At 36.7% G+C, this 144,179-nt stretch overlaps 1 protein-coding gene and 2 long non-coding RNA genes across 3 annotated transcripts; 2 read left to right on the top strand and 1 right to left on the bottom strand.

Annotated features, from left to right (window-relative positions):
• Positions 1–7,528: 7,528 nt before the first annotated feature.
• On the bottom strand, positions 7,529–89,624 carry LOC106090952 (protein I'm not dead yet). The gene is made up of 9 exons (XM_013257321.2): positions 89,424–89,624; positions 27,183–27,216; positions 17,237–17,369; positions 17,052–17,168; positions 16,830–16,978; positions 13,204–13,395; positions 12,304–13,144; positions 10,198–10,335; positions 7,529–10,072 (listed from the first exon to the last, which is right to left on the bottom strand). Exons 2-9 carry the CDS (start codon positions 27,188–27,190, stop codon positions 9,923–9,925), a joined length of 1,728 nt encoding a protein of 575 aa, XP_013112775.2. The 5' UTR covers positions 27,191–27,216; positions 89,424–89,624; the 3' UTR covers positions 7,529–9,922.
• A 13,291-nt stretch (positions 89,625–102,915) lies between these two features.
• Positions 102,916–103,379, top strand: LOC106090951 (uncharacterized). The gene is made up of 2 exons (XR_001221920.2): positions 102,916–102,954; positions 103,018–103,379. It is a non-coding gene; the product is annotated as an uncharacterized LOC106090951 (long non-coding RNA).
• Positions 103,380–139,058: 35,679 nt separating this feature from the next.
• LOC131994327 (uncharacterized) lies at positions 139,059–139,588 on the top strand. The gene is made up of 3 exons (XR_009396634.1): positions 139,059–139,091; positions 139,156–139,270; positions 139,336–139,588. It is a non-coding gene; the product is annotated as an uncharacterized LOC131994327 (long non-coding RNA).
• Positions 139,589–144,179: the final 4,591 nt, after the last annotated feature.

A 144,179-nucleotide genomic window follows, 5' to 3' on the forward strand; every position in this document is an offset into this window, starting at 1 on the left:
GTTCGGTTCGAAATGTGTTCAAATTTTGACAAATTTTGTTCAGCGATGAGGCTCATTTCTGGTTGAATGGCATTTCTGGTAAATAAGCAAAATTGCCGCATTTGGAGTGAAGAGCAACCAGAAGCCGTTCAAGAACTGCCCATGCATCCCGAAAAATGCACTGTTTGGTGTGGTTTGTACGCTGGTGGAATCATTGGACCGTATTTTTTCAAAGATGCTGTTGGACGCAACGTTACGGTGAATGAACACATTTCGAACCGAACACTGATTTTGGTAATAAAATTCAATGATTTGCAAGCGTTGCTCGTTAGTAAGTCTATTCATGATGAAATGTCAAAGCATACTGAGCATCTTTCTCTTTGACACCATGTCTGAAATCCCACGTGATCTGTCAAATACTAATGCATGAAAATCCTAACCTCAAAAAAATCACCCTTTAGTATATCGCTTGACTAATTGTTTAACAATATAAGTGCCTTCGTCCGAATCCCATATGATCTTCATAGGTCTCCGATTTTAAGTTTGGATGTAAGGTGTACTCCATTTTTAAAATACTTTATTTCAGCCTGATACTCTCATGATATCTGATTTAGTGGTGTTTTCGGTGGTGAGATGGTCCCCCAGACACTCAAATACCTTTTATTTAAGCCCCATATTCCCATGGTCAGTAAATAAGTCCTGTTTAAGGGGTGTTTTGGGGAAGGGGTGGACCTCCAGAAACGTGGTCGCACATTTGGATATTAGATTCGTATTCTACTCGCAAATACCTTTCATTTGAGTACCATATTGCCATGGTCTGTAAAAATATGTCCGATTTAGGGGTGTTTTGGGGGTTGGGTGGTGTTGTGGGGGTGGGATGGTGTTGTGGGGGTGGGGTGGCCCCATAGACACTTTTCCCAAATATTGATATCAAATTCGTGCTTTACTCCCAAAGACATTGAGCCCCATACCCCTGTGGGTATGATCGTAAATGTGTCCCCTTTGGGGGAGGTTTTTGTGGGGAGGCGGCCCCCCTAAAACTTGGTCTCATATTTGGATATCAGATTCTAAATCTACACTCAAATACCTTTTATTTAAGCCCCATATTCTCATGGTCAGTAAATAAGTCCTGTTTGGGGTGTGTTTTGGGGAAGGGGTGGACCTCCAGAAACGTGGTCCCACATTTGGATATCAGATTCGTATTCTACTCGCAAATACCTTTCATTTGAGTCCCATATTGCCATGGTCTGTAAATATGTCCGATTTAGGGGCGTTTTGGGGGTTGGGGTGGTCCCCCTAGCACTTGGTTCGACAATTGGATATCAGATACGTTTTCTTATCCCAAATACCTTTCATTTGAGTCGCATATTGTCGTGATTGGTCTAAATTTATGTTTGGTAGGTTTTAGGGTGGGGCGGCACCCCTAGGTACCCCATCCGAATTTTGGATACCAAACTTTTATTTTTAGGATACTATATGAGAGCACAAACCATACCACCGCCTAAATCGTACCACCCATCTCCGAGATCTGGCGTTTCTGAATATAAGGGTAGGGGGGAGGGTCCGCCCCCCCCTTCAGATATCAAAAAACGTAGTACCCTATTTTCACCACGGAATCACTATGCACCATCTGTGAAAATTTCAAGAAGATCGGTTCAGCCGTATCTATATCTGAATCTATAAGGAACACACAAACATACAAACAACACAAATTAATTTTTATATATAAGATATGGGGTCTTAGACGCATATTTCGAGGTGTTACAAACAGAATGACGAAATTAGTATACCCATATACTATGGAGGAGGGTATTAAAATGCAAAAAATTTATGTGATTTGGAAATTGCCGTCATTTCCTTAGATCTTCAAAATTCTGAAATACCATGGGATTCGAGAATTAATGCTCTTTTCATATTGCATAAGCAAAATTAAGCAGAAACTAGTAAGAAAAGGCAAAAGTCGGGCGGTGCCGACTGTAGAACAACCTACACCTACCCTATAAGTACAAAGTGGGAGCTATATCTAATTGTAAACCAATTTTGATGGACCTCGGAGGATGTTTTCAGAAATCCTTCCGGCCAAATTTCGAGAGGATCGGTTAACAAATGAGCATTTTATTGCAATATTTCTTAAAATCGGACGAACATATATATGAGAGTTATATTTAAATTTGAACCGATTTCAAGAAAACTTCTTAGATATTATGGTAGTCGTCGAGGAAAGCGTTGTATAAAATTTTGGAAAGATTTGTCAATAAGTGAGCTTGCAGTGGCTCTAGGAGTGCAAATCGGGCGATATATTTATGAGAGCTATACCTAAATCTGAACCGATATCTATGAAATTTACCAGTAATTATGAGAGTCAAGAAAAAAATCCTTCCTATAAAATTTCGAGAGAATCGATCATATATATGGGAGCTATATCCAACTCTGGAGGCCACCATAGCACAGAGGTTAGCATGTCGGCCTATGACGCTGAACGTCTGGGTTCGAATCCTGGCGAGAGCATCAGAAAAAATTTTCAACGGTGGTTTTTTCCTCATAATGCTGGCAACATTTGTGAGGTACTATGCACTGTAAAACTTCTCTTCAAAGAGGTGTCGCACTGCGGCACGCCGGGCGTCCCCTTATCATTGAGCTTAAAACTTGAATCGGACTGCACTCATTGAAATGTGAGAAGTTTGCCCCTATTCCTTAGTGGAATGTTCATGGGCACAATTTGCAATTTTTTATATCCAACAGACATAGCTGAATCAGAAAGTGATTCTCAGTCGATCGGTATACTTATCAATGGGTCCATTTGATTTTCCCGTAATGACGCTGTCGTAGGCAAAATTCCATAGTTTCTTTGGAAAAAATTGCAAAAAATATATTTTTCTTGGATAAATGTTGAAAATGTTGTAACTGTTTCATATTTTCGAGTTTCGAAAATCGGAAAACATACCGTATTCGAAGAGGATTTATTAGATAAACACCCATTCTTAAAATATTCACTTTTGTTGTACCATCCACCATGGGATGTGGGTATACTTATTTCGTCATATCGTTTGTAACACATCGAAATATTGATTTGAGCATCAACCAAGAATATAAATTCTTGTCTTGACATTCTTAGTCGATATAGCCATGTCCGTCTGTCTGTCTGCCGAAGGAGTAAAGCTAGGTGCTTGAAATTTTGCATAAATACTTCTTATTAGTGCAAGTTGGTTTGGATTGTAAATGGGTCAAATCGGTCCATGTTTTGGTAAAGCTGCCATGTAAACCGATATCTTATTTTGTCTTCTTGAGCCTCTAGAGGGCGCATTTCTTATTCGATTTGGCTGAAATTTTGCACCAAGTGTTTTCTTTTGACTTTCAACAATTTATGGTCAAAATCATAATCTGATATAGCTCCCATATAAACCGATCTTGCATATTGACTTCTTGAGCCGCTAGAGGGCGCAATTATTATCCGATTTGGCTGAAATTTTGCACGGAGTGTTTTGGCGCCAAAGTCGAAGGCTGTTTCACCATCCCTACGGTAAAATTGAGTGTCCGTTTGTGTAATGGGTATGTGTATGAAATTTCGGTTTAGTTCATCCAAACTGCGAACAACTTATGGGGAGATCCGGATCGTGGGAAGAGGAGGCTATTACTGCAAGGAAGTAAGAAGGAGGTCAGTATAGCTTTCGGTATCATAACGGGTCACGTAGGACTACGAGCTAACTTAGGCAAAATCGGTGAGGCAAGTGATAGCATGTAAAGGACATGTGGGGAAGATAGTGATACGTTGGAGCATTTCCTATGGCATTAGTTGGGAACACGATACCAGACATGAACCAACTTAGGGGCGTGGTATGGAAAACAGTTAAGGATTCTGTAAGTAGCACGGAATTTCTAACTTAGATTTTCTTTTTTCGAGGCTACTTACTTTACTTTAATTGGCTATGACAGAACATTTGTTCCACTAGCCGATCGTAAGGGGTGGATTTTAAAGGGCTATAGGAAAGTTTTCCCAAAAAAAAAAACACAAAGAATTCAGAAAAATGCATTAAATCTTTATTTGAAGCGATAGTACGGTCTATATAATTTAATGCTTAAAGACTATTTCATGCAAATGTTGATCGTGACTCAAATGGTCCTTTCGCTTATTCCAATTTTGGCATACTCTTTCCAACATTTCGGCCGGTATCTCACGAAAAAATTCTTCAATGTTGTCTTCCAATCAGTGTTGCCACTCTAGAAAATTATTTCCTTATTCAATGAACAACCGTGCCGAGCTTGGATATAGCGATCTCTCAGTTTAAGTATTTGAGCCCAGAAAGCCGCTTTTACTACCCATTTTCGTCGTTATACTGAGTTGAATGGACCATGAGTATGGACCAGATTTGGCCATATTTTTATGGAGCTGCCACAAAGGCTTGTTTTCCGACTGAAGGCATTGAATGCACAAAACCCGCATTTCCTACCCAGATTTACGAAATTTAGAAGAAATCCCTTAACATTCATACCAATTATACTCAATATCAAAGCATACGCCCTTTTTCAGAAATTTGTAGCAGTGAGATCATTGTTGCTGTAACATCCCTGGTTTTATTCTGCACTCCTAACGAATACAGAAAAACGACATGAAATGCCATATAAACCGAAAAGTTCGGCCGGGCCGAATCTTATATACCCTCCACCATGGATCGCATTTGTCGAGTTCTTTTCCAGGCATTTTTTCTTAGACAAAAAAGATATGGTCCGGTTTGGACCACAATTAAATTATATGTTGGAGACCTGTGTAAAATGTCAGCCAATTCGAATAAGAATTGCGCCCTTTAGGGGCTAAAGAAGTAAAATAGGGAGATCGATTTATATGGGAGCTGTATCGGGCTATAGACCGATTCAGACCATAACAAACACGTATGTTGATGGTCATGAGTCGTCGTACAAAATTTCAGATAAATTGGATAATAATTGCGACCTATACAGGCTCAAGAAGTCAAGATCCCAGATCGGTTTATATGACAGCTATATCAGGTTATGAACCGATTTGAACCTTATTTGACACAGTAGTTGAAAGTAAGAATAAAATACGTCGTGCAAAATTTCAGCCAAATCGGATAGGAATGGCGCCCTCTAGAAGCTCAAGAAGTCAAACAAACACGTATGTTGATGGTCATGAGAGAATCCGTCGTACAAAATTTCAGCCAAATCGGATAGGAATTGCGCCCTCTAGAAGCTCAAGAAGTCAAGTCCCCATATCTGTTTATATGACAGCTATATCAGGTTATGAACCGATTTGAACCATACTTGGCACAGTTGTTGGATATCATAACAAAACACTACGTGCCAAAATTTATTCAAATCGGATAAGAATTGCGCCCTCTAGAGGCTGAAGAGGTCAAGACCCAAGATCGGTTTATATGACAGCTATATCAGGTTATGGACCGATATGAACCATACATGGAACAGTTGTTGGATATCGTAACAAAACACGTCGTGCAAAATTTCATTCTAATCGGATAAGAATTGCGCCCTCTAGAGGCTCAAGAAGTCAAGACCCAAGATCGGTTTATATGGCAGCTATATCAAAACATGGACCGATATGGCCCATTTACAATGCCAACCGACCTACACTAATAAGAAGTATTTGTGTAAAATTTCAAGCGGCTAGCTTTACTCCTTCGGAAGTTAGCGTGCTTTCGACAGACAGCACGCACGGAAGTTAGCGTCAGGATCGGGTCTTGACTTCCTGAGCCTCTAGAGGGCGCAATTCTCGGGGTGTTTTGATATCACTTCCAACAACTGTGCTAAGTATGATTTAAATCGGTTCATAATCTGGTATAGCTTTCATATAAACCGATCTTGGATCTTGACTTCTTGAGCTTATAGAGCGCGCAATTCTCATTTGGATGAAATTTCGCATGAGGTGTTTTGTTATGACTTCCAATAACTGTGCCAAGTATGGCGCAAATCGGTACATAACCTGATATAGCTGTCATATAAACCCATCTGGGATCTTGACTTCTTGAGCCTCTAGAGGGCGCAATTCTCATTCGATTTGGAAGAAATTTTGGTCCCCGATTTCTCACTTTAACCGAAACCTAGCTCCCATATTACTGCTAAAATATAAAAAATTTTGACCAGGTTATCATGTTTCTACAGGAAATATTGTTGAAATTTGTTTCCTATGGGAAATATTTGTCAAAATGTCATTCCTATGGGAAATTTTGTTAAAATTTTTCTCAATGGGAATTATAGGAAATTATCGCAAAACTTTTTTTACGAAATTTTTTTAAAATTTATTTCTATAAAAAATTTTCTCAAAGTTTGTTTTGACGAAATTTCTCTTCTATAGGAAATTTTGTCGAAATTTCTTTTCCATGAGAAATTTTGTAAAAACTTGCTTATAATACTATATTATTAAAAAATTGTTACACCCACCACCATAGGATGAGGGTATACTAATTTGATCATTCTGTTTGAAACACCTCGAAATATTGATCTATGATCCCATATACAATACTATATATATTCTTGATCGTCTCGACATCCTGAGTCGATCTAGCCATGTCCGTCGGTCTGTCTGTCGAAATCACGATAGCGGTCGAATGCGTAAAGGTAGCTGCTTAAAATTTTGCGCAGATACATAATATTGATGAAGGTCGTTGGGGATTGCAAATGGGCCATATCGGTTCAGATTTGGATATAGCTCCCACATAAACCGATCTCCCGATTTGACTTCTTGAGACCCTAGAAGCCGCAATTTTAGTGACATTTTTCATATAGTGTTCTGTTGCGACTTCCAACAACTGTGCCAAGTACGGTCCAAATCGGTCTATAACCTGATATAGCTCCCACATAAACCGATCTCCCGATTTGATTTCTTCAGCCCCTGGAAACCACAATTTTCATCCGATTTGGCTGAAATCTAGCACATAGTGTTCTGTTATGACTTTCAACAACTGTGTCAAGAATTGTTCAAATCGGTCTATAATCTAATATACCTCGCATATAAACCGACCTTCCGTTTTGACTTCTTGAGCTCTGGAAGCCGCAATTTTTGTCTGATTTGGCAAAAATTTTGCACAATGTGTTCTGGTATGACTTCCAACAACTGTGTCAAGTATGCTCCAAATCGGTCTATAACCTGATATAGTTCCCATATGCCTCCCATATAAACCGACCTTCCGTTTTGACTTCTTGAGCTCTGGAAGCCGCAATTTTTGTCTGATTTGGCTAAAATTTTGCACAAAGTGTTCTGGTATGACTTCCAATAACTGTGTCAAGTATGCTCCAAATCGGTCTATAACCTGATATAGCTCCCATACTAACCGATCTCTCGATTTGATTTCTAGAACCTCTGGAAGCCACAATTTTTGTCCTAATTGGGTGAAATTTTGCATAGTGTTCTGTAAACACTTTAATTTTTGCTGGTTTGACAGAAGATTGGTATGTAGAATAAAATTATGTTCTTCAACTAAATTTTTTTTGTATAAATGTTTAGCAGAATTCATGGTGGTGGGTTCCCAAGATTCGGCCGAACCTAGCACGCTTTTTTTCTAAGTAAAAGACTTTTTCGTTTAATTTATTATTTTTAAGAATGTTTTATTTTATTTTTATGTTTTACATTTAAAGTACATAAATTTCATTTTGTAAAAATATATATAAAATATATATTTTATTTTTAATTTTAAATTCTATATATTTTAAGTTTTTGTTGGTATGTACTTCTAGCTCTTGCTGCTAAAATTATTGTTCCATTTATATGTACGTTGGTATATATGCATATAAAAAAATAAATGTTAATTTTTGTTGTTTGTCTTATAAAACAAAATTTGTATAGTCATTGTATCAAAATTACACAAAAAAAATGTTTAGAGAAATGCAATTATTGTTTGTTTTGCTGTTTTCTGTTTGTGAAATATTGGCAAGTATGTACATATGTATGTATATAATACATAAATCTGTATATATACATACTTATTTCTATTAATTTTGGGGATACATCAGCTACATCATACATACATACATTTATTTACTTAATTTTACAACTACTTTTAATTTAAACAAATAAATAATAAAAAAAGACACTTTAATTTGCACTAAATTTTAAATATTGGGGGATGTTTTCTAAAATTTCCCTTTTACAAATACACAGACAGACTATAAGCTTAAAAACGAAGAAATGCAATGAAATTACAAAGAAAAATATTTCTAAGGAAATTTTTCAACTTCTCGAAGTTTTTGGGATATTTTTTGTCTATAGGAAATGAGTCAAAATTTTTATTATAGAAACCTTGTTAAAATTTCTTATTTTTGGGAAGTTTTGTTAAAATTTTTGTTTTTTGGAAATCTTGCAAAATTTTGTCAAAATTTCTTTGTCTGGGAAATTTTGTCAAAATTTCTTGTCCATGGGAAGTTTTGTCAAAATTTCTAATCTATGAGAAATTTTTTTCAAAGAATCTGATCATGGAAAATTTTGTAAAATTTTCTTATTTTTGGCAAATTTTGTTAAGATTTCTAATTAATAGGAAATGTTCTCAAAATTTTTTATACAAGGGAAATTTTGTGAAATTTTCTTTTTAAATTTTGCCAAAATTTCTTATCTTGTAAAAATTTTGTCAAAATTTCAGATCTATGGGAAATTTTGTCAAAATTTCTCATCTAAAGGAAATTTTGGCATAATTTCTTATTTTTGGAGAATTTTGTCAACATTTCTAATCCAAGGGTATCTATGGGAAATTATGTCAACTTTTCTTATCTTTGAGAAATTTTGTAAAAATCATCTAACCAGAAATAAACATTGTTTACTTTTCGGTCCTTCAGCAGGGAAATTTTCTGAATTTTTTTTCCTTTAGGAAGTTCTGCCAAAATTTCTTATTTTTGGAAAATTTTATCAAAATTTCCAACTATGGGAAATTTTGTCAAAATTTTTTATCCAGGAAAATTTCTTTTCCATGGGAAGTTCTGTCAATATTTCTTATCTTTGGAGAATTTTGGCAAAATTTCTTGTATTTGGAAAATTTTGTTAAAATTCTTGACCTATTTGAAATTTTATCAAAGTTTCTGATTTTGGCACAATTTTTTATTTTTGGGAAATTTTGTCAAAATTAATTGGGAAATTTTTCAAAGATCACCTTACCAGAGATAAACAATGTTTACTTTTTGGTCCTTCAGCAGGGAAATTTTGTCAAAATATTCTTTTCTATAGAAAATTTTTAAAATATTTCTTATTTTTGGGAAATTTTATCAAAATGTCCAACTATGGACAATTTTGTCAAAATTTCTTATTTATAGGAAATTGTGACAACAATTTTTATCTTTGGGAAATTTCGTAAAGATCATCTAACCAGAGATAAATATTGTTAGCTTTTTGGCCCTTAAGCAGGGAGATTTTGCCAAATTTTCTTTTCTATAGGAAATTTTTTAAAAATTTCTTATTTTTGGGAAATTTTGTCAAAATGTCCATTTATGGCAGGTTCTGCTTTTACGATTAAAATAATACTTTGGGGACTTGTGAAGGCAGGTCTCCAAAGTCATACTTTAGCATTTATGTCCACAAATATTGTCAAAATTTCTTATCGATAAGAAATTCTCTCAAAATTTCTTCTATTGGCAATCTTTTCAAAATTTTATCAAATTGTTACCCTATTTAGATTAGAAATGAAAATGATAAGAATTGTTAACAATTAAAATAAAGGCAACTAAAACATAAATCATGGCCAATTTTTGGATTTTTTTCTATAGATTAAAGTTTGTTTTTTTTTTGTCCACTTAAAACCTAATTACAAAGCATACACTTGGGTTGGAGGAGGGGGGACGTGGGGAGTAACTCTTCTAGGAAATTTGTTTAACTTTAGAATATCTCTTGTTCAAACCAAGTTTACAATGAAAATAAGGACATATGATGAGGTGGAGGAAAGGCATCACGATTATTTTTCTGCTATGATGATTATGATGATGATGGGGACTTCTAAGCATGTGCCTGTGTCACATTTGATACCAGCAATTGAGCCCATTCGGGGAAGGTGGTCAAAGATGGGTATACCACATTGCCCCATGTTTGACAGAAAACAAACAGGACTACAATGGTGATAATAGTGGGACCAACGCCAGCGGTAGCCTAAAAAGGAGAAGAGAAAGAAAAAAAGTGAAAAAGTGCAACAAAAAATTGAAAAACGTAAGGAAAAGCTAAAAGCCACTGAATTAGGGACCCCTTTGCCCAAACAATCTATTCGCTGTTCTTACCATATCCTTTGTTTGAATATTTGCATAACCCGCCACCAGCGCATTAGGGGGCGTACTGACAGGTAAATGGAAGGCCATACTGCAAGCTAAACCCGCAGGCAACACTAAGTACAAGGGATGAACTCCAATAGCCAGAGCCTTAAAATCAACAAAAATATAAAATTAAATTTAAAATAAAAATAATACAAAAAATAAATAGAAAACAACGTTAAAAAACAATTCCACTAAAATTTCTTCTTCGAAAATACTCGTTTTAAGGAAATTTTCTGCAAAAGTCTTATTTTTGGGGACACTTTCTTCAAATATACTTAATTCGAGGACATTTCTGCACAAATCATAATTATGAGGATATTCTCTACAAAACTTCTAAATTTGGGGACATTCTCGAAAAAAAACTCCAAACTTTGAGGGCACTTTTATCGAGAGTCTCCATTTTGAAGACATTTTGTTACAAATTGTCATTTTGAGGACATATTGTGTGAAAAACCAACATTTTGGGGACACTCTATGCAACCATAAAATGTTGAGGTTTCTAAGAAATTTTAGTTTTGAGGACATGTTTCTAGGAAACTCGGTTATGAATATTTAACTATTGCACAACTTTCTTCAACTAAAATTGATGTCGTAAAATTTTCTTAAAAAACTTCGCGAAGAAAATTTTGAAAAATCCTCAATTTGGGGATATATTTACGCAAATTCTTTTTGAGACATTGTTGTCCCACGCAATTTTAGGGATATCACTAAAAACTAACTTTACACACAAGAGACTCTGTGTGTCTTGTTTTATCATTCAATTTTTGGGACATATTACTTTGGGGATATTTTATTTATAATTTTATTTGTAGGGACACTGTTTGAAAATCCCACCATGTATATTTTCTTGGGTATGGGTATTTAACAATTTTACTTTGGGGATATTGTACTACTCTGAAAAGCTATCTTCGGGAATATTATCTGTGTGTCTTGTTTTATCACTCAATTTTTGGGACATATAACTTTGGGGATATTTTCTTTTTAATTTTATCTGTAGGGACACTGTTTGAAAATCCCACCATGTATATTTTCTTGGGTATGGGTATTTAAAAATTTTACTTTGGGGATATTGTCTCTGAAAAGCTATCTTTGGGGATATTATCTGAAAATCTCACTTTGCAGACGTTGGTACTCATATGCGGCTTTGGGAATATTAGCTCCGAAAATCAAACTTTGTTTACATTATCTGAAAATCCCACTTTGGATACATTGTTTCTCTATGCAACTTTGGGGATATTATCTCTCAAAATCTAACTTTGGGCACATTTTTCGAAAGTTCTTCCTTGGAGACATATAGCTTTGAGTAAATTTTATCTGAAAATTAAACTTTAGAATCCCACTTTGGTCAAATTATTGCCCACAAGTAACTTTCGGCATATTACCCCCGAAAATCCGACTTTGGGGACATTGTCTTAAATCCAAATCCAACTTTGAAGTCATTGTTGCCCCAATGTATTTTTTTTACTCTGAAAATCCAACTTTGTGGACATTGCTTGAATGTCTCACTTTGGGGACAGTAACTGTGGGGATAATATCTTTGAATATTTAACTTTGGGGACATAGTCTGAAAATCCACCTTTGGGAGTATTGTTGCCCACAAGTGACTATGGAGATATTTTCTGCGAAAATCGAACTGTGGAAACATTGTGTAAAATTCATTTTAAGGAAATTTTTTGCAAAGTCTGATTTTTAGTACATTTTCTGCAAAGATCTTCATTTTAAATATATATTTTTTACAAAAGTCCTCATTTTGAGGAAATGTTTTGCGGCAATACTAATTTTAAGGAAAAATCCATATCTGGTGATATTTTTACGAAAAATCCTAATTTTAGGAACATTTTCTACAATTACCCGAAAATCCTTACTTTCGGGACATTTCCTTATCATTTTGAGGACATTTTCTACAGAAATATTTATTCTGCTCGAAATTTCATTTCGGCAAAATTTTCTGCAAAACTACTGATTTTTGAGAAAACTTTATATAAAAATGAGCACATTTCTATGAAAATAATTTTTCGTGTAATTTTCAATCTAAAATTTAAATTTTTGTCTAAAAATGTCATTATAACTTACCATCTCCATTACAACTGGTACCATAATACTGGCAATGGCCACATTGGAACTGAAAGCCGTTAGGAATACCGAAACCAAAATAACTACCAATAACAGCACTGGCAAAGGTAAAACCTTCAAACCGCTCAAAGATTGACCTATCAGCGAGGACATGCCACTTCGTTTGCTTCCTTCCGACAAAGCGAAACCGCCACCCAAAAGGAAAATCAAACCCCATGGTACTTTCGATTGAATAAACTTCCAGGTGATCAAAGAGGGTGTGGGGGCAGTGGGCAATGGTAAATTATTGCGATTGCAACAGTATCGTAAAAATGCATAATTAGCTGGAAGAATGAAGCACATGATAACTATGAAAATTGTGGGCATAGAATTTTTGATTTCAACAGTGTCCAGAACGTCAGCCCAGCCGGTGAAAATACCAGGTTTACGAGTAAAGTACAAGACGACCATAATAATAAACAGAATCATAACTTGAATTTCATGTATGGTCATGGGTCCCAATTCCTTGTAACGTTGATCGATGACTTTGCGGGCCACACCAGCTCCCTGTTGTCCCAATTTAACCTCCTCGGCTTCTTTGCTCTTGGGGCGGAAAAGGCCCATGAAATGATATTGAAGCCAGACGTAGGTCAGTCCAGTGTACACCAACATGGAGGGCACCGAGTAAAACATGAAGGTGGGGAAATCCAAAGTTTCCGTCGAAGTGGGGAAACGAGATTCGTACAAACTCTTAAAAGCCAAGTTGGTAGCTGTACCAATAACAGTGCCGCAACCGCCCAAGGATGAGGCATAGGCAACGCCCAAATAGTAACACAATGTTATCTTCGAGGGAAGGGGAGGCCTAAAAAATAGAAATCGACATTTTTTATTACAACTACGGTGAGAGTGTAAAGAACTTACGCTTCTTCTCCGGTTTTCTTGTTGTTGCCTCCCACAATTTTGTACTCAGGTTCCGTGGTCATTTTACACAATCCCTGTTGTTGTAATTCCTCCAATACAGCCTGAATAATGGGACACATCATTGCTGTGCAAGCGGCATTTGAAATCCACATGGACAAGAACATTGTGACAAACATCAAGCCAAAGTGTAATCTTAGGAGAGAGAGAATGAAACAAAATTTTCCTTAAAATTTTTATTTCTCAAAAATTTATTTACAAACATCAAATTTTTTTCGAACATAATTTTTAATGAAATAAGTTAAATAATGATATCTTAAGAAATATTCGTAAACATATTTCCATTTTAAAAATGTTTCATTTTGAGTACATAATTATCTCGAAAATAAATTGCCCTAAATGTCCTCAAACAAATATTCGAAAAACTATTAAGAAAATCCTTCATTTTAGTAAACATTTTAGGATAAGGAATGAAATAACGGTCTACAGAATCTGTTTTATCATTGGAGTTTTTTTTTCTATAAAACAAAATTTCAGGACATTTTCATCGATATAATGGAATACTAACTTTGGGGACACTATCCAAAAATTTCATTTGGGGACACTGTAGCTCCCATACAACTTTGGAGTGATTTTTTCTGAAAATCCTACTTTCGGCACGTTGCATGAAAATTCTACTTGTATATAATTTTGCGGAAAGTCTAACTTCGGCGATATTGTCTGAGACCCCCACTTTGGAGATAATGTTGCCCCGAAGCAACTTTGGGCATATAAAATCTAACTTTGGAGACAATCCAATTTTGGGATAATTTCTCAGAAAATCGAACTTTGTGGATATTGCCGACCTAAACCTTGGAGATATTTTGTCAAAAAATCTATCTTTGGGGACATTGTTACACTTTGGCCGCATGTAACTTTGGGAATATTTTCTCTGAAAATCTAACTTTAGAAATCGCACTTTGTGGTCATGTAACTTTGGGTGTATTTTCTTTGAAAATCCAACTTTTGGGACATTGTTTGAAAGTTCCACTTGGGGAAATTGTTGCTCTCATGCAACTTTGGAGATATTTTTTCAGAAAACCTAACTTTGTGGGCATAGTTTCAAAGTCTCACTACGTGGAAATGTAACTTTGGAGACATAGTTTAAAAGTCTCACGGAAATGTAATTTCGGGTATGTTTTTTCTGAAAATCTTGCTTTAGGGTAATTATACGACTATCTCACTTTAGCAGTATTGTCCACCAAGTAAAGAACATTCCATTAAGGAACAGGGGCAAATTTATCACATACCAATGACACCTCACAAATGTCGCCAGAGAGAGGGGAAAACCACCGCTGAAAATTTTTTCTGATGTTTTCGGTAGGATTCGAATCCGGGCGTTCGGCGACATTGGCGGACATGGTGGCCGGATATGGCGGACATGGTGGCCGGATATGCGCTATGGTGGCCGGATATTTTCTCTGAAAGTCTAACTTTGGGGAAATCCTACTTTAGAGACATGTCACTATGGGTATATTTTCATTGAAAATCTAACATTGGGGATTTTGTTTCCCAATACCACTTTGAGGACATTGTTACCTTAACGCAACTTTGGGAATATTTACTCTCACTTCAGGAAAATGTAACTTCGCGTACATTTTCTCTGAAAATTTTACTTTAGGCACACTTTCTGACAATCCCACTATAAGGATATTGCCGACCTAGCAACTTTCGTGATATTTTCTCAGAAAATCTAACGTTGGAGAAATTGGCAACATGTAACATAAGGATATTTTCTCTGAAAATCTTTGGGTAAATTTTCTGGAAATCCTACTGTGAGGGCTTTGAAAATCCAGCTTTGGGGACATCGTTTGAAAGTCTCACTTTTGGGGAAATGTAATTTCCGGTATATTTTCTTTGAGACTTTGTCTGGAAATCCCACTTGGGACATTATTTGGCAATCCCACATTAGGGACATTATTTGACAATCCCAGTTTAGGGATATTGTCTATCTTGTAACTTTGGGGATTATTTCCCTGCAAGTCAAAGCCCTCAAGAGCCTTAGGGTATATTTCCTCTGAAAATCTAACTTTTGGGACATTGTCTAGAAATCCCACTTTGAGGACATATAACTTTGGGTATATTTTTTGAGAATCGAACTTTGAAACTTCGGGTATCTTTTCTTTGAAAATCTTACTTTTTAGGGATATTATCTGAAAATCCCGTTTTCGGGATATTGTCCACTTAGTAGCTTTGGGGATGTTTCTTTGAAAATCAAACTTTAGAGACATTGTTTGAAAACCCCACTTTAAGGATATGTAACTTTGTGGATATGTTACTTTGGGTATATTTGAAAATCAAATTTTGGGGACATTGTCTAGAAATCCCAGTTTGGGGACATTGTTGCCCTTATGCGACTTTGGGAATATTTTCTCTGAAAATCTAACTATTGGGATATTGTCTGAAAGACTTACTTAAGGGAAATGTAACACCGGATTTATTTTCTCAGACTTTAGGGACATTATATGACAAACCCATCTAAGGGATATTGTCCACCTAGTAACCTTGGGGATATTTTTTCTGAAAGTGTAACTAACATTGTCTAGAAATCCCAGTTTGGGGACATTGTTGCCCTTATGCGACTTTGGGAATATTTTCTCTGAAAAACTAACTATTGGGATATTGTCTGAAAGATTCACTTAAGGGAAATGTAACACCGGGTTCATTTTCTCAGACTTTAGGGACATTATATGACAATCCCATCTTAGGGATATTGTCCACCTTGTAACCTTGGGGATATTTTTTCTGAAAGTGTAACTTCGGGGACATTATCTGGAAACCACATATTCTTTGAAAATCTAACTTTGGGGACATTGGCTGAAAATCACACTTTGGAGATATTTTCTTTCAAAATTTGGGGACATTATTTGAAATTCCCACTTTAAAGACAAAAAACTTAACCTTATGGCTTTTTTTTGAAATCATATCTTTTGGCACACGGTCTGAAAATCCAGCTTTGGGGGTATTGCTGGCCCAAGTATATAAGGGGAATATTTTTTTGGAATCTCTAGCATTGGGGACATTGTCTAAAAATCCCACTTTGGGGAAATGTAGTTTTGGTGACATGTAACCTTGGGCATATTTTCTCCTAAAATCTAGTTTAGGGGATATTGTTACACAGTGGCCAATGTTGCATATCATTGGATATATTTTCTTTGAAAATTTCACTTTTGGAGACATTTTCTGAAAGTCCCAACTTATTGTTGCGCCCGAAGCACCTTTGCCTAATCAACTTTGGGTATATTTTATTGTTTCGGTAAATCTAACTTTGAGGATATTTCTGTCTCCAAATATAATTTCGTAGATTTTTTTCATAACAAGATTAAATATTTAATTTATGTTTTGGAATTTTTTCAGTGTGGCGTATAAAGGCCAATGGCTTGACAACTAAACCCCATTGGGTATTAAGTTTTTTTTTACGAAAACCTATAAATATTTATTGTACGCTGTCGCCTATTTTCATCTACATTCAAATATATAAAGTGAATTAAATACTTTCCATTTAAGACTAGCCTGCAAGTAAGGAAAATGAACTAAATACATACAACATATATATTAACATATATATATATAAAGTTTTGCATACATACCTTCTAGGACTGCAGCCTACAATCTGAATAACTCGCAACGCCAGACGTTTGTGCAAATTACAATATTCAATAACCAGGGCGACCATAATACCGCCCATAAACATGACCATGGTATCTTTGAAAAACAATTGACACACAGTATTTGAGGCCTGTAATTAAAAGATGTATACGGTGTGTTAAATTAAAAATATCTCCGGAAAAATTTTTTTTTGCAATACCTACCATTATACCCATGACAGGGAACGCCACTATGGGCAACATAGATGTAACGTATAAAGGCAAGGCTTCTGTGACCCAAAATACGGCCATGACACATAAAAGATACATACAACGGTAGGCCTGCAAGAAAATCAAAGAAAATGTTAGCATACAATAAATAAATGTATAAATATTTTTATTTTACTTACGGGAATATTGTTTTGTAACATCACAGGTAAAAATAAGAGAGGTGTTAGTAGTACTATAAGACCCTTCCAATGATTGACGAAAAAGCTTTTGATGCTGCCGCCCTTGGACGGGGGGACTCTCTCACCCGCCTCACTGAAAATAAAAAGATTTTTTTTATAGAAATGTAGATACGCGAAAAAATGAAAAGGACTGTTCTTCAGAAAAAGTGAATTGTTATAGAAGACCAGGAAAGCGAATCGAAGTTCCTAGGCGAAATTCTGAGGAAGGTATTAGTGAGACAAAGTGCTCCCTAAGCACCAAGCTTCCTCGGTAAGAAAGAAGTAACATTCAACAAAGATAGCAAAGCGACATTGGAACTGCTGATGGAGACACGATTTGAAGAATTGGAAGGCATTAGTAAAACATCTAGGTTGTGTAAACTGCTCCCTAAGGATTCCAGCAAGTCTAGCTTCCGGAGAAAGTAAGATGGAACTTCTATCAAGGATAGCCAAGAACAAGTGGAACTTATGATGGAGACGCATTTTGCAGACAACCAGGAGGAGACAAGTAGAGTAAAGAGCGGTTCGTGAGTAAAATTGAAAGATTCCAGCAAAACTTTTTCTTAAAATTTGAAGCACTAACAATACTGCATACTGTAAGCTCCATCATGAAGCGCCATTGTTCTTGCGCTGAATTCAGCACTGCTTTTGTAATTGCGCAAAGGAAGAATATAATAATTCTAACGTGATGGATTATTCCGATACAAAAATTTGTTATGCTCAAATTAGCGCACTTTCGGTGCTCTAGCGTAAGCAGATGCTTCCTCATCCCCATACATAGTTGCACTACTGTATTGAAGCATTTTATTTATTCGTTTAAACGGACATGGGAATGGTAATGATTTCCAACTCTCCATTTTGTGCTTTTAAATGCGCTGAATTGCTTATATAGGGGAAGCGCAATCAAGAGGAACATTACCTTATAATTTCACCAATGGATTCAGTGCATCAGCAGCATTGTGTGACTTGAATTTTCCTTACAAAACTGCTAGGAGCTAGTGTGGCATCTGGATTATGCAAAATGTTTCCTAAGGACTCCAGCAAGTCTAGCTTCCGGAGAAAGGAAGATGGAACTTCTATCAAAGATAGTCAATGGCAAGTGGGACTAACGATGAAGAAGCATTTTTTAGGAAATCAGGAGGAGACGAGGAGAGCAAAAAAGATTCATTAGTTAAATGGAAGGTACTTATTTTCGAGGAGGAAATCAGAATAGCGCAGAGTTGTTTCTGTGAAAAATTCTGTGTAGAATTGACAGCCTAATAGTGAGGAATCTAGATGGCGACAAGTGCGCCCTAAGGACCTCAGCCAGCCTAACTTTCTGATCTGCGTAAGGAAGAATTTTCAAAAGCTAAAAGACAGTGAAACAAGCAGCCAGAAAGAGATCAGCGATAAGAATATGACCCCAGCATTACTAACTGAAGCTGTCACAGCTTTCACGTCACATAAATCAGCCGGATCGGATGAAATCATCCCAGCACTATTGCTGAAGTTCCTTTGTATTATTTTGTTAAGGCTTAACCGGGTTTTCAGAGTGAACCTGGCAAGGCCTTACATACCGAGTGCATGGAGAGAGGTCAAAGTGGTCTTTATTCCAATCTGAAATCGCTTTCACTTAAAACACTCAAAGAGAGAGAGAGATCAAGACTGTCATCGAATTACCTCAGTATTGCTCATGATGCATACCTTATGGACAGTTTGGTGGACACATTACTCAACGCAGAATTGCAAATTGGAGATACGCCTCTCCAATAGAGTGGACACAATGGCATCTTTTTTAGATATCAAGGAGAGCTTTAACCAACGTGTAGATAGGAATGATACTCACCGCTCTAGGCCGTCTGAGGGTGCACCAAAACATATTTCAAAAGACGCATTTGGAGCGCACGAAGAGAGGTCAGAGCTGCCTATATCCCAAGGGCGGGAAAAATTAACTACAACATGACGAGGACTTTAGGCCCATCATCCGTCGTTTTTACCACAAACACTGGGATGAGAAATCCACTTGAGGATGAGAGAAAAACTGATACCGAATAATTGTAGTGGGGCACAGCATGCATAGCTAAAGGGCAAGTCGAAGGAAACGGTACTTATCACAAAGTGGAGATAGGTTTGACCCATCGCATGGGGGTCTACTTAAACATCTTCCAATGACCATGGAGAAGGATTATTAAAGCAAACTTAGCAGAGGGTATGGTCCTCAAGTAGGTATGTCTTTGCCGATTCTTTGAAACCTCGTAATAAACGAAGTGCTATAAATCTTCGCAGAGACTGTCGAATGGTCGATGAGGAATGGGCTTAGAACGAACCTGAGAAAGACAAAGCTGATACTTTTGTATCAGAGACATTTTTTTTCAAGAAGGCAAAAATCCTAGTCCATAGTTCGAATTGGAACTGGGAGCCTTCTACTTCCACTTTAAGGAGGATGTTCTTTAAGAAGTGAGTATATAAATCAAAGATGTAGGCCACCATGAAGCAGAGGTTAGCAGATCCGCCTACGACGACAAACGCCTGGAATCAAATCCCGGCGTGAACATCAGAAAAATTTTCAGTGGTGGTTATCCCCTTACTATACTGCCTACATATGTAAGGCATCCTGCTATGTAAAATTTTCTCGACCAAGTGGTGTCGCTATGCAACACCCAGTTCGGACTCGGCATAAAAACGGAGGCCTCATGATATGGGAGAAGTATCCCCTGTTCCTTAATGGAATGTTCATGGGTAAATTTGAATTATTCGCGGAGGCGGGGGAATCTGTACAGGACCCTTCGGTCTGTTGCTCAATACCTTAAATTAAAAGATGTTGATATTATAGAGTGTGATTAAGCTTCACCTCCATGGTATATTGCTAACTTGGTTATAGGGAACCAAATTTTTGGGAAATAAAAAGATTGAAGAACATACTAGAAGGGTTGGCCACTGCGGAAGCTTTGGTGAGCTGAGATTGTATACATGGATGCTAAATTGGCAGGACTATTTGACCCTTCGTCAACAGGAAAAGGACTATAGCAAGAGTCAAAATAGGGGGGCACTGCACGATAGAACCTATGGCGGCGCACATTGAATTCTCGTTTAATGATTAGTGTAGAAACTGTGTTTGTGAGGAAAAGAATGGGACGATTCAATAATTGCTATGATTATGACCGGGTTTTCGCGGACACAGGTTCTCCTAAGCGGAAGGGAGACGGTTCTTCTCTGGTCTAGGTCATCTCGCAAACGTGTCTCTAACAGGTCTCCTTATAAACATCAATAGGAAGGGAATGGTTCCGTCATGGAACAAAATAAAAATTACACGGCATGTAGTTGTCTTATGACATGTCAAATTTAGCACATATTGAGTTGTACATGTCGTGTGATACAAACGAGACTAACATATGAAATTCACTTTTCAAAATAGCACATGTATTTTTTTCGATTAGAGCGTGCTCTATTCCTTCTGACAAAAACATAAAAAAATCAGCTGTTTTTGTTTTCAGTCGAATGAAAGCAACCCGAAATTAAAATGTTTGCACAAATTTATGATTTAACCAACTTTTTCACAATTTTAACGAATATTACGCATAAAAAAATGAGCTTTAGCTCAAATTTTCAGGTTATGTCATACGAAAATAACATATAGGGTAATAACAAAAATGATGAATCGTATGTAAATTGACAACGTTGACAAACATTTTCAATTGAATACAAGAAGTGGCATGTCATAAGACATCTACATGCCGTGTAATAGCGCCTTTACTGGTTCACACACATACATACGCAATTAACATATATTCCCAGCGGCAAACTTGAGAAGGACCTAAATTAAGAAACCTCCACAAGGCCTATAATTCAACCTCAAACAAAGCAAAACAAAAACAAAAAGCCTTCTATATTTTGCCTTATATAAGACCTTTGATGGAATCTTTTTCACTTTACAAATTCACTTCGTTCAAAAGAAGAAAAGAAAACCTTCTATAAGGGAATTTCTTAGTTGTTAAATTAAGTTGTCTCTCTCAAATAAAATTGAGAGAGCATTATTGTTTTTATACCCTCCACCATAAGATGGGGGGTATACTAATTTCGTCATTCTGTTTGTAACTACTCGAAATATTCGTCTGAGACCCCATAAAGTATATATATTCTTGATCGTCGTGAAATTTTATGTCGATCTAGCCATGTCCGTCCGTCTGTCCGTCCGTCCGTCCGTCCGTCCGTCCGTCCGTCCGTCCGTCTGTCTGTCGAAAGCACGCTAACTTCCGAAGGAGTAAAGCTAGGCGCTTGAAATTTTGCACAAATACTTTTTATTAGTGTAGGTCGGTTGGTATTGTAAATGGGCCATATCGGTCCATGTTTTGATATAGCTGCCATATAAACCGATCTTGGGTCTTGACTTCTTGAGCCTCTAGAGTGCGCAATTCTTATCCGATTGGGATGAAATTTTGCACGACGTGTTTTGTTATGACTTCCAACAACTGTGCCAAGTATGGTTCAAATCGGTCCATAACCTGATATAGCTGCCATATAAACCGATCTTGGGTCTTGACTTCTTGAGCCTCTAGAGTGCGCAATTCTTATCCGATTGGAATGAAATTTTGCACGACGTGTTTTGTTATGACATCCAACAACTGTGCCAAGTATGGTTGTCCATAACCTGATATAGCTGTCATATAAACCGATCTTGGTTCTTGACTTCTTGAGCCTCTAGAGGGCGCAATTCTTATCCAATTTGAATTAATTTTGGCACGTAGTATTTTGTTATGATATCCAACAACTGTGCCAAATATGGTTCAAATCGGTTCATAACCTGATATAGCTGCCATATAAACCGATCTGGGATCTTGACTTCTTGAGCCTCTAGAGGTCGCAATTATTATCCGATTTGCCTGAAATTTTGTACGACGGATTCTCTCATGACCATTAACATACGTTTTTATTATGGTCTGAATCGGTTTATAGCCTGATATATCTCCCATATAAATCGATCTCTCTATTTTACTTCTTGAGCCCACAAAGGGCGCAATTCTTATTCGAATTGGCTGACATTTTACACAGGTCTCCAACATTTAATTTAATTGTAGTCCAAACCGGACCATATCTTGATATCGCTCTAATAGCAGAGCAAATCTTTTCTTATATCCTTTTTTTGCCTAAGAAGAGATGCCGGGAAAAGAACTCGACAAATGCCATCCATGGTGGAGGGTATATAAGATTCGGCCCGGCCGAACTTAGCACGCTTTTACTTGTTTTTTTTTTTTTGTTTTCCTACACGTTTAAAACCTTAATCGACATATGGCTTTCTGTAAGCCCTACTTTTGGATATAAGAAGGGAAGGCCATATACTTTTGGACACGCCTTGTTAAATAGCAAGGTGTAGGGAACGTCTTTGGCATGTCTTGTGTCTCCAAAATAAAGTCTTTTAGAAGCAGCTTTTATTCCTGAACTTTCCAGCTGGGCCCCCACCATTAGGACCTAATATTTTATTTCATATTTGTAATCTACTCCCGAATACCTTTCATTTGAGTTCCATATTTACATAGTCGTACAATATGACTATTTGGGGAGTATTGGGGTCGAGGAGTCCCGCTAGCTACTTAGACACAATTTGTAATATCATTTTCGTACTCTACTCCCAAATACCGTTCATTTGAGTCCCATATTGTCCTAATCGGTCCACTTTTGATTTTGGGTGGCGTTTTGAAGGTAAGAGGGAGGCTTATTATGGCTTATTTCTTCTTCCGGATTCCGGAAATTTTTACACAATCTGTGAAAATTTTAAAAAAATCAGTTCAGCCGTTTTTGAGTCTATACGGACAAGAAAATGTATAAACCCACAAACACAAATCCATTTTTATACCTACCACCTACTAATCTAGTCATTCTGTTTGAACGTGTAAAGCTAGCCGCTTGAAATTTTGCACAGATACTCAATATTGACGTAGGTCGTTGGGGATTGCCACATCGGTACAGATTTGGATATAGCTCCCAAATAAACCAATCTCCCGATTTGACCGCAATTTTTGTCCGATAGGTCTGAAATTTTGCATGAAGTGTTCTGTTATGACTTCCAACAACTGTGTCAAGTACGGTCTAAATCGGTATATAACCTGGTATAGCTCCCATATAAACCGGCCTCTCGATTATCCTTGTTCGGTTCCAAGAAGCTATAATTTTTGCTGGTTTGACAGAAGTTTGGTAGGTAGAATAAAATAAACTAAATTTATTTTGTATACATTTTTAACACACCATGGTGGTGTGTTTCCACGATTCAGCCCGGCCGAATTTAGCACGCTTGTACTTGTTATTATAGAAAATCTATATTTTTTTTTTATACCCTCTGCCATATGAGGGGGTACACTAAATTCGTCATTCTGTTTGTAACACCTCGAAATATGCGTCTAAGACCCCATAAAGTACATATATTCTTGATCGTCATGTCATTTTATGTCGATCTAGCCATGTCCGTCCGTCCGTCTGTCTGTCGAAAGCAAGATAACTTTCGAAGGAAACAAGCCGCTTAAAATTTTGCACAAATACTTTTTAATAGTGTAGGTCGGCTGAGATTGTAAATGGGTCACATCGGCCCATGTCATATAAACCAATCTTGGGTCTTGACATCTTGAGTCTCTAGAACGCGCAATTCGTCCGATTTGGCTGAAATTTGGAAATCTTGACTTCTTCAGCTTTTAGGGGGCGCAATTCTTATCCAATTTGGCTGTAATTTTGCACGTGGTGATTTGGTATCACTTCCAGCAACTGTGCTTAGTATGATTCAAATCGGTTTACAACTTGGTATAGCTGCCATAGAAACCGATCTTAGATCTTGACTTCTTGAGGGCGCATTTCTCATCCGATTTGGCTGAAATTTTGCATGATATGTTTTGTTATGATTTCCAATAACTGTGCCAAGTATGGCGCAAATAGGTAAATAACCTGATATGGCTGCCATATAAACCGATCTGGGATCTTGACTTCTTGTCCCTCTAGAGGGCTCAATTCTCATCAGATTTGGGAGAAACTTTGTACAACGACTTCTTCCATGACTTTCATCATACGTGTCCAATATGGTCTGAATAGATCTATAGCTTGATACAGCTCCCAATTCTTATCCGAATGAACTGAAATATTCCACAATGACTTCTACAATGTTTAGCATTCAATTCATTTATGATTCGAATCGGACTATAAGTTGATATAATTCCAATAGCATAACAGTTCTGATTCATTGTCTTTGTTTGCCTAAAAATAGATACCGCGCGAAGAACTCGACAAATGCGATCCATGGTGGAGGGTATATAACATTCGGCCCGGCCGAACTTAGCACGCTGTTACTTGTTTTCTGTTAATATGATACATCAATGTTTTTTAAACCGAAATATATTCAGTTTTGATAAAGGAGCATTATTTAAAAAAAAAAATTTCAAGTTTAAAATTTTCCAGCTCATCATTGTCTTTTTAGGGTTAAAGGCGCCATCAACTTGCCTTGTCACATCGAGCATTATAGGCACTCAGAATTTAAGCGTGAGCCGGTGTCGCCCGGCCCATCACTGGGACTCTCCACTCGATACCGCTGATTGGCTGCGACTGTAGCTGCAATTACTCCGTACTGAGTATTCCACTATCCCCAACCTTTAGCCACCAATCAGCTTTCACATGCATTTTGCAACAAAATCGCGTTTAGTTAATTCTTACACAACAGCCAATTTATAGGGATGAAGTTTATTTAAGGTCTTGATGGAGAATTCGTCGAACAGCGGTGCCAGAAATTCCCATAGCAACGTGTTTGCGAGACGCAACCTCGGCAAAAACGCAAAACTATCTGCCTCACTCTTTCGATATTTTCCGAAGTTATGATGGTCCGTTGAAGTCCATTACTGGGTTTAGCGTCACTTCCACACTCCCACGACAGAATTGAATTACGCCCAGCACGCTGCGCAGTAATAAGTGAGCGAACGTAAGAAACAAAGGTCCCGACGGCGAAGGCCCCGCGGCTACTTAGACCAGAGCATGATGGCAACTGAGTGGAGGGAGAAACAAACTGTGGGACCTCCCTCTACCGATGCGCCTGCTCTCTACACAACTGACTGCCACACTCTTTCGATACTTTCCGAAGTTCTGATGATCCGTTGAAGTCCATTATTGGGTTTAGCGTCACTTCCACACTTCCACGACAGAATCGAATTAGGGCCAGCTCGTTGCGCAGCAACAAGTGAGCGAACGTTAGAAAAGAAGATTCCGATGGTGAAAGCCCGCTACTCCCTAGACCAGAGCATAATGGAAACTGAGAGAAAAGAGAAACAAACTTGGGGACCTCCCCCTCCCGATGCGGCCGTTCTCTACCCCCTACATGCCTAAATCAACGCTCGGGAGCTTTTTCTAATATTGGGTTGCCCAAAAAGTAATTGCGGATTTTTCATATAGTCGGCGTTGACAAATTTTTTCACAGCTTGTGACTCTGTAATTGCATTCTTTCTTCTGTCAGTTATCGGCTGCTACTTTTAGCTTGCTTTAGAAAAAAAGTGTAAAAAAAGTAAATTTGATTAAAGTTCATTCTAAGTTTTATGCATTTTTACATTTACTTTCTTTTAAAAAATCCGCAATTACTTTTTTGGCAACCCAATACATATATTTGATTGTCGTGACATTCTTTGTCGATTTAGCCATGTGCGTTCGCATGTCTTTCGAAAGCAAGCTTATTTTAGAAGGAGTAAAGCTAGGCGCTTGAAATTTTTCACAAATACCAAAATAGACCAAAATGGACCAAAATAGTCCATGTTTTGATATAGCTTCCATATAAACCTATCTCGGATCTTGACTTCTTGAGCGTCTAGAGGGCGTAATTCTACGATTTGGCTGACATTTTGCATGAGGTGTTTTGTATTGATTTCTTACAACTTTGCCAAGTATGATGGTTCATAACTAGATAGCGCTGCCATATAAAGCGATAGCCCGATTTGATATCGTAAGACTCTATAGGGCGCCATTCTTATTAGATTTTGTTGAAATTTGCAAGTAGTGTTTTGTTATGACTTCCAACAGATGTGCAAGATATGGTCCAAATCGATCCATAAGCTGATTATAAACCGATCTCCCGATTTGAGTTCTTGAGCCTCTAAGGCGTAATTATTATCCGATTTGGCTGAAATTTTTAGCGTAAGGTTTTGCAACAGCCTTCCTAAGTATGGTCCAAATCAGACCATAACCTGATATAGCTCCCATATAAACCGATTGCCCAATTTGATATCTTGATCCTTTAGAGCGCGTAATTCTTATCCGATTTCGTTGAAATTTTGAAAGTATCATTTTGTTATGAGTTCCAATAACTGTGCCCGGTCCGTATCGATCCATAAACTAATATAGCTACCATACGATATAAACCGACCTCCTGCATTGACTTAATGGACCTCTAGAGGGCGTACTTATTATCCGATCTCGCTGCCAAATATGGTCCAAAGCGGTCCATAAACTGATATAGCTGCCACTAGACCGATCTCCCTATTTGACTTCTTGAGCCTCTGCAATTCGATTTGGCTGAAATTATGAACATGGTATTTTTGTATGACAAGTATGCAGTATATCGGTCTATAACTTAATATAGCTCCTTTATATTTAATTGAAAAAGTCAAACTTGTTATATTTCTTTTTAGTTTAGGTTAGGTTAGGTTGAAAAGAGGGTGCAGACATTAATCTGCCCCATGTCACTATAGACATACCCCTAAGCCAGTAAGCGCTTGTTGTGCGCTCTAAAAACTAATCTCAGAAGAGATATTTATAAAGGGCCAATCTTGTCTTCGAGATAACTCCCCTTAATGATGGGTTACGCATGCAAACTTAACCTAAGTAAACACAGTTTTCAATTCAGGAAGTAGAAATCATACCAATTGTCATCAGTGTAAATTTGAAATAAACTTTCATTCAGAAAAGGAATACTCACATCTCCATGTTTAGTATACTAATTGTACGTTAATCTAAAAAGAGAGAAAAATAAAAAAATCCATATTAGCTTAAATGATCGTTTAGTGATTCAGAGCCAAACTTTTATCTAAATTAAAATAAAAAAGTCATTATGCATACAAAAAAGAAAAATAACAATATTTATTTAACAATTACGTACATGAATAATCAATTAAAAACTAAAAAGCAAACTTTAGAGTGTTTAACAACCTTAGAAAAATCTATAATTTGTTTCCAAGCAATGCAAAATGTGAATTCAATGAAGCACGCAAGGTTTAATAACAGCATCTGATTAAAAATAAACAAGTAAAAGCGTGCTAAGTTCGGCCGGGCCGAATCTTATATACCCTCCACCATGAATCGCATTTGTCGAGTTCTTTTCCCGGCATCTCTTCTTAGGCAAAAAAAAGGATATAAGAAAAGATTTGCTCTGCTATTAGAGCGATATCAAAATATGGTCCGGTTTGGACCACAATTAAATTATATGTTGGAGACCTGTGTAAAATGTCAGCCAATTCGAATAAGATTTGCGCCCTTTGGGGGCTCAAGAAGTAAAATAGAGAGATCGATTTATATGGGAGCTGTATCGGGCTATAGACCGATTCAGACCATAATAAACACGTATGTTGAAGGTCATGAGAGAATCCGTCGTACAAAATTTCAGGCAAATCGGATAATAATTGCGACCTCTAGAGGCTCAAGAAGTCAAGATCCCAGATCGGTTTATATGGCAGCTATATCAGGTTATGAACCGACTTGTACTTTATTTGATATAGTAGTTGAAAGTAACAATAAAAAACGTCTTGCGAAATTTCAGCCAAATCGGATAGAAATTGCGCCCTCTAGAAGCTCAAGAAGTCAAGTCCCCAGATCTGTTTATATGACAGCTATATCAGGTTATGAACCGATTTGAACCATACTTGGCACAGTTGTTGGATATCATAACAAAACACGTCGTGCAAAATTTTATCCCAATTGGAATAGAATTGCGCACTCTAGAGGCTGAAGAAGTCAAGACCCAAGATCGGTTTATATGGCAGCTATATCAAAACATGGACCGATATGGCCCATTTACAATACCAACCGACCAACACTAATAAGAAGTATTTGTGCAAAATTTCAAGCGGCTAGCTTTACTCCTTCGGAAGTTAGCGTGCTTTCGACAGACAGACGGACGGACGGACGGGCGGACATGGCTAGATCGACATAAAATTTCACGACGATCAAGAATATATATACTTTATGGGGTCTAAGACGAATATTTCGAGTAGTTACAATCAGAATGACGAAATTAGTATACCCCCCATCTTATGGTGGAGGGTATAAAAATGCAATAAAAATGTATTATAATTTTTATTATTTTCAATAGATGGTAACGACTCAGGGGTTATGGGCCCCCCTTGTTCGTAACCTTCCGAGAGTACGTGTCTACCAACAGCATCAGCTGGACAAATTTTGACGAAATATTCAATGCAAAAAATGAGTTTTTTTTTAAATCTTCGCAAGACATAAAATTTTGGCAAAATTTTCTATAGAAATAGATTTTTTTGGCGCTTGAAGTCATCACACCTAATATGGTTAAAAAGTCTTCTAACCAAAGACGAAACGCGTCCCATAGTGGTTGGTGTGTGTTGCTATCTCTGGCTTTCCTTTTCCATTTGCATCTCCGATCATTGAGCTCGTCTCGAAAGAGAAACAAACAAAAATTGTGATGGTGCATAGTGACCCCGTGGTGAAAATAGGGTACTAAATTTTTTGATATCTGAAGGGGGGGCGGACCCTCCCCCTTACCCTAAATTTCAGAAACGCCAGATCTCGGAGATGGGTGGTGCGATTTAAGCGAAGTTTTGTGTGCTCTCATATAGTAGAGAGCACACAAAACTTCGCTTAAATCGCACCACCCATCTCCGAGATAAATACAAATTTGGTATCCAAATTTCGGATGGGGTACCTAGGGCGGCCGCCCCACCTTAAAACCTACCAAACATATATTTAGATCAATCACGACAATATGGGACTCAAATGAAAGGTATTTAGGATAAGAAAACGTATCTGATATTCAATTGTCGGACCAAGTGCTAGGGGAACCATCCTGAGCCTCAAAACACCCCTAAATCGGACATATTTACCGACCATGGTAATATGGGACTCAAATGAAGGGCATTTGCGAGTAGAATACGAATCTGATATCGAAATGTGGGACCACGTTTCTGGGCATTTGCGATTAAAATACGAATCTGATATCCAAATGTGGGACCACGTTTCTGGGGGTCCACCCCTTTTCCAAAACACCCCCCAAACAAGACTTATTTACTAACCATGAGAATATGGGGCTAAAATAAAAGGTATTTGAATGTAGAATACGAATATTATGTCCAAATATGTGACCAAGTGTTTGGTGGGCCGCCTCTCACCAAAAACATCCTCCTAAGGGGACAAATTTACGACCATAGCAATATGGGGCTCAAATGAAAGGTCTTTGGGAGTAAAGCACAAATCTGATACTAATATTGGGGAAAAGTGTTTATGGGGCCACCCCACCCCCACAACACCACCCAAATAACAAGTATTTGCTGACTATTGCAATATGAGGCTCAAATAAGAGGGTTCTTAAAGTGGAACACGAATCCGATATATATTTTTAAGGCCAACTCATTGAGTGGCCGCCCATCCCCCAAAACACCCCCCAAGCCGGTCATGTTTGCCGACTATGGAAATATGGGGCTCAAATTAAAGGTATGTGGGAGTAGACCACGTATTTGATATCAACATTAGGGGCCAACTGTCTAGCGGACGTCCCACCACCCCCAAATAGGACGTATTTGCCCACCAAGATAATTTGGGTCTTTAAGAAAATGGAACTAAATATTTTGTAGTTTTTAGGGCCAATACCCCAAACCGGACATATTTGCAGACTTTTGCAATAAGTAGTTTAAATGAGATTAGAAAGCGAATTTGATATCCAATTTTGAGGCCAATAGCAATATGGGGTTCAAAAAAATGATATATAGATATATGAGAATAGAGCACGTTGCTGATATATTTTCCGGGCTTAGTGTTGGGGGGACCTTACCATGATAATGTGGGGCTTACGTGAAAGGTATTGGGGGGTAGAGCAAGAATTAAAACCCACTTTCGGGACCAATTTTCTGGGGATCTACCCCTTTCCCAAAAATACACAACAAACAGCAATTTTTTACTGACCATCGCATTATGGGGCTCAAATAAAGGTACTTGGGAGTAGAATACGAATTTGATATCCAAATGTAGGACCATGTATTTAGGGCATCACCCCTTTCCCATAACACCCTCAAAGGGAACAATTTTTCGACCATGCCAATATGTGGCTCAAATGAAAGGTATTTGTGATTAGAAAACGAATTTGATAACCTATTTTGGGGCCATGTGTTTGGGGGACGCCTCATCCTGTAAACTCCTCTTAAGCCAATTGCAATATGGGGTTTAAATCAATAAATGGTATTTGAGAGAAGAGCACGATGCTGATATTTTTTCAGGGCCAAGTATCTGGGGAACCACCTCTCCCCCGAAAACACCACTAAATCAGACATCATGAGAATATCGGGCTGAAATGAAGTATTTAAAGAATGGAGTACACCTTACATCCAAACTTAAATTCGTACAATAAAGATCATATAAGATTCAGATAAAGGCACTTATATTGTTAAACTATTAGTCAAGCGATATACTATTTTCGTAGCATGGTATTTCACTAAAAGATCTTTAATTGTCGAAAATAAATATTGCAAGGAAACTTTTGTTCCATATAAAGTAAAAGAAGGCGCAGGGGAGCGGGCCCGGGTCAGCTAGTTAGAAATAAATTTTTGACAAATTAGAAATAAAATTTCGACAAAATTTTCTATAGAAATCAAATATTTTATAGCAATGTTAAACTTTGTACTTTATGAGTAAGACATACCATCGATTAAGATTATCAAATTGGCGATTAAATACGTGATAACATACAGTCCAATTGTCATAAACCTATTCAATTAAACCAATAATTTAATTGCTGTGTTTTTTTTAGCTAATTTGATATATCTCAAAATTAGAATTGGTTTTTGTTTCGCTTTATCACGCTTAGGTTGTTATAGTTTTTTCCCTAGACAAATTTCATGTTTTCGATTATAATTCACGCGATATTATTGTTTGAATCTTATAAACATTTCCACAACTTTTCGGTGCTCTTCTTGTTGTATAATTAAAGGTTAATTGAATTAGTTTATTTAATAATTGTTGGGAATTGTTATGAAGTCATTGAGGTATGAGGGGAAACATTGTCAAGTTGTATAGATCAAAAGATCATGTTCATTACATGAGCAAAAAAAAAAATCACTTGAACGAAAAAAAAGATAATAAAAATTTTGAATGAAAATCTCTCCAAATGGTATAATGTAAAAAAAAAAATTTTAAAAAAAATAATAAAAACAAAATTTAAAAAAAAAAATTGCCTCTAACTTATTTTAAGTTTCCAAATGGTATATTGTAAAAAAAAATATTAAAAAAAAGAATAAAAACAAAATTTAAAAAAAAAAAATTGCCTCTAACTTATTTTAAGTTTTTTTTTTTTTTAATTTTAGATATGTTATATTCGAAACGTTTTGAAAAAAAAAGATCACCAACATTTGAAATTTTAGAATTTTTTTTTGGATGTATCGGCCAGTCTTGTCACTTTCATCAGAACCATAAACAAAATGATGCGCTTCTGATGCCGTTATGAAAATCAATGTGTGCCAATATTTGTTCTATCTGCGGCAGATACTGCGGAACGCTTCAAACAGATTGTAATGAAAATGTTAAATATACATAAAAAAATATATTTTTTTTGGAAAATTCAAATCAATTTTTTTAAGTTAAAATTTTGTCAATTAAAGTTTTTTTTTTATAATTATTTCAAACTTTGGATTGTTTATTTTCCCTAGGCCAATAATGTTTTACATCGCAATTGATACCTATAGAATCATTGTAATAGATGTTCGACTTCCTCACTCATGTTAAACCGTTCGCATAGCAATATTGATATCAATTGGGTTGAATTGTTTTGGTGTGTGGTTGTATTTCCCTCTTGTGAACTTGATCCCAGTTCAGTGGAAAGCCAATGCAAATGCATTCTTATCGGAATGATCACGAAATAAATCATCATAAAAATTATACAAATTGTAAAAAACAATTTGACCAGCAGATTCTATACATTTTCAAAACAACATGGATGCAAATTGAACATTAAAAAAAAAAAACATAAACAAATGTCTCGCCAATTTTTTTCTTTGATTGCTGTTGTTGCGGTCATTTTCATTTTATATCCATGTTTATTCGACAGCAGCAAAAGAGGCAGCAATAGTGTCACGCGCCTCTCATTACGTCAGACACCAATGTGTGCACTCATCATTTGTATACAGAGATATAAACCCACATATATGGGCTCTGCTGAGTAGTATTGACCCCCTTTTTTTGACACTTCTCTTTTGTTGTCGCCAATTCAATGCATATACGAGTATATGAATATAAGCTGTGAAAAGCAACGGGTGTGATGACGATGCAAAGCGAGTTGTCAAGGCAATAAGTGAGTTTCTAATAAAAATCATGTTTACTCTCTTATTGTCTCTTCTGCTCTCTCTACCAATCTCTATGTGATCGATGAGATTTATTGAAGTAATCGGTAAGTGGGTTGCCGTTTTTGGATTTTTTAACAAAAATAAAATAATCAAATCGAAAGAGAATTGGGCCCACCGAAGGCTCAAGAAGTCAAGATCCAAGATTGGCTATATCAATGTTATGAACCGATTTGCACCATACTTATCACAGTTGTTGAAAGCAATACCAAAACACCACGTGCAAAATTACAGCCAAATCGGACAACAATTGCTCCCTACAAAAGCTGAAACGTCAAGACCCAAGACACAGTTGTTGGAAGTGATACCAAAACACCACGTGCAAAATTTCAGTCAAATCGGACAGTAATTGCGCCGTCTAGAGGCTCAAGAAGTCAAAACCCAAGATCAGTTTATATGGCAGCTTATCAAAACATGGACAGATTTGGCCCATTTACAATCCCAACCGACCTACACTAATAAAAAGTGTTTGTGCAAAATTTCAAGCGCCTAGCTTTACTGCTTGGAAAGTTAGCGTGCTTTCGACAGACCGACGGACGGACGGATATGGCTATTTCGACTTAAAATGTCATGACGATCAAGAATATATATACTTTATGGGGTCTTAGGCTCATATTTCGAGGTGTTACAAACAGAATGACGAAATTAGAATAGCCCCATCCTATGGTGAAGGGTATAACAAGTAAAAGCGTGCTAAGTTCGGCCGGGCCGAAACTTGGTTACCCACCACCATGGATTCCGTTAAAAATTTACCCTTATTAACTGAGTTTGTATTTGCATTATTTTGGTCTCAAGAATTCATATCGGGATATCGGTGTATAGGGAGGCCTATATTACCATATGGGCCGATTCGGATAAAACTTGGCACTAATGTTGTAAGTCATAAGAAAGATTTTGGGCCAAATCAGGAGAAAATTTAGGCTTCTAAGGGCTGAAGATGTCAAATCCGGGGATCGGCTTATATGGGGGCTATGTCTGTTAATATACCGATTCGGATAATACTTGGCCTTGGATGTTGAAAGGCACAACTAAAGTCTTTTGTTCCAAATTTCAGACAAATCGGATGACAACTGAGGCTTCTAAGAGCTCAAATGAATGAAAGTGAAATCCGGGGATCGGTTTATATGGGGGCTGTATCTGTTTATAGACCGAATCGGATCATACTTGGCATGGAAGTCATAACTGAAATCTTTGTTCCACATTTCAGCCAAATCGGAAGAAAATTGAGGCTCAGAATGTCCAGACGATCCAGAATATCGCAGATCAATATTTCGAGGTGTTACAAACGGAATGACTAGATTAGTATACCCCCATCCTATGGTGGTGGGTATAAAAACCAAAAAAAAAAATTAAAAAAAAAAATTAAAATAAAAAAATTATAAAAAAAACGATAAAATAGAGAAAACTAAAATTATGAAATTTAAAAAAATAACAGCCTTATTCGCAAAAATTTATGAAGCCTTAAAATAAGTTTATTTGACAGTTCTATAAAGGAAATATGTTAAATAAAACTTTTTTAAATTTACATTAATACTATGATCAGACCAAAGCTGTTTTGAGCAAACGACTCGTTTTTATTTCCTTTATAATGCTCTGAAAACGATAAGTTTTTCTTTAACAATTGATAAGGCAAAACGACTCGTTTGTCCCAAAAACGAGTCATTTAAAGCACGTGAGCCCAAATGAATGCCTAAATTGTGCTAAATAAACACACCCCTGAATAATGTCAAAAAACAAAATTAGATTTTTTTATAGAATAAACCATCGTAATATGGGGCTCAAGTAAAGGTATTTGGGAGTAGAATTCCAATCTGATATCCAAATGTGCGACCATGTATTTGGGGCACTGCTCCTTCCCCAAGAGTACAAATTTACCGACCAAATTAAAGGTATTTGAGATTAGTTAACGAATATGATAACCAATTTAGGGGCCAAGTGATTGGGGAAGTTTATGGGCACATCCCATAAACTTCCCTCTAATCAATGGTAATATGGGGTAAAAGTAAATGGCACGATGTGGATATTTTTTTTCAGTGCCAAGTTTCTGGGAACCAACTCTTCCCGAAAACACCCATTAATCGGACATACATATTTACGGGTCAAGGCAATATGGGACTCAAATGAAAAGTTTTTGGGTGTAGATAACGAAATTCATACCCATTTTCGGGACCACGTCTCTGGGGGTCCACACCACCCACTAAACGCACCAACCGCCACCCTGGCGGCCTTCTTACTCCCATAATCCCCATGAGAATATCGGGCTCAAATAAAGTCTCTTAAGAATGGAGTACATCTAACAACTAAACTCAATGACCCTAAACCCGTTTAGCGAATTCATAAATCAGTAAATATCATATGGGATTCAGATAAAGGCATTTAAATTGTTTAACTATTAGCCAAGCAATAAATATACAAATACTATTTTCGTAGCATTGTATTTTACTAAAAGCTCTGTAACTGTCCAAAATAAATATTTAAAGGATAATTTTGTTCCATATAAAGTAAAAGTTTTTTTTAACTAAATTCAAATAATTAATTAAGTCGCGCGTGAAGTACATTAAAACAAAAGAAATAAAAAAATTAATAAAAAAAATAATAATAAAAACTAACGGCCATATTAACAAAACTTAAAATAGGTTTATTTGACATATAAAAAAAATGTTTAATACCAATTTTTGTTTTTTTAGAAAATTTTGATATACAAAAATTACTTCACTCGCGGCAACACTAATTCTTGAGGCGTGCCATTTCAATTGCATTGAAAAAAAAAATGACAAATGCAATGTGTGAACTCTGTAAACAAGGTAGGGAAAATACTGTTCTGTTCGTTATCTTCCTGTATGTCCATTCATATGAATTTTTACAATCTCCTCCATTGATTTGTTATGGCAATTCATGTTTTATAATTGAGATCGTAATAAAACAAATGCGAAAAGTAAATTGATGGAGAAAATCAAAAAACAAACGGCTAGTTGACTCACTTCCAGTACCACATCTGTCATCGAAGCTACTATGAGCGTCAAAAGTGTGTCAAAACCTTCGAACTTTTTGACTTTTCTAAAATTGTTGATGCCTTATACATTATACATATATAGGACATAGGAATATTCTAAGAGAAAATTAAATTTTATTCAGCCTAGAAAGAATACCAGGATTCACTGAATAAGGTTAAGCCAAGCGATCAGCCGATATACTTTTTTTTAATATTTGGCAGTACTTGGCATTGAGGATGTCAACTTGTTCTCTTTTTACATTCATTCTTTGTTTACGTTTTCTCCTATATGATGACATTTTCAATCGTCTGATTTGACATCCTTAATGATGTTTATGGGGCCTATCCACTTTGTGTTTTGCATGTGACCTAACCTTCTATTAGTGAATCCTGAAAGAATACATGTCAATAAACAAAAATAAAAGAAAGGAAAATTAATTTCTAAATAATTTTTTTTTGAAAATATTCGAATGTGTGACAACAGTCACGTTTCGAGTTAACTCAAGCAGAAAGAATCCATTATTTCGTACGCATTAGTACTTTGTTTGACCTCCTTTATAACGTCTTTTAACCGCTGTGGAATTGGTTCCACTAGCATTCTCGTATACTCCTCCGGTATTTTATTCCACTCCTCTTGTAGAGATGTTTTAAGGGTCTTCTTTTTCTGTTATTTCGAAGTTCACCAACACCAGAAGCCGCAACCCCCCAGACCATAACCGAACCTCCTCCGTACACAGAAGGTTTTGCTCGTCGAATTCCCCATTGGATTTTCGCCATATTTGTCGGTGTTTTTGGGCTCCAAATATTTCAAATTTATTTTCATCGGTAAAATGGGAATATTTCCATATTTTTGTATTTTTGAGCATACGCCAGCCGTTTCTTTTTATTTAATTAGCCAGCCGTTTCTTTTTATTTAGTTTAGAAATCCACTTTTTTGCTAAATTCTTCTGTGCTGGTAATTGATCCAATTAATTTTTTAATTGAATCTATTTCAATCACGATAGTGATAATATCGATCATCGTTTTTGAAAAGGTAATAAAACAATTTTTGAATAAAAAAAAATGCACTTTGAATTAAAGAAATGACTGAAATTTTTTAATTGATCCAACTAAAAAAACAATTGAAATTTTTGAAAGTTTCAATTAATTTTTTAATTGATCCAATTAAAAAATTATTGAAATTTTTTAAAAACTCCAATTCATTTCTATATTTGGTATACAGATGTTTACCTCCTGGAACATGAACTTGGGGTTCGTTGTTAGGGCTAATGTCCGTCGGCACCCGTGTAAAAAAATATCCCCCTCGAAGGTTCTCCAAAAAATTTCGGGTGTTGGGTAGGGTTGACCTATAGATTTGGTGTTGTTGTCGAGCACAACATACTGTGCACTAAGGCGGCAACTCTTGGCCGATGAAGAACTCTATCAGGTTGATCCAGTTCCAGCCAGTTCTATGGCTGTTGTGGTATTGCTATGGATTTGTTGAAATGTGGGACGTAAGGGTGCTTGAAATCTCCTTCCCTTTATACATTACATTTGAAAATTTTTTAAGATTCGATAAAAAAAATGATGAATCAACTAATTTTTTTAATGAAAATTACAAAATTTTCAATCACAATGGATTTTCAGATTCAATTAAAAATTAATTGAATCAATTAATTTTTTAATTGAAATTGGCAGAAATTTCAATCACGACTGTAATCGAAAAAAATCATATTCAATTAAAAAATGATTGTATCAATTAATTATACCCTACACCACTACTGTGGTACAGGGTATTATAACTTGGGGAATTGGTTTGTAATATACAGAAGGAAGAGAGATAGAATCATACCGATCGAGTCAGATTCACTTTTTGATTCGATATAGATATATCCGTCTGTCTGTCTGCCTGTCCATGTTAATTTGTGTACAAAGTACAGGTCGCAATTTTCATCCGATTGTCTTCAAATTTGGCACAAGCATTTTCTTGGGCCTAGAGACGAAGTCTATTGAAATTGCAAAAATCGGTTCAGGTTTGGATATAGCAATAATAATAATGGCAATAATATCGTTATTTGTAAACCGATTTTCACGAAATTTTGCACGAGGGATTGTCGAAATTTTACGGGAATTTCATAGAAATCGACTCAGATTTAGATATAGCTGCCATATATATGTTCGTCCGATTTGGTTTGAAATTTTGCACGAGTGATTTTCTAATAAGTCTTGACATTATTGGCGAATTTCATAGAAATCGGTTCAAATTTACATGTAGCTCCCATATATATGTGCTAGTATTGCAATAATTTGGTCATTTGTTAACTGTTTTTTAATTGAAAACGATTTTATTTCCAATTAAATATTTAATTAAAACATTTTTTCCGATATTTTTTTTTTGTGGGCTAATTTTAGTCCTCATGGTTCTGATCACGTTTTTATTCCCACCACCATATGATGGGGGTATACTAATCTAGCCATTCCGTTTTAGATTTAGATATAGCTCCCATATAGACCGATTCCCCGATTTGGGGCTCAAGACCTAGAAGCCGCAATTTTCGTTCGATTTGGCTGAAATTTTGCATGTAGTGTACAGTAATGAATTTCAAATATATTAAAAAAAAATTATGCAGCATAATGCACTTATATTTTCTTAAAAGTTTAAAAAAATTATTTTTTCCATCGGAAAACGCATCTATCTTCAATATTCCTCCTATAATCTTACGATGGGTGTTGACTCACTTTTGATGCCCATAGTATGTCTTGATGTCCATTGACATCAATTTGTTGACGTTGTCGCCGACCCCGTTTTCTGAGTAAAGTAAAATATTTGCTGAAAATGGTTTTGTCATTGATACTTCATTTATGCTAACATTCGATAATTGTTTGATTTTTTCGAATATTTAATTCTAACAGATTTGTTTTTTGTTTACTTAGTAGTAGTTATGTGCAGCTGCTTGGAGGTCATTTGATTGAGAGAAGCTGTTTGTTATACCCTCCACCACAGAATGGGTTTATACTAATTTCGTCATTCAGTCTGTAACACATAGAAATATTGATCTACGACCCCCTATAGTATACATATATATTCTTGATTGTCTTGACATTCTTAGTCGATTTAGCAATGTCCGTCCGTCTGTCTGTCGAAAGTACGCTCACTTTCGAAGGAATGAAGCTAAGTGCTTGAAATTTTGTATAAATACTTTTTGTTAGTGCAGGTCGGTTGGGACTGTAAATGGGTCAAATCGGTCCTTGCTGTGGTATATAAACCGAGGGCGCAATTATTATCTGATTTGGATGGAATTTACCATGAAGTGTTTTGGTTTGACAATCAACAACTGAACTAGGTATGACCCAAATCGGTTCATAATCTGATATAGCTCCCATATAAACCGATTGGGGATCTTGATTCTTAAACCGCTAGCGGGCGTAATTACAAGTGTTTTGGTTTGACCATCAACCACTGTGTCAAGTATGGGTCAAATCAGTTCATAACCTGATATAGCTCCCATATAAACCGATTCTTAAACCGCTAGAGGGCGTAATTACTATCCGATTTGGCTGAAATTTTGCACGAAGTGTTTTGGTTTGACCATCAACCGCTGTGTAAAGTATGGCTAAAATCGGCTTATAACCTGATATAGCTCCCATATAAACCGATATTGAATCTTGAATTCTTGATCCGCTAGAGGGCGTAATCATAATCTGATTTGGGGGAAATTTTGCATTAAGTGTTTTGTTCTAAGTTCTAACAACTGCGACAAGTATGACAAGTATATGCCATGCCGATCTCCCAATTTTATTTCTTCAGCCATTATGGGCCGCAATTCTTATCCTATTTCAGCTATAACTTAATATAGCTGAAATAGCATAGAAATTCTAATCCATTATCCTTTGTTTATTTTAAATTGAAATTATGAAGGGTTAGGGAGAGAGGAGTAGGGTGGAAAGGTAGGGAGGGAGAAAAATTGCAAATTTGAACATTCCATCAAGGAACAGCGGTAATTATTTAACTCATTTCATTGACTGCTGTCCGATACAATTTTGATGAAAGGGGACATCCTTTTTATTGCCTAGTCCAAGAGCTTGCAGCAGAGCGACACCAATTAGTAGAGAAGTTTGCATGGCTGATTACCACAGGTAAATACTTCACAAGTGTTGCCAACACTAGGAGGAGATAATCACTGCTGAACCTGGCTAACCTCTGAGCTGTGGTCGTCTTGGGGGAGGAAAGGTTAACTCTCTTTTTTTTACAATATCAGCTGATATTTTCGAACAAAAGCACATTTATATAGAAAATTTTATGACTTGAATTTAACTAAATCCAAAAACATATTTTGTCCGTTTACACTGCGTTTTTGGGGATTTAAGTGACATACACAAGCGTACTTGTATATATTGAGTTGCCCAAAAAGTAATTGCGGATTTTTTAAAAGCAAGTAAATGCATTTTTAATAAAACTTAGAATAAACTTTAATCAAATATACTTTTTTTAACACTTTTTTTACACTTTTTTCTAAAGCAAGTTAAAAGTAACAGCTGATTACTGACAGAAGAATGAATGCAATTACAGAGTCACAAGCTGTGAAAAAATTTGTCAACGCCGACTATATGAAAAATCCGCAATTACTTTTTGGGCAACCCAATATATGAATGTGCATATCACACACATCCATAAACAATTCTTGCATATTTCGGTACTTTTATCGATTATTCACCCAGAAAATCGGGTTTATTTGGAATTTTAAAATAAACCCTGCAAAAATGGGATTTATTTTTGTATGGTAAAACCTGCTAAAAAACACAGGATTTAGCTCTTAAATCTTGAAAAGGCCATAAATCCGAATTTAGTGGCCAATGTCAACGTACTTTGAAATGGATTTAGTTTATGTTTAGGCCCCTTAAACACTTATAAGGTGAGGTCATGCGAACAGCAGAGTAAAATTTTTTCTAAATTTTGTTTTGATTTTGCAATGAAGCTAAATATCAAATGCTTGCTAACACAGATGTAATTTTTCTGAGATCTTAAAATGACGTTTTATTTGATCCGATATTCCACATATAAGCAGCAAAACCGTTTTATAATGATGAAACTACAACTTTAAACACACATTTTAAGAAAATAAATTGTAAGACAATGTTTGACATTTGCATTTGCCAATCAAGGTATTAGTTTCGTTGAAGCGTTGACGCCACCTCGAAATTGTACCATGTCGTCTCTTTATGATTTGTTTAATGGGACGTTCACATTTAAAAACAAGTCGATCAATGTTTTCCAATGAACATGAAATGAAAAAACGTTTTCTTAAACCTTGTCCTTCTATTATTACGCCTTATTCACAAAACTGAAAGAAGCCTTATAATAGATTTATTTGACAGTTCTATAAAGAAAATCTGTCAAATTAACCTATTTCAAATATACATACATTTTTGTGAATAAGGCCGTTAATATTATTTATGTTTTGTAATATGTTCTTGGGGACAAATTAAAAAGTTTTCAGGTATTTTTTATAAGACTGGCGTATATTTTTGATAGCTATGGTGACGAACCATCACACTAATTGTATGTCAACTTAACTTAAAGCAAAAGGGAAAACTTTTTCTCCTATTTTCTCGCTTAAAAAACGTGCCTATTGTTCTTTCTGCGATCGTGTACTAATTGCTAATATAAACATTTAAATAATTGCTGAGTAACAGTTATTTACGTATAGCTTTAAAATTTAAGCTTCTATAAGTAATAAGTGATAACAAAATTTAAATCATATTCTCGCGCATTTTTTCAAAAAGGCGTATTAAAAATAAATAAAAAAGAAAACAAAAATTACAATTTGTAATACGCAACCACACTGTAGGCGTCATTACCATTGTCGCATTAAAAGTTTGAATGTAAGGGTGTGAATGATTGGTTTATTAAATATATAGAGATTTAAAAGGGACACGTGATTGACTAACTGACTGATTGTCTGAATGACTGACTGATCACTGCCAAGCCCAAACGGCTAAGCTAGAATCATGAAATTTTGCATGAATGTTGGTCTTAGGTCGGAGGCGCGAGATAAGACGGGATTTTACAAAAGTAGTACGAAATAGTGCATGTTTGCCCAGCGCGAACGGAAAGGGCGACAATTATGTAATGGGGCTCAAATCAAAAATTTTGAGAAATAAGGTTTGTAATAAAAAATTTTGAAAAATCTTACCGGAAGTGGGAGAAATAGTACGTTTAGTACCGCAATTGGTACTAAAGCTATGAATGTTGGTTTATAGGTACAAATGCAATCTAAATTGGGCGTCCTTATGAGTTTTTGGACATTTGTATATTAAGGTACTAAAAAGGTGGCACACTCTATATAGGCGTAAAGTTAGGTTACACGTTATCTGAACGATCTCCATCACTCCTGAGACCATGTCATGATTTTTGAAAGACATATAAGTAAATCATATGGACAATTTTAGCGAAATTAGATAAAACAAGTAAAAAGGCGTTAAGTTCGGCCAGGCCGAACTTTGGATACCCACCACCTCGGGTATATAAACCACCTTTCATCAAAATTCGGTGAAAAATTCATACCTTATGTCCCATATCAGTTTCATCAAAATATGTTCCGATTTGGACCAAATACTAATAAGTACACTAGCTATATCTAAAAATAAACCGATCTGAACTATATACGACACGGATGCCGAAAAGCCTAACATAAGCCACTGTGTCAAATTTCAGTGAAATCGGATTATTAATGCGCCTTTTTTGGGGCCTTGACTTTAAATCGAGTTATCGGTCTACATGGCAGCAATATCCAAATCTGGACCGATTTGGGCCAAGTTGCATAAAAATGTCGAAGAGCGTAACACAAAGCACTGTCCTAAATTTTGGCGAAATCGGACAATAAATGCCTCTTTTATGGGCCCAAAACCTTAAATTCGAGAGATCGGTCTATATGGCAGCTATATTCAAATCTGGACCGATCTGGGCAAAATTGAAGAAGGGCGTCGAAGAGCCTAACCAAACTCACTGTCTCAAATTTAAGCGACATCGGACAATAAATGCGTCTTTTATGGCCCCAAAACCAAAAACCTAGATATCGGTCTATATGGCAGCTACATCCAAACCTGGACCGATCTGTACCGATATTGCAGAAGTATATCAAGGGGCTTAATTTAACACACTGTCCCAAATTTTGGCGACATCGGATAATAAATGAGCATTTTATGGGTCCAAAACCATAAATCAAGAAATCGGTCTATATGGCAGCTATATCCAAATCTGAACCGATCTGGGCCAAATTGAAGAAATATGTCGAAGGGCCTAACACAACTCACTGTCACAAATGTCAGCAAAATCAGACAATAAATGTGGCTTTTATGGGCCTAACACCATAAATCGGAGGATCGGTCTATATGGCAGCTATATCCAAATCTGAACCGATCTGAGCCAAATTGACGAAGGGTGTCGATGGGCCTTACACAATTCACTGTCCCGAATTTCATCAAAATCGCATAATAAATATGGCTTTTGTGGGCCTAAGACCCTAAACCGGAGGATCGGTCTATATGGGAGCTATATCCAAATCTGAACCGATCTGGGCCAATTTAACGAAGGATATCTAAAGGCCTAACACAACTCACTGTCCCAAATTTCAGCGAAATCGGATAATAAATATGGCTTTTATGGGCCTTAGACCCTAAATCGGAGGATCGGTCTATATGGCAGCTATATCAAGATATAGTCCGATATAGCCCATCTTCGAACTTAACCTGCTTATGGACAAAAAAAGAATCTGTGCAAAATTTCAGCTCAATATCTCTATTTTTAAAGACTGTAGCGTGATTTCAACCGACAGACGGACAGACGGACGGACATGTCTAGATCGTCTTAGATTTTTACGCTGATCAAGAATATATATACTTTATAGGGTCGGAAATGGATATTTCGATGTGTTGCAAACGGTGGTGGGTATAAAAATTGGGGGAATTTGGAAGATGGACTCAAATAAATAAGAAGCAGGAGAACAAGTAAAAGCTTGCTTATATACCCTCCACCATGGATCGCATTTGTTCAGTTCTTTGGACGATATCTCTTTATAGGCAAACAATGAATAAGAATTGCTATGTTATTTCAGCTGTACCAAGTTATTAACCGATTGGGGCCATAGTTGGTTTGACTGCTGAAGACCAAAGTGGAATTCATGGTGCAAAATTTCAGCCGAATTGGATAATAATTGAGCCCTCCAGCAGCTCAAGAAGTCAAGATCCGAAATCAGTTTATATGGGAACTATATCAGGTTATAAACCGATTTGGACCATACTTGGTGCAGTTGTTGATGTTCAAACGTGCAAAATTTCAGCTAAATCGGTTAAATATTGCTCCCCCTAGAGGCAGCTATACCAAAACATGGACCGATTAGGCCCATATATAATCTTAACCGATCTGCACTAATAAGAAGTATTTGTGCAAAATTTCAAGCACCTAGCTTTACTCCTTTGACAGTTAGCGTGCATTAGACAGACAGACGGACGGACATGGTTAAATCGACTAAGAATGTTAAGACGATCAAGAATATATATACTTTTTTGGGTCTCAGATCAATATTTCGATGTGTTACAAACGGAATGATGAAATTAGTATACCCCATCCTATGGTGCAGGGTATAAAAATTGAAGCAATTTCGGAAAATAGCTTTTGGCAGACGGATAGACAGAAACAAAATTTCTAAATTGATTTTTTTTTACTACAATCGCCAAAAATGAAAATTGCAAATTTGCTCACGAACATTCCAACTGGAAAAGGAGTGCAAGCTTTTATATATCAATGAGTGCGGTCCGAGTAAACTTAATCGGCTCTTTGAATGTTTAACATGACAAATGTCGCCAGCATTAGTGAGAGAATAACCACCGCGGATATTTTTTTTTGTTCGTGCTAGGGGGCTTAAGAAGTCATCTAAAGATACATACAATAGAATTATTTGTGCAAATTTGGGCAGCTTTACTCGTTCTTTGAGACATTGACAGACGAACTGACGCCACTAAGACTACTCAGAACGATCTACATAATATATACACGATCACTATTTCGATTAGCTACAAACTGAATGATGAAGTGAGAATGACCCAATGGTTGCAAATGAAAAAATGTCTAAAGGGTGAATTTTAAGCTTTTTGGCAACACTGGTTTTAACAGCTCGCGCAAGTTTCGTGTTTTGTTTCACTATCAAACATCTTCAGTTTGGTCTATAATTTAAACATGAATCATCTTACAAACGAACAACTCTGGCAAATTATTGAATTTTATTATCAAAATGCGTGCTCTGTTAAGAAAGTTCATCGCGCGCTTCTTCCATTCCATCGACGAAGCTAATTTTTGGCTCAATGGGTACGTAAATAAGCAGAATTGTCGATTTTGGAGTGAAGAGCAGCCAGAAGCATTACCAATGCATCCAGAAAAAGTCACAGTTTGGTGCGGTTTATGGGCTGGTGGCATCATTGGACCATACTTCTTCGAAGATGATGCCAAACGTAACGTAACTGTGAATGATAAACGCTACCGTGAGTTAATATCCAACTTTTTTTACCCAAAATGCAAGAGCTTGACTTGCATGACATGTGGTTTCAGCACGCGTAACAATGGACTTATTGAGAGGCGAGTGCGGTGAAAATTTTATTTCACGTTCAGGACCGGTCAATTGGCCGCCTGGATCGTGCGATATAATGCCTCAGCTCAAGCCAAATGCCAAAGCTCATGTCTATAAAAACAAGCCCACTTCAATTGCCGCATTGCAAGACAACATTGAAGCATTTATTTGTGAGACACCGGCCGAAATGTTGGAAAGAGTATGCCAAAATTGGCCTAAGCGGATGGACAATTTGAGGGGCAGTCACGGTCAACATTTGTATGAAATAATCTTCAAACATTAAATTACAATATATGGACCGTACTATCTATAGATTTCATTTTTTCGATATTTTTGAAAATCTTTCTTTTAGCTCTTAAAAAATCACCCTTTATTTATAAAAAAATTAAACCTTTTTTATTCATGTAAATCAGAGTTAGCGGACCAATGAGATACAATACATTTCACTTAATGTCCAAAAAAGTTGTGCAACTATGGATGTGTGGACTATAAGCGAAAACTACTGTACTCAGAAAACACACTTAATAATGTATGCTGACATTAATAGCATGGGATTTCCCCCTTTTTTTTTATTTATAAAAAAATTAAACCTTTTTTATTCATGTAAATCAGAGTTAGCGGACCAATGAGATACAATACATTTCACTTAATGTCCAAAAAAGTTGTGCAACTATGGATGTGTGGACTATAAGCGAAAACTACTGTACTCAGAAAACACACTTAATAATGTATGCTGACATTAATAGCATGGGATTTCCCCCTTTTCCCAATGCAAATGCTGCCAACTACATTTTTATGAAGGCGTTTTTATGTGGCGTTTTTCATTATTATTAAGCATTTTTTGGTCATTTTCCTATACTCTTTTATGGCCACCACCGAAGAATGGGGGTATATTCATTTTGTCATTCCGTTTCCAAAACATCGAAATATCCATTTCCGACCCTATAAAGCATATATAAGCCATGTCCGTCCTTAAAAATAGAGATATTGAGCTGAAACTTTGTAAAGATTCTTTTTTTTGTCCATAAGCAGGTTAAGTTCGAAGATCAATATCGGACTATATCTTAATATGGCCCCCATAAAGACCGACCCGCGATTTAGGGTCTTAGGCCCATAAAAGCCACATTTATTATCCGATTTTGCTGAAATTTGGGATAGTCAGTTATGTTAGGCCCTTCGACATCTTTCTGCAATTTGGGCCAGATCGGTCCGGATGTGGATATAGCTGCCATATAGACCGATCTCTCGATTTAAGGCTTTGGGTCCATAAAGGCGCATTTATTGTCCGATATCGCCGAAATTTGGGACAGTGAGTTAAGTTAAGCTCCTCGACATTCTTTTGCAATATGGCACGGATCGGTCTAGATTTGGATATAGCTGCCATATAGAACGATCTCTCGATTTAAAGTTTTGAGCCCATAAAAGGCGCATTTATAGTCCGATATCGCCGAAACAGTGGGGACAGTGGACTTATGCTAGGCTTTTTAACATCCGTGTCGTATATGGTTCAGATCGGTTTATTTTTAGAAATATGTAGCTACTAAAAAGATTAATATTTTGTTATACACAATTGAACAATGACGTGTATTTATTACTATTTGGACCAAATCGGAACATATTTCGATTTAGCTGCTATGGGGCATAAGGTATGCATTTTCACCGAATTTTGACGAAAGGTGGTTTATATATATACCTGAGGTGGTGGGTATCCAAAATTTACTTTTTCTATGTGGACTATATCTTAAAAAATTTAAATTGATTTCTTTTTGTCAGTACAATATAATGGCATATATGATCATATGTGAAATGGATTATTCAACGAACTAAAAGTGTGATATTTATTGTATAATGACACGAGGTGTATACCAGAGATGGCCTGTCAGAAACAGTGACGTATATGACATACATTTCCGACGTATATTACATACGTCGAAAACGTCGTAAACCTAGCCAAAAAACTAGGTTTCTGACAGAAAAAAAAAATTCGAACGAAAATATGTCGAATTTTTGATCTGATTAACTAAAAATTCTGGCATAAGTAATTTTTTCCTCCTGGAGACGAACAATATTGAAATTGGAAAAAATCGGTTCAGAATTACAAAAAGCTACCGTAGGTTTACACGATTTTTACCAATATTGCAATAATGTGGTCATTTGTTAACCGATCTTCACGAATTGTGGCACACGCAAAATCCCTCGCTAAATCCCTCTGGCTGTTGCGAGTTATTGGGTGTTTGCAACATTTTTATTTATTAATTATTTCTTATCCTTTTGCAAAATTATTTGTTTCTCCCGCTTTAATTTGCTTTTTGACAGCTGTTGACAACGACATATGTTATAAAATGAATGACATCTGAGGTAGTGTCAAGTGAAATGGTAGATGGCGTGTTAAGTATGCTAATGTGAGGTAATGTCAAGTGAAATGGAAGATGGCGTGTTAAGTATTTTATTGAATAAGTAATGTTATTTTTAAGTATTGTTATTGAATAACATAATTAACACTCCATGTACCATTTCACTTGACACTTCCTCAGATGTCATGCATTTTTAACATATGTCGTTCACAACAGCTTTCAAAAAGCAAATTAAAACGGGAGAAGCAAATAATTTTGCAAAAGGATACAAAATAATTGCAATTTCTAAATAAAATTGATGAAAACTAATAATTTATTGATTTTTTGCTTCACAAAAAAATCCTTAAACGTTACTTTATAAATTGACTTCAAATTTGCGTATATTTCCAATTTATTGTGTGAAAAATTTAAATGCAAAAATTTAAAAAAAAACTTAATATTTCTTTTATTGCGAAATTTCTATATACAACAAATAAGTGACAATAATATTTGTTAAAAATCAAACTTTTACACTGAGTTATTAAGGTTTATGACGTTTGCGACTTTTTCTACGTTTTATACAAGTATACGACGTTTTCGACTTTTACAACTTTTTGACAGTCGGAAACCTAAAAAATCGTCTTACGGACCATCTCTGGTGTATACTTTTTGGACTAAATCTGAAATTCTCCCATATGTGCGATGGACTTTAAACGAAAAGTACTGTAGTAGTAGAACAAAGTGGTATATAAGTGTTATTATTCTTGGTACTGTTTGGTACATTTTTCTAGGGAAGTGGACAAATTTCTCAGATATAACAAGACCCCATAATTTTATAATCTATTTGTCTACGTGGGCTTTCGGAAGTCCAACACTAAAACGGAGGTACTACTAAAAGGGGGTAGCGAAGTGGACATACAACTTTCACAAAATCTTGTATAGAAAGCAAACTTTGACAAAATATCTTACAGAAATACAATTAAAAACAAAACATTTTGAAATTATTATTTTTTTTCTAATTACTTTTTTTTTTGTTAATTTCCGTCTTTTTTCATTCCACCCTTATATCTTCACTTTCGTACATACATTAGTTATTTAGTGTTAGTTTAATTTTATGTATTGATGCCTTATCATTAAAACTATGCGTAACAACAACGTATGTTTTATTTATGTATTTAGAGTTTGTAAATTTATTTTTAAGTTCAGGGTCCATTATACCCTAGAATGCTTGCTTGTTATATGATAACTGCCAAAGTCTGCTGAAAATTTTGCGTATGAATCAAATAACAATAAGAAAATCCAAATCCAAAGTAAGTTTTATGGTTGAAATAATAAAAACCAATTAAAAGAAAAAGATAAGAATAAATAGTTTGTTTTGATGATTTTATTTTATTATAATACCGAAACATTCCATGATACAACCAATGAAAAAAGTAGAATTCTATTTTAATTTCTCTATTATTAATTACTGTCACAGGTTTGTTTAACAATTTCTAAACGATATGTGTTTTCTTGATCAAATGTGTCAGGCGCGTTTTGTTTTATTTACATAACATGTCTCAAATTACATAGACAATTTGTATACTTTCTTTAAAATGTTTGTAGACCTTTTCGGAAGACAACAAACGCAAATAGACGTTATTTGGAAATAATTAAGACCAAAAAAAAAAAAAAAAACTACAAAATTATCATAATTAGTATCATATAAACAATCCAATATTATACAGCTGTTTTATAATGCGTCGAAAATGGTAAATTTTAAAACAGCTGCTAATAAACTATTCTCAGCGAGTTTCCAAGAGTACAATAATATCTAATAAATCTAGAAATCTTAAATTGGTGATGTCAATCCCTTTTTATGGGTGAGTTTTTGGGAACAAAAGAAATTTTTAATCAAAGCACGTTTTTTTAAACAAAAGTTTTTGTCAAATTCAGTGAATTTTGTTATGCTTTTAAAATAATAAATAATAATAATGAAGATTAAGTTTGACAAATTGCGAATTCCTAGAAAAGTTGTGACATTTTGGAAATTTTTTTTGTGAAAAAAAAACGTGACAAAATGTGTTGTTAACTAAAAGGTAGATTTTTTAAATCTCATTCATTGCAATGAATGGGATTATATACAAAAAAGGTTTGTGAATTTTAACTCACTAAATCGTAATTCTTTGAAGCTTAATAAAATAAATCATATTTTGACAAAAAGATATTGAATCTGGAAACAAGCAAGGAAAGGCAAAAGTACATATAATACACTACTCCTACCCTATGAGTACAAATTGGGTCCTTTACACCTACTCTATGAGTACAAAGTGGGAGCTTTATCTTATTCTGAACCAATTTTGATGGAACTCGCCGGATGGTTTGAGATGATTTATTAAACAAATCGTATCACATTTCGAGTAAATATGTTCAAACTGTAATAACTACAGTTGACATATGACAACATTATTGCAAACTACATAAAACTTTAACGGACATATATATGGGAGCTATATCTAAATCAGAACCGATTTCGAAGAAACTCTATTGATTTGTGGTAGTCGTCGAGGAAAGCGTTGTGCAAAATTTTGGGAAGAATATATATATATATATATATATATATATATATATATATATATATATATATATATATATATATATATATATATATATATATATATATATATATATATGTGTGTGTAACATGTTATTTCACAGTTTCTTCTCTCACATTTAGACTCTCCTCTCGATACCGCTACTGTGGTCGCGCCCGGTAGTTCGCTACCTATGGACGCGCCCGGTAGTTCTCAGCTAAGCACAGTAATCCCGTGCTTTCTTTTATGTAAAGGGTCATTTTTTAAGAGCTATAGGAAATTTTTTCAAAAAAAAAAAACCTAATTCAGAAGAATGCATTAAATCTTTATTTGAATCGAAAGTACGGTCCATATGATTTATTTGGGCTTCTTTTTCCGATCTATATTCGTCTATATAGACGGGTTTTATTATTTATTTTTGATGAGTTACTACCTCTTTTGACTTTGAGTAATCTGTTTATACATCGAAATTTTTCCTTTTTGCTTGAATTGCAGTTAAAACAAACTCTTAAGTGCCGCGTAAAATTCGTTTCGAGTTAGACAAACAGGCTATTAATGTTTGAAGATTTTTCATGCAAATGTTGACCTTGACTGCGCGTCAGATGGTCCATCCGCTTAGTCCAATTTTGGCATACTCTTTCCTTTGACCGGTCCCGAACGTGAAATAAAATTTTCACCGAACTCGCCTCTCAATAAGTCCATTGTTACGCGTGCTGTGTCGTGTTGAGACCACATGTCATGCAAGTCAAGCTCTTGCATTTTGGGCAAAAAAAATAATGGAGATATCATCGCGCGGTAGCGCTCACCACTCACAGTTACGTTACGATTCGCATCATATTTGAAGAAGTACATTCCAATGATGCCACCAGCCCGTAAACGCCAACAAACTGTGACTTAGTCTGGATGCATTGGTAGCTCTTGCAATGCTTCTGGCTGGTTTTCATTCCAAAATCGTCAATTCTGCTTATTTACGTACCCATTGAGCCAAAAATTAGCTTCGTCGCTCAATGGAAGAAGCGCTCGATGAACTTTTTATCAAAGTATTCGAAAATAAAATTCAATAATTTGCAAGCGTTGTTCGTTTGTAAAATTATACACCAAACTGAAGATGTTTGACAGTGAAACAAAACATGAAACGTGCGTGGTCTGTTTAAACTAGTATTGCCAAAAGATAATATCTAAAAAATCACTCTTCATACATCTCTAGAGGCTAGGTAACAATTTCTTTAATAAACAACAAAACATGTTCCACAATTAAATTTAATACAATATCAAATACGTATGTCTTCGCTAACAAGTAGACAAAGCAATGAATTGTCATACAATGGGGTTGGTTATTAATTGGTGTTAATTTTTATGTTTTTTCTCATTAAATCTAATCGTCTTATTGTTATGTTGTAAAATGAAATACTTTTTCTGTAGCGCCGCGCAGGTTAACTGCAATACAAATATAAGCCGACACTACTGTTTGAAAAACTGATTAGCTTTATGTGACCGCCATTCGCCTTTTCTTAAGATTCTACAGAAGCAGAAAGTCCAAATGAAGTGTGATAAAAAATGAATTATTTTTTATGATTTCAATTAGTTTATGACGAACTACATGTTTGTTGATTTTTTTGCAACTGGATGTGGTATTTGATGAAATATGTGGTAAAAAAAACGGAGGAAATGAGTAGTCATTCATCCTTTGTATACTTCAAATTTTTGTAGCAAAAATTGGGGAGGTGGACCCACCCCCTTACCGCAATTTTCAAAAACGGAGATGGGTGATTTAAGCGAAATTTTGTATGCCATCTTATGGTACCCCAAAAACTCGAAATTTGTATAAAATTGTGGGGTTAAACAACCTGTGGGGACGCCCCACAAATGTATTTAAGAGTACAGTACGTACTTGGCATAAAAATGTCACCATAAGTGTCCGCACCCCCAAAAACACGACCCAACAGGACACTTACCGCATTGTGCAATATGGGTATCAAGTGAAAGGTATTAAAGGTATTTAAAAGTAGAGTACAAATCTGTCAAAAAAAATTATTTCTTGGTGTCTGAGGGGCCTCTCCACCCCAGCAGGACATATTTATCGACTGCGACAATATGGGTATCAAAGAAAGGTGTTTGCAAGTTGAGTACACATCCGTTATGAAAATTTGGCTGAAGGTGTCTACGGGGGCTCCCCAACCCCAAAAAGGGCATGAATGTCCAACGCCACAAAATAGATATCAAATGAAAGGTCTTTGGTAGTTGACAACTAATCTAGTATACACATATGGGACAGAGTCTGTGACGAGCGCACCCACAAATTACACTTCAACAGTACGTGTAGTTCGATCGGGGTAATATGGGAATTAAAAGAAAGGTCTATTACCGTAGAGTTCGAATATAATGTTTGTATACGGATTCAAGTACCTGGTTCACGTCCTGCCGTTCAGTAAGACCCGAAAATAAGGGACTCAAAAAATTGTCTTTTGGGTCTTTGGGAACCGACCCTCTCCTACCAATAAAAATAACACCAAACTGACATGTAGGTCGACCGAGAATGTATTGTACTCAAATGAAAGGAAGTGTCAGAGGGCAATCTAACAATCCTAACAAAAAAAAAAAGGAATTCAAAATAATATATGAAGGCCGATCAGGATAGAATTAGAACAGCAATAAAAGGTCTTTGTCAGTAGGGAACACTTTTTGCCCTTAAATTGGGGATGGACACAGGAGGACCTGCGGATCTTTAAAAATGTGGTATCCCAAGTGGTAGTTTTGAAATATGATTTTGAATGTAGATAAAAATTACAAAAAACATTAATTAGTGTGGATCTGAAGGAGACGCATAGCCCTGAATGGCTTAATCGTCACCTTCAAAATGCTTGACATTATGGGGCTCAAACAAAATCGTGCTCTATCACGATGCTGATATTATTTCAGACTCCGTTCCTAAACTCCCTTCAAACCGGCCATGTTTGCCTACTATGGCTCAAATAATAGGTATTTTATATTCCGATATCCAATTTTGAGGTCAAGTATAACTCCCCCTAAACCAATGGCAATTGGGGCTCAAATAAAACGAATTTGAGAGTAGAACACGATGATGTTATTTTTTCAGGGCTTATTGCGTTGGTGGACGCCTTACCCCACATACCCCTCAAACTGGACATATTTGTGGACTATGGCAAAAGAAGCGCAATATCTTATATATGTTTTATGGCCAAGTGCTTCAGGGACGAATTACCTCATAAACGCTCCCTAAACCACACATTTATACCGACTATATCATTACGTGGGTCAAATGTGGTTTTTGGGTGTAGAGTATGAATCTGATATCCAATTACGGGGCACAGGGTTTGGCTACTCCAATCCACCACCAAAACTAAGAGAAAAAAGTAGATCTAACCGCCTAACTTTAATGGGCGGACCCTCCCCTTACCCTATTTTCAAAAACGCCAGATCTCGGAGTGAGGCGATGTAAGCGAAACTTGGATAGTTTATAATTACTCAAAAATAAACAAAAAGCCCGCCAAACGGAAATATAGACCAATAATGACAATATGCGATTCAAATGAAAGTATTTGAGACTAGAGCACGAATCCGATCATCGCAAAATACCCCCTACCGGACATATTTACCGACCATAGCAATATAAGGCTCAAATTAAAGTTATTTGAGAGTAGAGCACAAATATGATATCCCCATTGGGGCGAAATATCTGAAAGGCCGTACCAGCACCCACAAACGGGACTTATATGCTGACCGTGACCAGTATAGAGCTAGATAAAATAAGAGAATGAAAGAAGGCGCACCGGAGCTGGCCCTGTCCAGCTAGTGTATAGATATAATATACACATTGTTTGTGCAGTTTTTATTCATTTTCGAAAGGATTATTGATATATTTTTATAAATATTAATTAAAATTGCATTTTCCACTTGGCACACTGATAGGTAATTGGTTCCGTCATGTTTCCTATGGGCAGGCCGCACCCCACAAAAAAGTGATGCCAAATTTCTCATTTCAATTCAGCGAAGATTTTCAATACGAAATATTTATAATGCAAAAATTTTTCGATACTAATTTTTTAAACAAAAATTAATTCTATTTCATATATAAATTTTGTTTTGTGACATTCCTAGTAATTTTCGAGAGGATCATTGTTCGATTTTTGTAATTTGTAATTCAAGGTTGCGTTTTTTCAGTGGCAACACCGAATGTGATTTTCTCCGTTATATATACTATGAGGTGTCAACACCCCATTAAAAAGTGTTGCCAAATTTCTCATTTCAAATCAGTTGGTAAACAAATGTGGTTAAGCGTATGGCAATGTTAACCTTTCCTTAATATTAAAAGAAAATGTAGAAGGGTCATTTCAAGATCAATCTTTTTTAAAAAATTTCATTTATTAAATTCCGCCCTGTACCAACACATTATGATAATTTTTTAAACCAATTTTGTTTTCTTTAAACAACAATATTTAAAATGTTATCTTAAAAATACGCATCTATACTTAGCCATTGTGTATGTATGCATATATTCAATATATATTTGACCAGGTAAAAAAAGCAAAAGCTGAAATGTATTTCCATAAAAAGAGTATAAAGCATTGGGTTTTGTTTACCTTAATCAGAGGTGAAAACGAGTACAAAAGGAATTACTGAAAAAATCAATGCACTAAGCACATGTTAGTGAGTGACCATGAAAACAAAGAGGGAGTATGCAAGATAGCCAAAATGCAAGAGAGAGGGAGAGTAAGGTTGAGAGATAATGTGATATATGTGAATATAACGTAAAGAACTAGATTACCTATTCTTAAAAAAGTGGTGGGGGGTTAAAAGTGGAAATTATCATGAAATATATTAGCTGGCCAGCCAATTTGGATTTTGCATGCTTAAATAGAAATTGATGTTTTTATTTTTGGTGACTTCGGTCTGAAGTACTTCGTTAAATTGTATTAATCGACCTATACATCAAAAGTCATTATACAGTTTGTTAAGACTACAAAAGTTATTTTTGTAAAAACCTTTAATCGACTGCAATAAATGAATGGTGAATTATATAATAAACTAATAAATGAGGAATTTATAATAAATTAATTAAAATTTCTACTCAATGCTGATAACGGTAAATAAGTTATGGGTAGGTTAAGCTGGAGCTACATACCACGCGAAGCACTTATGCAATCACATGCGCCCACATGCGTTCTTTGGTTTGAGTTATATACCATGCGCCTTTTGCTTTACATGATTTTCTAAAAATCAGCTTATTTATGTCATTTCCAAAGTAAATTTCAATTGAAATTTTTAATACTTTGACTTAATACTGAACTCATAAAAGTGTAATCTCTAATTTACGGACTGCAAAACAATTTTTAAATAGTTGAAATATTCAAATCATATGTTTTGCGCCCTGAAAGGCGTTCAAAGTTGAGAGTTGGATAACATATTCCGTCCGAATATGCGAAAAAGACGAAAAGAACTAACAGAATGCAAACAAAAATCTGACATCTTAATACCGTCAAACCTGACCGGCTGTTAACAGCTGTTAGCGCAAGACCACCTTTTTAAATCCGCCTTGAATACAAACCAAGCTATTTTAATTTATTTTGACATGCATGCGTAAGTACGCATAAGTGCTGCGTGAGGTATGCACCTTTAAGGCCTGGTTATGCTGTCGTAAATGTGCAGTAGAACGTGTCAGCTGTTTTGTTTTGCCATATGAAAACACGTGCAACCGATTACCGAACGTCTGTCGACTGTAACCGGAAAGTAGAATTCAGTAAAAACAAAATTTTACATTCCGTTTTCGCATCAGCTGATAAAATATTTGATGTTCGAACAATTTTCAAACCCATAAATGTATATTTAGAAAACTGATAATTCTATTCTACGATTTTTTGTGTAAGTTTAAACAATTTATTGTTGATAGAAGTAGAAATTATAAGACTATCGAAAACGGGAAATTAAATTAGCGCTATCGATCTCACTGTCCTCGAATCCGATGCCTTGCGGTCCGCCATACTGTCCACATAAATCCTGAGTTAAGAAGACGGTAAATCCCTTCCTAGAATATCTTTAGCGGCTATCGTTATGACTCAGAACTCCGTTTGAAGGAGCGTACACTCATCCGTCAGTCTCACTGACATACCGATGTTGTGTGGCTCGTAGTACACCCTGCTTCATTTCCTGACTCTATATTGGAGCCATCTGTGCTGTAACTTATATCTCCGAGTGAAAAGGACCAGCTCTATCATCCTCAATTTTGTTAAAGCCCATCTCGGCAGTGACATTTCCATGATGTCGCTGATCTTCGACGAAAATTTGTGTAATATCAGTAGTACGACGCCGTCCGCATATGCGATAATTCTCACGCCATCGCTGTTGGATTTCGCTTATCACTAGTTTCCAGAGAATCGGCGAGAATCCCTGAAGCGTTTCGTCACCCGCCTTCTGCACACACTATCTCCGAATTACGCGTTGATAGTCCTGTTAAGTAGCATACAGTCCAACGTGGCGGTGACTATCGACCCTTTTTCCTAAATGTTAAATATCCCTTCAACATTTAGGAAGGCCGCTATCGCCTATTCCTTAAGTTGGGGTGACGTCTCGACTTTTCGTACCACTACTTCGTGTAGGGCAGTCTTCTCCGTCCTGTCCTAAAGATGTGCATGAAGTTCTCCCGTGCCAGTCCCTCCCTCAACTTCATGTCTTCATTGTTAATAATATTGTTTTATTGTATGAAATGTCAAATGCTACGTTTTATAGTGAGCATAATTTCCTCTTTTCATTTACGGTACATTTACGAGAGCAAAACCAGACCTATAGAATTGAACATCATTTATACAAGGGGGTTTTAACACTAAGTGAATGAGTGTTAACACAATACGAAAGGCGTGTTAACACAATGTTTAAATTTGCTTACAGCAAACAATATTTAGATAGAAAGAAAATGGGCGAGATGTATGTGTAAGAGTGGTCAAGAATGTTATCCGTCTAAGACAGATAACCATTTTGAAAAGGACTATACAGTTAAACCTTTTTTAAACATCTGCCAGAAGGCTATAAGAGAGAACATCAGAAAAAAATGTTCAGCGGTAATTATCCCCTCCTAGTGCGGGCGACACTTGTGAGGTATTTACCTTAGGTAATCAGACGTGTACTAAGTGGTGTCCCTCTGCGATAATAAAAAGGAGGTCCCTGAATTAGGACAATAAAAAGGTGCTCCCTGAATCAGTGCTACACTCAATGCTTCTGGACATTGTGGCTATACAAATTACTGCAGCTCATGGCAGTGGAGCATGGCTTAATAAAAAAAGGTTGGCTCACCAGCAGAAAACAAAAAGTGGAATAACAAAGAAGACAACGCCTTTTGAAGATAGTCGCATAGCCTTTAAGTTTTTGTTCGTGTTTTGTTTCTCATTTAGATATATCATATCTTGAAAAATGCATTTCATTGAAATCAATTACCTCGATCTTGAATGAAATTACAAAATTAAGAAAGTGAAAACCTGTCTATTAAAAATATCACATATACATAGGAGAAATGTAGTAAAGTAAAGCGACATCCTCAATGATGAGGGCTATCAAAAACTCAAAAATTTAAGGTTAGGTCACTTGCAGAAAGCTAAAGGTGGAAAGGATCGTTGAGCATTAGGAATGTTTGTGTTTATTAAAAATGACAGAAATAGGAGAAATTTTAAGAAAATAAATATGTAAACAGAAGGAGCATTTATATACTCAATAACGAGAAATGTCAAAAATTAGAAAAAAATTGTGTGTCGGCCGACTTTCCAGCGACCCCATTTACTAAAATCCTGTGCCGTGAGGGTATTGTGTCACTCTTAACACCAAACCCGATAACCAAGTGAGCCGCTATTTGATAAAAAACACATTTTATTTTATCTTTAATTTGAAAGATATGGCAACATTAAGCAGCAATCAGTAATTAGAGTGTTCGCGTACTAAAAAATTTAACGGAAAGTCGTTCGTTTTCCTGTAAGAGAGAATGTGGGAGCGAAGAAGTTCGGACGGGCCGAATCTTATATACCCTCCACCATGGATCGCATTTGTCGAGTTCTTATCGCGGTATCTCTTTTTGGCAAACAAAGGATAAAAGAAAATAATTTCTATGCTATCGGAGCTATACCAATATAACAATTGCGTACTCTAGTGGCTCAAGAAGCCAAGATCCCAGATAGGTTAATATGACATCTATATCAGGTTATATACCGATTCGAACCATACTTAGCATAGTTATTGGAAGTCATAATGAAATACGACATGCAAAAGTCAAATCGGATAAAAATTGCGCCCTCTAATGGCTCAAGAAGTCAAGATCCATGATCGGATTATATGGCAGCTATATTAAAACATGGACCGATATGTCCCATTTACAATCCCAACTGATCTACACTAATAAGAAGTATATGTGCAAAATTTTACTCCTTCGAGAGTTAGCGTGCTTTCAAAATTAGGTGGAGGGAATAAACACATTTGGAGAGTTTCTAACTCTACCGCAAATTTTTAAATACGCAAACACACCTAATATTATGCAGCAATCGGTAAACAAATACCGTTTTTGCTTGTTTTTCTTTCGAGACGAGCTCAATTATCGGAAATTTTTTGCAATGGAAAAGGAAAGCCAGAGATCGCAACATACACCAACCGCTATGGGACGCGTTTTGTCATTTGGTTGAAGGCTTCAAGGGCCATACCTTGGTATGTTGTACTTACGTCGAATTTATTGTGAAAACCCCTCTATGATATAAAAACCACATTAACCACGCTCGACAACAGGTTGGGTTTAAACACCAGCCTATGCCACCTTTCAGGCTTGGGTATCAATACTACCCTATGCCTCGTGCCAGACATAGGTATAAGCAAGTCATATTATCTAAGGTAGTGTACAGCAAACAGCTGAGCAAAATATTTTTCCTGCCAACGTGTTTTTGTTGTGTGTATGTGCATTATAGTTAAGAACCATCGCACACAAAAACAACATAAAATGGCGCAAAGTAGTTAAATACTGAAAATCAGAGTTGCCCTACTCACTGATTTTGTCAGCTAGACACTCAATATTTGCTGTTGGGCACCTGTTCCTACTTGTAAATGAATATATCAAGGGTATATATACCGCAGCGCAGAGGTTAGCATGCCCGCCTATGACGCTGAACGTGACCATCAGAAAATATTTTCAGCGGTGGTTTTTCCCCTTCTAATGCTGGCAACATTTGTGAGGTACTATGCCATGTAAAACTTCTCTCCAAGAGGTGTTGCACTGCGGCACGCCGTTCGGACTCGGCTACAAAAAGGAGGCACCATAGCATTGAACTTAAACTTGAATCGGACTGCACTCATTGATATGTGAGAAGTTTGCCCCTGTTCCGTAGTGGAATGTTCATGGGCAAAATTTGCAATTTGCAATATATATAACCTGACCTCCTGCTATGCCTGGGTAAATACTACCTATGCCAATTGGCAATCTTGGGTAAATACTAACTATGTCTATTGCTAACTTAGAAAGATTACTCTTTTCCAACATTATCTCCCTCTTTAGTTCGCTTCACTTTTTCCACGTTACCTATTGAGCCCAACGTGACGCATAGATTAACATGTCAATATATGGCGCTGAATGCCGGGCATTAGTTATCCCCCTTACTAATGCTGACGTTATTTTGGAAGTATATACTTCTCTATTAGCTTTCACTTATGTGTTTCTCATCACTTCCTTTCACCTTTAACCATAACCGTACGACACTAAGACAGATAACCTCCAAAGTGTTCCCCTTACCCCACAATGTTATAGTCAGGGGCAAATTATTTAAATAGACAGATAACACAAAAAAACAAGCCGATTAATTCTGACATATATATGGAGTTCTTTCCCTACTAGATGATCGATTTATCACACTCTTTGAACTCTAAAAGTGAAGGCAAACATTTAATTAGAACCTTGTACACTGTCCTATATACAACAATATGTACATAGTAATCAGATCCCAGAATAATCGTTCACATTTTTATGACACGTTTTACGTTTTTAATACACAAAAAACCAGTATCATATCATATCGATTGCATGTGTTAAGTGAGTGCGACAATGTTCGCCTTTAATCAATGGCGATTAGCTGCTGAACGTTGGCTGAAATAGAGTTCCCCATATATATCCCATATAAAGTACTTGTCCATATGTATTAATAATTTATATATATATATATATAAAATTTTTAGCTATATTCTTATACCTATGGAGCATGGGGCGGTTGTTATTCAAGTGCTTGGACTATTCGAATAACAATTGGCGATATTAGTTTATTAGTGTCGTATGAAGAAAGAAAAAATAGCCATGGGTGCAGACAGCAAGCGCCGCCATATGTACATACTTAGTTTAATTAACATTGTTTTTCGATTCTGAAGCGAAAATATTTACATTTTGCGAACATGTCAAATGATAGCGTAAGAGGATTTTATTTCAATTTGGTGCAATTGTGTTTTTGTTATTGACACTCAGGATTCACATGGATCACTTAAAGAAAGTTACGTCGCTTGTCGAAGCGAAAAAAGTGTAAAGGCCCCATGAACATTGAGTCAAAATGTGCCGATTCAAAATGACACAAATAAGAGTAAAGGTGGAGTTACATACTATGCGCGCGCATTAAAAATACAACTCTGCAAACAAATCCAAAAGCGCAAGTAAAGCGCAAACGTTAAACAATTTTTAACTTTCGATGCCTAAAAACACAATCATCAATGTTGAGAATTCTTAACTTTTAGCCTAATTGTGGGAAGTGGTGCTAATGCACATCCCCATATATGGGAAAGTTCAGATTCCAACGAAAGGGTTGAGCTGCTTATTGATTATAAGTTGCAATCTGGCGATTTGTAATAAAGGAGATGAACCTATCTTTATTACCAGGAATAGGCAGGAGGTACTAGGTATTACCTTAGTATCGGAAGATATAAGTGGAAGAATATGCGACTGGGAAGTGTTGGATGACCACAGCTTCTCTGATCATCGTTATATTAGTTTCCCTCGGCTAAACAGAAGAAAGGCGGATTGGGATACATTTCGGCACAAATTCTGCACGTCTTTCCCTTCTAGACCAGAAAAGGAAGTGGAAACTACGGAGGATATAGACATAGTGGGCAAGCGGATCACGAAGGCCCTGAATGACTCGCTCGTATCAGCATGCCCTTGTGCCAAGCTAAGTGGCAAACTGCGACCGCCATGTTGGACCCCAGAGCTGGTTGGTCTAAGAAAGGACTGCAGAAAACTCTTCAACAGAGCAAAAGCCACAAGAGCACCACACGATTGGGACATCTATAAGACAAAAGTCGGAGAATGTATGGACAATGTCTAGTGAGGAAACACTAGAACTACTCGTTGATACATATTTCCCGGGAAATTCTCCAACGGACAACGTGGCGCCAGAAGAGGTTGTCACTGGTAGGCATGCGTCGGAGGCTATTGTGTCTGAGCCAAAAATTGTTTGGTCGATAAGAAGTTTGGACTCCTTTAAGTCGCCAGGCCCTGATGATGTATCACCGGTTGAATTACAAGCTGTGTCTGATAGACTGATTCCCGGGCTTAGGGAGATATACTCTGCTTGTATCAGAAAGCCATATGTACCTGTGGGATGGAGGGACGCTAAGGTCATTTTCATTCCGAAGGCAGGAAAACCCTACGACACGAAGGGGAAAGATTTTCGTCCTATTAGTTTGTCATCCTTTATGATGAAGACCCTTGAGAGATTGATAGAAATATATCTTAGGGCAAAGATCCCTGCAAATTCTGAAACAGAATTTGCACTAAAACTTTGGGTTTAACCAAACAGATTCCCAATTTAAGCCTTGGTTGAACTACGATTAAGTTGGTAAGGTTCTCTGTACTAGATGAAAATTTGGAAATAAATTTTGGACAAAGAAGGGAATTTTAAACAAGCTGAGAACTTGGGTTGCTTTTGTATAGCGCCATGCCCAATCGCTGCATTCGTCGTGAATACTTACATGGATTAAATTAGACCAATAATAAGCAAGATGAAGCTTTAATTTCCCAATCGTCAACGACCAAATCCAGAAAAAGAAAATTTGTCTTGAGTGGAACTCGCTCCTCAAAAAAAAAGGAAGAAGAATATGGTATTTATCGCTATAATGTGAAATAAACGACCCATTTTTTCTTAAAACGATTACAATTCTGACGTCAATCTATTACATTAAATTTGGACAGTGAATTCAAGATTGTTTTTATAATTCAGGTTTTAGTTCAAAACTATTTTTACTCTCAATTTTTATTAGTTTTGACCACACTATATATAGACTATATAATACCCTACTCCACCCAAACTACCTACTACTATTAAGCAAAGGCGAGAGCATGTAAAATTAATTCGTAACCAAATTGTGGCTACCATAGCCATGTCTGATGAATGATATACAGTGTCACAGATGTGTCTTCATACCTTTTCATAAATTGCAGTCACGTTACCTGACAAATACATAGTAAGTTAAAAATTAACCTAAAAATGTTTACTATTTATGGCACTGAGAACCATGGTAAACAATTTAAGCAACAAAAATCATTTGGCGATACAAATTTTCGTAAAAAAATTTCGTTTTGTAAAATGTATTTTTTTTAATGGGGTATGTAGACTTTTAAGTGCTACTGTACATGGGAGCTATAACTAAAACTGCACCGATTTCGATGATGCAACATTTTGTAAAGATCGGACCAAAATTGTGGCAACTACCGCCAGAATAGTTATATCGTATGAAAGATACTTATGGGAGCTATATCTAAAACTGGAGCGATTTCGATGACATTTTGTGCACACATTGAAATATCAAATCAAACAACTTATGCGCGATTTTGTAAATATTGGATCAAAATTGTGGCTACAGTGTAGCACCAATAGGGCAAATCGGATGAAAGATATATAAGCGAGCTACATCTGGACCGGTTTATTTCCAAAATCAATAACTGTCATCCTTGGGCCAAAACAATTACATGTGCAAAATTTGGTGGTAATCGGGCAATAAATTCGACCCGAACCTTGATTACAACAATATAAGGACAGACAAAGGGACAAAGCTTAATCGAATCAGAAAATAATTTTAAGCCTATCGGTATTCTACTTCGCTCGTCTCCATCTTAGCGTTGCAAACAAATGCACATATTTATAACACCCTGTTCCACAGTTGTGGTGTAGGGTATTAAAAGGATTATGAGAAAATATTTCACAGTTCGCACCTCAAACGAAATTTTCGGTTGCAGCCAAAACATTTATATCTCCACTGGAAAACAGTTGTGTAGACTAAAATGTGGCGACAAACATCGATTTATAATTTTGCCCATTTGTAACTAAAATTTATGGTAACGAAATGTTCGTCCTTTACGACAGACAAAAAAAAAAGATATTAACTTTCGTTAACACTCCATTTATCAACAAAAGACAACTACAATTAGTTCAACTACTTGGGATGGTTCTTTTGTTGTCAAACTATCAATAGTTTTACATAAACGTGGAAAAAATTGTATTTAGTATCAATTTTCCAAAATAAACTCCAAGTATTGCCTACCTTTATTTTTTGACGGACGTCGGCGCTTTTAACACCAATTTAGTTTGCGGTCATTGTTTTCAGATAAGTAGTGATGGGTTTCTACCGGGTAATTACCCAACGCTTGGGTATTTATTGGGTAAATACCTTTTTTGGGTATTTATAATTTTGCCGAGAATTAAATAAATAATAAAAAAGCATTTTCCAAACAATTTTTGCTGATTTCGTATGCTTTGTATATAAACCTGATCTTCTGATCTCATAAAATCGGATTTTTCTTATATATAGCCACTATATAGACCGATCTCCAGACTTAAAGTCTTGAGGCAATAAATTGGTAATTTTTCATCCGATAACGATGAAATTTGGCACAGTGAATTCTGGTAGACCCTACCCATTTCTGTGGAGTGTGGTTCAGATCGGACTATATTTGGATATAGTTGCCCTTAGAACGATCGCTTGATCTCCCGATATATGGCATTGAGGCCATAAAATATCAATTTTTACCCGAATTCGATCAAATTTGGCACAGTGTGTTCTGGTAGACCCCTATCAATTCCTGTCAAATGTGGTTCAGATCGGACCATATTTGGATATAGCTGCCATATAGACCGATTTCCCGATATAGTGTAATGAGCCTTTAAAAGAAGTAGTTTTCATCAGATTTCACTGAAATTTGGCACAGCGAGTTCTGATACCCCTTTAAACCTTTTTGTTAAATATCGTCCAGATCGGACCATATTTGGATATAGCTGTCATCAATTTATTGCCTTAAGACTTTAAGTCTGGCTTTATAGACCTAAAATTCGATTTTATGTAATCAGAAGATAAGGTTTATATACAAAGAATACGAAATTATCAAAAATTGTTTGGAAAATATTTTTATACCCAAGATATCTGCAAAATTAGAAATACCCAGCTTTTGGGTATAAATGGGTAAATACCCAATTTACGGGGTAAATACCTTTTGTGTATTTACCCATCGCCTATCTCTACAGATAAATGTTGTAATTTTTTGAAATTCCATTTACTGGTTCAATCTAATTAAAATGCAGTCTATTAAAATGAAGTTTGAGTTGATGGCCATACTAGCTAATTGCACATTTCTTTCTTTATTATTAAATAAATAAATAAAATGACGTTTTTACATTAAAAGCTTAAACTACGTTTACGCAAGAATTCAATTCCACTTGATTTGTACAAATCTTCTAAACCATTTTACACTATGTTTGAAGCGTTTTCGAGTTCGAATTACCCATTTAAGTTGACATCTCTGTTTACAGTATTTTTATTGTGGCCAGAATTTTTATTTGAGGGTCATATTGTGAATTTTCGGATTTATTTCCTATGTAGGAAACAAAATCCCTCCTAATCTTTAAAACACATGCCTCACCTTCTGGCAAACGTACTTCATGCAATATGCACAATATCACAAAACGCATGTTCTTGTGTTTGGTCCCACAGTTTTTTTTCTTTTTTTACGGGAAGAACCTTTTTATAACTCTTTACTAAGAAGATCGTTACAAAAAACGCGAGATTTCCAAAATCTTCTTTCCACTCTTGACTTGCTTCTAGTGTAAACATGGTATAATTCACATGGATGTTAATTTCGTCTGGGTAGTATCTTAAATCTATGATGTAAGGTGTGATCATGGATTTTAACTACCCCATAAAGTATCATAAGTCTAACAATTCTCTAATTTTCCTTGTTAATATTTGTAGCACTTGTAACAACTCTTCTGGATAAATATTACAGCAATAGAAAAGAAAAGTTTACATAACGTATAAACAATACTTGTTGTTGTAAAATGATATCAAGTTCAACCAGACTGTATCAAGGACACTTGAGATAGTTCGTAATAACAGTAATCAACAAGTTTTAGATAAAAAAAATTCCCATCTTAACTTAATTGTCAGCTAGAAATGTTACTGAAACTAAAACAGAATTTAAAAGCCATTACTCATTGCTATTGTAGAAAGTGCAAAGTATTTCAGTAAGCATGAAATATTTTCAAAAATATGACCTCGATTACTCAAACAATGAAAACCTAAACTCATAACAATGTTGTTCACACCCATCAAAAAATAAAAGCCCAGTGTCTTAAACAATAGGACCGCAATATTTTCAAATATGTACAATATCTATGTATATTTGTCTACTATATTAATAGACAAACGAAGATTATGAAAAATAAGAAATACCTACAATAGGTATGGAGAATTGGTCACAACATACATACATACCCATTCATATAACTTTTGTTGTGTCCAAGAATATGACTCTCTCTCTCTCTCATTCTAGGTAATACAAGGCATTACTAACAACAAAGCTGTTCCTATTAATGCTTAAGCAACTGAAAACTAAAATCACGGCCAATGTCAAGATAATGAAATACATAACACCAATGGCTGGCTACTACAAACCACGTTTGACGGTATTGTTTGTCTTTTATATATATACATATGTATATATTTTTTGGAGTTATCTAACCATAACCTTATTATACAACGATTTATGCAATATTTTAAAGATGAAAATATTCAAATATATGGTTAATATTCTTTAGGTGAGTGTAGAAAAAATCTACGTATGTGCCATGCATTTAAAGAACAGCTGTTTCGTTTGGTGTCAACGATTTATTGGAAAATTAATGAACTATTGCCATTGTAAAAAAAACTGGCAAAAATCCGCATTCCCTCTTCAAGCAATGGGGCAAATATTCATTTCTGGAAGGAAGACTATTCTTCTAATAACGTCATATTTATTGTCAAAGTTTAAAGCATATAAAAATGTTTCCAATATTTACAGCTGGCGAAAAGTATAAACAAGCAAAATGACATTTCAAGGATGGTAAGGTCAATGCTCGAAGATTTATACAAAATAAAATAGTCTAGAATGATATAAAGTACAACAACCTATAAACAATAAAAAAAGCAGAGAAACAAAATTATCGAAAGAGAAGATGAAGAAAATGTAGCAGCAAAGTGGGTAACAAAAATTTGACTATGCCAAGAGAATGCCTGAATCAGCAATTTGAAATTCTGATAACACATAGAAGTAATAGTTTTGGAGATACCAGCATTTTAAGTTTTTTACATGAAAATGTTTTGTTTGGAGTAATCGTTATGTACTTCATCAAATTTGCATCTAAATCACAGCAAAGCAAGGCAGCCGTTAATATTCGCGAATGACTATGGTTTCGTTTCGCTGGCTAATGTGAAATATTTGTGAAATGAGGTGACCCGTATGATAGATTTCACCAAAAAAACTGTGAAACCAATTCACTAAAAATTTTATGATGAAAGCATATGCCTTTAAATCAAAAACAACTCTTGAATAACCACTTTTGGGTTGTTTTTTTATTTGTGTCATAAGTTTTTAGGTTAAAAAATCACTTCATTGTGCGCTAAACTTTGATTGAGATGTCACTTGTTGTCAAAAATTTTGGGATTGATTTTATCAGCCGATCTGCTATGTTCGAAATTTCCAAAAAAAAAAATAAAACAAATTACAAGTCCAAGGTTTTCTTCTTCTTTCTATCTTTTGTCTACCTTTGTTTCTGCAAGTTGTATGAATTTGCAGACAAAACATATGTATGTTTTATTTTTTCGAACTATGACTTCGAAAAAAATTATTTCGTGTGAATTGGCGGTCACCTAAATATTTGTTTGGTGAAACGAATGTGAAAAGGGAAAACTATTTTTGACGAAATCAAGGTCACATCGGATTATAAAAAGTATCAAAGATGTTTAATTTATTATGACAATAGATAATCTTAACAATTTGAAAAAGTTTGGTTTTTAAAGCTGAGACTTTGGTCACTTGCGAAAACACAAAGTGGATAGGCCCCATTAACATCATTAGGGATGTCAAATCTGCCGATTGAAAATAGGAGAAAACGGAAACAAAGCATGTATGTAAAAAAGGGGACATTTTGACATCCTCAATGCTAAGTACTGCCAAAAATTAAAAAAAAAATATGTCGACTGATCGTTTGGCTTAACCTTATACATTGAATCCTGAGATGAGCCTAGCAATATGAAATTTCCCGTAAACAGTTTGGAAGATACAAGCATTTTAAGTTATTAACATGGAAATTAGTTTTCATGTACTCCATCTGAATCACAAGAAATCATCAGGAACCTGAACTAGAATTTCCTTACGAATAACATAATAACAAGCAAGTTGGGACTACGAAAAAATACACGGCAAGAAACTTTAAATAAAACGGTCTTACAACTAGACAATCATTTGAGATTCTGAATTTTCAATGTTCATAGACAAGAAAATGTAAAAAAAGTGGAGGAGATATGTAAATAAATCAACTTTGAAAATTCATAAGCACGAAGAGCGATTAGATTTTTTTTTGTGAAAGCGAAAACTCAAATTGAAAGAATTCTAAGCAAAAAACGAATATAATTTTTTCTGCGTTTTCCAGATAAAAGTTTCCCTTCAAAAAATAAATTCGGGGGTTAGATGTACTTCAAAGTAGACAAGTAAAAAAAATGGAAAAACCTCTCGAATTCCCAAAATGCGAGATCCCTCATTCGTACTTATGATTTTTTTTACTTCATTTGTCCCCTAAGCACAAGCAAAAAATTTTTTGTCACAAACAATATTTGTGGCTTCCACAGCCAATTTACAAAAAATGGTGATATGGAACGCTTTTTTTGAAATGGGTATTTTTGTGAAAAAATTTGGGCCGAATTTACTTTTGGTGTTTTAGGGACAATTTTTTCTCCGTTTTGCAGATATCTTTACTCGTTTTTTTTCTAAGAATTCTTTCAATTCGAGTTTTCGTTTTAAAAACAACTTTAAATCGTACTTCATGCGCACGAATTTTCAAAGTTGATTTATTAAAATATCTCTTCACAGGTTATTTTAGTTTTTCGTTTTTCCTCGTCTAAGCACATTGAAAATTCAGAATCTCAAATAATTTTCTAGGTGTAAGATATTTTTATTTAAAGTTGGTTTAGGCGCCCCGTGTATACCAAAAGGCTTTAAAGATTTGACTTTGGGGAAACAACAATTAAATTAGCAATTTAAAACTATAAGAGCTCATAAAGTTCAAATCCGGTATCGTATACGCCCCTAAGTGCAGAAGGCTGTATGTTGCGAAAGCCGGGCATTGACATATGAGATATTCCAACGACTCTAGGTAAGGGAGTTCCAATGCCACAACATCTTCGCTGATACTTGCCGCATCATCTTCTCTGTCACTTATTGTGTAAAGTGCGCCCGCAGTACTGTGTGATTCGAATCCTGACGAGAACATTGGAAAATTTTTCTGCAGTGGTTATTCCCTCCTAACATATGTGTGGTGACATATGTGAGTACTGTAGCATTTGGTAAAAAAACATAACGTAAAAATTCTCCGCAAAGAGGTGTCGCACTGCGGCACGCCGTTCGGACTCGGCCGATTTCGATGAACAACAATGTCGGATAAAGCTGTCTCCATATTTACTACCCGTTTCCGCCGTTGCAGGAATTGTATGTAGCTGCCATATAGCCTGATCTTCCGATTGAGGGCAACCGGACAAAACCCGAATTTTTACCCTGCATTTGCAAATTTGGTGCAGATCCCTTGACTCTTGTACCAGTTGTAGTCAATAGCAGAACTTATTAAATTTTTTCTCCGATATTTGAAACCGTTTGATGTTTATTTATTTGGTATTTACATACAACAAGACAAGAAAAATCTTATAATTAAAGTATGAGAGATATTAACAGCATCAAAGAATTGGCTGAGGAAAATATAAAAAAAAATTGAGTGAAAAAAAAATATACAGACCCCTTTAACAGTATTAGACTCCCGACGTCCGAGCAGAGTACGTTTGGTTTGGAAGGAACCTACCAGAAACGGTAATGATACCGAAACCCACACTGATATTCTTCCTCTCAATAATACCTTTGTCCTTTTACAAACAAATTTTTTGCGTGACAGACGGACGTGCGCGAAAATCAAATGAACAATGAAAAGTCTAGAAGACAATATCAAATGATAATTCGCGTTGTTGTCATCTGATTTAATTAAGCTTGGTTTTATTTACTTCTGTAGATGGCGCTATGAATGTAGTGTGGTTAAAGAGCAGTTGGTGCCGCTTCAACAGTCTCCATAGGATTTTCGTCGGCCTACCGTTTCACTGTTCTACATAAGCGTTCGTCGCCCACGCGTTTAACTCGAACTGTTTTTTCAATTTACCAATTTAGTTACCAATTTTATGAACGGTAGTGCTCAGGGCCTCTTCGTCTGCCTTTTCATTCCCCATTACACCGATATGGCTCGGTACTCCAACGATACGGATTGTGCATTCTTAGAGGCGTTTATTTCTTTCTTACACTCCAAAACTATCCGTGACCTTACCGTCCTGGTTCTTGCAGCCCTGATGACGTAAAGAAGTACAAACTCGCGTTAAACTATACCACCTCATACCGTGAACACCTGGATTTCCGCCGGCAGGCCGTAATTTTTTTTCTTAATCAAACTGTATGTCTATAGGTCGCATATTTAGCCTTAGAATTTCCTAGTCTTTTGGGCCTCGTACTATAGGTACTGATTTTACGTGGAAATACGTATAGCTGTAACAGTTTTATCCTTTTAGCGGTTAATGGTCTTCGTCTGTTCAAGTGGAGTGGCAGATCTAGAGCTGGAGAATAGGCTTAGATTGAACACCAAACAACAACTGAGTTGGTGATATCAGGCCTTAGGATTTTGCCTGCTACTGAAACCTCGATTAGTGTAGGCTGTTCTAAGCTACATTAGTCAACAAACGACTGGTCTGCAGCGGCTTTTCATAAAGACAACTGGTTTGAGGACAAGACCTATCCAATATCGTTTTCGCATGCCTGCTATTTGCCTAGGCCATCGACCTTCTCTGGCAAAAATATAGGCCTCAGCAGAGTTGGCAACATAAAAGGCGTCTTAATGTCAGTATTATTTGGAGGCGAGGAAGACTCCCTTAATTATGCTCAGACAAAAGTAGCACCAAATGGTTCATTTTCTAATCTGGCGACGGTACAGCAGCAATCCCAAAGATTTTGTGCACATTCCATCCCCAGGAGATCTAAGGCGAACAATAGTAACGTGGGTCCAAGTACCTTTGCTAATGCGCCATGGACAGTTCGGCGGCTGCCTACCTAGAAACATGTAGAGTCTGATAGTCTATGGACAGTGATTGTTAAACTGCGACGTCTTTACGAAACTGCCAGATCTATCTCCTGATTTGAATTGGCTATGACAGAACATTTGTCCTATTTGCTGAATGTAGAATAGCGTTTCAAGCACCCCGATCTTCAGCGCTCCTTCTAAAATCTCTGACACCAAGTTTCGAGGTGTCTCCCACCACTTGATTTTTCCATCGGGCTCTGAGTCGTCCCGGTTTGCGTGTACCACCGTGATCGCCTTCAAAAGACTTCTTTGATAGGTCTTCTTCATCCATTCTGAGAACCTATGACCTAGCCAATGCTATCGTTGTCATATAGCTCGTGGTTCATATCATCAGCTCGGATAATATCAACAACCACAAAGCCCTGTAAACCCGAGCAGATAAAGAAAATGGAGAAAGTTGGCAACTTCAACTATGAGATCATCACCACTAAGTTTTGAAATAAAACGAAGGATATGTTGCCTAACAGATGCTATTTTAGACTGCGCATGCAGATGAAGAGCAAAACCACCTCTCGACAGACAAAAATTACACAATACAAAACACTGATATTGCCTGTGCTGTTATATGGCTCCGAAGCATGGGTACTTGCGAAAGCAGATAAGGTAGTACTTGGAGTGTTTGAGTGAAATATCTTTCGTAAAATATATGTACCAGTTTGCGTTAATGTAGAATATAGGCGTCGTAGGAACCACGGGCGGTATGACGACGACAACATAGGCTACGTTATGTTGTCAGAATGGATGAAGAAGCTCCAGCAAAGAAGTCTTTTGAAGGCGACCATAAAAGAAAACGCAAAAGGGAGCACCAAAACTCCAATAGACTGACCAAGTGGAGAATGACATTTCAAAACTGGGTGTCAGAAATTGTAGAAAAAGCACAGAAGATCGAGGTGCTTGGGCATCTTTTCTTAGTTTGGCTAGAGGAATGAATTTTTTGTAATGACCAATTAAAGTAAAGTAAGTTTATTTCAAAACTGGTGTAATTTGTTTCGGTTATGGTTACTGTGTAGTTCTCAACTTTCTCCATTTTCTTTATCTGCTCGGATTTACAGGAATTTGTGGGAGTTGATATCATCCACTTTTTTATCTCCACTTACTGCCAAACCCATTTACATTGATTCGCTTAAAGTTAATGTTTCTTAATCTTTTGAAAAAAAAAGTAATTTTCAAAATTTTCGTTTCGTCCTGGTTCCTTATAGAATCACATTAGGTGTGGAGGCTTCAATGGCCATACATATCTTCGTTTTTTTTTTCAACGCCTGTGTTTTTCGTTGTAATGATGAATTTTTTTTTAAATTTTTCAACTCAACAATCAAATCAACAAAATCCCATATTGTACAGGCATCATAAATCTTTATCTCACGTACAAAACCAATAATTTTTAGCATTGCCATATTGTCACAAATAAATACATTAAATATTAAAGAAGATGGCTACAGATGTTTTTCTAACCACGCCACCTGCTCTTACATTTCGACATAAATCACTATTAGTTGAAAAACAAACTTGAGCTTGTAAAACGAGAAAATGCAAAACAAATAAAAAACAACACATTTTTTCTCCTTCTAAATGTAATTAAAAAGCAAACAAATGACTAGACTACAAATGTAAATCGTACAGTTGCTCTTACAAGTTTCCTGTAATGCAAAACCAACTGGTTTTTGATTGCTACGTCTTGCTGAGGCGACGAGCACACAGCACACAGCACAAACTGCATTTTCTATCGTATTTATCCCATAAATGCTATTGATTTCCAGTTCAGTTGTTTTAATTGTTATATTGAAATCTTTTCTCTTTTTGCCAAGTGCCACGAGCTAGTCTTACAAATATAGACACAGGTGAAAAAAGAAAGAAAAAACCACTTAAAATGGCTAGCCTCTTTTTAATGCATTTTCATTATCAGCAGATTATGACATCCGTCGGAGCAGAAAATATTCTTATCAATAATAATGTGTTATTTTCCCTAGTGTAAACTGTCTTCATTCTTATGAATATTTTAATGCCTTGAATTAAAAGTAAGGAAAAATTCCATGGAAAATTATTGTCGTGTGTCTCTAGGGAAATTAATGTAAGTCCTTAATAAAGCCTTGAAAAGTAATTCCATCAAATTGTAAATCATTTTTTTATATGAAAGAAAATATAATAAATCTTTAAATTTAATAACATAATTTGCTAACAGCATTCATAACAATCTGAGGTTTTATATTAAATAAATATTATATAAAACAAGTGTTGTAATGAAAGAGAAAAAAAAACTGAGGGCAATCTTTATTAAGGTTAATCTGGTCCAATTGACTCAAGGAAAGTTCCTATCCTAAGAGAAGTTCTCTGATCTATTTGACTTAGAAAAAGTCTCTACCATTAGAGATGATGTTCTTTATGCTTTGTTTTCTGTCACAGAAGTTACACAGGAGAATATTTCTTTTTGTATGGGAGAGACATGCATTTTAAGTTATTGAAAACATAAAAGAAAACCCCCTTAGGACTCTGGAGTCTCTAGAAACTTTGAGGAGAGGGAACAACATAACATCTAACGAGTATGACTCGGACTAGCAACCAAAAAGTGTTTCTGCAAGTACATTTAGATACTATAGTGTATCCCTTGACAACACTGTGTGTTGCAATTTATGTAAATAATATTTTAATTACAATTCCTCTGTGTCGACTTGAATGAATCAATTAGTTAATGTAACATTTTTTTTTTTAATTTCTATTCAATAACAATATTGTTGTCCACATGTTTTTGCTATTAAGTCGGCTTTATGATTATTCAACGATAATTTTATGAATTATGAATTTTTATTATGAATATTATATAATAACCGCCTCCGAGGCGCCATAAAAGTTTTAAGAAAAGAAGCTTTAGTTACAGCCAACTGGTGTTATTGTTGGCACAATTATTCTCCTTTATTATGTTACTATTGTACCACGTGCGAAGGTTCCAATAACTATATTGACAGCTTACAAGTGCCCTATGTGTAAATTTAGGTAAAGGTCTTAACTTCAAGCAAAGAGGATTGAAATAACGGAAATGTTTGTGCTCTCAAAATTTGACAGCAAATATCAAGCTTATAGATGTCGGTAATTATTTTATTTTTCTTCAAAGCAAGCAGTTCTGCCAAAAAAATTGAAAACAAAAATCCAATTTACAGCAAAAAGAAAAGAAATAAAATAAAGAAATATACGTGCATTACGTCATAGTTTCCTTTACGACAAGGAAAATAATGCATATTATGAAAATGCAAACTGCATGCCATTGAGAGCAGAATTCGGCTAGCTGCATGTTCTTAGATAATTCTCGTTTATCTATATTCACATGCGCCACCAACCAGTCAATGTGCGAAGTTCAAATTCCTTATCAATATATATAACTAGCCGAACCGGGCCCGCTCCGCTGCGCCTTCTTTAACTCTCTAATATCATGTAGGGTTGGGACACTTCGCCCTGAATGTGTGTTCGAATTCGTGCCACTGTAGCCTATGTCTGCCTATAACGCTGAATGCCTGCGTTAAAATCCTGGCGATAACATCGGACAAAATTTAAAGCGGTGGTGATCCCTTCTTAATGCTGGCGAGATTTGACATGCATGGCCATGTAAAAAAAGAGGTGTCGCACTGCGGCACGCCATTCGGACTCGGCTATAAAAAAGTCCCTCATCATTGAGTTTAAACTTGAAACGGAAAGATTTCATTAAAGTGTGCCCCTCTCGGTTCCTGGGTAAATTTTTACTCCACTCTCAAATATTTTTCTTTTGAGTCCTATATTATCGTCTGGTAAATATTTCCGGTTTAGAGAGACACTTGGCCCTTAAAGTAAATATACGCTCCGTGCACTACTTTCAAATACATTTTATATGATCCCCATAATGGCATATCGGTAAATAAATTCTGTTTGAGGGTGGGATGGACTCCTTGGACTTTGTTACGCAAATGAGGATAAATTTCCCGAAAATCAATAAATTTAGACATAAAATAGCTTTATGTAATAGGGAGGTGTTTTCGGGTAGAGCAGTTCCTCAAACACATGGCTCTTCAATTTTTTTCTCTCAAGCACCTTTTGTTTGATCTGTATATTATCGTGATTGGTCTATATACCCATCTGACGTGTTTTGGATAGCCCCGAGGCACCCGACCCCAACAATAGAAACCATGTTTGAGAGTGCAAAACAAATTTCGAACAAACCACATTACCAATCTCCGAGATCTGGTGGTTTTGAAAATTAAGAAAATTTCGACTCAAATATGGATATCAAATTCGTGCTGCACTCCCAAATCTTTTAATATGAGCCCTATATTGCCATGGTCAGTAAACATGAAATGTTTGGAGAGTGTTTTGGGTCTGGGGCGGCCACCGGTACTTCGCCCTGAAAATAGATATCAAACTCGTTCCTTACTCCCAAATACTACCTTACTCATATTGCCATAATCGGAAATAAAGTTCAGTTAAGGGGGCGTTGTAGGTCGTACCCCCAAACACTTGGCTCCAAAATTGGTAGTCAAATTCGTATTCTATTTTCCAATACCTTTCATTTGATACCCATATTGTCCCGAACGGTCCACTTTTGATTTTGGGTGGTGTTTTTGGGCAAAGGGGGAGGGTCCGCCCCCTTCCGGAATCGACAAACTATAAAGCCTATTTCTCCTTCCTGACCATATTCGCAATCTACTCCCGAATACTTTTCATTTGAGTCCCATATTGTCATGATCGTCCAAAAAACCTATTGTAGGGGGTTTTGAGGTTGGGGTGGCCCCCCAGTTACTTGGACCCAATTTTTAATACAAAATTTGTTCTCTATTCCTGAATACCTTTCATTTGAGTCCCATATTGTCCCGATCGGTCCCCTTTTATTTTTAGGTAGTACTTTTGGGGTAAGGGGGAGGGTCCGCCCCCCTTTCGATATCAAAAAATTTCAAGGTAATCGGTTCAGCCGTTTTCGAGGCTATACAGAACAAACCGGAATTTTTAAAATTTTGGCTGTGTGTCGAATGGTAGCAAAGTTGTAGGGATAGTAAAAATGTGATGTTAAATGTGGTGAATCATTTTTGAGTAGCTCAGGGACTAGTAAGATTTTTGACAGCACAGCAAATTTTGACGTTTCATTAAACAAAGTCCCACGTCAATAATTGTAAATTCATTTGCGTTTTGGTAACCAACTTGCGTGCGGCATAACGCCTACATTGTGGGCAGACGTCACTAAATTTAAAGGACTTATATGGCATAAAATAAGTAAAATTATTGTTTATTATCATGGACAACGAGATTCTAAAAGGTTGTTATTCAATAATAATGGACAAAAGTACAGTTTTGTGTTTGCAATTTAATGAAATGATGGCGCCGCCGTTCAGTGATTTTCATACAACGGCGTTAAAAGTTTGTTTACCTCATGACATAATTACATAAACAGCTGAGTACAATTTTTTCTCGCGAAGTGCACTATCTATCAACGAGTTTTGGTTGTGTGTGTGTATTATATTGTTCGTTGTTAAACAACGAAAAATGGTGCGAACTAGTTACATACACAAAATTCAAGTTGCACTAACCACTGATTTTGACAGATAGTGTACTCAATATTTTATTGTTGGGCTACTGCCACTACCTGTAAATGAATATATGTTGGTTAACCTAGCAGAGTTTCGTTCATCATTTTGCTGTAAGCAATAGAAAAAAATGGAAGAAAATTAGTATTTAAAATAACTTTACTTGTCTTACTCGCCGTGTTTTCCTCTTTTTCAAAGCAAGACCTAAAATATCTCCATATTACAACGTTCCATTTGTAATATAACTGTTTTTTAATTATTATTTTTTTGTCTTTTCCTTTATAATTATGTGGCGCGCACATCTTGTTTACTTTTGATTTTTGACAAACGTCAAAATTTTTTAGTGTTAGAAAAAATTGTCGATTGGCACAGAAAATTAATTTTTTTTCTCACCAGTGTAAAAAACAGGAAATAGGATACTGCTATAATTCGACACACGCTCTTTATTGTTAATAGTTAAGGTTTAGGTTGAATGGGTAACTCACAATGAAAAGGTTAGTTCATTCGGTGGCCAGTCTGAACCATTGTTTGTGAAAAGAAAAGTGAGAAATATGTGAAAATATAATAAGAAAGTACATGGAAAGAGTACAGAGCAAGCGTCTGTCCGACGCCATCGTATGCCCTAACCCATGTTAGCACAATGTCGTGAAAACGGAGTATATTCAGGGGTACCAACCACTCCGCCACGTCATACTGTACACTTAAATCCTGGATTTTGTAGACTGTAAATCCCCTCCCAGGATTTCTATTGCGAATATCATTATGGCACAAACCTCTGCCTGAAAGAACGTACACTCTTCCCGCAGTTTCACCGACATACCGATCTTGTGTGTGCCGGAGAATAACCCCAATCCAGTCCCTGAGTCTATCTTGGAGCCATTTGTCAAGTGAGAGGTATCATTATATTCCCACTCCTCCCTCACAGGAGAGCGAGTCCCGAAATACTTTCTCCAATCGGTCTCGGTAGCTGTTAGTCTGAGATCGTCCTCAATCTGTCCACCGCATCCACATATATCCAGCATTACAATTATACTCACGCCATCCCTGTTGAAATGCAACAGAAAATAGGAGCGAACACCCCTCCCAGAGCCATTCTCATTGTCAGCCGCCTTCTGCCGCCACAATATCTCCGAATACCATTAAACAACAAAAGTTCGGTCATTGCCAATTAAAGTAAAAATAATATATATATGTATGTAGAACTGAAGCAAGATTCAATAATTTGTAAAAAAAATTACGTACATATGTATTCTGCATAAGGCTTGACTACATAAGTTTGAGAAAAGCGATAAGTCGATTTAAAATGTTGACAATAATCGCCCTCCAGGACCAAATTGGTCGTTGTTTGCATTTTTTACGTTTTCTGTTATGGTAGGTATTAAGATTGTTCACTGTGGAAAGTTTTCACAACCATTATTTCCGTTTTTTCCAGTAAAAAGACATATAGGCAATACACCCATCATATGTTTTACAACCAGCATTATTTTTGGTAAAATGTTTTGTTTGCGTAGTGTTATCACGAAAAATAAAAGTAATAGTGCTATATTTGCTAACAATTGCTATTTATTTAAAAGGAAATGAACGAAAATGCAACGCGAATGCGATGAAAATTTCTTTTTTTGTCATGTTGGCCCAAGTTGAAAAACGTTTCGTACACGCTTTTAATGAATGCCAAATTTTCACTAAATAATAAACTTGATACCACAAATAAAATTGTTTTCACAAATTTGTTTCACTATTTTTTATATGGAGTTTCATTGTGAAAATTGAAGTTAATACCCACCTTTATTTGACACATTTCGACATCTTTAATTTTAATGGGGTCTTTCCACTTTTTGTTTCGGTAAGAGAAGTAACCTTTTTGTTTTCTATAAGCTTTTCCTTAAATGACTAGCTTGCATTTCGAAAAAAATTCTTCCATTAGAGTTTTGAGTTTTTAATGGTAAATAAAACAAATAATTTTTTTCTTCGATATAGGTTTTAGACTTCCCTTTCATGTGATACATTTATGGTATGTGTATAAAAAATCTTTCCACAATTACCATTAATTATCACCAAATTTTTTGCCACTGACTTTGCTTATCAGAAAATAGTCCTAACAACCTATCACACATTTGGTACATACTATATAATGCCATAAAGTTTGCATTTATACAGCCAATTAAGATCATTTGTATTGATGATCATTTATTTTTTATTTAATACACGTGATGTGAATGCTCTAAATGTTGGTGAAAATTGAATTGAAAACTAGCTAGCAAGCATCATCTTGATATCAAATTAACACATTTTCAAAGCAAATTTAAACGTCAAAAGAGATGACAGTTTGTTGAAGTGCTAAAAAATTGGCGATCATTTTGAAGTACATTAATAATAAATGGATGTTATGATGATTGGCAAATTAGTACTCGTATTTGGGGGTATATAGAGAAACATCACATAGAACTGACCTTGACCTTAAATTGTCAGCATTTTGTGATTGCACTTTAATTAAAAATCTCTCAAAACAAAAAGAGTTAATGGCAGGATTCACTAGTAAAGGGTTTTCCCAGGATTCACAAATAGAAGGTTAGGTCATTTGCGAAAACATTAAGTGGATAGGCCCCATAAACACAATGCAGGATGTCAAATGTGCCGATTGGTCTCTCACACTAAATTAAATAAAATTTTTATCATGGTAAAATACACGAACGAACAACATCTGCAAATCATGAAAACTTACTACTGAAATTTGGAGTCGGTGACCGCTACTTTAATCATCTTCAGTGACGAAGCTCATTATTAGTTTAATGGGTGAAAATGCACATGTGCTTCACGAATCAACACTTCATCCACAATAAACGGTTTGGAGTATGCATGCCGGCGGCGTCATTGGGACATACTTTTATGTCGACAATGACGGTCTTTTCGTTACCGTTAATGGACAACGCTACCGCACCATGCTCACTCTAGCTTAGTGAGGTAGCTTCGGAAATAGTGTGACCAAAGGGCGGGTGATAAGGCAAACGCCTAAGGGAGGGGTGTTCTCGCCAATTCTCTGGAACAGTGGTGAACAAATTTCTGTTCGATCTTAACAACTATGCGTGAGAATGATCGCAAAGTTAGGTATGCAACATATCAAGTTCTCCTAAAGTTTGTCACCTTTAGGAGACATACACAATCGTACATGCGTATAAATAAATGTGTATGTCTCACATATCCATACACAATTCTTGAAAACAGTTGTATATTTTGGTACTTTTATTGATTATTCAGTCATTAAATCGATTTTTTTTGATTCGACAGATTCGACATCCTTCATTATGTTCATGGGGCCTATCCACTTTGTGTTTTCACATGTGACCTAACCTTCTATTAGTCAATCCTGGGTTGGGATAAGTAATAAGCGCACATTCAGAACACTAAATTCCTTTAACCAGAATAATATCGATACGATGAATTGTACCCGGAGAATGAGAAACCCGGCCTTGCCAGCTTGTTCTTTCTTTAGTTTTTCTCCGATTTGTGCCATTTTCAATCGGCACATTTTGTTTTCGGCATGTGACGTAAACTTTTATTAGTGAGCCCTCAGGATTCACTGAATAAGGTTAAGCCAAGCGATCAGCCGATATACTTTTTTTTTAATATTTGACAGTACTTGGCATTGAGGATGTCAACTTGTTCTCTTTTTACATTCATTCTTTGTTTACGTTTTCTCCTATATGATGACATTTTCAATCGTCAGATTTGACATCCTTAATGATGTTTATGGGGCCTATCCACTTTGTGTTTTTGCATGTGACCTAACCTTCTATTAGTGAATCCTGGTGAGCCCTGAGTTCCAATAAACATTACAAATTTGCCCATGAACATGCCATTAAGGAACAGGGGTAAACTTTTCACATATCAATGAGTGCTGTCCGATTCAATTTTAAGCTCAATGATAAGGGGCCCCATTTTTTATAGCCGAGTCCGAACGGCGCACTGTGGGAATTCGACCTCAAAAGTGTCGTTCAATTCAAAATAGAAATTTCAAGGTATAATAAAATATTATGCACCGTTTGAAAGGGTATAAAATTATCTTGAATATTCCGGGAAAAAATATGGTCCAAGGCCATCTAACCATTTGAATTCTTGAAACTTTTTTTAAAGTAAGTCAATATTAAAAAAGCGCATATTTCTATACCCACCAACATAGGATGGAGGTATACTAATCTGGTCATTCCGTTTGTAACAACTCGAAATATTGATCTAGGACCCCATGAAGTATATATGTTATTGATCGTCCCGACATTCTGAGTCGATCTAGCCATGTCCGTCCGTCTGTCGAAATCACGATAGGGATCGAACGCGTAGGACAGCCGCTTGAATATTTGCGCAGATACTTTATATTGATGTAGGTCGTTGGGGATTGCAAATGGGCCATATCGGTTCAGATTTGGATATAGCTCCCATATAAACCCATCTCCCGATTTTATGTCTTGATCCCCTGGAAGCCGCAATTTTTGTCCGATTTGGCCTGAAATTTTGCATGTGGAGTTCTGTTATGACTCCTAATAAATGTGCCAAGTACAGTCTAAATCGGTCTTTAACTTGATATAGCTCCCATATAAACCGATCTCCCGATTTGACTGACTTGAACCCCTGGAAGCCTCAACTTTCATCCGATTTGGCTGAAATTTAGTACATGGTGTATTGTTATGACTTCCAACAACTGTGTTAAGTACGGTCCAAATCGGTCAAGAACATGATATAGCTCCCTTAGAGCCCTTACAAGCCGCGATTTTTATCCGAATTTGTTGAAATTTTGCATATAGGGTTCTGTTATGACTCTCAACAACTGCGCAAAGTACGGTCCAATTCAGTCTATAACCAGATATAGGTCCCATGTTTTAGCAGAATCCATGGTGGTGGGCTCCCAACACTCGGCCCGGCGGAACTTAGCACGCTTTTACTTGTTTGTATTATGCTGTTTGTATTGCATGTATGTCTATTTTCGCCCAACCTCTTGGGTACATATTTATGCATAACTATTTTCTTAATCTTTGTTGCTATTATAATATATATATATATATATAAATCAACAAATCAAATAATAGACCTTTTGATTGAAATTTTTTTTGAAAATCTTTTTGGTATTCTAGGGTCATTAAAGTGTAGGTCATGTCAGCTCCTATTTGTATAAAACATTCAAAGTTACATACTGACGACAAATATGAAATTAATGTAATACAGTGCTGCGCTATATGTAAGGGCATAGAGTCGTCATTTAATTTCTAATATTAACATTATATCATAATCTGATTCGATTTATTTACCAACATCTGTGGTATATTTCGGTCCAATCAATTTTTAAATGTGGGACAACAGCCGTCAAATTAGGAATATTGTCGTCAAATTAGGAATATTGTAAAAGTTTTAAGGGACCTTTCCATTACTTGATTTTAAACAAATAATTCTTCCTTTAATATTAACCTTTGGATTCCTTCGAATATCAAAGACTTAAGAGAAAACATATAAATTTTTTTTGGAAGAATTGCATCAATATCTATTTAAATGTTTGTATAAAGACTCTTGCTCTTATTTAAAAGTTCCCACACCAATTTATGTTCATTATAAATGAACACAATGATAAAATAACTCTAATAAAGACTAATTCTACTTAAGTCTATAGTGATAAAACAATTTAGAACCCATCATCCCCGTTTATAATCGCGTCAGAGTTTATCACCTCAATTAAATTATTTCGTGTCAGCTAAATAATTGTATTTTATAGTATAAACCAAAGCAAGTAGCTTGATGCCTTACTGTCTTTTCTAAATTTCTTTTGAATTGTCTATCAAAAGAATAGTTATTCATATCTACTTGTTGTGACACAAGCCAATTTATTTAAATTTTTTTCAATTTGCATACAGTAAGCTAGAAAAAAGCATACAAAGTTCGTTTGAATGATGTGTGTGTGTGTGGGGGGGGGGTTCAGATTGAGATATAGCTGCCATATAAACCGATCTTCCGATTTGACTTCTTGAGCCCTTTCAAGCCGTAATCTTTGTACGATTTGTCTGAAATTGTGCATGTAGTGTTCTGTTATGACTTTCAAAAACTGTGCCAAGTACGGTCCAAATCGGGCTTTGACCTGATATAGCTTCCATATAAACCGATCTCCCGATTCACTTCTTGAGCCCTTAAAAGCCGCAATTTTTTTACGATTTGGCTGAAAGTTTGCATGTGGTGTTCTGTTATGACTTCCAACAATTGTGCCAAGTACATTCCAAATCGATCTATTACCTGGTATAGCTCCCATATAAACCGGTCTCTCGATTGTTCATGTTCGGTTCCTAGAAACTTTAATTTTTGCTGGTTTGACAGAAGTTTAGTATTTAGAATAAAATTATTTCCTTCAACTAAATTTTTTTGTGTACATTTTTAGCAGATTATACGATGGTGGGTTCCCAAGATTCGACCCGGCCGAACTTTTACATGTTTAGTTCCTGATAGTACTCGCCATAGAGGATGTCAACTTGTTCTTTGTTTACAATCATTGTTTGTTTGATCCTTTCATTGCGACATTTTCAATAGGTACACATTGACATCCTCTATAATAATGGGGCCTTTCCATTGTTTGTTTTTGTCAAGTGACATTAACTTTTATTAGTGAGCCCTGACAAAGGAGAAAAGGCCACAACAGATTGAGCGTGTTTAGGAGCGTTGCGTTGAAAAATGCTACTCTTCAAACAAATGTGAAAAAAGCATAGGGCTAAAGTTTAGAAGTTTTTAACTTTGATGCCTAAAAACACTACTTCACGCGTGGCAACACAGAACGACGCTTGATTTCTGTCGCCAAAGTTAAAAATTCTTTAACTTTTGCGCATTGCTTATTTTTTAAGCTGATCACCGTCCGTCTTTAACTTTTGCGCATTGCTTATTTTTTAAGCTGATCACCGTCCGCTGAAAACTTGTCTCAGTGGTTATTCAATTGTTAGTAAATTACAAATCTACTTTGTATCTGGTATTCAGTGACTTTGCGAAGGAGTTGGGAGGAGTTTAAGGCCAAAATAAAGTTCCAAATAGCTGGCTTTGATATTTGGCTCAAATTAATTGTCTGCAAATAATGATGATGGCAAACTTTCAACCGTAACTCTGAAGGACGGACAGAATCTCGCTTTTATGGTTGTCTAAACGATTGTCTGGCAGTATCGTTCCGTAAAAAGGGCAATTCATAATGTGTATCACCGCCTAAATGAATAAACCCCAAATTGAAATAAATGCTAAAGCCAATATTTAAATTTGTTTATGGCATACGATGAGGTAGCCACTATGGCGAACGGTTTGCTGAATGGGCTATGGGTTAAAAAATCCATAAGATTTTTTTTTATTTATAGAAATGTGTAAACATTTCCATATTTAAAGCATTATATTATTGTTCAGATTGTATATTTACACAAACGCTCGTCTAGCTGGTTTAAAATATTGCTGGAGAGGATTCAGGGAATTTAAACCTCAGTTTTCTACAGTTACGGGTGTCGTATAGAAATTAATGTTGCTTGATTTTGTTAAAAAAAAAATTAATGATAACTGAGGAATGGTAAAAAAAGAAAGCCCGCAAAGCTAATCTGAAACCTTTTATTGATCGGATGATAAAGAAGTTGCACTTGACCTGATTCAATTTGTGAAATGGGCTCTAAATTACACACAACATATTCAAATGTAGGCGGAACCAAGCTATATGCATTTACAGGTGGTGGCAGTTGCCCAACAACAAATATTGTGTGAACTATCTGTCAAAATCAGCGATTGGTACAACTCTGATTTTGTGTATGTAGCTAGTTCGCGCCATTTCTTGTTGTTTGTGTGTGAATGGTTCTTAACTATAATACACACAGCCAAAACTCGTTGACAGATAGTGCACTTCGCGAAAAAAATTGTATTCAGCTGTTTACGGTACACTACCTGTTAGGCGGAACTATAATTGTAAATAAACATTTGGTCATAGAATTCCCTAATAAAAATTTGAGTCTCTTGAAGAAACCCTTAAGTGGAAAGACCCCTTGAATATTAAGAATGTCAATATGTGCCGATTAAAAATACCACAAAAATAAGAAGAAACAAGTAAAAGCGTGCGAATCTTATATACCCTTCACCATGGATCGCATTTGTCAAGTTCTTTGAATGCCTTTCTCAAATATATATGAGTTTTATCAAGTTATTGACCGATATCGAGCGTACTTGTCATAGCTGTTAGAAGTCATAGAGAAACACTACCTCCAAAATTTCAGGCAAATCGAGTAATAATTGCGCCCTCTAGAGGCTCAGAAATTCAAATTGGGAGATCGGTTAATATGGCAGCTTAATCAGTTTATCAGCCGATTTAGACCATACTTGAAACAGTTGCTGGAAGACATACCAAAACGACATATGCAAAATGTCAAGCCATTTGGATAAGAATTGTTCCCACTAGAAGCCCATCTACATCATGTTATGAACCCATTTCAATTATTCTTTACACAATTATTAGAAGGAATACCAGAACATAAGAATTGCACCCTCTATAACCTCAAGAAATCAAGATCCAAGATCTGTTTATATGGCAGCTATATCAAAACATGGACCGATTTGGCCCATTTACAATCCCAACTGACCTACACTGAGAAGAAATATTTGTGCAAAATTTCATGCGCATAGCGTTACTCCTTCGAAAGTTAGCGTGCTTTCGACAGACAGACGGACATGGCTAGATCGACTTAAAATGTCATTACGATCAAGATTATATATACTCTATAGGGACTTAGACACATATTTCGATGTGTTACAAACGGAGTGACGAAAATAGTATGCCTCCATCGTATGGTGGTGGGCATAAAAAGAATGTGAACAAAGATAAAATGTACTCTCAAAATCAATTGCTTTGTGACAGAAAATATTCAGGTGGTATGGGAATATTAAGTTATGATCATACGGTCTTATATATAAGATAGTTTCTTGTTCACGCGGCGTGCAACCAATCGAGGCTAAGGAACAAATTCGTGAGCAAAATTGCCATAAGCATCTTTTCTGATAGACAAGAAGCCTAAAGTCATAGGGAAAACCAAGGCTAAGAAGTTGGAGTTTTGAAATCAGAAACTTTGGTCGGAGTGCAGTTTAAAGACAGGGCACGTTTGCTGAACTCCAACTCTGGGTAGATCCTCTGAATTCGACCCAAGGACTCTGACCCGTAGCTACGAATTCGCAATCATGAAAAAACTATTTTTAAATTCGAATCCAGTCAGTGGCAGATCTCTCCAGATTTTAAAAACACCTCTATTCTAAATGCTGGATCACATGGATATTGCATCACGCTTTGAATGTTTGAAAAGTAATTTTATGTCCAAAATAACAAACAGTTCAATAAATGAGTCTATGTAATCATTTCTTTTGAGGTAAAGGCTCCTGGAGCCTTTAAATTAAATAGTTATTTAAACGGGAGGCAAAATATGATGATAATATTACATGGTTGAATCGATTTGATGAACTTCGGGAGCGGCATTCAGATGGTAATAACAAGTCGTGCCATATGCAAGCAAAATAAGTGTAAGATTCTGTTTAATAGTTTAATGTTTATGGAAGCTGAATTTCGGTACAAATGTATTATTTATCCATTAAGATTTTATGTTCGAGGATTGTCTATATAGGAACGTATATTTTCGTTGCCCCCGTAAAGACTCCCCTCCAATTTGTGTAAATATTGAAAAAAAAAAACTTATAATTTATTCATCCCAGTCCCTATTTTGATAAAGCTACCATATAGATGAAACTCCAGATTAAACATCTTAAGCCTATAAAATGTAGATCCCAAGCTAACGTACCCACAAGTTTCGGTAGTTTTGCTCTGAAACCCACATTTTTTGTTCCAATTTGTCAAAGATTTGGCAAGCGACATTTTCTCAAAAAAAAATTTATGTTCTACTAAGTTTTTAACATTCAGAGTGATACTAGTTTCATGTTTTTTTTCCATTCAATTCAATTAAAATACAAACAAGTGAAAAGGCGTTAAGTTGCGGGCCCAACTTTGGATACCCACCACCTTGGGTATATATGGAAACCACCTTTCGTCAAAATCCGGTGAAAAATGCATACATTATACCCCAGCTATATCGAAATATGTTCCGATTTGGACCAAATACTAATAAGTACAAGTCATTGTTCAAATGTGTATAACAAAATATTGGTCATTTTAGTAGCTTATCTAAAAATAAACCGATCTGAACCATATACGACGCAGATGTCGAAAAGCCTAACATAAGTCATTGTGTCAAATTTCAGTGAAATCGGAATATAAATGCTTATTTTATGGGGCCAAGACTTTAAATCGAAATATTAGTCTATATGGCAGTTATATCCAAATCTGGACCGATTTGGGCCAAGTTACAGAAAAATGTCGAAGAGCCCGACACAACTCACTGTCCAAAATTTCGGCCAAATCGGACAATAAATGTGGCTTTTATGGCCCCAAAACCCAAAATTGAGATATCGGTCTATATGACAGCTATATTCAAATCTGAACCGATCTGAGCCAAATTGAAAAAAAAGTCGAACTGCCTAACACAACCAAATTTCGGAAAAATCCGATAATAAATGCGCCTTTTATGGGCCTAAGACCCTAAATCGGTGAATCGGTCTATAGGGGGGCTATATCAAGATATAGTCCGAACTCAACCTGCTTGTGGACAAGAAAAGAATCTGTGCAAAGTTTCAGCTCAATATCTCTATTCTTAAGACTGTAGCGTGATTTCAACAGACTAACAGACGGACACGGCTAGATCGTCTTAGATTTTTACTCTGATCAAGAATATATATACTTTATAGGGTCGGAAATGGATATTTCGATGTGTTGCAAACGAAATGACAAAATCAATATACCCCTATCCTTCGGTGGTGGGTATAAAAAGTAAACGGGAACGGTGAAAACATTTGCAAAAAGCCCCCCTCCTCTCCGCTTATGAAAATATAAAGAAATGGTTATATCTTGATGCGAACAGTCTACGAAAACAATAGGTGTATTTTATTTAGAAGATTTTGCCAATTTTTGGCAAAAGGTCGAAAAATCTACTTTTTGCTAAGTTCGAATTTATGTTAAATCAAAATCGAATTTTTGCAAAAATAAGTTGAAAAGTCGAAAAATCTATTTTTGCTATTTCGATAAGTCTAAAAGTCGACTTTTCATTGCAACTTGGGATCACTGATCGATTCCAGACAACTAGATGGGCCAATGATAAAAGGATACGTCAGTTGATGACCTTTCCTCATAAGAAAATTTCAATAATAATACAATGCCACCAAGAAACAACTGATTCATGACTATTTGTTTATCGTTACATAAACATTTAAAGACCATTAGGTGTAAACTCCCAACTAACCAAACAGCTGTATTCTTGTTTGCTTAAATTTTTTTTTTGCGTTGGCAACACTGATATACTATACCACAATCAAAAGCGCCACAAAATCACTACGTCTTAACAATGCTGAACTGCTCTTTGAACAACAAAGGACTATTTAACACACACATTTATTTTCCAGGCATACATACAAATTTGCATTATTTTATAGCAAGAAGTAGTATAAAAATCCGATTAAAATAAGGCAATAAATATGAAGACAAGAAAATGGTAAATGGTAACCATAAAAATGGCATGGTATAGCGGAGAAGAATAATAACAAAAAACAAAACTCAGGTGTTTTGGCAATGAAGCAAATGAAACGAAGTAACCACACTACAAAGCAAAACAAAAACAAATGGTCTATGGTAGTGAAAACTATAAGTGTACATATGTATGTATACACATAGAAGTAATCGTGTTTATATGCACGTACAAAGCAGAGGTGTGACACCTCCGACATACATATGCATATTAAGTCAACGTCAAAGAAAAAAACCCACCGGCATCAGCATGTAATATAAACGAAGAAAAATAAACTTACAAACAAATGAAAAAAACAAAAAAGACAAATAGCACAACACAGACAATGGGGACGAAACGATGGTCTCCATGGACGCAATGAACGTTGAAACCATGTGTCACAACATTAAGGAAATAAGAAAGCCATAAAATTCATGAAAAACCAAAAGTATGAAGCAAATTTTTCTTTAGCAGCTAGCTAAATTCCGAATTTTGGACATAATCAAAGAGAGTGAGAGTTGTTTTCTGCATAGCCAAATCACAGCTGTGGTGGCGAGTACAAGACATTCGCAAGAATTCTTTTTAAGAGATAAGCAGAAGAAATATATTTTCAACTTAGAAACAAAATTTTTGTTTAAAGAAAATACTTTCACTGAGCACATCACATAAAGATAATAGTCATAAATTTTGCTTAGGCAACAAACATAAAAATTCCATTTACCCAAGCACATGTTTGTGGAAATCATACACGTTTCTTGTTATTTCCACATGCACACGGCTCAGAGAAAATAAACATCTTACAATGCATTTATTTATTTTACCAAGTTGAAGTAAAAAGAAATAAAAAGAAAAACAAACACAAAATAAATTTCCAAAAAAAAGTTCGAAAAATTCATATTAGAAATATCAAGGCGAAAGTGAAAAACGATGAATAAACAAAACATCAGAAAACCATGACACTTGTCTCACATCATTTAACAAAAAAAAATTATTTATATATATTTTAATATTTAAAGACAATATCAAATTTGTTTTATACAAATCACAGCATGCTTTTATTCACTTAATAAATTTTGTATTTTCATATATATGTTATGTACATAGCTTTTTCATTCTTCGTTTTTCTATGCACTTTAGAATTTGTACTATATATTTTCTTATATATACAAAATATTTTGTATGTATATAGTATGGCATGTTATTTCTTTACAACACTCACTTTGTTTAAATCGGAAAAAACACTGTGATCCTCCACGATCGGAGAACCTAACTATAACACGACAATAATCTAACTAATGGAAAACGACGACCACGAACAAAACGCAACGGCACGTTTACGACGACAACAAAAGCAACTTAGGAACACCACGAAAACACGACCACTGCAATCGGGCCGTTGTATGCGACTGGCTGTATTGATTGGTAGGTAGTTGGTTGTTGTGGCGTATTTCGAATCTTCCATGTGATAACAGCACACATGAAAAACAAATAACAGTGAATAGACAGACGACCAAGCAATTTACAGAACGAAAGAGCATATAACGGCAAAAAACGAAAAATAAAATTTGCGTGCTCTCCTTCTCTCTCGCTTTCTGTGTCATAGCTCAATTGATCCACTTATGCGTCAGTGTGGCAGAGATAACAGCTCACATTGCCAACTCTGTGCTCTCATTTATTAGGTGTAGTAAGGCAGCCCTGGCATATTAGTTTGGTTTTTTTGTGTGTTCTTTTTTAGTTTATGAATGAAATTTGCCCATGTTTATACATACATCTACACAATGTACCTTAGATTGAATTATCAGCATGCTCAGCTGAGCCTAAATGGTAGCATGGCATGATACGTTGTTAATAGATCAGATGTTTTCATTGCGCATAGATACAGAAAATATGCTTCAACACATGAAAATATGCTCCTCAAGGGGTCCCTTAAGGAGGCTGCAGTTGTGCAGGACCTAAAACCAAATAGACAATAGAATCCGCGACCTGGACTCCCTCTCCACCGCTGCACTGTGGTCGGACTTGTAGGAAATTGCAGCAAAAATTAAATACACTGGTAGAAAATTATGGTACATTGCCAACTCCGCGTGGCATTATTGCTGAATACAAAGAATTGAGGTTGGTTACGGTGTAACATTACTTTATAATCGAAATAAAATTAGATTAAAAGTATTTTCAATGGTTTTTTTTTGGGTCGTTAGGGGGTGAAATAATCAATAACGGTTTGGTACTTAAACCAATAACGGTCTGGTGCTAAAAACAATAACAGATTGGTATTAAAACCAATAACGATGCGGTACCAAACGGTACTAATCATTTAATGATTCATCCATACTATCCGGAATTTTTTTTGTACCGTATGGTACTGAAATGAGCACGTTCGGTATCAACGTGCTACTTTACAAGTTTCTGCGAAACGATTTCGCAGAAACTTGGAAAAGTGAGATGCAGGAGGCTCCTCAACATCTGAATTGAAGATGGTTCATATCGGACCCGATTTGGCCTTTTTAACCCATAGAGAGCGTAATTTTTATACGATTTGGCTGCATTTTTGTACATAGTGTTATGTTATGACCTGTTACATTCATGGGAAGTATGAGCTAAAACGGCCTATAAATTAATATAGCTCACATATAAACCAATTTGCGGATTTAACTTCTTAAGTGGTCACCTTCAAAACAGAAGTTAATTACCGACCATAGCAATCAAGGGTTCTAATGAAAGGTATTAGACTCTCTAATAAGAAGAAGAGAATAAGAAAGAAAGCGCTGCGTAGTGTGATCGGTTCAGCTAGTACCGCATAAATAAAACAAAGCCACAACCAATACCAGGGACACAATTGAAAACTTACAAAAAGGGATGGAGGTACCTTTAGTCTTCTGGTCATAACTTTGAAGGTTTGACACGTTGTATACTAAGACCACCATTGATATTGGAGTAAAATTGCAATGGGGAGTTCAAGGGGGAACATTACTAAATAGCTTTAAGCTCAATTATACTGGCGAGATAACAATACAAAACATACAAATAAAACACTAATTTTAAATAACCTACGCAACAACTTAACACTCTGCAAACAAATCCCACAAAAGCAATGCGCAAAAGTTAAAAATTTTTAACTTTGACCCCTAAAAACACTACTTTATATGTGGCAACACAGAATGACGCTCGAGTTCAACAAAATTTGAAGTTTAAACAAATTTCAAAACCAAAAATGTGTGTATAGAGGACTGCTAGTGCTATTCTATGATTACTATGTGTAATTTTTTACAATTTATTGTTAATAGTTTAGGTTTAGGTTGAAAGTATTGTTCACGTTGAAAAGGTGAGTTAAATCGGAGACCAGTCTAATCCATTGTGATGCCTTGGTGAGAAAAAGTGTGGGCCAAAAGGAAAAGCGAGAAATATTAATGTGAATAAAGACGAAATTACAGGAGATTCTGTCCTCGAACCCAAGGTCTTGATGGTCGCCAACTGTCCACATAAATTCTGAAACTCGAAGACTGTAAATCTCCTCCCAAAATTTCTTTTGGGGCTATAGTTATGGCACAGACTTTTGCATGAAAAAATGTACACCCGCCCGGCAGGCTCACTAATAAACCGATGTTGTTTGCATCGAAGTAAACAACCAATCCATTCCCTGACTCCATCTTGGAGCCATCTGCAAAGATCGTTCGAAGACGGGAGTCGAGGTGGGTTACGATAAATAACCCAAGAAAGATAAAGCTGGAGTGTTCAATCGGAGATATAAGTTCTCAATCCATTTCTTGTAACCTATCTCGTCAGCGAAGTTTTCATGGCGCTGATTGTGGACAGAAATTTGTTAACTTTCATAAAATCGTTATCGAAAACATATTACAGAAACGAGTTCTATCAATTTTAAAAGGTTTCGTCATAACGTCAAAACAAGAAAAACGAGCTAAGTTCGGTCGCACCGAATCTTATATATCATCCACCACTGATCGCATTTGTCAAGTTCTAAAACTAACAAGTAAAGCGGGCTAAGTTCGGCCGGGTCGAATCTTATATACAATCCACCATGTATCGCATTTGTCGAGCTATTTTCCTGGTATCTTTTTTAGGCAAACAAAGGATAAAAGAAAAGAATTGCTATGTTATTGGAACTATATGAAGTTATGGTTTATTTCGGACCACAATTGAATTGCATATTGGAGGCCATAGTAGAAGATATTGTGTAAAACTTCAGCCAAATGTATTAAGAATTGCGCTCTTTAGGGGCTGAAGAAGAGATTGGTTTATATGGGAGCTGTATTAGGCAATAAACCGATTCAGACAATATTTGACACGTATGTTGAAGGTCATGGGAGAAGCCGTTGTACAAAAATTCAGCCAAATCGGATAATTGCGCCCTTTAGAGGCTCAAGAAGTCAAGATCCCAGATCGGTTTGTATGGCATCTTTATCAGGTTATGGACCGATTGGAACCATACTTACCACATTTGTTGAAAGCCATAACAAAACACTTCATGCAAAATTTCAGCTGAATCGGATAATGATTGCGCCCTCTAGTGGCTCAAGAAGTGAAGACCACAGATGGGTTTATATGGCAGCTATACCAGGTTATGGACCGATTTGAACCATAGCACAGCTGTTGAAAATCATAACAAAACACGTCATGCAAAATTTCAGTCAAATCGGATAAAAATTACGTCTTCTAGTGGCTCAAGAAGTCAAGTTCGGTTTATATGGCAGCTATATGAAAACATGAACCGATATGGCCCATTTACAATCCCAACTGACCTACACTAATAAGAAATATTTGTGCAAAATTTCAAGCAGCTAGCTTAACTCCTTCGAAAGTTAACGTGCTCTCGACAGACAGACGGACGGACATGGCTAGATCGACTTAAAATGAATTGACGATCCAGTATAGATCAAGTTATATGTAAAGTATATATATAACTTTATGGGATCGTATACGAATATTTCGAGGAGTTACAAACAGAATGACGAAAGTAGTACACCCCCATACTATGGTGGAGGGTATAAAAAGGATCAACAAACTCCATGGATTTTTATATCCGACACCATAGGATTAGGGGGTATATTCTTTTAAACATTCCTTCTGCAATATATCATATACATATAGTATACATGTATATTCTGGATAATACGACGATTTAACGATGCCCGTGTGTCTGTCCTTCCGTCTGTTGTAATCACGCTATGGCATTCAAAAATTGAGATAAAGTTTAGCACTGTTTCGCATTTTGCCTATACGCAGGTTAAGTTCTTGAATGAGCAAAATCGAACTATATTTAGATATAGCTGCCATGTAGGACGATCTCCCTGTTGTCCGATTTCGCTGAAATTTGAGATTACGAGTTGCACTAAGTTCCTCGATAACTGAACGGAATATGGCCCATATCGGGTAACAATAAGATATAGCTGCCATATAGACCGAGCTTCGGATTTAGGATCTTAAGCCAATAACAGGCGCGCGTACCACTTGATTTTATTGAAATTTAAAACTTAGTACAGATCGGACTGTTTTTAGATATAGTTGGCTTATAGACCAATCGGCCTATTAAGGGTCTAAAGCCCATTTATCCCCGGTTTCGATAACATTTGAAACAGTGAGTTTTCTTATGACCGTCCACATCCAAACCGAATATGGTTCACGTTGGTACATGTTAGGACATAGTTTATATATGATTTGCTGAATTAGGGTTTAAAGGCCCTAAAAGCACCATTTATTACGCGATTTTGCCTTAAATTGAGACAGTGGTTAGGTGTAGTCCTTTCGTTGTCCGCACTAAATATGGTCCAGATTGGACTAGCTATTAGATATAGCTGCAATATAGCCCGATATGCCGAGTTAAGGTCTTATTCTCATAAAAAGCCGTATTTCCCTATTTTGCTGAAATTTAGAAAAGTGACTAAATTTCCCCTTTGGCCGAACCAAATTTGTTCAAGATCATAGCATGGTTTGTTATAAATTTGGAGTATGGAGTTGCACTAAGCCATCCGGTATGGTCTATATCAGACCATATTTGCATATGCCATAAGTCCTCATTTATAACCTGATTTCCCTGAAATTTAAAACTATGACATGTATATGGCTTCTCCGCACCTGAACCGAATTTGTTCAAAAGCAGCCTATATGAGGACATTTATTTAGATATAGTAGGTTTATAATAAAATAGGATAATAAATAAATCCATGGTGGTGGGTATCCATAGCTCAGCAGACCTCAACCAAACCAAAGAAGTGTGCATCCACTGGACCGCCCCTGGTCCATGTTTCCAATAGCCAGGATTATTGAGTTGTGCCATGATTAGAGCGCACTCAGCCTCCGTTTAACTCTATCCTTAACGTTAATTCTCCAATTATATATATGGTCACAAATTATGCCCATTTAGTCTACCGAGAGAGTGGCTCACTCCTTCCAAGATCGGTCCTCTGAATTCGCCATACTTCCTTCACCCAGTGAAAAACACCAGCTCTGCCTTTCTGTGTTCAATGCCAAACCCATTGCCCAGTGCCGATCTAGGCAGGATGTCCGTCCTTGTTAACGGTGGAGATGTCATTTTCCCGAAAAGGGAACTCGGAGATGGAGGTGCCTCGCCCTCCCCAAGGACTTCTGTATTCCGTTAAACAAGGAATCATATAGGCTTTTGGACGTCTACAGCGTTTCGGTGGTCCTGAAGGCATTGGAGATAATGTCAATGCGGGAGTGGAGAGTCAGTCGTCGCTAAAGGCTCTAGCGACGAACTATGCGAAGTTGAGACTGGTTTGAAGATGCAAAGAGCTTTTTTGAACCATAGGAGGGGCTGTCAGCCTCAGGGCTGCGGAGTCGGAGTTACTGGTTAGCGGTTGAGCATGCTTGCCGTGACTTCCACTTCAACTTCGGCCTGAGATCGGAGAAAAAAATTACATATGGCGGGTTTCGTATGGTCCCAGGTCACAATCAGGACACACAACCCGCACATTGGCATTAATCCTAGCTCTGTAGGTGTTGACGCAGCTGCATCTGCCGAAACGCAATTAGGCCAGAAATGCTCTGGTTTGCCGCGGGAGTTCAATCTTCAGGTGCAATGTAGTCTCTAATGGCTACATTCACCTGGTAGCTGGTATCCGCATCCATTTGTGTGTTATTAAATCCTTTTAAATTTCTCAAAAAAAGGCTTTGCAAGTTATCAAAAAATTTGTTTTTACTTTGGTTGACAGACATATACTAACATTGATGTTAACATACAACTGTTCACTACCAAAACAACGCTTTGCATGCCAAATAAAAAAGTTTAATTACCAAATAAAAAAGTTTAACTAAAACTGGTGCCCCGGTAGTCGATTAAAATTGTCTAAGTGAGTCTGTAAAGGACTGCCACTCTTACCTAACCTATCGAAGTCGGTACGAGGCTTTACTGATGTCTGAAACCAAAAAATTACTTAGCACTTAGTTCAGAGCGGAGAAGGAATTGAATTAACGAATTGTCGGCTCAATTATCGGGATGAGAAGAAACGCTGCTTGGTGTTTTGGAGCAGGACATCTACAGTGAGAATACAAGGGAACCGATAGAAAAGGGATGAGACTATGCATTAAATGCGCAAGAGTGAACACAAGTTGAAGGAGTGCACTAACACTCTGAAATGCTGTATATGCTCGCACAGCAGAAGAGATACGACACATCACTCACCTGACTCAGGAAGATGTAAAGGAGGAGCACAACAGGCATGCCAAGAATACTAGATAGCAGAGAAAGGCCTTCGCCTCTCTGTCAGCTAGCTGTGTCAATTAGTTGCTGAAGACTAGCAGGCACGTGATTGGATCGAATTATCGTCTGAAATATCGGGATGAGAAGAAACGCTGCTTTAGGTGTTTTGGAGTAGGACATATACTGTGGGAATGCAAGGGAACCGATAGAAAAGGAATGGGACTACGCAGTAAATGCTGCAAGAGTGGATACAAATTGAAAGAGTGCTCGCATAGCGGAAAAGGTCCAACGGATCACCTACCTAAAGAAGGCATACAGTAGACATGCTAAGAATACTATAGGCCAACGTGCAGGGGAATAATGTCGCACATGTTGCTGAACAACGTGCCGACATCGTAGTTATAAGGCTTGATAATCCCATGGAGACAGCTGGTATCTGAATGCCAAACCGCAATGGTATCTCAACTATAGGCAGCAGAAATGGGAATGGATACACTTGGGTGCGGCTAGATCTTTTCACTTTGTTTAGTTGCTATCTCATAGAGCTGGCAAAATATCGCTGGCACTATCGATATTTTTTGTCTCAATATCGATTGCTATTTTTCATATCGATACTATCGGCAAAGTTAAATTTTTTCCAAAGTTTAACAAATATAAGCGATCTGACACTGAATGTGTCCTATAAGACACATTGCGCCTATAGACGGAATAATTTTCATCCAATTGGGCTAAAATTGTGTACAATGATTTCTCTCATGATTTCGAACTGACTTTATTAAATTTGGTTCTATTCGGTCTGTGTATTAATAAATAATATTAATCGATCTACTGATTTTACTTATCATTTTCCTTTAAAATGTAGGTAATGGGAAATTAACGATAGTATCGATTCTTATTACTAGAAATATCGAATGGTGCGATTATCGACAGTTTGCCAGGTCTACTATCTCACCCAGCGTGACAGTATAGAAACTTCTTTTAAGTTTACCGTTTGGTTCTGTCAGGAGCATACCGAATGTGCCCATTTTCGGCCTGAAAAAGAGATGTCTGCAGTACATAGAATATGAGTTTTTCGCATTGACGTAATGTTTCTCTTTTAAGATAAATGACCGATAGAAAATCAATAACTAAAGTATACGATTTATTTCTTAAATATTACAGAAGGTTATGCCAAGTAAGAAATTAAAGCCGCGCGATCTTGGTTTTGAAGAAGGGGCTAAAGGATATCGGAAACTGAAGAAAAGCAGCAGAAACAAAATACGCTGTACCCACAATGAGATAGATCTAGCCGATGACTATTCAGCAGTTGTGATTTAAATTTAAAGGACATATGAGCATTTTAAGTTATTTGTCTTGCGTTGTTACCGTGTAAGGACATATGATCATTTTAAGTTATATATCTTGTATTGTTACCGTTTAAGGACATATAAGCATTTTAAGTTTTTCATTCCAATGATTTTTAGGCTACAAGTGTTCGATCATTCCACAAATTGTCACCCTATCTTTAAAGGAATTTCATTATGTATTACATACATATCTGTTTTATGTTTGGACTTGAACTTGTGGTATTAAAATCACCTCAACACTGTCACGTGTCTTGTCTCAATATCATATGGAGAAGTCAGGCATGGGGGTTCATCGGCATTGCATTAAAATGAAACATGATATTGTGGTGGTTTGACTTTTTCGGGTTTTTGTGGCAATGCAACAAAAAAGAGAAGGAATGAAACACAAGAACAACAAGATTAACCCAAAAATGCAATTTTCGTGGCTTATTTTAGGACCAGTTTAATTTTCTCTATACAAATTTGTTTAACGATATGGACGTCTGCATTTAATAAAGATTGTATTACCTATGTATTGGGAAATGTATGTATATTAATCTTGACATTGTTTTATTCATTAAAATCTTTTCAGAAATAAAGACATACGTCAACAAAACTCGTTTCTTTTGTTTACCATCAACAACAGATGAATGTAAATGCATCTTGTTTAACACATGGGCCACAGTTGAATCGAATTCGCTCTTCGCCTACATTGTAATCGTGGCCGTGTTTGTGATAACGTTAATGTAGGTGAATGAATTGTTGCTGTTGTTTGCATTGATAATGTGCGAGGAGAGATGTCTGCTTAACACAATAACAGAATGACACACTCAAATTCAGTGTGTGTACGAAATAAAGCATGAAATACGATGAACAACTTTTGGGTAGCTTTGGTGTTAAATGAAATAATCAAAGGTTAGTTTTAATAGGTATGTTTGCAGAAAAAACAAGTAAAAAGGCGTTAAGTTCGGCCGGGCCGAACTTTGGATACCCACCACCTCGGGTATATATGTAAACCACCTTTCATCAAAATCCAGCGAAAATTGTATGCCTTATGTCCCATAGTAGTTATATCGAAATATGATCCAATTTGGACCAAATACTAATAAGTACAAGTCATTGTTCAATTATGTAAAACAGAATGTTGATCCTTTTAGCTATATCTAAAAATAAACCGATCTGAACCATATACAATATGGATGTCGAAAAGCCTCACATAAGTCAATGTGTCAAATTTCAGTTAAATCGGATTATAAATGCGCCTTTTTTGGGGCCAAGAAATCGAGATATCGGTCTATATGGCAGCTATATCCAAATCTTGATCGACCTGAGTGAAATTGAACAACTAAAAGCGTGCTAAGTTCGGCCGGGCCGAATCTTATATACCCTCCACCATGGATCGCATTTGTCGAGTTGTTTTCCCGGCATCTCTTCTTAGGCAAAAAAGGATATAAGAAAAGAGTTGCTCTGCTATTAAAACGATATCAAAATATGGTCCGGTTCGGACCACAATTAAATTATATGTTGGAGACCTGTGTAAAATTTCAGGCAATTCGTATAAGAATTGCGCCCATTGGGGCTCACGAAGTAAAATAGAGAGAACGATTTATATGGGATCTGTATCGGGCTATAGACCGATTCAGAACATAATAAACACGTTTTTTGATGGTCATGAGAGGATCCGTCGTACAAAATTTCAGGCATATCGGATAATAATTGCGACCTCTATGGGTCAAGAAGTCAAGATTCCAGATCGGTTTATATGACAGCTATATCAGATTATGAACCGATTTGAACCTTATTTGACACAGTTGTTGAAAGTAAAAATAAAATACGTCATGCAAAATTTCAGCCAAATCGGATAGGAATTGCGCACTCTAGAAGCTCAAGAAGTCAAATCCCCAGATCTGTTTATATGACAGCTATATCAGGTTATGGACCGATTTCAACCATACTTGGCACAGTTGTTGGATATCATGACGAAATACTTCGAGCAAAAAATCATTCAAATCGGATAAGAATTGTGCCCTCTAGAGGCTCAAGAAGTCAAGACCCAAGATCGGTATATATGACAGCTATATCAGGTTATGGACCGATTTGAACCATACTTGGCACAGTTGTTGGATATAATAACAAAACACGTCGTGCAAAATTTCATTTCAATCGGATAAGAATTGCGCCCTCTAGAGGCTCAAGAAGTCAAGACCCAAGATCGGTTTATATTGCAGCTATATCAGGTAATGGACCGATCTGAACCATACTTGGCACAATTGTTGGATATAACAACAAAACACCTCATGCAAAATTTCATTTCAATCGGATAAGAATTACGCACTCTAGAGGCTCAAGAAGTCAAGACCCAAGATCGGTTTATATGGCAGCTATATCAGGTTATGAACCGATTTGAACCATACTTGGCACAGTTGTTGGATATCATAACAAAACGCGTCGTGCAAAATTTCATTCTGATCGGATAAGAATTGCGCACGCTAGAGGCTCAAGAAGTCAAGACCCAAGATCGTTTTATATGGCAGCTATATCAGGTTATGAACCGATTTGAACCGTACTTGGCATATCATAACAAAACACGTCGTGCAAAATTTCATTCCAATCGGATAAGAATTGCGCACTCTCGAGAGTCTCAAGAAGTCAAGACCCAAGATCGGTTTATATGGCAGCTATATCAAAACATGGACCGATATGGCCCATTTACAATACCAACCGACCTACACTAATAAGAAGTATTTGTGCAAAATTTCAAGCGGCTAGCTTTACTCCTTCGGAAGTTAGCGTGCTTTCGACAGACAGACGGACGGACATGGCTAGATCGACATAAAATGTCGCAACGATCAAGAATATATATACTTTATGGGGTCTCAGACGAATATTTCGATTAGTTACAAACAGAATGACGAAATTAGTATACCCCCCATCTTATGGTGGAGGGTATAAAAATACGTATTTACACTTAGAAAAATGCTTATCGTTAATATGAGTTGATTACATAATACACATTAGTTCATGTGATCAACAAGCTCTCTCCATCGAGATCTATCGTTGCCTAAAGCCTTGGCTTGATTCCACGACATATAGGTTGATTCCAACTCTCTTTTGATACATCGGATTCATGTGTTTTTCGGGCGTCACCTTCCTCGCTGTCCTTGCGGGTTCCAGCCTGGGACATTTTCCCCCTATATCATCGCGCGGTCGGCATAGGATATTACCCAATCAAGTCCGTTTTCTCTTGTTGTTTGTTCTTACTTGCAATTTTTCACTTGAAATACGGTTTGGCCAGAAAACTCGAAATATTTGTCGTAGGCAACGGTTTATGAAAACTTCGACTTAACGAGTAGTCGCTTCTGTCAAGCTCCAAATTGTACGACCATATAAAAAAATAGATTTCACACTCCTTTTGAAGACCCTGACTTTTGTATTATGTGAGATGCCACTGTATCTCTAAACTTGCCCTCCAGTTCTTACACTGGGTGAGGCCACCATCCTTTGGGATTGTGACCATGGTCCCCTTGTTCTATTCCGTGGGGACAGCGTTTGTTCCCCAGGCCTCCCCGATTATTGGGGTCATCGCTTGAGCTATGGGCTTTGCACATACCGCAACAGTTCACCAGGTATACTATCAGGGTCGGCTGATTTGCCGTTTTTGAGTGAGACCTGAACGGCCTCAATTTCTTCGCAGGTGGGTTGGGCCTTAGATATATCACTTCGTAGGTTTAGATGCACAGGGGGATTAAGAAGGGCGGAGCTTACATCCTCGGTTGCTGTTTCTTCGGAGCTGAAGAAACAGCGCCATCGCTCAAATTGCTTTTCGAGTGTTGTTTATTCCGAACCATCTTCATCTTTTATTATTGGCGTTGGGCTTATATTGTTGCCGTTCATTTGTTTTACTGACTCGTGGACCTTCGCAGGTGGGTTGGGCCTTAGATATATCACTTCGTAGGTTTAGATGCACAGGGGGATTAAGAAGGGCGGAGCTTACATCCTCGGTTGCTGTTTCTTCGGAGCTGAAGAAACAGCGCCATCGCTCAAATTGCTTTTCGAGTGTTGTTTATTCCGAACCATCTTCATCTTTTATTATTGGCGTTGGGCTTATATTGTTGCCGTTCATTTGTTTTACTGACTCGTGGACCCCACACATATTTCTAATATTAGCTGCATTTTCGTCTTGCTCTGCCAGCATATTATAATATATTCGCTTATCTCTGCGGTCCAGGCGCTTGACCAGCAAGGAGGAGGCCCGATATTCAGTCCTGGCCGCGATTTAAGTTACACTTGATTTTGGCCACAGCAAAGCTTTGCGTAGACGTTTCCGGTCTTTTATTTTCTCTATAGTTTCGTTGCTTATCCATGGTTTTTGGGATCGTCGAGCAATGCATATGATAGAGGTGGCCGTCTCCATACATGTTGCTTTTATGTTCGCCCATGCATGGGTGTTAGTTTGCAGCTTCACCGTTAATGTTGTCTTGTATTCGCGCGCTGTTTCGGGGTCTTTCGGGTTTAAGAGGCTCAACTTTGTGCTTTTTGTTTGAGTCCTTTTCCCGACTGCTGGACATAGACGTAGAGTGGCTACTAAGAGCATGTGGTCACTATCGATGTCGGCTCCTCGTCGAGTTTTCACATACATACATTAGCGAACCCAGAAAGAGTTTGCTGATAAGTACGTGGTCGATTTGATTATGGGTGTTTCCATCTGGTATATTTGTGTATATTTTTATAGGGGAATTTTGTGCCTTCAATAAAGAGTCGGTATCGGGCGCAGAAATTAACCATTCTATCACCATTGTCATTCCTGGTATCGCCAAGTCCTTACATTCCCATGATTGATTGTAGATTATTGTTGTTATTGCCCACCATGGCATTAAAATCTTCCATAATAGTTTTAATGTCTACTATGACATGCGTGTCATAGCGTGTAGAGTTGGGAATAGAATTGATCCTTTGTTTCAATGGATATTTTGCTGAATTTTGAATTTAAACTTGCCGTCATGATGCGTTCAGATATAACATTGTATGATAGAATAGCTCGCTTTGCTTTCGGCGACAGTAAAATACCGAACCCATTTGTTCGGTGGATTTATTGACTGAAAAAATGAAGAGGTAGCCACCTTAAAGATCCATAGTTCCGCATTTTGGCCATCGTACTTCATTTTAATCGAGGATGTCTAGGTTGTAGTTTGACATCTCGATCTGGACTCCTGTAAAGTATCGATGCTTCTGAGAGAGTTCTGACGTTTCATGTTCCAATCATAAACCGCATTCTCAATCCCTAGGTCGTCATCGGGGGGTTGGCAGTTCCCTTATTTCTTGTTGATGGTTCTGTCATCGTAATTTTGTTTTTAGATGGATGGTGGCTTGGACCATCGCATCGGTGCCTAGTGCTTGAGTTGCCAGCGACCGTCTTGTGAGCTATATCGATAGTGAATCTTCTGAAGATCTGCGAGCGCCACCGTTGGCCATTTCCTTTGATTCATTCGCTGCCGACCCTATTGGACGAACCCATCGTGATCGCATTGGTATCCGTGCAAGCGGGACACCCCCTGCTTGTGCTAACTTGTTGGTTCGCCCCGCATAATTTATTTCTGCGGTACCCGTCATATCTGATGGGGTTTCCCCAATCCACCACTTAGGGAGGCGTTCGTTGAGAGAAGTAGCATGGAGTTTTGTACTTACCGACGAATATCGATAAAAAGAAGAAATGTCAACTGATTTATTTTCATTTTCAATATGAAGTTGGCGTAAGCATGAATAATATTTTAATGGTTTTTTTTTTCTTCTTCATACATTTTTCATCATTTCAGGAAAAAATCGATGCCCAAGAACAACTCCAGGGCTGTACTTTGCCCTCATAATACATCTAGGGGCATCGGGCATCCTGCATAAGTGTGTCTCTCCCTGCGTCCAACGCGACGCAACCTGTCGTTGCATAATCAGTATAGAGGTTATATCAGCAATCCGAAGTCATGGTTTCTCAACCCCAGGGCTAGCAAAATCGATCTCGATCACAAGGCACAAGGCCACCTTGCATTCCAGAGCCCCAGATAATGCCTCAGTGACCCGGAAGGTCAACAAAAATGTCGTTATCTTTTTTGAATCATTTTTTAAAAATAAATTGGTTGAGTAATAAATTGAAGTACAATGACCCTTTCATACCCATTGCGAATATGGTCCTATTCTTTTTTCGAGCCTCCTAATTTTTGTACACCTACCCTGGTGATGGACATTTGTGAGTCACTATGCCATGCATAGAAGATATATTAAACTTCTCCCTAAAGAGGTGTCGCACTGCGGCGCACCAATCGGATTCGGTTATAAAAAGGAGAGGCTTTATCATTGAGCTTACCGACAAATATCGTTACTTTCCGACATATATCGTTAATTATGTCGGTAAGGATTTAGAGAATCGCACTACTGAAACTTATTACTGGATGAACTACTCAAGAAATTTGGAATTTTAGTTCAATATATATAACTAAAATGTTAACAATTTGTGTTTCGTGAGCTCATAATAACTCGGAAGTAAGCATTATTTAATAACTGTTAGTAATTTTTGAACTAAAATTGAATTAGCTGACTGTGGCATTGCCAACTCCAAAAATATATTTTATAACTCCGTTTGGATCTCCACAGACGCGCGGAATCGATACTCAAACTCGGGACCTTTGTATTGAGGAACAGAAACACATGCTCTATGTCATAAATGTTTATAATTGCAATGTTTCATATTAAATTTGTCCCCTTCAAAACAGCTGAGCAATTGATAGCGTGGGTGGGAGACAGGAGGAACTTGGTTATGTAATTAAGATGTGTCCGCTAATCTTCGTTTAGATGGTTTGAAGAGTTCGGAAATAGCGATTATTTTCAATAATGTTACCTTTCAGTTTCAATGCTCGTTAGTTCAAATCTTACCATTGCGAAGTAAAAAGTGCACTAATAGTATGTAAAAACAATTTCGCAACTGTTATGATATTATTGAGCACATAATTCTTTAGCGCCATAGGGAGTTTAATATTTCCCAAAGTTAGTTAATTTTAACTAGTGGTGAGGTTCCAATTTTTTGAGTGTAGGGGTCTATGTGTAGAATTTCACAAAATATCGCATTTAGCTATAGTCATTAGAAAAGTACAGGTTAAACAAATTAAAGCGTGCTAAGTTCGGCCGGATCGAATCTTATGTACCCTCCATCAGGGACGTAGTCAGGGGGGTCCTTGGGCCCGAGCCCCCACAAAATGATTTTGCCTATTGAAAAAATACAATTAAATTTATACTAAACACAAAATTTTAGTAAAACTTTTTAAAATGACAACATTTTAGTAAAACAGAATTTTGATCAGACCAGGACCACCTTCAAATTATTTTTCTTAAGTAAAAAATCAAAATTATTTTCTTTAAGACAAAATTTCATTACTATTTTTCCTAAAGACAATATTTCAATAAAAAAATATTCTAAAGCCTACAATTTAATGATTATTTTCTAAAGACTATATTTTAGTGAAAAGTTTTATAAAGACAATTTTTTGCCCAGCCTACCTTGAAATTATTTTATAAAGTCAAAATTTCAATAAAATTTTTTTGTGCCTGCTCAATGCATTTTGCGACACTACATAAAACAACTTTTTTATTTCCTAAGCCAAAAGAAATAATTTTTTAATATTTTACAACTATTTGGCGAAGAAAGGTGGATTTAATTACATCGACATAAAATAGCTCCTGCTGGATTATCGCCATAAATTTATTTCTTTACCATAGGACATGCAACAAGACACTAAAATAAATTTCAGAAATCTCACTCCTAAGAATTTTTTGGGCCCTCCACCCCCAAAATACAATAAAAAACCTGGCTACGTCCCTGCCCTCCACCATGTGTCGCATTTGCCAAATTCTCTGAATGACTTTTTTAGTATATATATGAGATACATCAAGTTATTGACCGATATGGACCGTACTTGTCATGGCTGTTAGAAGTTATAGAAAAATACCACCTCAAAAATTTCAGGCAAATCGAGTAAAAATTGCGCTCTCCAATGGCTCAAAGTGTCAAATTGGGATATCGCTTTATCAAAACATGGACTTACTTAGACCATATTGTTTCAGCTGTTGCATGTCATACCAAAACGATATGTGCAAAATTTCAGCCAAATCGGATAAGAATTGTGCTTTCTAGAAGCTCCAGAAATCTAATCGGGAGATCGGTTTATATGGCAGCTATATTAGGCTGCAAACCGATTTGAGCCATAGTTAGCACAATTGTTGGAAGCCATAACACCACGTGCAACATTTCAGTCAAATCGGATAATAATTGCGGCCTCTAGAGGCTCAAGAAGTCAAGACCCAAGATCGGTTTATATGGCAGCTATATAAGGGTATTGACTGAGTTAGACCATACTTGGTACAGTTGTTAGAAGTCATTCTTCAACGATATGTGAAAAATTACACCAAATCGGATAAGAATTGCGCCCACTAAAAGCTCAAGAAGTCTAATCGGGAGATCGGTTTATTTAGCAGTTATATCAGGTTATGAACCGATTTGAGTTAAACTTTGCACAATTGTTGGAAGCCATAACACCACGTGCAACATTTCAGCCAAATTGGAAAATAATTGCTGCCTCTAGAGGCTCAAGAAGTCAAAACCCAAGATCGGTTTATATGACAGCTATATCAGGATATGGACTGATTTAGACCTTGGTACAGTTGTTAGAAGTCATTCTTCAACGATATGTGCAAAATTTCAACCAAATCAGATAAGAATTGCGCCCTCTAGATGCTCAAGAACTCTATGCGAGAGATCGGTTTATATGGCAGCTATATCAGCTTGTGAACCGATTTGAACCATACTTAGCACATTTGTCGGAAGTGATACCAAAACACCACAGCAAAATTGGATAATAGTTGCGCCCTCTAGAGTCTCTAGAAGTCAAAACCCATGATCGATATATATGGCAGCTATATCAAAACATGGACTGATTTGGCCACTTAACAATCCCAACCGACCTACACTGATAAGAAGTATTTGTGCAAAATTTCAAGCGCCTAGCTTTACTCCTACGAAAGATAGCGGACATGACTAGATCGACCTAAAATGTCATGACAATCAAGAATATATATACTTTATGGGGTCTTGACGCATAGCCCCCATATAAACCGATCCATCGATAGGATTTCTTGATCCCTTAAAGGGCGCAATAATCAACCAATTTGAATTTAATTTTCGACAATGACTTCTCCTACGACCTTCAACATCTGTGCCAAGTATCGTCTGAATCGGTCTATAACCTGATATAACTCCCATATAAGCCGATCTTCCAGTTGTATTTATTTAGCCCCTAGAGAGCGCAATTCTAAACCGATTATGCTGAAATTTTCGACTGTCGTACGATCTTCAACATCTATGCCAAGTATGGTGTCTATCGGTCCATAATCTGATATGGCTCCCATATAATCCAATCTCTAAATTTGTCTTCTCGTCTGAGCACCGACATTGTTCCCAAAAAAATTCAATCTCTCATAAAGGTTCAGGTGGACGCAGATGATTTATACCGCAAACTGGTCACAAGATAATATAATAATTTATGAAAAAGAAACTAGATTATCTCCCCGTAAATTCCGCAAGTTCCAGACCCTGAAAGTCAACATTTTTTTTCAATTTTGGTATAAGCTACTTTAACATATTTTTTTTTAATTTTTCAAATTTTTTTTTTTTTGCCTGTTAGGGCGAGATCATTAAATTTTACAATTTTTGTTTGTTTCTCTTTCGAGACGAGCTGAATGATCGAAGATGCAAATGGAAAAGGAAAGCCAAAGGTAGCACACACACCAACCACTATGGGACGCGTTTGGTCTTTGGTTAGAAGACTTTTCAACCATATTAGGTGTGATGGCTTCAAGGGCCGTGCGTTGGTATGTTGTATTTAAATCGTATTTAATTGCGAAAACGCATCTATGATACAATTACCACGTTAACCAAGCTCGACAACCCTGCTTATTAGCTGTACCTTTTTCCAATGCATTTATTTTTGTGCAATGGCAGACATTCTGTCTGTGGTAAATTACACTTTCTTCCGTACCACACATGATTCTGTGCATCTGTTGGAAGTTGTATTGATGGCTTCGAACGCTAAGACAACGGCAATGGTTCTCGCCGTTGCTCCGTGGTCCCAGGTTCGAATCCTGACCGGGTTCTGCCGAATTTTTTTGATTTTTCAAGTTTTTTGTTTTTGCCTGTTAGGGCGAGATCATTAAATTTTACAATTTGTGTTTGTTTCTCTTTCGATCGATGATCGAAGATGCAAATGGAAAAGAAAAGCCAAAGCCAACCACTATGGGACGCGTTATACCCACCACCGAATGATGGGGTATATTCATTTTGTCATTCCGTTTGCAACACATCGAAATATCCACTGCCGATCCTATAAAGTATATATATTCTTGATCAGCGTAAAAATCTAAGACGATCTAGACATGTCCGTCCGTCTGTCTGTTGAAATCACGCTACAGTCTTTAAAAATAGAGATATTGAGCTGAAACTTTGCACAGATTCTTTATTTGTCCATAAGCAGGTTAAGTTCGAAGATGGGCTATATCGGACTATATCTTGATATAGCCCCCATATAGACCGATCCGCCGATTTAGGGTCTTAGGCCCATAAATGCCAAATTTATTATTCGATTTTGCTGAAGTTTGGGACAGTGAGTTGTGTTAGGCCCTTCGACATCCTTCTTCAATTTGACCCAGATCGGTCGAGATTTGGATATAGCAGCCATATAGACCGATCCGCCGATTTAGGGTCTTAGGACCTTAAAAAACACATTTATTATGCGATTTTGCTGAAATTTGGGACCGTATAATTCACCGTATAATGACGAAAGGTGGTTTACTTATATACCCGAGGTGGTCTGTATCCAAAGTTCGGCCCGGCCGAACTTAAAGTATTTTTACTTCTTTTTTTTCGATTGTTTTCACTGTGCATCGCCTTAAGTCTCATAGCCGCAGTGGCTGACTCACACTTAATCTGTATGTCAATGGATAGGATATTTAGAATAGTCTCCAGTGCCATAGTGGACATGGTCCTCATGGTTCCGCCTATGGCAAGATAACATGTTCTCTGAACCTGTTGTATTATCCTTACGTTGCACTTTTTCTCCATAGCAGTCCATCAAACTACTGAGGCGTAAGTAAGTATACAGTAAATATATTAAAAAAACTAACTCATCCGATTCGTTTGACAATTCAATGAAAACAGTTGTTTTCCATCTATAAAATCAGCTGTTTTCAATGAATAGGTGAATGAATCGAGCGACAAAAAGAAATAAAAGCTGGTGCATTTATTGTTTGATTGAAAAAGATAACATTTTCAAAAAATTTTATACATAATTTTTTTTAAGATTCAATTAAAAAGTTATTGAACCAATAAGATTTTTAATTGAAAATTCCAATCACGGTCGTAATTAAAAAAAAGTTCAGAGTCAATTAAAAAAATTATTCAATCAATTAATTCTTTAATTGAAAATGACAAAAATTTCAATAACCATCGTAATTGAAAAAAAACTTCAGATTCAATTAAAAAAATGGTTGAATTAATTAATTTTTAATTGAAATTGCCTAAAAAATCCGGATTCTATTAACAAATTATTGATTCAATTTATTTTTTAAATTGAAAACATTTTTATTTTCACGAAAATTGTTTCTATTAAATTTTTTTTTCTGTATTGAAGGCGCCATTTTCATCCGATTGTGCTAAAATTGTGTACATTGATTTCCCTCATGACATCGAACTGATTTTATTAAATTAGGTTTTTGGTCTGTCTCTTGATATTGCTTTTATATAAATCGATCTCCTGATGTTTACTTCTCATTTTCCTTTGAATTATAAATATTGTAGTTGATGCGAAACAGAGAACGGGTTGAATCTTATTTTCACTGGCTATGAATCCATTCGTAAAAATAATGCAAATTGTCATCAACACACATCATTTCAAAACAACAGCATTCAGCGCAAGTCACAGAAAGAGAATATGACGAAAGCCGTGCATTGCATGGCATATCTTTTGTTTATCTCACATAACACTCTCACCGGCAACGAACGGTGTGAATCATTTAAGTGTTGATTGAATAAAGTCTTATAGCTTTCAAAGGGAATATTTTTAAATGCTTCCTTAATATCTATTGTACCCACCACCATTGAATGGGGATAGATATTAGGAAAGAGAATGCCAACAGAATTTTGGACCCTGCACCTAAAAGAAACCCAAACGAACATATGGGCCACTATGAGATTTAAATAAAAGGAATTCGGGAGCGGGTTTGTAAATTTGTTTGTTCAGTATAGACTTAAAAACGATTAAACCGATTTTCTTGAGATTTGCTCAGATTGTGTAGGTTGGTCAGGAAGAAGCAAGAGACAATATTATTATAACTTGATATCGGAAAAGGGTCGGACCCTCACCCCAAAAGCAACATTCAAATGAAAGGTACTTGGGAGTAGAGTTCGAATTTAATATTATAAGTAAAAACGTGAAACTCAAATAAAAAGTATTTGGGAGTAGAGTACGAATTTGATATTAACAAGTAAAAACGTGTTAAGATCGGCCGTGATGTTCGTAAAAAAGCTTCCAGGGGGCAGTTTTTGACGCTCTGATCATCTTACCGCCAAAAATCCATTATAAATCTACACAGCTAAATTTTCTTGCTAACTGCTCTTGTATCGTATGCATAACAGCAGTATGCCATGAACTATAGAGGATATACAAGCAGTTTAAGTTACATTTTAAATCTATGAAAAAATTTGCATTTTAAAACACAGCAGAATTTAAATGTTTCTGAAAACGTTTTAGCACAGGCGAGCCCCCTTATGTGACCCAAGGCAACCTTTTATACACATGACAATTTGGGTAAATGAATGGTAAACAAGTTTAAAACACAAAACCAACCCAGAGTTTTCTGAAAAAACATCAGTTGCGTAGGTGAATGACCGAATTTTAATTTTAGGTAAGGTTGCTGAGTTTGTTTCAATTAAGTAGTTATGTGCGTGCAAAATCTCCCTTGTGATAATTTAGACTGCAGATATTCCTTGGTATTCAAATTATCGTTTCATTCAAAAGTGAATTCAAGAGTTTTCACTTTCAATAACTTTTGACTACCTAAATAATTATGGAGTTTCTTCAACTGCAAACCACACATTACACATCTACCTTTGTCTCACCACAGTCTCCATTGAGAGATACTGCAGCTTTAATGCATTTCCTCCTAAAACAAAAACAAAATGAAAACCTGTCAATGCACATTAAACGCTCCAAATTCCAAAAGCAAGTTTATGTCTGTGTGGTAAATTTCTGGTCTGACAAGTGGCTTACGTGACGTCGTGGCAAACACTTTGGACAAATATCAACAGTGTTACCGCCTTTATGGGGGATTTCCAACAAAAATGATGAAAAACAAATAAAAGCGTGCTAAGTTCGGCCGGACCGAATCTTATATACCCTCCGCCATGGATCGCATTTGTCGAATTCCTTTCCCGGTATCTCTTTTTAGGCAAACAAAGAATAAAAGAAAATAATTGCTATGGTATTAGAGCTATATCAAGTTATAGTCCGATTCGAACCATAATTGAATTGAATATTAAAGACCATAATAAAAGTCATTGCGACCTTTATGGGCTCAAGAAGTAAAATAAGGAGAACGGTTTATATGGGAGCTGTATCAGGCTATAGACCGATTCAGACCATATTTGTTTAAGGTCATGGGAGAAGCCGTTGTATATAATATTAGCCAAATCGTATAACAATTGAGCCCTCTAGAGGCTCAAGAAGTCAAGATCCCATATCGGTTTATATGGTAGCTACATCAGGTTATGGACCACTTTAAACCATATTTGGCACATTTGTTGGAAGTCATAACAAAACACGTCATGCAAAATGTCAACTAAATCGGATAAGAAGTGCGCCCTCTAGAGGCTCAAAAAGTTAACATTCAATATCGGTTTATATGACAGCTATATCAGGTTATAGACCGATTTGAACCATACTTAGCACAGTGTTTGGAAGTCACAACGTAACACGCCTTGCAAAATTTTTGCCAACTAGGATAAGAATAGCGCCCTCTAGATGCGAAAGAAGTCAAGACCCCAGATCGGTTGATATGGCAGCTATATCAGGTTTTTGGCCGATTTAGACCATACTTAGGAGAGTTATTGGAAATCATAAAGAAACACCTCATGCAAAATTGCAATAAGTCAATATCCAAAATCGGTTTATATGGCTGGTATATCAAATATGGCAGCTATATCAGGTTATTGGCCGATTTAGACCATAGTTAGGAGAGTTATTGGAAATCATAAAGAAACACCTCATGCAAAATTTCAAGAAGTCAAAATCCTAAATCGGTTTATATGGCTGCTTTATCAAACCGATTTGACCCAAACGACCTACACTAATAAGAGGTATTTGTGCAAAATTGGGGAGGTGGGGGATCACCCGCTATTTTTTAAAGTCACAAATTTCCAAAATTCTTGTTACTGTGAAATTGGTAAAGATACCTTAATTTTATTTTAAAAAATTGTGGTAGCTATTGGGTGCAGAAACAGACACATCGGCGGTGACATTTGGTCATAAAGTGAGAGCTGAATTTTGCACTCATTGCCAACACAGTGCAAATATCTTTTGGAAGGTGTATTGATAGCTTCGAACGCTAAACAACAGCAACTGCCCTTGCTACTGCTCCATGTGAACAGGTTCGAACGACGAAAAATACCCAAGAATAGGCTTCGGAAAAAAAAAGATTTTTTTCCAAAAATTTAAAATATTTGAGAAATTGCTACGTCAATATAAATTCTCTAAATTATAAATGTACTAGCATATGCCCGGTCGCTTCTTTGCCCTCGATGGTACACTCAATATCAAGATGTAACTATATCGCAATTTTTGTAGCATTTTGAAAGTTTAGTGCATAAATGTACGAATTTAAAAAAAAATCGCTAGTCGGCCGATAAATACTGTCAGTCGAGGTGTAACTTAAAAGTAGTACCTAAATGAACAAATTTCAAAACATATTCTAATCGTCCAGTACATACTGCGAAGATGTGCCTGTATCCCAAATTTCAGATCTGTAGATCAATCTATAAAGAAAGTACTAAATAGTAAGACTTAAGAGCTTTTTATTCCACTCATGGTGCGATTTCAGCACTTTATATTTGGAGGAACTTATCATATATTTGTCAAAACATCGATCATTTTTAGCAAATTTTTTAATTTTACCCTTCTCCGTTTGCTGTAAAAGTAGATAAGCTTTTTCGTACTTTTTCGTACCTAAATGTATGATTTGTTAAAAAATCACTTAGTCAGCCAACAAATATTTCTTAGTAGAATCTCCATGCTTTGTTTCAGAGCTCTAGTTCAATCCTTAAAGAAATTATGAAGAGGCACCATATACGGTACTAAACGTACATTTATTTTGTTTTCATTACTATATTTCATATTTTTTCTATATAAAACCTTTATTTCGCAACAACAATCATTTAAGCCAAATTTCGAAGTTCTAGCTCTACCCGTTCGCCGTATGCAAAGTTCACCTATTTCTTACCTTTTTGGTACTTTTTTGTTCCTAAATATCCAAAAGTCCAAAAACTCTTTTGGCATCCCAATTTAGGTTGCCATGTGTACCTAAATTGAAAGCTCTAGCTCAATTAACAAACAAGGCGCCAAAAAGTACCAATTGCGCCACTGAACGTACCATTTTTCCCACTTCCGGTACTATTTTGGGGAATTTTTGTCTCCAAATCTTATTATTTCGAGACGCTTTTTAATCATAATTCTAGCCCATCCGTTCGCGCTGGGTAAAAATCACTACTTCGTACTTTTTAGTACCTAAAATTACGAATATCACAAAACCCCGTCTTATAGCGCGTGCCTAATTTCATGACTCTAGCTTTAGCCGTTTGGGCTGGGCGTTGATCAGTCAGTCAGCCAATCAGTCAATCATGCGTCTCATTTATATATAGAGATAAAATTTCATCAAAATCGGACAACGGAATCGAGGATCTGGCGTATTGGTTTAAAATTTTTTCTTTAAAAATTTTTACAGAAAAAATTTTAGGAAAATTTTGTTTGGATAAGCATTTTAAAAATATAAATTTGTTTATGCAAAATATAAATTTGGGGTTTAAAAAATAATTTCGATTTAATGAATTTTTTTTTTAAAAACTAATTTCGAAGACGGTTCGGTCCGTGCTGAAGTTTTGTCTTAAGAGAATATTACGCTGAAATTTTGTCTCTAGAAAAATATCATTAACATTTTTTAGAAAAAAATTCATTAAAATTTTGTTTTTTCTAAGAATTTCATTACAATTTTGTCCTTAAGAAGGTTAATTTTAAAGCGTTCCTGGCTTCATCAAATGTCATTATAAAAAATGTTAATGAAATGTTTTGTTTAGAATAAATCATTGAGGCCCCCCCCCCTGGCTACGTTCCTGGTGGAGGGTACAAAAAGTAAATGAAAATCTTCAATAAAACCACAATAAAGTGTTGAGTCATTTTTACCTTTACCAAATTGATTTTTTATTCAAGTTACCTATTTCGAAATTTAAAATGGCAACTCTGGTCACGATTTTTTTACATCGTTTCCAACAGCAAAGCCAGCACTACTCTCTAGTTTGGCATAGCACAAAAATGTTGTTTGCCGCGATTACATCTTTTATCAAATACTTGACTGTACTTGTCAAACATCTGTAAAAGGATATTGGACACCAGATTCAGTCAACGATAAGCCTTAACAAAGAAGTATTAAATGGCCAATGATAAGCAAAGTATTAATAAACTTGAATGAAAATGAACTTTGTATGAATGATTGTAGGGTCAATAATTTTCGGCTAATGCATCAGCCGCAAAATACATCTATGAGAGTCGTTGAGATGCTCTAGGGTCATATAATAGAAATGTGAGACGTTATTGGAATAAAGTGTGTAAGGCGCATGTGTGAGAAAGGCAAAACAGACAGGGAAATGAGGTACTTATACGGTGCGATGCGTACTCTCCCCACATTTCGTGAGGTAGTGGGTTCAAGCTTAGGCGGAATTCTTGAATACCAATGACCTGATAGGGTACTAGTGGTCGGCAGTTTAAGGATTTTGCCTTTTTCAATCCATTCTAATGTTCCATTCAATAGATTTTGGTTTCTAAAATACGAAATTTTGTTTTGTTATAGATGTAATTATAAAAAATTTAAATTTCTTTTATCAAATTCTTAAAATTTTATATTTTATGAAAAAAGGGCTTTTTCACCAGTAGTCGGCACCATTTTCCAATGCTCGGCATGACATGTTCCTATAGTCGGCATATAGTATTTTAGTAAAGAAAATTATTGATGTAATTATATTAAAACACAATTTTTACATTATTAACTTACATACTTAACACTAAAAACCAAGAAAAAACAATAAGGAAGCCATAAGATCTCCCGGGAAAAAGATGGAGTACCCAAAACTATAGGTATATTTCATATCCAAAGATGGGTCTATATAACAATTATATTCAACTGCAATGCGATATGGACATATTCGAAAGAAAGTAGAAAGGTCAATACTATAATTTTTCCCAAATTTCAAGGAAATTGGTTGAAAAATACTTCATTTATAAGGTAAAGAAGTTCAATCGAGAGATTAATCTATATAAAAGGTATATCTAAATATGATCCGATCTGCATCATATTCGATGTGAATGTAGATAGTATCATACCCTCCCTCGCCTTCCCTCTCTCTACAACGCATTGATTAAAATTTCAGGGAAATTGGGTAAAAAATTTGACTTTTATAAGCTCAAAACCTTAATTCGGGAGATAATGTATATGGAAGCTTTATTCCAATATGATCCAATCTGGACCTTTTTCCAACAAATGAGGAGAATATAACACATGGTTGCAAATTTCGAACAAATTGGGTAAAAATATTCGTTTTAAGAGCTGAGAACGGTAAATGGGGTGATCGGTTATACAGATGCTATATATATATATATAGGTGTAGTTCGAAAATTGACCTATTTTATCGAACTAAACCTGACTATGGATGGGAAAGTAATATGTACCAAGTTTCAGCTAAATCGTTTTTTTGGACAAGGCGACCTACATTGCTAATTGTACCTAAAATAATTAAATCATTATGTCCTGTTGGGATCCTGTTGGGTCATTATGACTGATCGTCACTATGTGGGGTGAGGTGAACGCCTAGATATATTATCAGAAAAAAGATATCAGATTCGCAGGCAATAACCTCATATAATATTTTTAATCCCATATTGTCATGATATGTCTATATAGCCATTTCGTGGGGGCGTCTACAGGAAGGTTGTGCGCCACACCTCTTCTGCCACTTGAGCACAAATTAGAATATCGCATTCCACTTAAGAATATCTGCCAATTGGTTCCCCATTGTCTTAATAGGTCAATTAATTTATTTGAAGCGCTTTTAGAAGATAAAGCGCTACCTGGATACTTGGACACAGATTTTAATGTCATACTCGTTATCTACCTTTTATTTGAATATCACATAGCCATGAGGACCTGCTTTTGTATGTCATATTCGTAATCTACTCAAGAATACATTTCATTTGAGTCCAATATTGATGTGTACGTCTAAAATGTCTTTTTGTTCTATTTATTTTCATATTTTTAATATCATATTCGTATTCTACTCTCCAATACCTTCCATTCGATACTCATATTGTCCTGATTGCTCAACTTTTCGTTTTAGGTGGTGTTTTTGGAGTAACGGAGGAGCGTCTGCCCCCTTTAAATATCAACAAATTATATATTGCTATATTGCCTATTGCTCTTTCCAGACCATGTTCGAAATTTACACCCGAATAGCTTTTAGTTGAGTCCCATACTGTCATTATCATCCAATATGCCTAATTGAGGGGGTTTTGGGATCAGGGTGGCCCCTAGATACCTGGACCAACTTTTGATTTTAAATATCTTTCATTTGAGTCCAATATTGTCCCGATGGGTCCACTTTTATTTTTGAGTAGTAATTCGGTGTAAGGGGGAGGGTCCGCCCCCCTTGCAATATCAAAAAATTATATAGCCTATTGCTCCTTCCGGACCACTTCCCACAATCTGTTTTAAAGAAAATTCAAAATCAAATCTGTTGTTTGTATGTATGTATATCTATTGCCATTTGGCATTCCATTTTGAACAATAGATCGTCGTTATTCATATAGGATCTAGACATGTCAGTCTCTTCGTTGATTGAAATCACTCTACAGCCTGAAATTCAAAGATGGTCAATAGTACCCTTTATACCGATGTTTCCATAAGAAATCTTGAGTTCATAAAGTCGTATTTTTGCTCCGATTTCAATAAACAACCGTGCCGAGTTTGGATAAAGCTATATACCGATTTAAGCGTTTGTGCCCAGGAATGGGCTTTTACTACCCATACATTCCGATTGAAGGCATTGAACTCACAAAAGCCGCATTTTCTACCCAGAATTTACGAAGTTTCAAAGATATCCCTTAACACTCGTACCAGCAGTTATGGTCAATAACAGAACTTACGCTCTTTTTCTTGAAACTAAAGCAATGAGACCCTTTGTAACCCCCTGGTCGCTCTCTATCCTTGACTTTATTCTGCACTCTTAACGAATACACAGAAACAACACGAAGTGAATTTAATTTAAGTCATCCCCGGCGATTTTTTCGGTAATTAACTTGGTAATAATATGTTGGAAAAACCTACCAAAAATTGAGGTCAGCCTACCAACATACCAAGATATTAAAAACCAACAATTTTGATAGGATCCCACCAATAACGGCAACACTAATTGGGAGTCCACAGAACAAGACAAAAAATGTTGTAACCAGAGTACAGTAGATGGGTGGGTGGGTGTCATTTATTTTGTCATTTATAGTTCGGCCGGGCCGAATCTTATATACCCTCCACCATGGATCACATTTGTCGAGTTCTTTTCCCGGTATCTCTTTTAAGGAAAACAATGGATAAAAGAAAAGAATTGCTATGCTTTTAGAGCTATATCACGCTTTGGTCCAATTCGGACCATAATTGAATTGAAAGTTGGAGACCATAGTAGAAATTATTGTGTAAAATTTCAGCCAATTCAAATAAGAATTGCGCCCTTTAGGTGCTCAAGAAGTAAAATAGGGAGATCGGTTTATATGGGAGCTGTAGCAGGCTATAGAACGAATCAGACATAATTTACACGTATGTTGAAGGTCATGAGAGAAGCCGTTGTACATTTCAGCCCAATCGGATAATAATTGCGCCCTCTAGAGGCTCATGAAATCAAGATCACAGATCGGTTTATATGGTACCTTTATCAGGTTATGGACCGATTTAAACCATATTTGGCACATTTGTTGAAAATCATAACGAAACGCGTCATGCAAAATTTCAGCTTAATCAGATAAGAATAGCGACCTTTAGAGGCTCAAGAAGTCAAGACCCCAGATCGGTTTATATGGCAGCTATATCAAGTTATGAACCGATTTCAACCATACTTGGCACAGTTGTTGAAAGTCGTATCGAAACATGTCATTCAAAATTTCAGTGAAATCGGATAGGAATTGCGCCCTCTAGAGGCTGAAGAAGTCAGGACCCAAAATCGGTTTATATGGCAGCTAAATCAAAACATGGGCCGATTTGTCCCATTTACAATCCCAACCGACATACACTAATAAAAAATATTTGTGCAAAATTTCAAGCGGCTAGCTTTACTCCTTCGAAAGTAAGCGTCCTTTCGACAGACAGACGGACGGACATGGCTAGATCGACTTAAAATGTGATGACGAAGTTAGTAAACCCTCATCCTATGGTGGAGGGTATAAAAATGAGGTAGGGGGTTGTTTTTTACACTGGTGAGAAAAAATTTCATTTTGTTGTGCCAATCGACCATTTATTCTAACACTGACAAATTTTGGCGTTTGTCAAAAATCAAAAGTAAACAAGATGTGCGCGCCATGTAATAATACAGGAAAAAGTCAGAAAATAATAATTATTTGCCTAATGAATATTTTTCAATAATATTTTCCATTACTGCTAGCAGTTATATTGCAAATGCGAACGTTGCAATATGGAGCCATGGATATGGAGACGTTTACATGAAAATTATCATGACATAACTACCAGGTAGTGTACCATAAACAGCTGAGTACAATTTTTTCTTTCGAAGTGCACTATCTGCCAACGAGTTTTGGCTGTGTGTGTGTATTATAACTATGAATTATAACACACACAAACAACAAAAAATGGCACGAACTAGTAACGTACTCAAAATCAGAGTTGCACTACTCACTGATTTTGACAGATAGTGAACACAATATTTTAATGTTGGGCAACTGCCAAAGATCGGCCAAAATTGTGGCTTCTATAGCCTTAAGAGCCCATATCGGATGGAAGATATATGTGGGAGCTATATATAAATCTGAACCGATTTTTATGAAATTCTGCACACGTATTGGGACGTCAGAAAAAACATATCATAACATTTTGTAAAGATCGGAGCAAAATTGTGGGTTCTACAGCCTTAATAGTCCATATCTGATAAAAGAAATATATATGAGAGAAAATCGTGCTCTAGCACGATGCTGATAATATTTCAGGGTCCGCGCCCTAAACTCCCCTTAATCCGGCAATGTTTGCCTACTATGGCAATAAGGGGCTCAAATGATAGGTATTTAACAGTAGAAAACGAATTTGAAATGCAATTTTGAGGCCAAGTGTTGGGGAGTAGTGTCACCCCATAAACTCCCCCTAAATTAAGTGTTTCAAGGAGGACTCATCTCATAAACCCTCCTGAACCACACATATATACCGACTATAGCAATATGTAGCTCAAATGTGGTTTTTGGGACTAGAGTATGAATCTGATATCTACTTTCGGAGCAAAGAGCTTGGCTAATCCAATCCACCACCAAAACCAAAAGAATTAAGTAGATCTAACATCCAAACTTTAATGTGCGGACCCTCCCCACACCCTATTTTCAAAAACGACAGATCTCGGAGATGTGTGCACCAATTTACGCGAAATTTAGTTTGTTTATAATAACTCGAAAACAGAAATTTGGTATAATTATTTGAGGTGGGTTGTCTAGGGCGGCCGCTCCAGCTCTAAAGCCCGCCAAATAGAAATATAGACGAACCAGTAATGTGAGACCAAACGGACTACGGACCTATACGTCCTTTCTTCTCAAAACCATGGAAAGAATTATGGATATCATGATAAAGATTACGACACCAGCGAACTGCTCAAATACAAACATCATGCCCATGTCACAGAAAGGTCGGTGGCGACTGCCCTGCACAAGTTTGTGCATAAAATAGAAGAATCCTTCTATGCCAAGACGTACACATTGACGATATGCATTGACATGGAGGCCACCATGGCGCAGAGGTAAGTATGTCTGACTATGACGACGAACACATGGGTTCAAACCCCGGCGAGAAAATCAAAACTTTTTCAGCGGTGATTATCCCCCTCCTAATACTGGCGAAAATTGTGAGGCACTGTACCATTTGATATGGCAGCCAAATAAAAACGTCTCTCCAAAGAGGTGTCGCATTGCGACATGACGTTCGGACTCGGCTATAACAAGGAGGCACCTTATCAATGAGCCGTAACTTGAATCGGACAGCACTTATTAATATGAAATGTTCATGGGCCAGGATTCGAACCCAGGCTTACAGCGTCATAGGCGGACATAAAAATCTCTGCGTTACCGTAGCGAAAAGTGCAATATAGGGATAATACAACAGGTTCAGAGATCATGGACACATCACCGCGACGATAGGAAACCTAAAATGAATGGTAGAAGTTTCGGATAGAAAACCTGAGACGATAGCGGCACAATCTTAGATTGACGGAGCTCTGGTATTGCCATCTGGAAGATTATACTGCACAGATGGATCAAAGCTAGAGGACAGAATGGGCCGGGGGGTCAGCATTGAGGACCATAATACTGGCGGAGATCAGTGCGATCGCGGAATGCGTGAGGTGTTATGAGGCCACCGTAGTGCAGAGGTTAGCATGTCCGCCTAAGACGCTAAACGCCTAGGTAAAACATAAACAAGTAAAAAGACATTAAGTTCGGACGGGCCGAACTTTGGATACCCACCACATCGGTTATATATGTGAACCTCATTTCGTCACAATCCGGTGAAAATTGGATAACTTAAGCGCCCAAATTTGGCAAGGACATTGAGTGCTCTAATATATATTCAATTTTGTAGAACAAAATATTCGTCTTTTTGGCAGATATATCTAATTATAAACCGATCTGAACCATATTAAGGTTGGATATCGCGAGGCTCAGAAAAACTCACTGTTTTAATTTTAATTTCGAAATGGGATAATAAATAAAGCTTTTATGGGCTTCAGTCCCCTTATCGGGAGATCGGTGTATATAGCAGCTATATCTAAATATAGTCCGATCAAAACTATATTTAGGTTGGATGTTGGGAGGTCTTAACCTACTCACTGTTTCAAATTTCAGCTAAAAATAACTCACTGTTTCAAGTTTTAGCGAAATCGGTTAAAAAATAAAGCTTTTATGGGCTTCAGACCCTTTATCGGCAGATCGGTCAATATGACAGCTATATCTAAATATTGTCCGATCTGTACCATATTTAGGTCGGATATCGGGAGGCTTAAAACAACCCACTGTTTAAAATTTAAGCGAAATCGGGTAGTAAATAAAGCTTTTATGGGCTTCAGACCCTTTATCGGGAGATCGGTCTGACAGTTATATCTAAATATGGTCCGATTTGGCCCATTCAAGAACTTAACCAGCGTGCATCAAAAAGACGTATCTGTGCTAAATTTTAGCTCAACATCTCAATTCTTGAAGACTCTAGAGTGATTACAACAGACGGAAGAGCAGACACACGGGATCGTAAAACCGTGTTAGATATTTACGACGATCCGACATATATATACTTTGTAGGGTCGGAAATTGATATTTTGATGTGTTGCAAACGGAATAAAAAAATTAATATACAGGGGTATATATCCAACGGTATTGGGTATAAAAAAGTTGCTGTTATCTCCTTCTAATGTTGGGGTCATTTGTGAGGTACCATGAGGCCCATGAACATTCCATTAAGGAACAGGGGCACACTTCTTTACCATGTAAAAACTTCCCCCCGAAAGTTGTGTCGCTCTGCGGCAAGCCGCACGGACACGGCTATAAAAAGGAGCCCCTTATCATTGAGGTGTTAGATGATCACAGCTTTTCTGATCATCGTTATATTAGTTTCAGTCTTGGGGAAAATACTACAAAAGTGGTCCCTCGGCTAAACAGAAGAAAAGGCGGATTCGGATAAATTTCGGCACTAATTCTGCACGTCTATCCCTTCTAGACCAGAAATGGAAGTGGAAACTACGGAGTATATAGGCATAATAGTCAAGCGGATCACGAAGGCCCTGAATGACTCGCTTGTGTCAGCATGTCCTAGTGCCAAGCCAAGGGGCAAACGGCAACCGCCATGGTGAACCCTAGAACTGGTTGGCCTAACGAAGGACTATAGAAAACACTTCAACAGGGAGAAAGCCACAAGAGCACCACACTTTTGGGGCATTTATAAGAAAATGTAAGGGCGAGATGAGAAAGGCTCAGAACAAATCCTGGGTGGAATTCTGCATCTGAGGCCTCTACACTGAGGAAGATTCTATCCTCGAGACCTATTACGGTGGGGTATATTCAGAAGTCAGGGAATGTATGGCAATGTCTAGTGAGGAAACACTAGAACTACTGATTCATATACATTTCCCGGGAAATTCTCCAACGGACAACGTGGCGCCAGAAGAGGTTGTCATTGGTATGCATTCGTCAAAGGTTATTGGGGAAATTGTGTCTGAGCCGAAAATGCTTTGGGCGATAAGAAGTTTCGACTTTTTTAAGTCGCCAAGCCCTGATGATGTATCACCAGTTGAATAACAAGCTGTGTCTGATAGACTGGTTCCTTGGCGATCGCCTGTCGCGGCAGTAGCATGCATATAGTAAGGGCAAATCCACTGAAACAGCCCTTCAGGAACCAGTCAGCTACATAGAGGGTGCTCTCGCTGTCGAGGAAAATACAATGGTGGCATTTCTTGACATTGAAGGTGCTTTCGATAATGTAAAACCACCGTCAATCATAAAGGAGTTGGAGTTTTTAGACATCAACTCTACCGTTATAAAGTTTATTAATAACTTACTTACTGAAAGATGCATTATGGCAAGTTTGGGATCTGTGGATCTAAAAAGATGGGTTAGCAGAGGAACACCTCAAGGAGGTGTACTGTCTGCTCTCTTTGGAATATAGCCGTTAACAATTTATTATTGCCTCTGGAAGAAAAATGCCCTCGACCGTCACATATCTCTCAACGAGATGGCTGAACAGTTCGAAATTTACCTGTTCTGGGTGCCGGGCCACAGAAATATCCCAGGGAATTGAAAAGTGTACGAGCTTGCGAGACTAGGAACTACCCTACACATTCCAGGGATACTGGAATCTGTGGGTATGTCTCTAGCGAGGTGTAATGCAAGTTTTAACAAACTCAGTAATACAAAGCCTACTCGGCCCGAAATTCGCATTACACAGTAAAATTAACCTAAGTGTATAATGACTAAATAATACGATAATAAAGAATACATTATGAAAAAGTCAAAGACAAATTGTAACTGTAATTTATTTAATGGAACAATGAACTAAATAAACAAGTAAACAACCCTCCACCATGGGTCGCAATTGTCGAGTTCTTTTTCCGCCATTTCTTTTTAGGCAAAAAAGGATATAAGAAAAGATTTTCTCTGCTATTAGAGCGATATCAAGATATGGTTCGGTTTGGACCACAATTAAATTATATGTTGGAGACCTGTGTAAAATGTCAGCCAATTCGAATAAGAATTGCGCCCTTTGGGGGCTCAAGAAATAAAATAGAGAGATCGATTTATAAGGGAACTGTATCGGGCTATAGACCGATTCAGATCATAATAAACACGTATGTCGCGACATTTTATGTCTATCTAGCCATGTCCGTCCGTCCGTCTGTCTGTCGAAAGCACGCTAACTTCCGAAGGAGTAAAGCTAGCCCCTTGAAATTTTGCACAAATACTTCTTATTAGTGTATGTCGGTTGGTATTGTAAATGGGCCATATCGGTCCATGTTTTGATATAGCTGCCATATAAACCGATCTTGGGTCTTGACTTCTTGAGCCTCTAGAGTGCGCAATTCTTATCCGATTGGAATGAAATTTTGCACAACATGTTTTATTATGATATCCAATAACTATGTCAAGTATGGTTCAAATCGGTCCATAACCTGATATAGCTGCCATATAAACCGATCTGGGGTCTTGACTTCTTGAGCCTCTAGAGTGCGCAATGGTTATCCGATTGCAATGAAATTTTCCACGCCGTGTTTTGTTATGATATCCAACAACTGTGCTATGTATGGTTCAAATCGGTTCATAACCTGATATAGCTGTCATATAAACAGTTCTGGGGACTTGACTTTTTGAGCTTCTAGAGGGCGCAATTCTTATACGATTTGGCTAAAATTTTGCATGACGTATTTTATTCTTACTTTCAACAACTGTGTCAAATAAGGTTCAAATCGGTTCATAACCTGATATAGCTGCCATATATATAAACCGATCTGGGATCTTCACTTCTTGGCCCTCTAGAGGTCGCTATTGTTAGCCGATTTGCTTGAAATTTTGTACGACGGATTCTCTCGTGACCATCAACATACGTGTTTTTTATGGTCTGAATCGGTCTATAGCCCGATACAGCTCCCATATAAATCGATCTCTCTATTTTACTTCTTGAACCCCCAATGGGCGCAATTCTTATTCGGCATTTTTGGCTTGTAGAACGCGGATTTTCCTTAAATTTTGATAGGAAATAATTTTCTTGAATGGCAACATTGATCCCGATTAGGACTAAAACGAAGAAACACCAGTAAGGAAGGGCAAAACGAGGGCTGTGCTGACTTTATAATACACCCTACATCTACCTTATAAGTATAATGTGGGAGTATTCAATTCTGAACCAATTTTGATGAACCTCGGCGGATGTTTTCATCTATTATTAAACAATCCGTATCATATTTCTTGCAAATAAGTTCAAACTGTAATAACTACGGTTGACAAATGACAACACCATTGCAAAATTATACAAAATCTGACGAACATATAATCTAATTCTGAACCGATTTCGAGCAAACTTCTCAGATAATGTAGTAGTCGTCGAGGAAAGCGTTGTGCAAAATTTTGGCAAGATTGGTAAAAAAAATGTGCTTCCAGTGGCTCTTGGAGTAAAAATCGGGCGATAAACATATATGGGAGCTATATCTAAATCTGAGCCGATTTCTATGAAATTCATCAGTAATGTCAAAAGTTTGAAGAAAATCCCTCCTGCCAAATTATGAGATAGTCGGTTAACAAATGAGCACTTAATTGCAATATTTCTCAAAATCGGACGGATCTATTAGTCATATATAAAAATAGGACTACGAACCGAAAACGAAAAATTAAATTAATTTTTAAGTTTCTTGTAAAAAGAGTCTAATGTTAAGCTGAAACAGCTACTAGACGGTGCACCAGAAGCAAAGAAGTGGTTAATGTCACCAACATCACCATCATAATTCAAATTATCACTGCCAACCTCTATCTCTAAGAATACGCCAAAACACACAAGAATCCACATTTCCAAGCAACCTGGAGAAGTACTTCATCCTGGACTTGCGAATAACTGACTTCACGCTAATACGATACATGCAAAAAACGTTCCAATACAATAATGTACTATTTAGCTGAAAAGATCTGTACGCCAAATCCCTAAGAGACTTTACATGGAATATATCATTTAATTTCAACCAATCATCACTACGCATATGAACTTATGAACTTTTCTCCTAATAATAGGAACAAAAGCATAAAGTTTTGCAAAAAGCCACAAAAGCAAATCACATTTTTCATCAACATCACATGTACATAGATCGAAAAGTAAAATCGTCAAAATTAGACAAATATAGAAAATCCCAATTAATGATGTTGTAATCATGGTATTCAAAAAACTCAGCAAAGGAACTCTGCAAAAGAACTCATGCTAATATCAAGAGAGGCAAAAACAAGAGCATGGTGCGACCTGGTTTGAAGAATTAACAATAGATATATCACTAACCAAGAAAAAATCCCTGCACCCAATAGCTAGTGTTTTGAGAAAGGTGTGTAAAAATAAATTTTGTTATCCCAAATCTACAAGAAACGAATACGTCATAGTAATATAAAGAATTAAAATAGGCTCTTGACTCTTAAAGTGTTTAGAGATACCAGTACGTATTGCCTGTTTGCCGCATGTTGATATTCATTGTAGATTTTCTAATGTACCCTAACTTGGCAGCAGAATAACGTCATAAATGACGCATTCTTCCTCCTCCCAAGTATAGATAAACACGAAACGAATCTGCACACGAAACAAAAGAAAATTGTTATGAAATTTTTCAATAAATAATAAAAATTGCATAAATATTTCATATGCAATAGGTAAGACTTTCCTACAATGGGTGTGACAAAGTGTTGACAAATAGATAGCCAGTCATACTGGTGTAACTTAACATACGGTTTTGTTGTGATAATTTTACAGGATGGAGGAGAGAGAATATGAGAATATCCAACAGTTGGAAATTTTAGCTTCCACGCCGCAGCAAAAAACATGGTATTAGTTAGCAACACCAGATTTCAACATAAAAATATTCACAAAGCCACATCACCTGTCACCCGATCAAAACACGAGGAACCAGATCGATCACGTTTTGATAGATGTAAGGCATTCATCCAGCGTGTTGGATGTACGATCGGTCCGTGGAGCGAATATAGATTCGGATCATTACCTTGTTGAAGCAAAGGTATGCATCTGTTTGAGCATGGCGAGGAAAGTACGATATGACACTGCACGGAAGCTGGACACTGAAAAGCTACAAACACAACAGATGGCAGCGGCATACTCCACTCGACTGACCCAACTGCTTGATTAAAGCACTCCTTGTTCCGATGATATAATGGCGTAGTGGACTATTTCCCACTCCATGGAAAATGTCGCGAAATCCATGCTTGGTACTGGAAGCCTGCCCCAAGAAATCCATGGTACGACCCAGAGTGTCGAGATTCTACTGAAACCATGAATGCGACATTCAGAGCAACCAGTAGCAACACGCCAGATGTGGGAGAAGTATAGGGAGAAAAGGAGAGAGGAAAAACGTCTATTCCGCTGAAAGAAAAAGGAATGGAAAGACATGAGTGTGAGCGAATTGAGATGTAGAGGAGTCAGAGTGAAGTTGGGAAATTCTACCAAAGAATTAATCAAACCGATGGCTTTGGTGCAGCCACATCCTCCTGCAGAGACAAAAAAAAAGAAAATCTGGTAACTGACACAGATAGCGTGTTGAGGATATGGAAAGAACATTTTACCCAAATGTTAGTGTCCGACGATGGCGACGAAGAGGATACCGCAGAACCAATCAATGATCATGGTACAGCATGTTCACCTCCTAGTCGGAATGAGGTCCAAGTAACAGTGACCCAACTGAAAAACAACAAGGCAGCAGTAGCCGAAGGGTTACCGCTGAACTATTTTAGACCGGAGGTGACACGCTGATAAGGCTTATGATCCGCGTAGAAAAGCGCATACCCAAAGATTGGAACCTCAGCATACTATGTCCCGTACACAAGAAAGGAGACAAGTCGGCATGCGCCAACTACAGAAGAATAAGTCTCCTTCCCATCCCATACCAGATACTCTCGAGCGTTCCGTGTGAAAGATTAAAACCTAACGTCAATGGGATGTTTGGGCCCTATCAATGCGGTTTTAGAGCTGCTAAATTCACCTTAGAACACATATTCACACTGCGCCAAATCCTGGAAAAGACCCGAGAAGGTCAAATCAACACCTACCATCTCTTTGTTGACTACAAAGCCGCTTTAAGTTAAAAGGTATTACAAGCCATGTCTTAGTTTGGTATCCCTGCAAAATTAATAAGACTCTGCAGCATAACACTTGCTGATACACGTTCCTCAGTAAGAATAGGAAAGAAACTTTCCGAACCATTCAATACTAAACGAGGTTTCCGACAAGGAGACAGCCTATCGTGTGATCTCTTTAATATCCTGTTGGAGAAGATTATACTAGATGCAGATGTGAATAGAAATATTCACAAGAGAACACATGCTATTCGCCTATTCCGGCGACATCGACATCATAGGTCGGTAACCGGAAGTAGTAACTGCAGCCTTTGAAATAATCGTAAGAGAGTCAGTGAAAATTGGTCTGGCATTGAATGGAGATAAGACGAAATGGATGGTTTCAACTCCCAAAACGCCTTGTACAACCGATCAGATAAAGAAAATGGAGAAAGTTGGGAACTACAATTTTGAGATAGTCAGCAACTATATCTACCTCAGTACCGCCGTAACCGAAACGACACCAGTTTTGAAGTGAAGCGGAGAATAATACTGGCAAACATATGCTACATTGAATTAAGTTAGCAGTTTAGAAACAAGGCCGGCTCTCGACAGACGAAGATTACACTAAACAAGACACTGATACTTCCTGCGTCGTTATATGGTTCTGAGGCATGGGTACTAGTGAAAGCAGACGAGGCAGTGCTTGGAGTGTTTGAGAGAAAGATTCTTCGTAAAATACATGGACCAGTTTGCGTTAATGGTGAATATAGGCGTCGTATGAACCACGAGTTGTATGAGCTGTATGACGACGAAAGCATAGTTACACGTATCAAAATACAAGGGCTGCGTTGTCTAGGTAATGTTGTCAGAATGGATAAAGAAGCTCCAGCAAATAAGTCTTTTGAAGGCAAACGGGAAGACCAAAAGCCCGATGCAAAGATCAAGTGGTGGGAGACACCTCGAAACTTGGTGTCAGAGATTTTAGAATGAGCGCAGAAGATCGAGGCACTTGGAACGCTATTCTACGTTCGGCTTATAGGACAAATGCTCTGTCAAAGCCAATCCTCAGAGATGTGATGGAGATAGTAGAGGCGGATAGACAAAGGAACCACTATTCCAGGGCGATTGTCCACTTGACCACACTGTATGGGAAGAACGCATTCAATAGCTTCAGATGGTCTGACGTCCTCCAAGCGCTCAGAGAGGACTTTAATATCCCGGAACCCTCCACCACGGATTCTGCTAAAAATTTATACAAAATTAATTTAGTTGAAGGGCATAATTTTATTCTACATACCAAACTTCTGTTAAACCAGCAAAAGTTAAAGCTTCTTGGGACCGAACAAGGATAATCGAGAGACCAGTTTACATGGGAGCTGTATCAGGTTATAGACCGATTTGGACCGTACTAGGCACAGTTGTAAGAAGACATAACAGAACACTACATGCTCAATTTCAGCCAAATCGGACAGACATTGCGGCTTGTAAGGCCTCAAGATGTCAAATCGGGAGATCGGTTTATATGGGAGCTACATCTAAATCTGAACCGAAATGGCCCATTTGCAATCCTCAACGACCTAAATCAATATCAAATGTCTGTGCAAAATTTCAAGCGGCTCCTCTATGGGAGAAAAATATGGGCCAGACAATGTAAACAGCATGCCGAGCGAAATCTCTGCACTCCGTACAGAGGACGGCGGCTCTTAGGGTCATATCATCCTACCGCACAGTGGCGAAGCCCGCAGCTCTTGTTATAGCCGGAATGGTGCCGATAAAGATGCAGGCCATGGAGCGAGCCAGGCTCTACACCTCGATGTGCGACACCAAGAGAGGACAGGGTGAGCTTTAAACGGATCATATACGGGCCATACCAGGGGAGACTATCGAGAGATGGCAACAAAGGTGGACGCGACGATTACTACCCGATGTACGGATATGGAAGGATAGGAAGCACGGCGACGTCAACCACTATGTCACACAGCTGTTGACAGGCCATGATTATTTCCGGAAATACCTGCATAGAATGGGCTAATGCTAAACGATATGGAACGCACATTCTTCCACTGCGAGCGCGTTGAGACGCAGGGAGTTGGAAACAGCGATTGGAGACGTTTCACCTGCAACAACAGTCCGTAGGATGATGGAAGATGAGGGGAAGTGGGAGGCGTTAATGAGATACGAAGAACAAGTAGGAAAAAGGAAGACCTGGACGCAGCAGCGTAGAGTATGAATTCGGAGGTCTGGACGCAGAGGTTTCACCTCGAAGTAATCCGAAAGCGGATCCGAGGTGGAATTAATTCCCAGGCTCCCAGGGTAGGTTTTTAGCCGATCCCGTTGATAGCGGAGTCCGTCATAAAGCAAGAGACGTATTCGTCCCATGTGTACAGCATTTTCCCTTCCTGACCCAGAATAAAAAACAAGTAGAAACGCATTGAGTTCGGCTGTGCTGAACTTTTGATGGCCACCACCATGGATATATTTGGTATCCAAATTTATTATAACACTACATGAATATCCAAATATAGGCCGATCTTAATTTGGTTCAGGTGTCGAGATGATCTATACGAGTAACAGTTCCAAATTTCAGCGAGATCGGGCAATAAATGCGCCGTTTATGTGATTAAGCCCTAAATCGGATGATCAATCTATGTGATCGATCTTTATGGGTGTGGAACATTTGGGTGGGATGTTCGGAATCTTAAAGCAGCTCTCTGTTTCAAATTTCAGCAAAATCGGAGAAATGTGCCTTTTATGGTCTTTAGACCACAAAGCTGAAGATCGGTCTCTGTTAGCTATATCTAAATATAGCCCGATATGGACCATATCCACGAGAGATGTTGGGAGTCTTTATACAACTCAACTTTCCAAATTTCAGATCGGTCTGTTTGGCAGCTATATCCAAATATGTTCCGATCTGAACCATTTTTGGTTCGGTATCGACGGGCCTGATAAAACTCACTGTTCTGATTTTCAAAGAAATCGGGTAATAAATGCGCCTGTTATAGGCTTAATAACCTAAATCGGCATATTGGTTTATATGGCTATATGTAAATATTTTCCGATATACACCATATTCGGGTCGGATGTCGGCCCCAAATGTAAATCACTGTTTAAAATTTCAGTAAAATCGGAGAATTAATGGGAATTTTATGGTCCTTAGACCACAAAGCTGAAGATCGGTCTGGACTCTATTTGGGACAGATATGGGGAGTCTTGGTACAACTCACTGTGCCAAATTTCGGCGAAGTCGGGAGGACCTAATTAAACCCCCTATGCCAAATTTCAGCGAAATCAGTTTATAAATGCGTCAGTTAAAGGCTCAAGACCCTAAATCGCCAGATCGGTCTATATGGCAGCTATATCCATTTATTGTCCGATGTGGTCTTTTCAAGAACTTATCCTACGTATAGAAGAAATACGAGTCTGTGGAAAATTTCAACTTAATATCTTAATTTTTAATGACTGTAGCGCGATTACAACTGACGGACAGACACACGCACATCATTAAATCGCCTTAGAATTTTTCGACGAATGGATATTTCGGTGCGTTGCAAACGGAATGACTAAATGAGTATACCCCCTAGCCTACAGTGGTGGGTATAAACAAAAGGAGGTTATACTAACTTCGCTTTATAACGCCTCGAAATATTGTTCTGAGACCACATAAAGTATATATATTCTTGGTCGTCTTGACATTTTAAGTCGATATAGCCATGTCCGTCCGCAAGTCTGTGGAACACACGATAACTTTCGAAGGAGTAAAGTTAGGGGCTTGAGATTTTGCACAAATACTTCCCATTAGTGTAGATCGTTTGGGATTGAAAATAGGCTTTATCGGTCCATGTTTTGATATAGCTGCCATATAAACCGATTTCGGATCTTGACTTCTTGAGCTTCTGGACAGTGTAATCCTTATCCGATTTGGCTTAAATTTTGTATGAGGTGTTTCGGTTCATAACATGATATAGCTCCCATATAAACCCATCTGCTGATTTTACTTCGTGAGGATGCGATTCTTATCTTGTTTTACCTATAATGAGATGCCGGTCAAAGAACTCGACAAATGCGATCCATGGTGGAGAGTATATAAAATTCGGCCCGGCCGAACTTGGCACGCTTAGCTCAGCCAGTATCTCTCCCCTTTGGAAGATTAATGAAAAATAGTTGAAATCAATGACCAGCCTAACCGGCACATAATAAATAGAATTTCTTTGAACTTGTCTACAAAACTTTGCAGCAAAATTTGTACCTTATGTCTCAAATAAAACAGCAAATAAAAAAATTAGCACAGAACGTTACTACGCCAAGCCATGTGGGTGACTTTTGTTATCAGCAAAAATAACATCATCATCATCATCACGAGTCTTCAGGGAATTTCATGAATTCTTATTGACATTACGTTTAGCTTTAGCTACCACAGTCATTCGGTAATTATGCATGCCTTCTTTTTATACCCTCCACCATAAGATGGGGGGTATACTAATTTCGTCATTCTGATTGTAACTACTCGAAATATTCTTCTGAGACCCTATAAAGTATATATATTCTTGATCGTCGTGAAATTTTATGTCGATCTAGCCATGTCCGTCCGTCTGTCCGTCCGTCCGTCCGTCTGTCTGTCGAAAGCACGCTAACTTCCGAAGGAGTAAAGTTAGCCGCTTGAAATTTTGCACAAATACTTCTTATTAGTGTAGGTCGGTTGGTATTGTAAATGGGCCATATCGGTCCATGTTTTGATATAGCTGCCATATAAACCGATCTTGGGTCTTGACTTCTTGAGCCTCTAGATTGGGATGGAATTTTGCACGACGTGTTTTGTTATGATATCCAACAACTGTACCAAGTATGGTTCAAATTGGTCCATAACCTGATATAGCTGCCATATAAACCGATCTTGGGTCTTGACTTCTTGAGCCTCTAGAGTGCGCAATTCCTATCCGATTGGAATGAAATTTTGTACGACGGATCCTCTCATGACCATCAACATACGTGTTTATTATGGTCTGAATCGGTCTATAGCCCGATACAGCTCCCATATAAATCGATCTCTCTATTTTATTTTTTGAGCCCCCAAAGGGCGCAATTCTTATTCGAATTGGCTGACATTTTACACAGGTCTCCAACATATAATTTAATTGTGGTCTAAACCGGATTATATCTTTATATCGCTCTAATAGCAGATTTTTCTTTCTTTCTTTTCTTATGCCATTTTTCACCTAAGAAGAGATGCCGGGAAAAGAACTGACAAATGCGCTCCATGGTGGAGGGTATATAAGATTCGGTCCGGCCGAACTTAGCACGCTTTTACTTGTTGTTTTTAACTTGTATGGCCCTAAAGTGTGAAGTTGTAGCATTTGGGTTTTATTGAAAAATTAACCAATTTTGGCTGCGGAAGTGACTGCAATCTAGGTTTTGAAGCAGTCGGTTGGGTTTCTCGTAGAAAAATAAAGTTCGTGTTAACATACAGAAACATTTATATATCGTGAGGATAAACCTCCTGTTAACACATTTGCTTTTCTCGTACACTTTTAAGGTAATTAAATCCTTTCAGAAGTCGCACCGTAGTATGTTGTCCGTCCTTCCCATAGATGTGAGTGCCTTTGCTCCTACACTCAACAAAATTTGTCATTCCAAACAGCAAAAATGTTTGCTTAAACAATAAAGCAGACATTATTGCTGAACATTCCACTAAGGAATAGGGGCAAAGTTTCTTACATATCAACGAGTGCAGTCCGATTCAAGCTAAAGTTCAATGATAAGGAGCCTCCTTTTTAAAGCCGAGTCCGAACAGCGTGTCGCAGTGCGACACCTTTTTGGAGAGAAGTTTTTACGTGAGGGGAAAACCACCGCCGAAAATTTTTTTCGAACCCAGGCGTTCAGCGCCGTAGGCGGACATGCTAACCTCTGTGCTACGGTGGTTTCATTAAACTTGTTTAAGCAAACATTTCGTACAGCAATTTTAGCTTACAAAATCTGCTGTTTTAAATACAAAATATTGAAAAAAAAATCTTGTAGAGTTTGTCGGCACTCTTTTGTGGTTGTGTCGTCACTAGGGATAAATCTACCGACGCCGCTGGCAAAAGAAAATGGGGTTTCGCTTTCGCAGGCACAACTAGCGGGTTTTTCAATAAGAGCGCTACAAAGGTTTTTTTTTTAATTAAACAAAAACGGTTGTGGATATCAATGAAGTTATTTATTTCTCTGAAAGTACGTTCGATGCCATTATGTATGGAACTCAATTTCTTTTGCATGGCCACCACAGGCACGCTTGCAGAAGTCCAGACGCTGAACCCAATTTTCGACAGTTTTCAAGTATAAATCGGCCGATACTGCTGGAATTTCGCGTTCGATATTCGGACGAAGGCCATCAATCGTCGCTGGCTTGTTGGCATAAACCATAGACTTGGCATAGGCCCATAGGAAATTGTCTAACGGCGTCAAATCGCAAGACCGAGGCGGCCAATCGACTGGGCAATTTCATGAGGTAACACGTTCTCTAAGCTTGGTTTCCAATGAATTGATTGTGACATTCGCTGTGTGACTTGTGGAGTCGTCCGGTTGGAACCACATGTCATCCAAGTCCATATCATCCAATTGCGGCCAAAAATATTCTGTTATCATTGAGCAGTAGTGATTCCTATTCACAGTAATGTGTTGGTACTGATCATTACGGAAGAAGTACGGCCCAATGTCGCCGTCGGCCCACAAACCTCACCAAAACATAATTTTTCGGGATGCAATGATTGCCTATTGACGAAACTATTCAGCCAGAAATGGCCTCATCGCTGAAGATGATTTTTCGATGAAAATCCGAATTATTTTCAAGTTGTTGCTCATCCCAATTCACACATACATACACATCCATAGTAAACCTTACTGAAGAGAATTGTCATAGTAAACCTTACTGAAGAGAAATGTCATAGGAGCGGCAAAAAAATATGGCGTCGCACAATGAGAAAAAAAATTGAAAAAAATAGTTTCCAACATACCATTTGGAAACGGATAGAGATGTCTCTTTGAAATGGTTAGAGCTGAGGTGTAAGCAAAACCTTGTGCAAAATTTCAAAGCCTTAAGTTGTTCGGGCGTCTCTTGGCAGGCCCCTTAAGTTGGTTACCTCGGCATTTCGTAAAATTGTTCGGGCTGCCAAATTCTAAGAAAAAACTAATAGAGATTTCATAATAACTCTTTTTATACCCTCCACCATAAGATGGGGGGTATACTAATTTCGTCATTCTGTTTGTAACTACTCGAAATATTCGTCTGAGACCCCATAAAGTATATATATTATTGATCGTCGTGACATTTTATGTCGATCTAGCCATGTCCGTCCGTCTGTCCGTCCGTCCGTCCGTCCGTCCGTCCGTCCGTCCGTCCGTCCGTCCGTCCGTCTGTCTGTCGAAAGCACGCTAACTTCCGAAGGAGTAAAGCTAGCCGCTTGAAATTTTGCACAAATACTTCTTATTAGTGTAGGTCGGTTGGTATTGTAAATGGGCCATATCGGTCCATGTTTTGATATAGCTGCCATATAAACCGATCTTGGGTCTTGACTTCTTGAGCCTCTAGAGTGCGCAATTCTTATCCGATTGGGATGAAATTTTGCACGACGTGTTTTGTTATGATATTCAACAACTACGCCAAGTATAGTTCAAATCGGTCCATAACCTGATATAGCTGCCATATAAACCGATCTTGGGTCTTGACTTCTTGAGCCTCTAGCGTGCGCAATTCTTACCCGATCAGAACGAAATTTTGCACGACGTGCTTTGTTATTATATCCAACAACAGTGCCAAGTATGGTTCAAATCGGTCCATAACCTGATATAGCTGCCATATAAACCGATCTTGGGTCTTGACTTCTTAAGCCTCTAGAGGGCGCAATTCCTATCCGATTTGGCTGAAATTTTGCATGACGTATTTTATTTTTACTTTCAACCACTATGTCAAATAAAATACAAGTCGGTTCATAACCTGATATAGCTGCCATATAAACCGATCTTTGGTCTTGACGTTTTGAGACTATAGAGGGCGCAATTCTTATCCGAATGGAATGCATTTTTGCACGAAGTATTTCGTTATGATATCCAACAACTGTGTCAAATAAGGTTCAAATCGGTTCATAACCTGATATAGCTGCCTTATAAACCGATCTGGGATCTTGACTTCTTGACCCCTAGAGGTCGCAATTATTATCCGATATGCCTGAAATTTTGTACGACGGGTCCTCTCATGACCATCAACAAACGTGTTTATTATGGTCTGAATCAGTCTATAGCCCGATACAGATCCCATATAAATCGTTCTCTCTATTTTACTTCGTGAGCTCCAATGGGCGCAATTCTTATACGAATTGGCTGAAATTTTACACAGGTCTCCAACATATAATTTAATTGTGGTCCGAACCGGATCATATCTTGATATCGTTTTAATAGCAGAGCAACTCTTTTCTTATATCCTTTTTAGCCTAAGAAGAGATGCCGGGAAAACAATTCGACAAATGCGATCCATGGTGGAGGGTATATAAGATTCGGCCCGGCCGAACTTAGCACGCTTTTACTTGTTGTATTTGCAGATAAAAGTGCCCTTAAAAGCCAAACATAAATTCTGCTCTAATTTAAAAAAAAAATCGATAAAAAAATCGGCATTTTTTTGTAAAAGTTGTTTGTATGAATTTAGGAGACATATGAAGTAAAAAACATGTGCCCAAATGGGGGATCTGGGCTTTGGAATTTAAGAACTCGAGGGGGTTTTTGCACACTAAAAAATGTTTGTCTAATTTAAAACGTTCCAGCCAAAGGTCAGCGAACTTTATTAAAAGATTATCAATTTTCCAACTTTTTAAGGATACATTTCCTTTGGTGAAAAATATTTTCCTTTATATTAAGGATTTTTTATTTAAACAGTAGGTTAAAATATCCTTAACTCTGCGTCTTCTATTTAAAGAGAACTAAAAACTAACTAAAAAGAAGATCAAAATATCGTAGAAAATATGGAAATTGACTTTGCGACAAGATGACAGTGTACCTTAGTTCAAGACGCAAAATAGTCTTAGAAACAGGAGCGTCTTTAAGATTTTAGATCTTTTTCACGATGCTAAGTTAAAAAAAAATTTTTTTCATAAAATGATAATTGTGTAAAGTAAAATAAGAATCAATCAGCTATCGAAATTTGAAACGGATGGCCGTCTCTGTAAGTAAAGGGAAATTTAATTTAAAGATAGCATCTTTATTTTAAAAATTTGATTCTTTGATCTTAAAATGTGGACCAACTTTTTTCTGTCTACGATAGGGAAAGATCTTCGTACTGAGACATCAGGCATGGCAGTGACAAGACACACAATACCGCGTAACGAACAGGGGGCCGACAACGAGACCATTACCGACTCTCGCAATGTTGGGAAGATTAGGATAAGCAAAGATCCTAATACTAATTCATCAACCAGTACAGGGACTAGAGACTCAACACAGTTTTAACGAACAGGGACCCGACGATGGAACCTTCAACGACTTTCACAAGCCTCCAAAGACTAGGATAGAGAATGATGAAACATCAGACAGTGCAGTGATAGGAAACTGAATGCAGCCTAACAGGGAGCCGACGATAAGACCATCACAGTTTTTAACATGGCTGTCATACAAATGTCTCCAGCTTTAAGAGGACATAACCAACGCTGAACAATTTTCCAATGTTCTCACCAGGATTTGAGCTAGAGCTGGCAAAATATCGATCGTACCATCAATATTTTATTTTTTGTCTGAATAGCCATTGAAATTTTTCCTATAGATATTATCGTCAATGTTAAATAGTTTGCAATATTGAACAAAAATAAGCGATGCGAGACTGATTGCGTAATTTTCATCCAATTGGGCTTAAATTATATACAATGATTTCTCTCATAACTTCCAACTGCCCTATTAAATTCGGCTTTATTCAATTAGCTTCTGTATAAATCGATCTCCAGATTTTTCCTTCTTATTTTCGTTTGAAATATAGGTAATAGGAAACTAACTATACTATCGATAATTATTATTAGGAATATTGAACGTTGCAATTATCGATAGTTTGCCATCTCTAGTCCGTGTGCGTTTGGTTGTTTTTCCTATGCTCGCGAGCATCTGCCATAAACCATTCCCATCTGCGCCATAAACCATTCAGAGCAATGCAGATGCGTGTGCCGCCGGCAAAAGGGCGTCAGCTACACACACAGGCAACAGCTGAAAGCATGCAACATATATTCATTTACAGGTAGTGGCAGTCGCCCAACAACAAAATATTGAGTACACTATCTGTCAAAATCAGTAATTAGTGCAACTGTGATTTTGATTATGGTTTAAAACTGTACTAAGCTTAAAACTAAACTAAGCTTAAAACTAAACTAGTTCGCGCCATTTTTCGCATTGGTTCTAAACTATAATACACACACACAACCAAAACTCGTGGACAGATAGCGCACTTCGCGAGAAAAAATTTGTACTTAGCTCTTTACGGTACACTACCTGTTAATTATGTCATGAAACCATGCAAACCATTCCCGTGTCGCACAAACAGTCTGATGTACGCATTCGCCAAGTAAAGTTGTGCGCGATAACAAGAAAATAAATGACAAATGAAAAATACGAAATAAAATGACCAAGGTAAATTTGGCGAGTTACGATCAGTGCCGCCGTTTTTGGTAGGCTGACCTCAGGTTTTTTTGGTAGGTTTTTCCATCATATAAAAACCCATTTTTGTGTGCTGAAAAAATTGCCGAGGACAACTTACAATTATTTCACTTCTTGTCGATTCTTTGTATTCGCGGAGAATAAAACCTTGAATGTCGATGGGTTAAATACTGTTACAAGGGGTCTCACTGCTTCAAATGTCAGGAAAAAGGGGCTAAGTTATAACATTGACTGTACCTGGTATGACGGTTAAGGGATCTCTTCCGATTTTCATAAATTCTTGGTAAAAAAAGAGGACAACAGGGATATAGGCCAGGTGCATACAAAGGTGTAAAAGGGTCCATTGTAATGTCGAAAATGGTTAGTAAATGCATATTTCTGGGCTCAAACCCTTGCATCGAAAATTTATGTACTCAAGATTTCTTAGGGGAAGATCGGTATAAAGGGTGTTATATGAAGATATATCTTTCATCTTATGTCTAGATCGACTATGAATACAACGATCCAGTATGTATTCTTTGAAGGGTTGAAAAAAAATCATTTCATGGACTGCAAAGGAATGGTCAAAGGACATTTTAGCTTGTAGAACATTTGGTAAGATTTTTCTTAAATTTTCGTAGGAAATAATTTTTTGAGTGGCAACACTGGTTGCGATATCCATCTTTTCTTTCTGTTCAAATAATGTTTTTATACCCACCATCATAGGATGGTGGTATACTAATCTAGTCATTCCGTTTTTAACACCTCAAAATATTGACCTAAGACCCCATAATGTACATATGTATATTCTTGATCGTCTCGACATTCTGAGTCGAACAGAAATCACTATAGCAGTCGAACGATGCACAGATACCTAATATTGACGTAGGTCGTAGGGGGTTACAAATGAACCATATCGGTTCAGGTTTAGATATATCTCCCATATAAACCGATCTCCCGATTTGACATCTTTAGCCCCTTAAAGCCGCAATTTTTGTCCGATTTCGTTAAAATGTTGCACATTCGTTCTGTTATAATTTCCAACAACGGTGATTTCCAACGGTCCAATTATGCCCTTCAACTAAACTTATTTTTTATAAAATTTAGCAGAATCCATGGTGGTGGGTTCCCAAGGTTCGGCCCGGCCGAACTTAGCACGCTTTTACTTGTTTTTCCTCATCTCAGAACACAAGTACAAGACGAAATGTAATATGCAATGGTATAGTGGAAATTAGTTTACATCGCTACTGCTCAGAATAGCCCAAACATGCAGCGAGATATGGCTTGAAATTTTGGTAAGCATTGGAAATTGAAAAACACTAAAAATTTTTTCTTGTTTTTATTTATCTTTGTGTGCAGGAACTTTGAAAATTGAAATGCGAAATACAATTTACGTAGCGATGCATTATTTTAACGCAAATGATTTCGCAAAGGATTTATACTACGAATTCCACACGGACGTACACCTTTCATGGTAAGTATTAGATTGAAAGTAAAACTATGTACCTATACTGAACCCTTTCATTTCTTTTTCAACAGTCTATAAAATATTGTGGATATGGCGTATTGAAACTTCTATGAAAATATGGTGCTTGGGTAAATGCTCAAAAAATACATTTTTGGGTAACAGGTTTCAGGATCAGAAGGACAGGTTTATACATAGCAGAGATTTTTCAAAAAGTTTGTACAGATGTATTGACATACAGTAAAAATTTCGAACATTTTATTCCATCACTTGTATTGAGTTCAGTTCAAATTATCTTTCACGATTGTTTATCATATGCATTGAATAAAGAGGAATTTAACGTTGAATCATAACGAAGTTCATTTGATGTAATCATATTTTAGAAATGCATTAACTAAAAACGAATAAAATTCTCTTTAGCGCTATATGAAGTTCAAGTTTATTCGCAAGTGGGTTATTTTAACTCAACCATTGGGTAATTTTGAGTGTAATATCCACCTTTATTTTAAAAGTTTGCTTCTTGCTTTGTAGGTCATAGAAATGCTTTGTAAGTCATTGGAAATTCGTATTTAACGCTTTTCAATTGTTTTTCAGCATTTCTGTCCATTCTTCTGCACATCTCATTTGAAATTCTACTTAAATGTCCAGTGAAAACGATTTGTACAAAACAATTGACGTACAAAATTTAACCAAAATAAAAATAGCGATTATGGTGGTGCAAAGGTATTCTCTTTTCTCTCGCTCACAAAATAAGTACATAGGTCCTTGGGAAAAAATACAAAGTACGCAATTATGTACATCTATTTCTATACGCGTACGTAACGTATGGCGTCTGCGGGCATCCACAATAATTACGTAAAACCAGACTCGACGTCTTGTTTTGATTTTGCAGAAAAACGTTTTCTTTTTTTATTTTATATTCTCTTTCACTTGAAAACAGAAAAATATTCAGTTTCCAGAATTGCGTATTTCTTGTTTTGCTTATGTTTGATATAGTAATCACTGGCAGTGACATGGGGAGGTGTGTACAGAGCCCATAATACATCAGTATACGATAGATAATGTGGCTTTGCTGCATACTTCTCTGTATTAGTCAGCTGACTTTTGGAAGAAGACCTTCATTGATAAAAGAAGGTGGAAACAAATAACGTTCATGTGTTCGTTCGTTCAGCTCTTAAAAGAGGCCTGTGTTTCTGGGTGCTGAAAATGTCTATTTTCTGTTGTCGAAAATTTACTTATCACTTATGAATTTATGTGGAACAATAGGAAGAGATCAAAAGTTGCAGTATTGGTGTACTAGTGAAATACAGTGGTCAGAAATAACAAAAAAAAAGTAATAAGAAAATAAAATAAGAGATTATAACAACCCAGGCAGATCGGGGTAGTGTGAGGCTGTAACAAGAAAATATATCCAATATAATTAGGTTGAAAAGTGGGTGCAGAAATTAACCCGCCTCATGCCAGTATAAACATACATCTAATCCGGTAATCGGCTTGTTGTACAAAATTACTAAACATGGGAAATTGCATATATATATATATATATATATATATATATATATATATATATATATATATATATATATATATATATATATATATATATATATATATATATATATATATATATATATATATATATATATATATATATATATATATATATATATATATATATATATATATATATATATATATATATATATATATATATATATATATATATATATATATATAATTGCGGATTTTTCATATAGTCGGCGTTAACAAATTTTTTCACAGCTAGTGACTCTGTAATTGTTGCATTCTTTCTTCTGTCAGTTATTAGCTTTGACTTTTAGTTTGCTTTAGAAAAAAGTGTAAAAAAAGGATATTTGATTAAAGTTCATTCTAAGTTTTATTAAAAATGAATTTACTTTCTTTTAAAAAATCCGCAATTACTTTTTGGGCAACACAATCTATACATATATTGTATATTTCATTATATACTAGCTGACCCGGGCCCGCTCCGCTACGCCTTCTTTAACATTATATGGAACAAAAGTTTCCTTGGAATATTTATTTTCGACATTTATAGATCTTTTAGTGAAATACCATGCTAACTTCACATTCAATATAAGTGCCTTCATCTGAATCCCATATGATCTTTATTGGTCTACGAATTTAAGTTTGGATGTAAGGTGTACTCCTTTCTTAAAACACTTCATTTCAGCCCGATATTCCCATGGTGTCTGATTTTGGGGGTGATTTCGGGGGAGAGGTGGTCCCCCAGATACTTGGCTCTGAAAAAATATCAGCATCGTGCTCTTCTCTCTAATACCAATTATTTAAACTCCATATTGCAATTGGCTTAAGAGGAGATTACAGGATGAGGCGTCCCCCAAACACATGGCCCCAAAATAGGTTATCAAATTCGTTTTTTAATCTCAAATATCTTTCATTTGAGCCACATATTGGCTAGACAGTTGGCCCCTAATGTTGATTTCAGATACGTGGTCTACACCCACATACCTTTAATTTGACCCCCATATTTCCATGTCGGCAAACATGACCGGCTTGGGGGTGTTTTGGGCGATGGGCGGCCATTCAGTGGGTTGGCCTTGGAAATGAATATCGGATTCGTGTTCCACTTTAAAAACCTTCTTATTTGAGCCTCATATTGCAATAATCAGAAAATACTTACTATTTGGGTGGTGTTGTGGGGGTGGCGTGGCCCCATAGACATTTTTCCCGAATAATGATATCAAATTCGAGCTTTACTCCCAAAGACCTTTCATTTGAGCCCCATATTGCTATGGTCGCAAATTTTTCCCCCTTTGGGGGGGTGAGAGGCTGACCCCCCAAACACTTGATCCCATATTTGGATATCAGATTCGTATTCTACACTCAAATACCTTTTATTTAAGCCCCATTTTCCCATGGTCAGTAAATAAGTTTAGTTTGGGGGGTGTTTTGGGGAAGGGGTGGACCCCCAGAAACGTGGTCCCACATTTGGATATCAGATTCGTATTCTACTCGCAAATGCCCTTTATTTGAGTTCCATATTGCCATGGTCGGTAAATATGTCCGATTTAGGGTTGTTTTGTGGCTTAGGATGGTCTCCCTAGCACTTGGTCCGACAATTGGATATTAGTTACGTTTTCTTATCCTAAATACCTTTCATTTGAGTCCCATATTGTCGTGATTGGTCTAAATATATGTTTGGTAGGTACCCCATCCGAAATTTGGATACCAAATTTTTATTTTTAGGGTACTATATGAGAGCAAACAAAATTTCGCTTAAATAGCACCACCCATTTCCGGGGTCATTATGCACCATCTGTGAAAATTTCAAGAAAATCGGTTCAGCCGTTTCTGAGTCTATAAGGAACACACAAACATACAAACAAACACAAATTGATTTTTAATTAAAAGATTAAATATATTGCAATAAAATATGGCCAATAGTCAACTGTTCAATGTGTACATAGGGCATCTGAATTGCTTACTGTTTCAAAAGTTCTGATGGAAAATACTGTTAAATGCATACCCAAGCCAGAAACCTTTGTCAAGAAATTGAAAATTGTGAGGAAGAGCATAGAACCATCAGAAAAATATAATGTAACTTCAATACTCCGAAAAACTTTAATTCTTGAAAGTTTGTGTATAAAAACGATGTCTATGTTGTCAAAACAAATTTTTCAATGAAAAATGTTATTTATTTATTTATTCAATCTGTGGATTATAATTCTTACAGACAAATTGCCTAATAGTAAATTAATTCTAACAGCCTTTTTAATTCATTAATGTTAAAAGATAATATCTATATCATAAATAAAATTAATTTTATTGAACTCCCTAAAGGGTCCTTATAATTGGCTCATTCATGGCATAATTAGTTACATGGTAAGGCATATTAAAGAACTCAGTATTTCCCAAACTCCTGGAAGGAACATTAATTGAAATTTGATTTACTACATAGGGACAATCTATAAATAAACAAATAATTGTGTATACAAATAAAATGCTTTGAAAAATTCTTCGTTTAGACAAAAGTGGGAAATTCAACGAGATTCATAAGAAGGAATTGGTTCGGTAAAGTTTAATTAATTCAAACGAAATTTAATAAATTTTCTTGGAACACGTTCCACGCGATAAAACTTTGTATGATTTGACGGATTCCAAATAATTTTTGCATATTCTACTTTAGATCTAACATACATATACATCATAAAATTCAGAACTGTGTTGTTTTATGAATACCAGAAGTGCATAAGGCTTCGGCATTACGTAATCAACGTGAGCATTAAAGAGTTAGTTTAAATTAAAAAGTACACCAAGATCAAGCACTTCCGTGACTTGTTTAATAGGACTCCCAAGTACATATTACTCCATTAGTACAGTAGGTTTTATCCGGCTAAAAAAAAAAACATAAGAACACTTTTTGATATAAATTGCAAACAATTTATATTACACCACTCCACTATGGCATTTAGATCACATTGCAATTGGATTGCATTTAGCAAATTATTTACACATTTATAAGGCTTCAAATCATCAGCATACAGCCCGAATTCGATACACAACTGTAAACATCATTTATAAATAAGATGAATAACAATGGTCCTAAGATACTACTTTGAGGCACTCCAGATATGGCAATATAGTATTGAGAATTTAACTCATCAATAGACACCAAATACAATTTATTCAACAAATAAGATTCTATCCAATTCAAAATGATAGAATGAAAGCCCATTTTTTCCAATCTAGCAATTAAAAAAATCGTATGTGAAACTTTGTCAAAAGCTTTAGAAAGATCCAAATAAATCGAATCCACTAGTGATCTTTTTTAAAACAATTTAAACGAAAATCTAAGAACGTTAATGGATTTGATATATTTGATAGCTTGGATATAGGTCTATAATATGCTACATTA

The sequence above is a fragment of the Stomoxys calcitrans genome, chromosome 1 (genome assembly GCF_963082655.1).
Source record: "Stomoxys calcitrans chromosome 1, idStoCalc2.1, whole genome shotgun sequence".
In the NCBI taxonomy this organism is placed as follows: Eukaryota; Metazoa; Arthropoda; class Insecta; order Diptera; family Muscidae; genus Stomoxys; species Stomoxys calcitrans.

Excerpts from the sequence above, each read along its gene's own strand:
- LOC106090952 (XM_013257321.2), bottom strand. Across the intron at positions 17,169-17,236 it reads TGTTACAAAACAATATTCCC|GCCTACCGTTGTATGTATCT; the intron begins GTAAGTAAAATA and ends ATTTTCTTGCAG. Across the intron at positions 10,336-12,303 it reads TACCAGTTGTAATGGAGATG|GCTCTGGCTATTGGAGTTCA; the intron begins GTAAGTTATAAT and ends GTTGATTTTAAG.